Source organism: Camelus dromedarius, chromosome 24, assembly GCF_036321535.1.
Source record: "Camelus dromedarius isolate mCamDro1 chromosome 24, mCamDro1.pat, whole genome shotgun sequence".
Taxonomy (NCBI): Eukaryota; Metazoa; Chordata; class Mammalia; order Artiodactyla; family Camelidae; genus Camelus; species Camelus dromedarius.
Window position 1 is genome coordinate 7,484,556 of NC_087459.1, and position 141,770 is coordinate 7,626,325.

At 52.9% G+C, this 141,770-nt stretch overlaps 2 protein-coding genes across 4 annotated transcripts; one reads left to right on the forward strand and one right to left on the reverse strand.

Moving 5' to 3' along the window:
* Positions 1–25,878: 25,878 nt before the first annotated feature.
* Positions 25,879–109,366, reverse strand: LMF1 (lipase maturation factor 1). Of its 3 annotated transcripts, XM_031447785.2 has the most exons (11): positions 109,170–109,366; positions 98,475–98,784; positions 90,110–90,120; positions 67,006–67,154; positions 53,703–53,768; positions 43,892–44,059; positions 28,039–28,222; positions 27,529–27,682; positions 27,209–27,392; positions 26,363–26,475; positions 25,879–26,101 (listed from the first exon to the last, which is right to left on the reverse strand). In XM_031447785.2, the coding sequence occupies exons 1-11, from the start codon at positions 109,360–109,362 to the stop codon at positions 25,927–25,929; spliced, it is 1,707 nt and encodes a 568-aa protein (XP_031303645.1). In that variant the 5' UTR covers positions 109,363–109,366; the 3' UTR covers positions 25,879–25,926. The 3 variants fall into 3 exon arrangements, with proteins under 3 accessions (XP_031303645.1, XP_031303647.1, XP_031303650.1); XM_031447787.2 differs by lacking the exon at positions 53,703–53,768; XM_031447790.2 differs by lacking the exons at positions 90,110–90,120; positions 98,475–98,784; positions 109,170–109,366 and adding an exon at positions 90,058–90,097.
* Positions 109,367–121,138: 11,772 nt separating this feature from the next.
* SOX8 (SRY-box transcription factor 8) lies at positions 121,139–126,109 on the forward strand. Its single transcript, XM_010991134.3, has 3 exons — positions 121,139–121,731; positions 122,911–123,140; positions 123,846–126,109. The coding sequence occupies exons 1-3, from the start codon at positions 121,310–121,312 to the stop codon at positions 124,583–124,585; spliced, it is 1,392 nt and encodes a 463-aa protein (XP_010989436.2). The 5' UTR covers positions 121,139–121,309; the 3' UTR covers positions 124,586–126,109.
* Positions 126,110–141,770: the final 15,661 nt, after the last annotated feature.

A 141,770-nucleotide genomic window follows, 5' to 3' on the forward strand; every position in this document is an offset into this window, starting at 1 on the left:
CCTGGGCTGTGGCTGTGTCACTCCAGCCTCTGCGTCCACCTTCATCAGGCTTCTCCTCTTTGTCTCTCCTCTTCCATTTCCTGTAAGGACAGTCATTAGATTTAGGGCTACCCTGATCCAGGATGATCTCATCTCAAAGATCCTTCACTTATTTATATCTGCAGGGACCCCATTTCCAAATAATGTCATAATCTGATGTTCAGGTTGTATTCATCATGTTATACAATTTTCTGTATCTTTTAATGCTTTGACATCATAAAAACCTGTGCTTCCAGACCCCACACCACCTCCTTGTCCACTCCTCATACTCTGTGCCAGTATTCCTCTTGTCCTAAGTCACCTGGGGCCAGGGACTAATCAGCTGGGGCAGCCCCTGTGCCCCTGGCCCCAATAAAGGCTCTGCCTGGCCTCCCCTCTCCTGCTTCCACCCGGGTGCTTCCAAGTGGCCCTGGCTTTGTGGCCCAAGCTGTTCCTCTGTCTCTACTGTGGCCGCACCTGACCAACCATCTCATAAGAGAACACTGAACAGACAGGGCACAGATCACAGTGAATATGGGGACACTCAGCCCACTGCTTGGACTGCATACATATGTGCGTCGATATTAGGCCAGCAGGTCTGGCCACTGTCCACCCCCTTGATGCACACTGGGACAGGGTGACCAGACACCTGCTGGGATGCCCCATCCCAGGCCTCAGCCCTGGGAACCTCTGTCTGGGCTCTGAGGTGCTGCTGACTCAGTGCATTTCAGACAAGCAGGAAGTTCCTGAGAGGAAAACCACAGCTTTATTTTTATTTAATTCCAGCTATTCTGTGGTTTTTGGAGATGGCCTTTAAAGATTCGTCTTTGATTTTTATCTCAAAGAGATTCAGAAGAGCCCACGGGTCGGGCTCCAGAGAAAACACACAGAAGAGAAGAGGGGAGCTCGCGCCAGGCAGCTGCGGGAGCGGGCAGGACGGGCCTGGGGTGCGCGCTCCGGAGGAGGAGCCACAGCCTGGAGCCCTGCCAGAACCGCGCAGGGTCAGTCCCCACAGGCTGCAGGCTGCGCGCACCTTGGGGTTTTAGGGGTGGTGTGGTTTCATTGTCACTGGCCGGGAAAGCACTACCAGGTCCCTTGTTGCTTCCTCTGGCCACAGTGAGGGTGCTGGTGCCTCAGGGGTCCCGGTGACCTTTCGATGCCATGGAGGCCCAGCTGGAGAATGGAGAAATGGCTTCCTAGAAAACACCACAAGGAGCACCCATTTGGGGCAGGACCGATGGCCGAGGACAGAGGAAGGGCCTTCTTCCAGGGAGCTGACCCCGGCCCCAGCCCCAAGCCACTGCTCTGGCTGCACATCGGCCCCTTGGTTGTTCCCCCGACTGCTGACATCCCATGCCGGCCCTCTGAGAGTCCAGCTCTTGCCTGGAGTCCAAAGTCCCTGAGGTCCTCCCTTGGGGTCAGGCCCCCCTGGATTCTGGGGCTGGTCTCTGTGCCAAGGGAGGGTCACAAGTTCTTAGGGGAAAAACCAAAACAAACTAAACATAGAAGTTGATCCATGCAGTGGGATCCTTTTGGGAAGGGGAGACACTATGACAAGTCGGCTTGCTCCAAGCCCATCTAAGGGACACCATACAAGTCGAGGACACGTGGTGGGCCCTGGAGGACCAGGCCAACATGGGAACATCTCCCTCCCGTCCGTCTGGACTCAGTGACCATCAGCTTTTGAAGACGAGGGCCCTGGCCTTGTGGGGGACCCAGACTTGATCTGTCTGATGTTGCCTTATGACAGATGGTTTACACGTGTGCATCTGTGCAGGCTTGCTGCCTGGCACAGCCTTTTGGGAGGGCATGGTTTCCACGGGGTCTGTTTCTGGCCATGTTCACTGTGATGGCTCAGTCAGCACCGTGACCTCAAGGCCTCTTGCCCCTTGGGAACCTTGAAACTAAAAGTCTTGCTCTTCATCAGACTCTTCATTCATTCGTTCATTCATTTCCCATTTCATGTTCATGCTCTAGAGTATGGGCCTTGGCCTGTGGGTGCCCCTCATTTGTGGTTCTGTCCTTTCTTCCGGGACTGAAGATGTTCAGGCTCTGTTGTCCGTGCCCAGCCCTGGACATGGCTTCTCTGCAGAGCCTGGTGCCTTTCAGCGGGTGGTACGATTTGGAAGGTATTCTAGGTGCTCTTGGAGGATGGAGCTAAGGAACTCGTGAATGTGAACACACACATTTGTTAGTGCGCTTGTGTCTGTAGCCACTTATATTGAAAGTGAGTTCATGCCTGTGCCCCCAAGTCCACTCAGCTCTGCAGCCTCACTTGTAACCCCTCCCAGCCCTGCCTGCTGCTGCTGCCCACCCTGTGGCTCTCATCCCTGTTGAGGACGCCTGACTTGTCCTGTCCTGCCAGTGGCTCTAGGGTTGCACATTCTGGAAAGGGCAGAGCTGGTCTGGGAATAAGTGAATAAGGAGGCAGAAGGGCCCCGGGGGGTGAGGGTGTGGCCCCTGGTGGGACCTCGGCTCCATTACCACCTGCTTGGGGCAGAGTCACATCACCTGCCTCAGTTTCCTCCTCTGAGAATTGGGGATAATACTGATGCCTGGCCTATTGGAATAAGGTCATTTATGTAAGGATGTGAGGATGGGCCTGCCTGGCGGGCCCTCAGAGCTGAATGTGCTAGGTATGGCTAGGACATTAACGTGTGAAAAGAGTGAGGCGTGTTTGCCGTGGCCCCTGCTCCTGCACCTGCTCAGGTAGCAGGGACCTGTCTGGCTCCTCTGCGCCCAGTCAGGTGAGTGGACACCCCCGCTGACACCTGGGGCTGACAGTCCTCTCTGGGTAGACACAGTTCTGTTCAGCTGCACTAGTCACCTGGGGTGCAGCAGAGTCCTGTCCCAAGCTGGACACTGGTCACCAGACTCTGCTGGGGGCTCTGTGGCTGTCTCCTCCGCTCTCTGGTCTGGACCGCACCCTCTCCAGGCAGCGCACAGACGAAGCACAGTGTGTGCAGGCCCTCTGTCCGAGGTGGGTGTGCCAGGCTTCCTGTCTCCCTCCCATCCCTCCTCTCCCTCTCCCAGCTCCTTTTAGGTCTTGGCTTTGCCTGTTACGTGATTTCCTTTCTGGGCCCCCTGTGCATCCGATTAGCATTTGAAAGAACCCACATTTGCACTTAACAAGCCTGAGGTGGTTTCTGGCTACCGCTGGGGCCTGCGCTACAAGTGTCTGGAGTCTACATCTGGTGAAAGGGACCGACCCCGGAGGGAGCATCCCTGCCCTTCGGCGGGAGCGCCAAGGCTGGCTGACGGGGTCCCTTGGACCTTTGCACGGGGGGCTCAGGCTGGTCTGCTTTCAGGGTCTGTGTTACTTTAACAGGGCTGCCTAACAAAGCACCACAGGCTTGGGCTCAAACCACAGAAGCACGTCCCCTCACGCCTGGGGGCTGAGACCAGGCCGCTCTCTCTGAGGCTCCAGCGGAGGCTCCTCCTGCCTCTTCCAGCTTCTGGCGCTGCCGGCAACCCCTGGGGTTCCTGATCTGCAGATTCATCACCGTCTGTCTTGTCTTCACATGGCTCTGTCTGTGTGTCTCTTCTTCCTCCTATAAGGACACCAGTTTTAGTGGATTAGGGCCACCCTGCTCCAGTGGGACCCCTTCTTAACTAATTACATCTGCAAAGACCCTATTTCCAGACAAGGTCACATTCTGAGATGCTGGGGGTCAGGGTGTCAGCATCTTTTTTGGGGGACAAAAGGATGGAAACAACAGAGAACATCTTTGTAGAAGCTGAGCTCACAGGCACAAGAGTGAACTCAGTTCCTGCAAGGAAGTGCTGGGTTTTGGAGCGTGAGCATTTGTAATTCAGTTCTTTAACTTTTCGTTGTGAAATAATCTCACATTTAGAGAAAAGTTGTAAAAGCAGTACAGTGAATCCTGCATTCCTTTCTCCCAGATCAGCCAAAGGTCAACATTTCCCGTGTTTGCTTTGTCCTCAGGGGCTAAGTTGCATTAAGGTGCCCCTACACTAAATATTCCAGGGGTGTGTTTCCTAAACACGGGACCTTCGTTCTCCTGTGACAGTGGCACAGGTCAAACTTGAAATATTAACCTTGATGCAGTACTACATGTTCTCAAATCTGCAATTTGTACTGTTTCTTTTATTGTCCCAATGATGACTTTTGCACACTTTTTAGGTTTATCGAAGTATTTCATCTTCTTGGTTTCTGATGTTGATGGGGGTTTCTGCACTTTCACCGCTGGTTATTTTGTGTGGACACGAAGCTCTGGATTTCTGTGTGTTAATTTCATGCCTCACTGCGCTCACCTATTGTTTGAGTCCGTTTTCCCCATTGATTTTCTAGGGCCGAGCCTCCTGTCCAATGTGATGGTCATGTGTGGCTGGGAAGTTTACGTGCACATAAAATAAAATGAAGTGAAACCAAATATTGGTTCCTCAGTCACAGGAGCCCCATTTCAAATTTCAGTAGCCGCCTGTGGTGGGGGTGTCCTGTATCAGACACGGAGGGTACAGAGCATTCCATCATCACAGAAAGTTTAACTGCACAGCATTCATTGTTCCAGGCTTTTCCAGGTATACAATCATAGCCTCTGCAAATAGAGACAGTTTCTTTTCTTTTCACTTTTTTTTAATGATCTTCACGAATTTTTCTTATCTGATTGCAGTGGCTAATGCCTCGGTACAATGTTGACACTAGCATCTTTTTTAGGGGGGTGATGAATTTAGGAAAAGGCATAAATATTTTATTTTGTTAAGAAAATATCAATCAGTTCCTGTTTTCCTTACAGTTTTTTTTTTTTTTATCGGGAATGGGTATTAAATTTTGTCAGGGCTTTTTTGTACCTACAGAGGGAATCATGTGGTTTTTCTCCTGGAATCTATCAGTATAGTGAATTTTATGTGTGGAATTTCTGATAGTGAGGCAAATTTGAAGTCTTGGGATAAATTCCCCTTCGTTGTGGTGTATTATTTTCCTTACATGGGGTTGTATTCTATTGGCCAATGTTTTTGGTTAGTGCTTTTGCATCAGTATTCATAATTGATATTGACTAGTGAATGTTTTCTTTCCTACTGTCTCTATCATGGTTAGGTTATCAATGTTCTTCTTGCATTAGAAAGAGAATATAAAAGCATTTTCAATGCTGTGGGATAATTTGTAAAGCTTTGAGATCATCTGGTCCTTAAAGATTTGGTAGAAGTTATCTGTGAAATTATCTAGGGCTGTTGCTTTTTGGGGGGAGGACGGGGTTGTTCCTGGTAACTATTTCTTCCATGAAAATAGGTCTAAGTTTTCCATCTCTGATAGGGCCAGTTTGGGGACTGTATTTCTCTAGGAAATTATCTGTTTCATCTAGGTTTTCAAATGTGTTTGTAGAGACTGATGCAAAGTAGCCTGTTTTATGATTTGTTTTGTTTTCATGGTTATTTCCCCTTATGTATTTTGTATATTTGGCTTTCTCTTTTCACAATTAAGTTGACTAATGCACGACCTATTCTGTTAATTTAAAAATCAGGATTTTGGTTTACTAATCAGGACCATTGTTTTTCTGTTCTTTACCTCATAATGCCTATCCTCATTTTTATTATGTCCTTATGTTCTTCACTGATTTACTTGGTTCTTTTTCTAAGCTTTTTGGGGTTGGGAATTTAATTTTTCATCTTTTTGTATAAAAATATTTGATACTATTAATTTTCCTGTGATCAGTGCCTTAAATGTATTTCATAGATTCTGAATAGTAGTGTTTTCATGTCATTTTTTAGAAGTTCTGTAATTTTAGTTGTATTTCCCCACTCATCCAAGAGTTAATAGGTTAAAAAAATTTCCACATGAGGGTCTTTTTTCTCTCTGTTTTTTGACACTGTTAATAACTTGTGGTCTTACTGTATTGTGATCGGTTTTGTAATATTTCTAGTTCATAGAAATATTGCTGAGTGCCTCCTTTGTGACTGTTAGATTTCTGTGGCTGTGTAACAAATTTCCACAGCTTGGCCTCTTAAGCCATACCTGGTTACCATCATCTCTCAGCTCTCTAGGTAGGAAGCCCCGCCCACCTAGCTGGGGTCTCTGCTCACCTGGAACTCAGGGTTGCCTGAGGCTGTGTGGGCTTCTCAAGCAGGCTCAGGTGGACAGCGTGACGTCTTTAAGGAGCGTCACCACGTTCTGTTTCAGGCCCCGCCCACTCTTGGGGCGTGGTCACGACAGGCTGGGTCTCCAGGAGGGGCCCTTGGGCCTGGGCTGTGGTCGGCAGGGCTCCATCCCCCGGGCCACGCCCTTCCCCGCGCTTCTCACCCGAGTGTGCTCCTCGACCTGAGCAGAGAGGTGAGTGGTTCGAGGCGGACGCCTGAGTACGATGGTCCACAGGTAGTGGCCTTGGCTTTGTGCATGAGCGTGCAAGTTTCACGCGGGCCGGTTACATGCAAGAACCGGAGAGGGAGGGTCTCCAGAGGGTCACCAGAGGGCGGCCCAGGTGGAGCAGCAAGGGTTCATCCCCTGGGGATGCCTGCAGGGCCAGAGCCGGCCCATCCCAGTGGTGGCTGCACAGCAACTGTCTGGTTGGCCCTGGTCACCTTCCTGCAGGACAGAGACCGGGAGACATGGGTCATTGTTGCCATGAGCAGCGCCCCAGTGTCATCAGGAGAGGTGTTTGAGCCATGGCCAGGGAAACAGCCCAGAAGAAGGTGGGTTTCTTCTTGCCCTGTGTGAATGAGACCAGGACACTCCTATCTGTGTGGCATCTGCAGGCCCACCCTGGGCCCAGGCACAGCTCAGCACTAGACCTGGGGAAAGGTCAGAGGTCAGGGGCCCCCTCCCTGCTGAGCAGTGTGAGTGTGAGGGTGGGCCCTGAGCGGGTGTAAGAGGGGAGCAGGGTTGTGGGAATTGGCTTGAGGGTGGGCTCTCGGGGCCACTGGCCTGTGTGTGAGTATGTGAGGCCTCAGCTTCGTGGAGCCCTTGGGGTCACAGGTTATGGTGGGCTGAGTGGTGCCCCTCAAAGATGTGTCTTTAGAACCTGTGAAGGTGGCCCTGTTTGGAAATGGGGTCTTTGCAGGTGTGTTAAGAGTGAGGGTTGGGACCCTCAGAGCCATAGAGGTCACCTGGGCCGTACCCTCGTGTGCTGATGAGGAAACTGAGGCCCATAGAGGACCACAGCCTGGGGGCCCTGCTCCTGTTCTTTTTGCTCCTAAAACCAAGGTGTGATTGCTTAGTGTGAAGATGTGGTCTGGTGAGTTTGGCGGGTCACATGCCAGCCCTGAGGGCCACTCCGGAGGAAACTGCCAGGGTCCCCACCAACCCCAGGGTGGCTCTGGAACGGCTTTCTCTGTTGGCCTCCAGGATGACACTGACAGGCTGATGTTCTGATCTTTTAGGGGAAGCACCAGCCTTTCCCACTAAGCAGCTGTGGGTGTGTAGACGTCCTTCCTCAGGCTCAGAAAGTTCTCATCCTAATTTGCTGAGAAGTTGTTTTTTTTTAATCACGAATAGATACTGAATTTTGTCTAATTTTTTTCCTGTGTCTATTGATATGATTATGTGGTTTTTCTTATTTGGCCTTTTAACTGATTTTCAATTTTTGAAGCAGCCTTGCGTTCCTGGGCAGTTCATTTCCTATTTCACGAGGGATGTTGATCTGTGATTTTCTTGTTTGTCCTTTCTGGTGTTTGTTTCTGGGACCTGCTGGCCTGGTAACATGAACTGGGAAGTGGTCCCTCCTTTTCTGTTTTCTGGAAGAGATCAGAGAGAATTGGTGTTATTTCTTCTTTAATGTTTGGTAGAATCACCAGAAAAACTGCCTGGGCCTGGACAGTTCTCTTTCGTATTTTTAACTGCAGATTTGATGTCTTTAACAGTTACAGGGCTATTTAGTATATTACATCTTGGGCGAATTTGACTGTGTTTTGGGGGGAGTTGGTCCATTTCATCTGAGTTATCAAAGGAGAAGCACTTCTGCTTCTTACTTTGGGTATGTCCAGTAAAGCCGGGGCCAAGGTGAGTCTTGAGCTGTGAAGGTCTGCTGTACCCTAAGGGCTGCCCAGAGAAGTCAGAGGAGGTGGGGCCACCCCATCACACTGTCACTAAGGCGGGTGGTGGGTAGGTTAGTGTTAAATCACCAAAACCTGGTGGCTTGAACAGCAGACCCTTATCCTCTCACAGTCTGGAGGCCAGAAGTCTGAGATCAAGGTGTCCCAGGGCTAAGCTCTCTCCAGATACTGCAGGGGAGGGTCCTTCCTGCCTCTCCCAGCTTCCGGGGCCCAAGGCGCCCCTGGACTTTGGCTGCCTCCCTCTAGTCTCTGTCTTGGTCTTCATGGCTTCTCCTCTGTGTCTCTCCTCTTCTGTCTCCTGTGAGGACACTGTCATTGGATTTGGGATCTATCCTGGTAGGTCGGATGATCTCACCTCAAGATCCTTAATTTAATCACAACCACAAAGACTCTTTTTCCAAGTGAGGTGACATCCACAGGTTCTGGGAGTTAGGTTGTGGACGCATCTCGGGGTCCACTCCTGAGCCCTCTCTGATGGGCCCCTGGCAGCGGCGCTCCCACCGCCCAGCCCTGTGGGCAGTTCTTTGGTGTGGCCCTCTGTGCGCGGTTTGCCTGGCTGGTACTGGAGCAGGGGTGCCTTCCCTTCCTGGCCCCGATTTGGAACTGCAGGCCCTGAGAAGGCTGAGCTGGCAGCTCTCTGAGCCGAGGTTTCAGCTCAGAGGCTGGGACTGCAGGACCATTAGGGCTGGTGAGTCTTTCCACAGAGTCCCTCAGCTTCTGGCCCCTACCTGTGAGGTGCCCGTGGATTCCTTTCTTGTGGGCTGGTGGGGAGCTCAGTGCTGGCCCTGGGCACCTCTCTGGGAAGGAATGGGACCTCTGCACCTCATGCTGCTCGCAGGGACCTGGGCTCATGCCCCTGCCTTGTTTAGGGACCCATCCATGGGTGTCCGGCTGAAAGTGGACACTGCCTGCCTCTGGGCTTGCCAGCAGTGGGGTGCAGATGGGAGTTTTGGGCGCAGTGACTGAGCTTGCTGATCTGTCTACGCAACTGTGTTGTCTGGGCCTTGATGGTGACGGCCAGCTGCTCCCCGCCTGGGGTGGGGCCTTGTCCCTCTCAGCCCCGCGCCGCAGCGGCTGCCACCTCCCCACCAACCTGCCCCAGGGATTCCACAGAGTCCAGGGATCCCAGCGTCTTCCTTTTCGAGGTGCCTGTGGTCTCAGGGGCCGTCCCCTCCTCTCTGGTCAGCTCTGCCCCCTGGCCTTTAAGGCATGACCAGGCTGGGGGCAGGTGGAGCTGACTCAGGAAGGCACAGAGCCCCTCCAGGACATCCTCTGCCAGCCCTGGGACGGAAGAAGGAGAGGAATGAGGTGATGTGTCTTGGTGGTATCAGCGGGCAGACCCATCTTGTGACCTCTAGAGCTTCTGTCTCCCTTGGAGGCCCCTCTGGGCTTTGCTGCCGTTCCTGCCCCAGCACTCGGGGGCGATAGAGGGGAGTACCCTTGATAACTGTGTCCCACCAGCCAAGACCTCATGACACCAGCACATGTGGAAGGAGCCGGTGGGCTGTGGGCAGTGGGGGCTGATGCCTGGGCGCATGGCTGCCACAGCTGCTCTGGATGGGCTGGTCATTGCAGCCCCAGGCCAGGCTGGGGGCTCTTACAGGACCCGCCACAGCTGTGGGCAGAAGCCCAGGGGTCCTGCAGCCAGACGGGGTCCTCCTGGTGCCACCCTGGCTCCAGAGAGGGGCTGGTGGACACTGTGCTGTCGGACAGCATAGGAACGAGTTGACAGGACTGCAGGTGTGGGTGTCAGACAGTGGAGGGCACCCCCACCCCTGGGATGTTGGACCTTTCTTTGGAAGAGGCTTCTGAACCTGGGTGTTCTGAGCTCACCAGAGCTTGTTTCCAGCTGCTTGGAGGCTGCCAGTGGGGCAAACACCCTTGCCAGTGTGTGGGACAGGCTGGTGTGGCTGCCTCTACTATGGCCCCCAGGGCAGAAGGTCAGGTCCTATTTCCAGAATATTTAGCTATTCACACAATTTATGAAACTGTTATTAGTATAACAAGTCATACACACAACTGCATACTTAAGATGCACACATGTGCCTGTGTGCACATCCATGTGTACATGGCTATGCCTGTGTTCACGCCTGTTCATGGGTGTGAACACGTGAGTGTGGGGCCCCACCAGCCTCCAGGATTCCACTGGCTCCTCTTTCTCTCCTAGGGAGGGGTCTCTCTTCCCCAGGAAAGTCCATGACAGGATGCTGCCTGCAGCCCTGAACTGCAATTCCAAACCCCAAACACTCTTGGAAACCATTCCTCAGACATTTGGCAAGAACACGCCGTGCTCTAGCCTGCCCTGCGTCTCTGCTTCCCCCGGGTCCCTGCAGAAACCCCGAGTGTTGATGCTGATGCCTGGGCTGCCCAGGTCCTGATTCCCTCTGAACCCCCAAGCTCACCTGGCCCCAAGGGTGGCAGGTAAGGGACCAGGTGACCCATGTCCTCAGCTCCTCAAGGGGTTGGTCCATCCAGCTCCCCCTGAGAGGGTGTCAGACAAGGTTGGTGCCCTTATGGGAAAGAAAGAGAGATGGGGCGGGTCCCCTCCCAGGCAGGGGGCTCTTCCCCTCCCAGAGTGGCAGCCTCTTGGTCTATCCCTGACCCATCCTTCTGGTCATGCCTCCTGGGAAGGGCCTGTGGTTCCATGGTGCCTGTTATGTCAGTTCCAGTGTCTTCCTGCCTGGACCTGCCAGCGATGGAAGCCCCTTCTCTCTGCACCGGGTGCAGGAGCTCCAAGAGCCTGACCCTGGGCTGCAGGCCTGCTGGTACCTCCTGGCATGGCCACCTGGGGGAGGAATTTGAGGATGAATCTGCGGAAGGGTGTCTTTCCTTCTAGACCTGCCCTGGGCGGAGGCAGCAAGACACTGGGGGCCTGGGGCCCCTGCCCTCCCCAGTTGTCCCCCCAAGAACACCTAGCACCCCATCCTCCTAGGAATGCATACCCAAAGTCGCCTGTATCTAGGGCAGTGTGCTACCTGGGCAGGGGGGCAAGGAGTCTGGGGTGACTCCTGGCTGAGTGTGAAGGACTTTCGGGGGCAGGTGGGGTCAAGGGCCCAGTGCTTGGGAGGGGGCACTGCATGAGCTGGTGGGGCGGGACCGGCCCCCAGAGCAGAACCAGTAGTCTCGCTGCCCCTCACCCCTGACCTTTGGCGGGGTCACTGTCCCTGGAGGTACCTGCCCACCTGTGCCCCCAGGTTGGTGAGGATGGCGGCCATGGGGGCCACCCTGGGTCACATGCTCTGCATGGCTCTCCTGGGTCTAGAGGTGCTGCCTCCGCTTCTGCAGGGTGTGTGGGTCTCCAGGGTACCCAAAGCACAGGACCATAACCTGGGTGTGGGTCTGGAACACCAGGAATGTCCCATCTCACAGTTAGCCCGGACGTCTGAGCTCCCAGGGGAAGAACCTTCCTGCCTCATCCAGCTTCTGGGGGCTCTGGCATCCCTGGGTTGGGGCTGTGTCACCCGTCTCTGCCTCTGTCATCATGGTCTCTCCTGTGCCTCTGTGTCTCCTCTTAGTGTGAGGACACCAGACATTGTTTTAGGCCCACCCTCACTCAGCATCCCCTTCTCTTAGCTGACTACGTCTGCAAAGACCCTATTTCTAAGGTCATGTGCTAAGGTTCTGGGAGGATGTGAATTTCAGGGGACACTATTCAACCCACCACAGCTGACCTGCTGGCCCTCCCTGGTGGAGCTGACACCGGAGCAGGAAACACTGGTAGTACCCATCCCAAGACTTCCAGTGAAGGATGGGCAGGGGTGGCCAGGGAAGGCCTTTCAGGTGGGCCTGTGCACTAGACCCAGGGGATAAGGGAGCCACCCTGCCCGGGACGGTGTACAGTGACGCGGGGGCTCACAGTACAGGCCTCACTTGGTTGATGAGATCCACCAGCGAGTCAGGAGAGGATCTGGGGATGCGGGTGTTGGCTGGGGCTTGTCCCTCCCCAGGACAGCTCATGAGCTCTGAACATGCTGTTCACTTCCACTGGATGGGATAGTGAAAGGGCTGGATGGCCACAGTGCCTGGTGGGGACGGACAGACTGGACGCAGGGACAGTCCAGCCGGCGGCTTGCCCAGCGCCAGCCCTGCAGCTGCACAGCAGCTACAATGGACTGAGGGGCATTGATGGGCACACAGTGGCCCCTGATAACGCGCTAATGGCGCTCCACGTTTTTTTCGTCCAGAAGAATTGTGTAAGTGTGAAGACCAGCGGGGAGATGGAGGCCACTTGATGAAGCGCCTCGAGCCACCCCTTAAAGGAACAAGGCGCGTTTCTCCCGAGGCTCCGACAGCTGGCTCCTTCAGCTCCAAGCAGAGTTATTGAGATGCAAATGTGTGTCCTCCGCAGAGCGCAGCTGCTGGCTGGCGCCGGAGCCCTGCGCCCAGGTGCAGCCCCGCGGAGCCAGCGGGGGTGGCGACTCGGACGAGTCTCCCGGGAAGAACGGAACCATGGACCCTGCGCGGCAGGAAGGCAGGTGAGAGGCGTCATCTGGTCCTAAGACATGGTGTCCCTGCAGGTACATGTAGGCCACTGGGGCGGCTGCCAGCTTTGTAAACTTGTTCTGGTCCCTCTGGGTTCAAAAGTTGACTTCAGAACCAACCTCCTGGGATGGAGGGAGGGGCGTCTGTGGCTTTTGAGTTTCACCTAGCAGGTTTAAAACTTCGGGAACAGAAAACCCTTCCACACGCGGTGGCAGGGTGGGGGTGGGTGGGGGGTGGGCAACCAGCAACTGGAAAGTGACAGTCACAGTGCAAGAGGGAAACCCATCTGGAGCCCAGTGGGCGCAACAGCGTCTTAAACGTGTTTGTGAAGACACACAGCTTGTGACAAACAGTGGAAAGAAAGTAGGGTCTGACATGTGACGATGAAATCAGATTTCTGTTTAAAACATTTCAATTGTGAATTGGAACACATACATAAGTCCACAGAGTGTGAGCTCAGAAAATGTTCACAAACTGAATGTCAGTGTAACTGCCCCCCAGTGCCCCCAGTGTGCCCACGACGTGCCCTTAGCGCCGCGGAGCTGTCCTGCTCGCTCACGGTGCTGTGAGCGTCACATTGTGAATGGAATCATGAGGCGTGTATTCAGGTGTGGTCATGTCCCATCATGTGTGTGCACGACCCCGTCTGTCTCTTCACTCCTGATGGATGTTTGGGATTTTAATGACAGTGCCGCTGTGACATGCAGTGCATGTCTCCTGGGGACATCTGTCCATGCTTCTGTCATGGATGCCCTACTGTGGCACTGCTGGGTCCTGGGCATGTACAGTGTGAGCTTTAGTAGATGCCGCCAACCTATGCTTTTAACCAGTGTTTCCATTGCTCTATGGCTTTGTCAACACCTGGCATTAAAAGTCTCACTTAGTTTAGCCTGCTGTACTGATATTTCAAGGTTTCTTTGTTTCCTTTTATTTTCAAAACCCACTAGATTGAGGTGGGTGGTGTACCACAGCTGGCTTGTTCTACTGTGTAAGACCGACCATGCACACCCCTTCCCCATTCTTTGCCGAGTGATGTGGTGGGAGTATTTAGATCATGGAAACTAAAAAAAAATCTACAAATCAGGGCTTTATCCAGGAAGTCAGTTGTCATTTACACAACATAAAATGCACCTATTTTAAGTGTACAGCTTGATGGTTTTTGACAAATGTGTACACCAGGCACCTACCATACAGTTAAGATACAGAATGTTTCCAGCCCCCAAATATTCCCTTGTTCCACTTCCCAGTCAGCCCCAGGTCACCGTGGACCTGTTTTCTGTCCCTGTAGTTGAGACTTTTTTCCTCCCTAGAGTTCTGTGTAAGTGGAATCATATGCTATGTATTCTGTTTCTAAATTGATTAGCTCAGCACAATGTTTTTGAGGTTAAACGTCCATCAGTAATTTGATCTGCTGATGGCTAAGGATTATTTGTTGTGTGGATACAACACAGTGGGCTCATCTGCTTGCCTGCTGCAGACTCCTGGGCTGTTCTCAGCTCTTTGGTTATTATGAATAAACCTGATAAAAACACTGCGTAGTCTCTGTGTTTTCATACCTTGGAGGGGAATGGTTGGGTTGTATGGTAGTACATATTTAATGTTTTCAGAAATGCCAAACTGTTTTTCAGAGCAGTTGTACCTTTTTATATTCTGATCAGTAGCGTATGTTCTCTCCACCTCTGTTTTCTGAAGGTTTGTTTAGGATGATACCGTTTTTCATTCAGTGTTGGCTAGAACTCACCAATCAGGTCATCTTGGTCTGAAGTATTCTTTGTGAGAAGGTTTTAAATTATGAATTCAATTTCTTTCATTGTTACAGAGCTATTTGGGTTTTCTTTCTTTGTCAGTTTTAGTAATTTATATCTTTTGTGGAATTTTTACTTCAACTAGGATGTCAAATTGTTAGAATAAAGTTGTTTACAATATTCTTATTATCCTTTCAGTGTCTATCGGATCTGTAGTGATGTTCCCTTTTTCCTTCTTGATATTATAATTGTGTTTTCTCTCCTTTTTGCTTAATCATTGCAACTAGAGGTTTATCCCTTTCACGGATATTTTCAAAGAACCAGATTGTGTTTCTTGATTTTGTCCTCTAATATTAGTTTTGGCCCTGCAAGGGTTCTAGTTTCATGCAAAGGCCTTTGTTGGGAGTCCTCATGTCATCAGGACAAGGTGCCTCTTCCCTGCAGCCTCGTGTGCACTGCTCTGGCTTTTCAGTTTCCCTTCTTGCACTGAATTATCTTTGTTGTGAGTTCAGATACAAAGTTTGTTTTTCCCCAACATTTCTATGTGGTTTCAGCCACAGGGTTTTTGCAGTAGACCAGCTTTATTATGATGAGATTTCTTAAAGAGACAACTTCTAGATTAGAGAAAAGAGAAGAGGTCATAAGAGAAATAGGGGGCCTTAACCTGGAAGCCAGCACAAGAAACAAGAGCTGTGGGCAGGAAGAAAAGAAACAACACTGTCCACTATCTGCACATAAACTACAGGCACAACTCAGAGATACTGTGGGTTCAGTTCCAGACCACCGCAATAAACAGAACATTGCATAAAGTGAGTCACACTAAGGTTTTGGTTTCCCAGAGCATTTAGAAGTTATGGTTACACTATACTGTAGTCTGCTGAGCGTGCAACAGCAGTATGTCCAAAAAACGTACAACCCTAATTAAAAATGCTTTATTGCAAAAAATGCTAACTATTACCTGAGGCTTCAGCAAGTTGTAATCTTTTCTCTGGTGGAGGGTCTTGATGTTGTTGGCTGCCGACTCACCAGGCTGCTGGTTGCTGACGGTTGAGGGGACTGTGGCAATTTCTTAAAATAAGACAATATTTACCACAGTGATTGACTTCCTCTCATAAATGATTCTTTGTAGCCTGCAGTGCTGTTTGACAGCTTTGTACCCATAGTAGAACTTCTTTCAAAGCTGCCATCAGTCCTCTGAAACCCTGCTGCTACTTAATCAACTAAGTTTATATAATATTCTAAATCTTTTGTGCCATATCAACAATCTTCACAGCATCTTAACTGGAGTTGATTCCATCTTAAGAAACCACTTTCTTTGCTCATCCATAAGAAGCTCCTCGTCCCTTAAAGGTTTATTATGAGATTAGAGCAGTTCAGTCACAACTTCAGGCTCCACATCTAATTCTAGTTCTCCTGGTACTTCCACCACACCTGCAGTGACTTCCTCCACTGCAGTCTTGAGCCCCTCAAAGTCATCCATGTGGGCTGGAATCAGCTTCTTCCAAACACCTAAATATGTTGATAATTTGACCTCTTCCCATGAATCACAAATGTTTTTAATAGCATCTAGGATGGGGAATCCTCTCCAGGTTTTCAATTTACTTTGCTCATATCCATTAGAGGAATCACGTCTATGGTAGCTATAGACATACAAAATGTATTTCTTAAATAATAAGACTGTGAAGTCAGAATGACTCCTTGATCCACGGGCTGCAGCCTGGGGGACGTGTCAGTGGGCGAGAAAACGGAATCTTGCTGTACGTCTGCATCAGAGCTGTTGGGGGGCCAGGTGTATTGTCAATGAGCAGTAATATTCTGAAAGGACTTTTTTCCCCCTAAGCAGTAGGTCTCAATAGTGGGCTTAAAATAATTCAGTAAACAGTGTTGTAAACAGATGTGCTGTCATCCAGGCTTTGTTGTTCCAGTTACATAACATAGGCAGAGAAGACTGGACATAGTTCTTAAGGGCCCTAGGATTTTCAGAATGGTAAATGAGCACTGGCTTCAACTTAAAGCCACCAGCTGCTTTAGCCCCTAACAGGAGAGTCAGCCTGTCCTTTGAAGCTTTGAAGCCAGGCATTGACTTCTCATTTCTAGCCATGAAAGTCTTAGATGGAATCTTCTTCCAATAGAAGGCTGTTTCATCTGCATTGAAAATCTGTTGCTCAGTGTAGCCACCTTCATGAATGATCTGAGCCAGACCTTCTGGATAACTTGCAGTGGCTCCTACATCAGCACCTGCTGCTTCTTGCACTTTGATGTTACAGAGACGGCCTCTTTCCTTAAACCTCATGAGCCAACCTCTGCTGGCTTCCAAATTTCTTCTGCAGCTTCCTCACCTCTCTTAGCCTTCACAGGATTGAAGGGAGCTAGGGCCTTGCTCTGGATGAGCCTTTGGCTGAAGGGAATGTTGTGGCTGTTCTGATCTTCTCTCCAGAACACATAAGCTTTCTCCACATCAGCAGTAAGGCTGTTTCACTTATCACCCATGTGTTCACTGGAGTAGCGTTTTTAATTTCCCTTAGAACTTTTCTTTCGCATTTGCAGCTTGGCTGACTGTTTGGTCCAAGAGACCTAGCTTTTGGCCTGTCTCAGCTTTTGGCATGCCGTCCTCACTAAGCTCAGTCATTTCAGGTTTTTGATTTAAAGTGAGAGACGTGTGACTCTTCCTTTCATTTGAACACTTGGAGGCCATTGTAGGGCTTACTGATTGGCCTAATATTGTTGTGTCTTAGGGAACAGGGAGGCCTGAGGAGGGAGAAATGGGGGACAGCTGGTCCGTGGAGCAGTTGGGACATACACAACATTTATCCATTAAGTTCATGGTCTTAGTTTGTGGCACCCAAAACAGTTACACTAGTGACGTCGAAGATCACTGATCACACATCACCATAACAAATGCAATATTTCAAACTTTTTCATTATTATTATGAGAATTACTAAAATGTGACACAGAGACCTGAAGTGAGCAAATGCTTTTGGAAAATGGCGCCAATAGACTTGGTGGACGCAGGGTCGCCATAAATGTTCAATTTGTGGAAAACATGGTATCTGTGGAGTGCAGTGAAACGAAGTCTGCCTGTATTAGAACAAGAAACCGCACCTTGCTTTCAGCAAGACCAATGACAGTCAAGGCAGTTTTGAGTGGTGGGGGCCAAGACCACCAGGTACCAGGACTGATTATAAAGCTGTAATCTTGTGCACTGTGTGGACCACTTGTGCAGATATGACCCTAGAACAATGAGCCACCCAGCCCAGAGGCAGGGTTCAGCTGCACCCACCCAGTCAGGTCGGTCCCAGTGGATAGTTGGCACCCAGCAGAGAGAGGTTGGCTCATGAGGTTTAAGGAAAGAATATATATTATCAAAGTGGAGCAAGGCCACTGAGCACCTGAAGAGGAGGGGGCATGACCCCAGCTGTGCCCCAAGGCTTTGCTGAGAAGCCGGTCTGGGTAAGGGTGGGGAAGTGGACTTGCCAACCTGATGCAGCCACGGCCGCCAGTTCACTCGCTTGCCTTTTCTTTGGCTGACTGGTAGTTGCACGTGTGACTGTTGCTCCCTGACCATCAGTTAAGAGTACTCACGGGAGGTCATGTGCATGGACGCCCACTTTCCATCCCACTGGCTAATTGCTGCCTCACGTGAATCCAGACCTATGTACTCAGCAAATAAGGGATGAAACACTTTACCTGCCCCCATGCCCACTGTTCCCACTAGATCTTGGTAGTGGGAAGTCTCCCAGTCCCTGGGGCAGGGAAGTCCAGGGTCTCAGGACACTTAGGAAGCTTTTTTGGTTTTGTTTTATTTTTAAAAATTGAGGTGAAATTGGCTTAGCATAACATCAGTCATTTCACAGTGAACAACAGTGTCATTTAGTACATCACAGTGTTGTACAATCATCACCTCTGTCTAGTTCCAAAATATTTTATCACCTCAAAAGGAAACCCTGTACCCATTAACAGTCACTGTTGGTGAGGACGGTATAGCTTAGTGGTAGAGCACATGCTTAGCGTGCACGAGATCCTGGGTTCAGTCCAAAGTACCTCCATTAAAATAAATTAATAAACCTAATTACCTTCCCCTCCTCAAACAAAACAACAACAAAATAGTCATTCCCCATTCTCCGCTCCCCCAGCCTCTGGCAACCACAAGTCCACTTTCTGTCTTTATAGATTTACCTGTTCTAAATATTCTTATAAATGGAAGCACAAAATAGGTGACCTTTTGTGTCTGATTTATTTTACTGAGCATAATGTCTTCAAGGTTTATTCACATTGTGATTCCTTTTTGTGGCCTGCATAATGTTCCCTTTTATGTTTTATTTATCCATTCACCTGTTAGTGGACATTTGTGTTGTTTCTATCTTTTGTCTATGGTGAATAATGATGCTGTGAACATTGGCATACAAGTATTTGTTTGAGTCCCTGATTTCAGTTCTTTTGGACGTACATCCAGAGGTGGAATTGCTGGATCATATGGTGATTGATTCAGTGTTTAACTTTTTGAGAACTGCTAGACTTTTCCATAGCAGCTGCACCATTTTGCATTCCCAACTGCAGTGTACGAAGGTTCCAATTTCTCTATCTTCTCGTCAACACTTGTTTTTTTGTTAAAATAAATTAGAGCCATCCTGATGGGTGTGAAGTGGTATCTCATTGTGGTTTTCATGTACATTTCTCTCATTAAGGATTTTGAGCATCTTCTTATGCGCTTGTTGGCCATTTGTATGTCTTCCTCAGAGAAATGTCCATTCAAGTCCTTTTGAATTGGGGTGTTTGTCTTTTTGTTGCTTAGTTGTAAGAGTTCTTTCAATATTCTGGATACTAGAGTCTTGAGATACATGCCTTTTGAATGTTTTCTCTTGTTCTGTGGGTTGTCCTTTCATTTTCTTCACAGTCTTTAGATGCACAAAAGTTCTAAATTTGATGAAGTCCAGTTTACCTATTTTTTGTGTTGTTGCTCTTGCTTTTGGAGTCGTATTTGAGAATCTACTGCCAAATCCAAGGTCATGAAGATTAACCTATGTTTTCTTCCAAGAGTTGTAATAGCATTAGCTTTTATGTTTAGGTTTTTCATCCATTTTGAATTAATTTTTAAATATGGTGTGAGGTAAAGGCCCAACCTCATTCTTTAGCTTTTAGGCCCGTTTTTCCCAGCACCATTTGAAAAGACTATCCTTTTCCCATTGAATGGTCTTGGCATCCTTGCCAAAAATCATTTGACCATATATGCAAGGGTCTATCTCTGGGCTCTCCATTGTGTTTTCTTGGTCTTTATGTCCTTGTGCCACTACCACAGTTCTAACTACTGTAGCTTCGTACTAAGTTTTTAAATCAGGAAAGCAAGTACTTCAACTTTTTTTTTTATTTAGTTTTTTTTGAGGGGAGAGGTAATCAGGAATTAATTAACTAATTAATTAAGTGGAGGCGCTGAGGATTGAACTCAGGACCTCATTCATGCTGAGCACGTGCTCTACCACTGAGCTATACCCTCCCCCTCAACCTTCTGTTCAATTTCACTTTCATTATTTGGGGCCCCTTGCAATTCCATATGGGTCTGAGGATTGCCCTTTCCACTTCTACAAAAAAGGCCATTGGACTTTTGATAGAGATCTCATCAACTCTGTAGATACTTTGTTAATACTGTCATCTGAACAATATTAAGTCATCAAATCCAGGGACAGATGCCTTTCAATTTATTTAGGTCTTCTTTGATCTCCTTCAGCAATGTTTTGTACTATTCGGTGTATAGATCATTCACCTCCTCGGTTAAATTTATCTCTAGGTATTTTATTCTTTTGGATGCTATTATAAGTGGTATAGTTTCCTTAGTTTCTTTTTCAGATTGCTTATTGCTGGTGTATAGAAACACACCTGAGTTTTGTGTGTTGGTCTTGTGCCCTGCAGCTTTGCTGAACTGGCTTATTAGCTCCAGTAGTTTTGGGTGGCTAACTGGCATTCTCTGTATTTGTGATTGTGTCATCTGTGAATATAGTTCTACTTCTTCCTTTCCAACTCCAAAGGCTTTAGGTATTTTCCTTGACTGATTGCTCTGGCTGGACCTCCAGTAGTGTAGAATGGCAGTGGTGAAAATGGGCATCCTTGTCTTGATCCTGATCATAAGGAGAAAGTTTTGTCTTGCACCATTAAATTAGCTGTGGATTCTGACTGATTGATGAATCACACTGACTGATGAACCACATTCCTGGGATAAATCCCACTTGATCATTGTGTATATACAATCCTATTAATATGCTGTTAGATTTCTTTTGCTAGTATCTTGTTGAAGATTTTTGTATTTATATTCATAAAGAAGAGTAGTGTCTTTGTCTGGCTTTGTTACCAAGGTAATACTGGCCTCATAGGATGAGGCAGGAAGTGTTCTCTCCTCTTCTAAATTTTTGGAGTTTGGGTAGGTTTGGTGTTAATTTTTCTTCGAATCCTTAGGAGAATGTGTTAACAAAGCCATCTGAGCCAGTATTTTTCTCTCTTGGGAGGTCTCTGATTACTGATTCAGTCTTCTTATTATAGATCTTTCTGCCTGACCTGAGTCACTTTTTTTTTTTAACAAATAATACATTTTATTTAAGTTACTCAACACACGTACGTTTAAAGTAAACCATTTAAATCAGATGAAATTCAAACTACAAAACCTATAAAACCTATTTAGAAATCAACTTAACTTCTCACGGACACATATTGTACATTATCTTCTAAATTAATTTATCCTTATTTTTAAAAACAATTTTATTAAATTTTTGTCCTTCCAGTTTTATTGAGATGTGATTGACATACAGCACTGTATGCTTTTTTGGCGGGGGAGGGGAGGTAGTTAAATGCTATTAACTTACTTATTTTTTAAATGGAGGCACTGAGGATTGTACCTAGGACCTTGTGCTTGCTAGGCAAGCACTCTACCACTGAGCTATACCCTCCCCTTCTTTTTTTTTTTTTGTGGGGGAGAGGTAATTAGGTTTACTTAGTTATTTATTTTCAGAGGAGGTACTGGGGATTGAACCTAGGACCTTGTGTGTGCTAAGCATGTACCCTACCAGTTGAGCTATACCCTCCCCTCCTAATCCTTATTTTTGATGGTACCAACCCCTCCATGTTGATGGGGTCTCGATATTGGTGGCGAATCGTCTCCGCCGGGTCCATGCTGGTCACTTCTGACTCATGCTGCCCAGCTGGCCGCCCCTTGCCCCCGACCCTCACCGGCGAGCTCTCCCGCTCGAGTGGGGTGCTGCCCCCAACACACCGGGTCCTGGGGGCCAAGCACGAACTGGGTCCCTGGCCTGCTCCGAGGCGCCGCCTGGCTAGGCCAGCCTGCAGATGGACACGCTGCTGCCCCCACGGCCCCAGGGAGCAAGAACGCAGGTGGGAAGTGAGCTGGGTGATCCAAGACTCGACTTTCTGAGCTACTTTTAACAGTTGATGCGTCTTTAGAAATGTATCTAATATGTCTAGGCTACCTAATTTGTTGGCTACAATTGTTCATACTGTTCTCTTGTAATCCTTTTTGTCTGTAATGTTGGTAGTAATGTCCCCACATAACTTTTTTGACTTGATATTTACGTATTTTCTTTTTTCTTCATCAGTCAAGCTAGGATTTTGTCAATTTTGTTGATTAGGAACTTTAAAGGTCAGTTCGTTGGTATATGAGTTCTACCTTACTTAGTGGCTTTGGCACTGAATCCCTGAGGACAAAGGAAGGAAGGTCGTGGTATCCTTGGGCTGTGGGATACAGGGAAGGGGTGGATTCGGGGTCAGGAGAATGGTTGTCATGTTGTCAAGGGAACCCCTCAGCAGAGGGATGCAAGCAGCTGTCTCAGAACTGGGGAAGGTGTCCTTTCCACCAGAATCTATTCACTTCTGAAAGGGGTGTTTATTGATCCTGTGGGTGCTAGAGGCATGGGGTGAGGGGGGCTGGGAGAGGCCAACACAGCAATAAAATTAAAGAAAAAGGTTGCCTCCCAAATCCATTTATCTGGACATTTAAATCCCCACCTCTATCACATGATGTGTTAAGAGGAGATCACAACCTCCAGAAGGCCCACAAGAGCCAAACAGAGCCTGCAGGTTTGGGGGTGGGGTCCTTAGATGCGTCTGAGAAATCAGGAGGAACAGAAAGAAATAAAGCAAGTCTGCAACCTGAGAAGACAGGATGCAAACCTGAAAAAGGCGAAAGGAAATAAACTCATGTATGTGCATGAAATAGCAGAAGAGGGCAGTTGACTGAAGAACCCAAGGCTGGAGCTTCAAGGAGACTGGTGAGGGGCTGAGACAAAAGCCCTGGATGAACATCGGGAGTGGAGGCCCTCCACCGCAGCAGGGGTCTGGAAGTTGTGGGGGCACCATGGACCAAGCACTCAACAACCGCCCTGGTGTTTAGTGCTGTGCTCAGGTTTTCTGAGTCTTCACAGGACAGTTGCAATAACTGGTGACATTCTTGGACTCAACATGAATTGATTTGGAGATCTTCCCGCTCCTGAAAGGCCACCAGGCCGGGTGGGTGGGGGAAGGGGCCTGACCCCGTCCCACCAGAGCTGGGAGGCCTAAAAGCACAAAGTGTCAGGCCATCCCCATGTGGACGCAGAGGCCCAGGGAGCCGAGGGCTCATAAATTCTGCCCTCTCAGGGAAGAAGGCTCTGATCTGACCAGGGCTATGAGGAGGGCAGACTTGGCCTCAGCAGATGCTGAAGATGCATCAAAATCATCTCTGAGTGAAAACCTCAAGGCAAAGGAGAAGACACCCAGAGCCCCTGAGATGGAAGGAGGCTCACACACACCCTCCTCCTGGGGACAGGACCTGTGCCCAAGTCCCTCACCCCCTCAAGGTGGGTGGGACCTCCCAGCCCTGGCTCTGCAGGCCAAGCTCAGGAGAGATGGGGCACCTTCTGCAGCAGACAGGGCCCCAGCCAAGTCTGGGCATCACTGCCGTCACCAGGCAGCCTCCCCATCCAGATGTGTGACAGCTGCAGGGGCAGAACACTCTGCAGGGGAGAAGCCCCTAGGTAGGGTCGAGGTCTCAGGAGGGCCGGCATGTCAAGCAGCGGCTTCCAGGGGGTGTTGGCTTGAGAAAGAGTGGGTGGGAAGAACAGACCAGATCTTAAATCCCCAGCCCCTTGGGCAGGTCAGAAGGCCCCGGCCACCCACTGCTTACCCCTCTGGAAAGCCTACCCAGGGTCTGGTGCCCCCTGCCAGTGGGCTGTCCATCCTGTGGTCAGAGGAGACCTCTGCTGCCCCCCCACCGCAGGAAACTTCGACTGACTGAGTTTTAGAAGGTGAAGGCAGCACCTGAGCCAGACAGAAATGCGGTTTTCAACATGAGCCTGTGCTTCTTGTTGAGAAGCAAGGGGGACCCTTGCCCACAGCACCCCCCAGTGCCAGGTGGATGACTCGCCTGGATAAAGCTTCTGGGAATGGGAGCCCAGGCCTCACCTTGTGTCGCTGAGGGCCCCACTCCCTGTTTCTCTTGGGTTGACAAAGAAACAGCAGACTTGCGTGAGATGGGATGGAGGAAGTGTCCGGTGGAGCAGACAAGACCATGTCCGGGCCTTTCTTTCACCAGGTCCACAGTCTGTCCAGCCCTGAGGAACCAGGCCGAGGCCCCCACCAGCATGGAGTCCCACAGAGGCAGGAGAGGTGGCCCCGAGGGGCGTGGGTTGTGCAGGTGTCAGCACCAGGAGCTACCAGTGCAGAGGCTCTGGGGCCCGACTCAGCTGGTGAGTGTGTGGGATGGGGAGGATGCTGGGGAGCGGGCTGGGTGATGGGCAGGGACCCCAGGCTCACACTCAGTGAGACGGAGGCCACGGAGGCTTTGGGTGGAGGGATGCTGCCTGGCTGTCCTCAGCAGGAGGGTGTGGTCTCAGGACAGGTCCCAAGGGTGGGGCCAGTGCTGTTTCTGACAGATGGATGGGCCCTGGGGGACCCAAGCCTCTGTAGGGGTGAGGGGCTGCAAGAGGAACACATCTGATGGGGTCCTGGTTTGTCAGAGGGCCACATGCCCACCCAGGCCTAGAGTCACCTAGGATGTCCCCCTGGGTGAGAGGATGCTGTCTTGTTCCCAGGAGGGGTGGGACTGCCTGGTTCCTGGGGTGCCTCTGAGCCAAGGGAGCCCGTGAATGGGCTCAGGGACTCCTGTGTCACTCAGGCCACAGGCTCCAGCCTTGCCCCTGCTGAACCCAAAGCGGTAAGCACTGCCTGTGTGTCTTGTGGTGGAGTGGGTCCCAGGAGCCTTGGGAGGGGACAGTTGGACAGAGGCTCAGAGAGGAGCCCACACCAGGGGGTGCTGAGTCCTGGGGGCCTCCCCTCCCAAGCCCTGGGTGGCAGTGAGCCCAGAACATGGCAGAAAGGGGACCCACCATGGATCCTGGCAGGGAGCCACCTGTGGTTCTGGGGTTGGAGGGCCACCCAAGCCAAGGCGCAGCATCTCCTCAGGCCTCCTGCCCACCCTGGGCCCCACAGGGGCACCCGTGGTGCTCCCACCATTGGCAGGGCCCCCAAGACAGCCCCCTGGGAAGGGCTGCCCAGGCACAGCAGCTCCACTCGGCTGCCGTGGGCAGACTTGCTGGCTCCAGGCTCCTCATGTGAGGCCCCGTTTGTCCTGTGACAGACACAGGGCGCCTGTTTGCCTGTGAGCAGGAACACGGCCTCTCTGTTGGCACCTGGGCCGACCGGCCCCCCAGGCAGGTGTGGGTGCTCCACACAGACCTACACTTGTGCCCACCTCGGGCTGGCCTCCTGGCCTGAACCACCTCGTTCTCGCCGGGACCCTCTGCAGTGCAGCAGGCGCCCCAGACGGCCAGGGGTGGGTGAGAGTCTGTCTCCTTGCAGCTGCTGCCAGGCCGTAGAGGTTCAGGCTGCACCCCAGTTCTTCCTGCAGCAGGCCCAGGAGGGCCACCCAGCAAAACATTAATCCAGCTCAACCTGTGGCAACTGGGCTCAGAACCGCTGCCCTGGGGACTCCTGGGCCCCCATGGTCCAAGCTGGAGGTGAGGGCTCTGCTGTCCCATCCCCTCTAATGCACATCAGGAAGCAGGAGGCTCCAGGTGTGAGACTGGGGGATGTGGTCACAAAGGAGAGGAGGACGTGCCTTGCTCAGGGCCCATGGAGGCGGCTGCCCAAGGAGGACAGAGAACTTCTGTCCATGCTTCTGGTCATGGGTTCTGAGGAGGGAGGCAGAGAACACTGGCTTTTCCGTCACACAGGCCCCTCCTGGATGTTGTGGGGCCCCCAGGAGAGCAGAAGAGAGGCAGACAGGGTTTCCTCTTGGCTACACCAGGTACACAATGGGGCTCAGCCACGGACCTGCCCCATAGATGCCCAGGATCCCAGGTGGGTGCTGGTGGGCACAGCCATGGAGGGGGGACCACGCGGGCAGGTGGTCCTGGGACAGACCAGGGCTGGGAGCAACATCAGGACACTGCTGTCTAGGGGGCCTGGTGACAAGGGCAGGCACCTAGGATGTGGAAGGGCTGGGGGCTTTCTGTGGTTCTCGCTGATGAACCCAGAGTGAAGGGACTTGGGAACCACGGGGACTGACTGTGGCGAGACAGGAAGCACAGACGCCTTCTTACCGAGTCTGCTTCCCCGGACATCCTTGTGAAGACCCCACTCAGCAGCGGCCCACGGTCTTGCCATTTTATTTCTTGGGGCACAAGTCCTGGGCCGCCTCTAGCTGGGCTCTGGGTATGGCCACTCCCGTGACCTGAAGTAGCCCTTCAAGTCCTGGAGGCTGAGCGGTGGGAAGTAGGGGCCGAGCCTCTTCCGAATCCACCACTTGCCCTCGGCCGCATGCCGGCCCCCTGGGCGGCTGAACTTGTACCTGTAGTGCTCTGCCCGGACCCACCTGCAAGGTGAGGGCAGCACAGGTCAGCTGGCCCCACGCTGGCCAGGAGCCCTCGGAAGGAAAGGCTGCCCAGGGGAAGCCAGAGGGGCCCCCGGCCAGATGATGGGGGGCGGGCAGGGTGAGTTCTCATCCTTCTCAGGCCTCAGGGGAGTGGTGCCCAGGCATGTTTCCAGGGGTTGGGCAGGCCCAGTCCTGGAGCAGACCCCTGCATCTGGGGCAGAAGCCCTGAGAGGCAGCTGAGCTGTGGGGGGGGAGTCTTACCTGGGGGGGGCCCTGCCCGCAAAAGGGTTGAAGGCCAGCAGGGACAGTGCCTGGGCGTCGTTAGTCAGGAGCTTGCCGGCCAGGTGGATGATCCACTCGTTGTGCTCGTAGGTCTGGGGGGTGGGAAGAGGACGGGGCACGCAGAGCAGAGACAGCTGGACATTGGTAGCCACCACCTGGGCCCTTGGAGAGCCCTCTGGACGGTGCTTTCTGCTCCCTCTCTCCCTTCAGCCCCACCCTGGCGCCGGCCATGAGTCTGCTGTCCCGGGTGCATCTGACTCAAGTGTGGTTCCTGGATGGGGGCAGCCCTGGGGGCCTGTGCCCAGTTTCTTTGGTCTGGGGTCGACTCCACAGGGGCCACCTGCTTCCTGCTCTTGCCGGTCAGCCGGACATCTGTGGATCGTTCATGTGTGTGCCTGGTCCTGCTCATGTGCCTGGGCACCCCCAGCCACTGTCCTGTCCTTGAGACCTAGATGGGGCAGGGCTAGGCCTGGCTGTTCCAGCACACCTGTCGGCTTCGCCACCTGCCAGCCCAGGGACCTCAGGCAAGTGACTGAGCTTTCCTGAGGCTGTCCTCCTGGGCAAGATGGGATGGCAACTGTCCTGCAGGTTTTAGCGGGAAGACCAGGAGCCTCCAGCCTCACTCTGACCTGAGCAAACACTCCGGTGATGCTGGCTGCCCCTCCACCTCTGGGGAAGTGCTCTGAAAGCCGCTGTGAGGCCCGGACCTTGGCACCCACAGACCCTGGCAAGAGGCCTGTCCCGGGAGTCTATGAAGATTCCCCATGCTCCTCGTCCTGTGTCCCCGGGGGCCCCCCACTGCCTGTGTCCCCACCAAGTCCTTACCTGGAAGGCGGCGAACCACATGAGCCAGTCGAGGCGGTAGTGGTATGGGGAGATAAGGCACGGCCGCCGCCTCAGGTTGCCTGGCTTGCACTTGAACTCATAGTCCTCCCACTCGGCATCAGGCGAGCTGGCGTTGGAGCTGGCCGTGCCCTGCAGGATGACCTCTGTGCGCTCCTTGGTGATGCTGGTGGGTGGGGGGACCAGTCAGGGCCACGCCTGCCCACCCTGGCTGTCGTCCCGAGCAGATCAGGGTAAGGCTGCAGGTGCGGGCTGGCCTCCCCCGCATATCCCCTGCCAGGGTCACTGTGGCCCCGAGGTACCTGCCGAAGGCCCCGTACGTGTTGACGATCCGCAGAGGGTTGAAGGAGCTGTTCATGACCTGCTGGGGGCTTAGCAAGTTGACGACCACAGGGATGCTGAGCCACGTGATCAGGACACCCAGTGCCAGGTTGGCAGTGCGCCGTGCCATGCGGCCTGCCGGGAGGAGGGAGAGAGCCGGGTAAGCTCCTGCCCTAGGCCTGGCCTCTGGGAAGACACCCCCACCTCAGCCCCCTTCTCCTTGAGCCCAAAAGACTTTCCAAGGCTGACGTAGAAACTGAGTCATGACAGTCCCCTCTCAGGCTCTCCTGGCTGTCCTGGGTCCTGGGACAGAGAAGCAGCACCTGAGGTTTCTTCCTTTCCCAGGGACCAGGACACACGGTCCACACTAAGCAGACAGGAGAGCTGCCCGGCGAGGAGTTGCTGCCCTGTCTCCCGGGCCTCTGGGTGGGAGGAGGGCTGGGTGCCATTGACTGGAGAGTTGACAGGCACTGGACACGAAGACCACCCACCACATGTCAGTGGGGCCTGGGGCTCCCGGGTTTCCTCCTCCTGCATCTTCAGGACTCGGTCCTTGAGACCGCCAGGCCCCGCGGGAAACAGGAAGCCCAGAGTGGCGTCATCGAAGCAGGCGAGGCTGGGCACGATGGTCAGCCAGTTCAGGAAGCTCAGGTTCCCGCTGATGATGAGGACCACCTAGGGGGATGGAGAGAGGGACCCTCCAGTGCCTGTACTGCACACACGCCAGTCATGCGGAGGCAGAGGGTCCCTCCCAGAAGCCTGTGCTGATCCCCGAGGTGCCCAGGTGGCTGTGGCCTAGGCCTGCTTCCCTCCATGGGCCACTGGCCCAGCCTCACTCCAGCCAGTCCCAGAGACGTCCTTGTCCCAGATGATCCTGGAGACAGATTCTCCCCAGAGCCTGGTGAGGACCCCTCTTGCCAACACTGGCGGAGTCTGAGCCACACAACTGTGAGATGACAGGTCTGTTTGTGGCAGTTGTTACAGTGACTGTTACTCAACACAGGCCCAGGGCAGCCTCACCCACGAGCCCAGAACTCCAGCCGGCTGGGTCAGCTGTCCTCCCAAGTGTCTGGACAAGGGCCAGACCTACGGATCCTGCAGTGTGTGTCCCTCACTGGGAGGGGTTCAGGACAGGTGAAGGTGAGGGTGTCTGGGGCCCCGTGGCCTGGCTGGTGTCACTCTGGCCCACTCCACAGCCCCTGGACATCAAGGCTGGTGCCCGGGTCCCATGGGAGGTGGACAGGGCTCCCGTTACTCTCCCGGACTAGGATGGGGAAGTCATCGGTGGACGTGACTGTCTGCTGCCCTGTCTTCCACGCCTGAGTGACCATGCTGGAGGCTGGCCGCCAGGTCTGGGGGTGGAGGGTTCCTGGAGGCCTGTGCAGCCCACTTTCCCTTTTTTTCTTAAAGCTTAAAACCCCCTCTTTTATTTAGGAAAAATTATTGGAATATTATTATAATTTTGTTCATCATTTTTTTGTGGGGGTGAGTCTTAGATGTGACCAAAAAGACTACAGAGAAGTTCATCACATAACAGTATTAAAATACATTATATCTAAAACTTTTGGCCAGTAATGTAACACAGAAACTATAACATTTGTTTTTTTGCCTTCTAGCTAAGATTTATCATGTCTTTTTTTTAAAATAGACTTTATTCTTTTAGGGCAGTTTCAGGTTCACAACAGAACTGAGCAGAAAATACAGAGTTCCCACACAGCCCACCCCACCCACACATAGATACTCCCCTACCCTCCACATCCCTCATCAGTGTGGCATATTTGGTACATCGATGAACCAACATGGACACGTTATTATCAACCAAAGTCCATAGTTTACATTAGGGTTCACTCTTGGTGTTGTACATTCTATGGGCTTTGACAAATGCATAATGACATGTAGCCACCACTATAGTATCATTCAGAATAATTTCTTGCCCTCGAAATCCCTTGTGCTCCATCTATTTATCCCCCCCCCCACCTCTCCCCAAACCCCTGGAAACTATGATCTTTTTATTGTTTCTGTAGCTGTGCCTTTTCCAGAATGTCATTTGGTTGGACTTGTACAGTTTGTAGCCTTTTCAGACTGGCTTCTTTCATTTAGTACTATGTCTTTTTAAGTTTCTTCTGTGTCTTTCATGGCTTGATCTTTTTTTTTTTTTTTACTGCACATATATTTTATAATTTACATATATGTACTGTTCATTGTTTCTAAGAATATTTAGAGCTTTAGCTTTTTAAACTTGCATAGTTATCAAAGGCTTAAAGCCATGCACAAAATAAGAATTAACTAAAAAAGATATATACCCTGCTATTAACAGCAACATTTATAATTGCCAAGGTATGGAAGCATCGTAAGTGCACATCAGTAGTTGAATAGATCAGTCTGCTTTCCCTTGGATGCAGCTCAGATGGAGCTCGTTGTCCTGAACTCTCATAGCCACAGCTACCACAAGGATGGGACAGGCCCAGGGCCATCTGCTGGGCAGCTGCCTGAGAGGCCAGTCACTGACCCTCCTCAGAGACCTTGTTGGCCCTGCTGGTTCTGCAGAGGGTCTGGGGTGACCCTGGACGACATGGTCCAGGAAGCACAGATGTGCCCGGACCTGCTGGGCACAGTCCTATGGACTTGGCACTAACCAGATGACCCGCAGGAACTAAGGTTACAGCGTGCGTGGCTGCAGGGGTTTCCATGCCAGCATGTCGTCGGACTGTGTCCTGGAGCTGCCTCCCAGCCAGAACTTCTGGAAGGTTCCTTCTGGCCACTGCATATTTTTTAAGTTGTTTTAATGACTTGAAAATGGCACCTTCAGCCTGATTTTGACCCTACTGTCAAGGGTGTAGGTGGGAAAGCAGAGTGGGAGGGGTCTTCACTTGAGGGGAGGAGAGGCTGCCGGGTTCATGCCCCGCCTCCCTGCCAGGTGCCAGGCTCTCCTAAAGCAGAGGTGGATGTGGCTGAACGCAGCCCTGCCGGCGCCCCAGGCCAACGCCTCTAATCATGGAGCCCAGGGACCCCAGCGCCAGCAGTGTACAAAGCTTCTGGAGGCTCTGGGCCCCTAGAAGAGCCGACAGACCCAGGTGAGGCGACTCCCGGTGACCACAGTGGGAGGGTGAGCTTGAGGCAGGAGACCTTGGGCCCCATGGCCTCTGTGTAAGGGCACATACCGGGACACCCCCGGTGAGGCTGATGCCCCCAGCATGAGCTCACTGGGGATGAATATGGGGGTGGGGGTGTGACAAGACTGCTGAAGGTTCTATAAAGTGATACCACAAGTGCTGGAAATGAAGCTGGAACAGGAGGCCTAGAGGAGTTGGTGGCAACATGGATATAAGACGTCTTCCTTCTGAGTTATTGGTACAAAAGATAAAATGCACCCATTTTAAGTGTGTGGTTCAGTGCTTTTTGACAAATCGCACAAAACCCAGACTATCACACCCCATAAAGATCCCTGGGCCTGTTTGCTTCAATCCCCGCCTCCCACTTGCACTCTGAACCGACTTCTGTCACCCCACAATTCTGCCTGGTGGTGCTGGAACCACCAGCGTGGGCTCCCCTGGCTGAGCTCGAGGCTCTGAGAGGCGGGGACGTGCCGTGGGCGTCTCCTGTCCTCCTTGTGCACTGGCCACCCCTGGGCGTGGCTCTCAGGGGTCTGGCTTCTGTGGCTGCTGAGGCGTAGCTGCTGACTGGATTGGGGAGGAGGTGGTGGTGGAAAGGCCATGTGGGCGGTGGGTCTGGGACCTGAGTTGAGGCAGGGATGTTGAGGCCACTTAGTGTGCTCTCATCCCTTCCCATGTACAGAACAGCTGGAGCCCTGACGAGCCCGGATCCAGTCGTCTGCCAGATGCATGAGCTGCCAGCTGGTGGCCTTTTCCTGTTTGTTGTGTAGTTTTAGAAGAGGTGAAGTTTTACTTTTTCAGGAAGTCCAAGTTATCAATTTTTAAAACCTTTACAATTTGTGCATTTTGCGTCCCATCTAAGCAACGTTTTCCTACTCCAAGGATATAAAGGTCTTCTAAAAGTTTTACAGGTCTAGTATTATGGTTTAGTTCTCTGATCCACTTCAAACTAGTTTTACGAAAGGCACGTGGCAGGGATCACACCAGCTGGCTCCCCGCTCTGGTCCAGGTACCGCCTCTGGGAGGGGGAGGCGGAGGTAAAAGACTCTCAAGGGAGTGGGGCCTCTGGGATGACCTGGGGCCACCAGGGGAACCACAGGCTCTCAGTGCTGGGAGGTGAGAGCACACAGGTCCATGGCGGGCGTGGGGAAGTGTTCAGGGGGAGACAAGCTGCGTCAAGCACACATCTCAGGAAAGTCGAAGGGAAGTGGAGAACAGCACCCCGCCACTGGTCCCGCAAAAAGGTGTCCCAGACGGACTTGAGCAAATAAATAAAACCCACAATGGAAATGGTATAATAGCCTTAGCAACAAGGGGAATGAAGAGAATTTCATGAAGTTCAACCGTCCAACCAAATAGACACGTTCCTAGAAAAGAGTAAGACCCAGGTTTTTCTGATCAAGATGGCGGAGTAGTAGGACCACGAGCTCGCCTCTCCTCACGACTACAGCAAAACCACAACTGACTGCTAAACAACCATCAGAGACTAGAACCTAGCAAAAAAGATCTTAAACTGGAAATATAGAGGGAACCACAGTGGGACGGTAGGAGGGGTGTGCTCGCAATATAATCGGGCCCCATACCCCTCAGGGGGAGTGACCCACAAGCTGAAAAATAACTGAGTCGCAGAGGCCCTCCCACAGCAGTGAGAGCTCTGAGCCCCACGTCAGGCTCCCCAGCCCAGGGTTCCGGCAGTGGGAGGAGGAGACCCCAGGACATCTGGTTTTGAAGGCCAGCAGGGCTTAACTCCAGAAGCCCCATGGGACTGGGAAACAGAGACCTCATTCTCTTGTGAAGTGTACACGGAATCTCACGTGCAGCAGGTCTAAGGGCAGAGGCAGTGATTCATAGGAACCTGAGCCAGACCTGCCTGCTGGTTTTGGAGGGTTTCCTGGGGACGTAGCGGGTGGCTGCAGCTCACTCAGGGGACATAAAAGCTGGTGGTGGACATTCCGGGAGTGTTCATCTACATGAGCTTTCCTGGAGGTTGACATCTTGATTGGATCATTAGCACCAAGACCTAGCCCCACCCAACAGCCTATATGGAAGCCTCAGGCCAAACACCATACAGGGTGGGAACACAGCCCGCTAGAGGTCCAGGACCAAGCTCCACCCGGCAGTGGGCAGGCACCAGCTCCTCCTGCCAGAAAACCTGCATAAGCCTCTAGTCCAGCCCCATCCACCAGGGGGCAGATACCAGAAATAAGAAAACAACAATCCCAAAGCCTGTGGAAGGAATCCACACACACAGGCCAGACTCTACACTGGGACTGGCTGGACCTGGCCCTTGGGTGACAAGAGAGGAGTGTACTGCTGGGACGCATAGGGCATCTCCCACAGAGGGCCACCTCTCTAAGGTCAAGAAACGTAACTAACCTACCTAAAAATACAAATAGAAATCTAGACAATATGAGGCGGCAGAGGAATATCTTCCAGGCTAAGGCACAAGATAAAATCCCAGAAGAAATAAGTGATGAGGAGACAGGCAATTCATCTGAGAAAGAGGTTAGAGTGATGATGGTGAAGATGTTCAGAAAACTCAAGACGAGTACAGATGCACAGAGCAAAGTTTTTAACAAAGAGTTGGAAAATATAAAGAATACCCAAACAGAGCTGAAGAGTAAAATTACTGAAATGAATAACACACTAGAAGGAAGCAAGAATAAAGAGACTAAATGAGGCAGAAGAACGGATCAGTGAGCTAGAAGACCGATTAGTGGAAATCACTACTGCAGAACAGAAAAAAGAATGAAAGGAAATGAGTATAGTTTAAGAGAGCTCTGGGACAACATGAAGCGCACTAATGTTCACATTATAGGGGTCCCAGAAAGAGAAGAGAGAGAAAGGACCTGAGAAAATTTTTGGAGAGATTATCACTGAAAACTTCCCTAACTTGGGAAAGGAAACAGTCACCCACGTCCAGGAAGCACAGAGAGTTCCACACAGGATCAACCCAAAGAGGAGCACACCAAGGCACATAGGAATCAAACTGACAAAAACTAAGGATAAGGAGAAAATATTAAAATTAGCAAGAGAAAAGCAACAAATAACACACAAGGGAACTCCCATAAGGTTATCAGCTGAATTTTCAGCAGAAACTCTACAGGCCAGAAGGGAGTGGCATGATTTATCTGAAGTGATGAAAGGGAAAAACTTACAACCAAGAATACTCTGTCCAGCAAGGCTCACGTTCAGACTTGATGGAGAAATCAAAAGCTTCACAGATAAACTAAAGCTAAAAGATTTCAGCACCACCAAACCAGCTTTACAACAAATGTTAAAGGAACTTCTCTAGTCATCAAACTACAAGAAAAGAGAACAAAATGAAGAGAAAAAAAAAAGGCCTACAAAAGATTGCTTTGGCAATTTGGGGTCTTTTATGGTTCCACATAAATTTTGGAATTGTTTGTTCTAGTTCTGTGAAAAATGTTGTATTTTGACAGAGGTTGCATTGGATCTGTAGACTGCTTTGGGTAATATGGTCATTTTGATAATGCTGATTCTTCTAATCCAAGAGCATAAGATATCTTTCCATTTCTTTGTATCATCTTCAATCTCCTTCATCAATGTTTTAGTTTTCAGAGTATAGGGTAACCTCCTTGGTTAAGTTTATTTCTAGATATGTTGTTGTTTTTGATGCAATGGAAATGTTTATGCCAGCCATAAAATTCTGGCTTTTGAAGTGAAAAAAAAAAAAAAAAAAGTGAATGAAGGGCCACAAATGGCAAAAATATCCTTTTTTATGGGTGAGTTGTATTCCATTGCATATATATGCTACGTTTTCTTTATCCATTCATCTATTGATGTGCACTTGGGCTGCTTCCATATCCTGGCAATTATAAATAATACTGCTGTTAATAGTGGGGTGTATGTATCTTTTTGAATTAATGATTTTGTTCCCGGCTATATGCCCATGAGTGGAATTGATGGGCCATATGGTGGTTCTGTTTTGGGGTTTTTGAGAAACCTCCATACTGTTTTCCATGGTGGCTGCACCAATTTACATCCCACCAACAGTGTACAAAGGTTCCCTTTTCCCTACACCCTTGCCAACATTTGTTATTTGCGTTCTTTTTGAGGATGGCCATTCTGACAGGTGTGAGATGGTGTCTCATTGTGATTGATTTGTATTTCCCTGATATTAGTGATGTTGTGCAAGTTTTCATGTTCCTGTTGGGCATGTACATTTCCTCTTTTGGAAAAATGTCTGTTCAGTTCTTCTGCCCATATTTTAAAAGGGTTGGTTGTTTGCTTTTTCATTGAAGTACAGTTGATTTGAAATACACTAGTTTCTAGTGTACGGCACAGATGGACTTAGAGGGCATTATGCTAAGTGAAATAAGTCAGACAGAGAAAGACAAATACTGTAAGGTATCACTTACATGTGGAACCTAAAAATATATAACGAACTAGTGAATATAAGAAAAAAGAAGCAGACTCACAGATGTAGAGAAGGAACTAGTGGTCACCAGTGGGGAGAGGGGAGGGGGAGGGGCAAGATGGAGGTGGAGGAGTAAGAGGTGCAAACCATCAGGTATAAAATAAGCTACAAGGGTGTACTGTACACCATGGGGAATATGGCCAGTATATTACAATAACTATAAATGGAGTATAACCTTAAAAATTGTGAGTTACTATATTGTATACCTGTATACATATATACTATTGTACATCAACCATATTTCAATTTTAAAAATATGATATTGTAAAATAAATGCATAAAAAAAAAAAAGAGTAAGACTGGAAGGAGCCAACAGCCCTGGCAGCAGAGCAGCTGTCTCCCTGCCCAGGTCCCTCGGCTGGCACAGCTGCGGGGCCCAGAGAGCTCACGACTGACCAGAGCCACATTGGGGCATCAAGGCATGAGGCAAGACACATCTGACATCCCAGCCCCTTGATTTCTGGTTTTCAATTAAAGCTGGGTCTTGATCCCAGCGACAGGGAGAAGGTGAGATCACAGACACCGACCTAATGGGGGTCTGGCGGGAGGAGCCGGGCTTTCGATGGGTCGTGTCAGTTTCACGGATTACGATGGGTTTTATGATGTGTGATGTGAGATGCTGTGGATTCATGGCTCTCCCTGGATTAAGTTGGAAAACTACTTTTCCTGCTTCTGAGCCTCAAAATAATTTCTCATTCTTCACTGTCTATGATGTTAACAAACCGCTGGGCTGGCGGTCTCTCCCACAGTCCCCACCAGCCCGTTGGGCCCTGGCCTCTGGTCTGGAGCTGACTGGGCTGCTCGCGGCTGACAGGCTTCGCCCTGAAGTTTGCCGAGAGCCGCTGGCTCCCGACAGTCTGGGAGTGTGGTGCCGCCAGTGGGGGCAGCTCAGAGCCCCCACCCTCCAATTCTCATCTCCCAGACCAAGATTCTGATGCTCCACTAGCTCCTTCAGCTGCGTCAGCAAGTGGCTTGAGGGGGACAGTCACTGAAGCTTGGCTGCCTCCTTGTGCCCCTCTTGACACCTCTGACAACTGCTTTTTGCTTGGTGAGCGGGCTGGTCAGCTGCAAGGGGTCCCCTCTCTCTGTGGCCCAGTTGTGCAGCTGTGGCCACTAAGATCAAGAGTGAGAGCTGGCTGCTCCTCAGAGGGCCTGCCATCCTGGTGTAGCTGTCGGGCCACGAGGGTGCCCAGAACACCGACCTCGAGTGCTCGTCTCTTGGCTGAGATGGTGGCCAAAGCAGAGAAGACACCTCGACCCCTGGCCTGGGGGTTCCTGTGAATACACGGCAGGAGTGTGGTTGAGGAGGACGCCCAGCCCTTACCTGCGTCCCACAGCCCTTGCTTGGGGCGGCGTGCAGAGACCAGCCCACCTGATCGCCCATCACATGGCCCCTCAGGGCTGGTCTGCACTCAAGCCCTGCAGGCAGCTGATGGGCACCCAGGAGCTGCCCTCTTGGCCTGTGAAGCCATGTCCTCTGTAGCCGCCAGCACCCACCTGCTCCCTGGGATTGGTCTGGGCTGCATACTCGCTCCACCAACGCTCTACCCACTGGAGACACAGCCACCATCATGGTGCAGAGCAAGGCAGCCGGGGCTTCCCAGGGGAGCCCACCTGCCCGAGGTCACCTCAGATGGCCCGCTTGCCAACCGCTCCAGGTGTAGCGAGTGCAGCCTTCACCCCCTTCCAGCCACTCGCAGGCTCTGAAGATCCCAGAGGCATCCAGAGAAACCCAGGGAAGACGCTGCTAATTTGAAGGACCTTGATCAGCAAACAGCATCTATTCATCTATACCCTCATATGTAACATGTACAACATGAAAACCCTACCAGGTGAAAAGCAGAATGGACGAGGCTGAAGTCTGAATTCGTGATTTGGAAGACTGACTTGAGAAATCCTTCCAGAATGAGGTGCAGAAACAGGAGAAGCTTTGAGGAAATGATACAGATCAGCAGAGTCAATGGCTTCACAGTCGACTTCCCAGGACCAGGATGATGTAAAAAACAGAATCAATACTCTCGGGGCAGAAGGAGGCCTGGGCCTCGGGGGACAAGGGATGCAGGACCGGTCACCAGAGCAAGACCCAGGTCCACACATGTTCTGGCTGATTCTCGTTTTTAAGGATGAATCAGACATGAAACAATATAAGCATTTAGACTGAAAAATGTAAAAATGAGAAAAGGGAAGTGAGGGAAGGTGGCCCAGGGAGCGCTGAGCCTCGCCTGGGGGGGGGGTCACCTGCCTGCTGAGCTCCTAGACCCCCACGGTGGTCGCCACTCACCTCTGCGAGCATGAGGACAACAAGGACGCAGCCACTGGCCTGGCTTCCAACCAAGAGCTGAGCTGAGCATGAGGGCTGGTGTGGCCCCAGCACTGGCCGCCCCCACCCAGCATAAGGACCGAGAGCAAGGCCAGGGACAACCGCCCGGGGCCGTTTGCTCCCGCATCTCGACCTCCCAGGCGCACACTCCCTCCTGCTCCGCCAAGACTGCACTGAGCGAGGGGGCTGGCCTGTCCCCGCCATCCTCCTTTACCCTTGAGAAGCAGGACTAGCACTCAGGGCCCGGGTCCATGGCCATCTTGCTGCACTGCTCAGTGGCCCCGGGTTGCTCTGACGTTAGGCTGAAACTTCACCAGTGACTTCTGCTTTAGGCCAAAAGGGAGACAGTGGGGCTGGACCCTTCACACAAAGAACTGGACGTCAAACAGATGAAGCAAGTGTCTGAGACCTGGCTGTGGGCACTGCAGGGCCTGACTCAGAGGGGGACTCCAGGAGGGAGAGCAGGGGGCAGAGCCTGAAGCTGGGAAGTTGAGGGGCACAGAGAAGGCGGCACACAAAACTAGGAGCTGTGGGTCCCTGTAGCCACTGAGCTCGCAGCCCCGGGGCCTCCGAGAGGCCAGGGAGAACATGACTGGAGGCCAGGTCTCCACACAGGTCTGGAAGACCTTCGAGTTTCACAAACCCATGTGGAGAGCCAGGCATGCAGCAGAGCCTGTGAGGCCCAGACCTGCGAGGCAAGCCCTGTAGGGACAGCGCGTTTAGACCTGCCCAGGAGGGTCTGTGCAAGTCAGTTAGCTGCCGTCAGAGAGTCCAGCACCCAACCAAAAGTTAACAGACACGAAACTGGTAGTAAACAGCCTGCAAGGCACAGACAGAGACCAAACAGGCTGGCAGGAAAATTCAGAAAGCAGGATGTCTAGTAAATAAAGATGTTAAATCTGTCAAAAACTAAGGGATTTAAAAGAAAATGTGGTCATTAGTAAGAGAAATAAGAAAACTACAAAGAAAAACCAGGCAGTAACTGGAGCGTTTAAAAGGTAACACACGATGTGGACAGGCTTTCTAAAATTACTGCCCCTATAGAGGAAAGTCAGCAAATGTGAGGCCAGAACAACAGGCACTTTGTAAAGTGAAGCCCAGGGAGAGGCAGTGCGGAGCAGAGCTGGGTGCCCCCAGGGCCGGGGGGAGAGCCGGCACCAGTCTGACAGACGTGTGGTTTAAGCCCCAGGAAGGGAAGGGTGGCAGAAACAACATGAACAAAATTCTCCTCATTGATGAAAACTGTAAACTCACAGATTAAAGAGCCCAAGAAACCATGAATAGGATAAATGCAAAGAAAGCCACACCCAAGGCACATCCCATTAGAATGCTGAAAACCAGTGAAAAAGGAAAATCGTAGAAGTGGCCAGAGGGGGAAAGTCGCAGACAGAGGAGCGGGGGTCAGGGTCCTGTAAGTCCCCAGCAGAGCCGCTGCCGGGCAGCAACCACAGGCGGCTGAAGGGAAGGCATCCATCAGCAGCCCCTGCTAAGCAGTGTTAAAAACAAATGAAATGTTCTTCCAGCAGAAAGAACTGGACGCACACAGGTCAGGGCATTGGAAACTGTAAACATGGGGGTGGAGAGCGTTAAACAGACAGCTGACTTTAAGTAAAGAGCAGTCATGTGTCATGGCTGCAGCTGCTGGAGTGACGGCTGTGAAGATTTAACAGCCTGCGAGGACCTGTGGTTGCAGTCAGGCACGTGAGCTTGTGGCAGGAAGACCCCACGTGGGACCCCAGGGGCCCACGGGGGCCTTTCCTTCTCTTGTTTCTGTTCCAAACCAGTTATTTTCCACTCAAAACAAGAAATGCCATCGGGGGACTTCTGGCACCTCTGGACCCATGAGGGCCACACTGTGGGGTGTGGAAGCAAGGCTCCCACGGTGATGACGCCACACAGGCTCCCCTGGCTTTGGTTAGGACCCTGCTGTCTTGCTGGCTGTAACCCGAGCCTTCCTGGAGGGACAGATGCCCAGGCCACAACCCCATCTACCCATGGTAAACAGGGGGTGGCACACCCGGCCAGGGCCCTTGGGGGGCCAAGGCAGAGCCCCAGGGGAGGGGCCAGGTGGCTCAACACAGGTAGGGCTGGGACTCTGTGCTTTCCTGAAGGGGCTTCTTGGCCAAGCAGCCGCCCCCTCCCCACCCCTTCACCCCGCAGCCCCGATGCTCCAGCCAGCGCTGCAGCGGGGGCAGCACAGCCTGGGCGAAATGCAGCCTGGTCAGCCTTCTGTTGTGTGATGGGCACCTAGCCCTAAGTACGAAATACTGTGACCACTACGGATGACACTGTGATGTGACCCTATCCTCCCAACCACACGTTAAATACCACACTTGCTCAACACAGACACTTTCTGAAACTCGGCTCCTACCTGTCTAAGGAGACCGCGTGACTAACCTGTAGCCTCACCTCATGGGCATGTGCACTGTCCTGGCCTCATACCCACACACATGGCCCCATCCTCTAAGTAAGTAGCCTCGAAACACATACATGTCCTTCTGCCGTATTCAGGCCACGTCTGTAACAGCACGTGCTGCGGGAACGTCTTCAGTTCTGCTCTAGCAACATGCGCACGTCTGTCTCCTGCAGCCTCAGTGACAGGACTGCTCATACTGTCTCGTACCCGTTTGGAAGTACTGGTTGTCGCCGGCTCAGCGTCGTTTCCCTATACTCGATCCTGTCCCAGTAATCCTGTTATAATCAGGCACTACCAGCCTAGGAGGTGATAAAGCTAAAGGAAATCTGTAAAACGTGCTTTTGCTCACATAAAGGCATCAGGAGAGATTTTTTGTCCATCACGCTGGCGTCTTCATCAGAGGGAGGCCCTGGAGGGCGGTGGGAGGATGTGCAGTGAGGGTGGCACCCCAGGCCCAGGAGAGGCAGCTGCAGATGCCTCAGAGGGAAGGGATGGGCTTCTCCCCTGCTGGACTCTGAGCTCCCACAACCTCACAAAGGACATGCATGCTCGCAGGCAACTTTCTGCGGCCAGGAGCCCAGGGGCAGTTAGCCTGTGACCCAACTTCGGATAGGCCCCTCGGGGTCTGGTGGAGGCAGCTGTAGCGATGGCACCCACAGTGATGATCCCCGGACTCTGTCTGATGTCACAGAGCTAGAAAGATCAGGACGTGGTGGGAGGCGAGGGAGGGGAGCTTGGGATTTGAGCTGTGTCTCTGGACCGACTGGAAGGCACGGCCTGGCGAGTGCCCTGTCCACACTGGGACGAGGTCCAGCCGAGCTCCGACCACTGCCCCCCTAGGGTTCCTTCTCGGCGTTAGAGTGAGGGTCCAGGCAGCGGTGCTGAGCCTCTCCAAGTAGACGATGGCTGCCTCCAGAGGCCGTGCAGAACCTTCCGGAACAGCTGTGCAAACTGAGAGTGGGAGGGGGTGCATGTGCTCACATCCGCAGCCCTCTCCTGAGGAGTGGGTGGGAACAAACAGAACCAGGGACCCTTGGGGTCATGGATGCAGAGACGGGCGCGCAGTGAGCTGTCCTGAGGAGACCCACGCGCCCCCACGCTGCCTGCAAGGGGCCACTGGCTCTCTCGGCTCTGGGCAGCTGAGGCCTGGCCCATGGGGGCATAAGACTGGGCCTCAGAGAAGAGCTGCAGCCCGAGGCTGTGTCCTGCCTTGTTCTGGGCATGGTGTGGGTGGGGGAGGGTGGCGCCAGGGACACGCCTGGACCGGGTCTCCCAAGGCGCTGGGGGATGGAAGGTGAGTGTGTGGCTGGCCTTCGGGAATAATGTCCGGGGCTGCAGGTTGGCAACAAGGCCTTCTGAGGTCCAGCTCTGGCCTCCCTGCCGTGTGTTCCTGTGCCACCACTGTCCATTGGGCAGCAGATCCAGAACCAGGTCAAGACCCAGCCATGTGGCCTAAGCTGCTGGGCGCTTATCTACACTGGAGCCCTGGGCAGGATACAGACTCAGCCGGGCTGTGTCGTGTTAGCTGGTCCTCGTCCTGAAGCACCATGAGACTTGTGCCAAATGCAGTGGGAACAAAGCAGGGCATTTCGAGGCGACTGGGTCAAAGGTCAATATAAATTCTTCTCAAATCCTATTTTCAAGCAGCTGAACCCTTCCACTTGCAGTAGTAACTCAAACTTCCTTCAGTTATTTTTTCAAGTGGTCTGACAATTTGCTTTTTTTTGGCACTTGCCAAAGCCAGGCTTCGGATTATTTGGAGAGAAAGCAGTAGGCAGAAATTGGTCAGAGCAGCCTGGGGGTGCCTGGAGGGTCCCTGTAGGCCCGGTTGAGTTTACAGCCCTGAGAGGGTCCCCGTGGTGCAAGGCTTGTAAAAGCAGCTGAAGCAGCAACTAATTAACTCCCCGCAGCCTTGAGAGTGACCCTTGGTCACCGTGGTGACCACGAAGTCTGGGCAAACCCGGATTCCTGCTGAGACTGCGCCAAGCAGGTCCTCAGAGTAGCCTCAGGAACTGGACCCGAGTTCTCCATTGGCAGAGGAGGGCAGAGCCAGCGGGCTGGGCATCCTGTGACAGTGAAGGGAGGGCCAGCATGAGGTGCCTACAGTGGTAGACATATGCAAGGATGCTAAAGCCTCTGCCTGGAGCCTCTTCCCACCAGCTTGGGACAATGTAGCCTCTGGGTGAACTGTGCGGGGGGGCAGGCAGAGTGCCCCAGCCTCTTGGGTGTGTCCCTCATCAGAGGCTGTTGGGAGCAAGGGTCTCCAGCCAGCCAGGGTTCTGCATTCCAGCCAAATCCGGATAGTTTATGGATAAACTGTGGCACATCCAGACAATGGAACAACCTCCAGCAATAAAAAGAAATGAGCTCTCAACCAACGGCAAGACATGAGGAACGTTAAATGCATATCACTAAGTAAAGAAGCCAGTCTGAAAAGACTATACTCTGGATGATTCCAACTATATGACATTCAAGAAAAGGCAAAACTATGGAGACAGTGAATGGATCAGTGGTTGCCAGGGGTTAGGGGAGAGGGAGGGATGAATCTGGGGAGCATGGAGGATTTTTAGGGCACTGAAATAAGTCCGTAAGAGATTATGGTGGACATGCCGTTATACATTTGTCCAAACCCACAGAATAAACCACACCAGCGTGAACCCTATGTAAACTGTGGCCTTTAGTTAATAATAAAGAAGCGATATTGGCTCCTTAGTTGTAACAAATGTATCACACTAATGGAAGATGTTCATGATGGGGAAACTCTGTGTGTGTGGCAGTAGGAAGGATATGGGAACCTTCCATACCCTCTGCTCAGTCTTTCTGTAAATCGAAATTGTTCTTAAAAAGGTCTATGAATTTTAAACAAAACAGGGCTTAAAATACTGGCAGCGAAAGCAGGTGAGTAGGTAGGGGGAAACAGTCAAAGCACCTTGAGGCCACAGGTCCATCACGGTGGCAAGGAGGGGATTAAACTTAGACTTTCAGTTAGTTAAATGAGCACATACTCACCTGAAAGAAACAGGGTGTGTAACTTGCTAATTAGGAGATGGAAAATAAGTGGAAGGAGAAAAACCTCAAAAGAAAGCTAAAAGAACAAAAAGAAAACACAAAGATGTGGAAATAAAATGCAAACGCACGAACTAAGATACAGGGACTTGTTACTTAAAGAGTATCCACCCCGCTGGAAAAAGTATCCTGCTCTGTGCCGTCACAAGAGGCAACACCGAAGACAAGGACACAAATCCAGACTCTGCAAAACAGGAGATTACTATGGCTTGTTTCTTGGCCAATACATTTGAAAACAGATGAAATGGACAAATCCCCAGGAAAATACTTGCCACTAAAACTGCAAAAGAAATGGAGACTCTGCATGTCCGGCAGCCACGAGTTTGTCAGTGGCCACAAAGACCCACCAAGGCTGGGTGGTGATGCAGGAGCACCAGCTCTGTCCTGTCTGTGAGGGTGAGAGCGAAACCTGGAGCAGAACCAGGAAATGCCAGTGTGGGGCAGAAAACTGCAGACGAATCTCACTGATAACCATGAAAAACCAAAACAAAATCATAGCAAGTTACACCCAGTAATGTATTCAAACATACACAGCAAGACCAAGTTGATTTGTCCTAGGATGTAAAACTGGTTCAACGTTAGCAATATTAATGTAATTCACTTTACCAAATTAAGGGGAAAAAAGTGATCTCACAACCGATGGAGAAAAAACCATTTGCTAAAATTCAACACCCATTCATTTGGGATAAAAATATCCCAAACAAAAGAAAACAAAAAACTTCCTAGTAAACTAGAAACAGAAGAGAACTTGTAGAAGCGGCCACAATAAACAACCAACCAAGAGACAGCCAGGGCCATGAACCAAGGGTCACCCAGTCCTGCTGCTGTACCCGCTGCCTGGGACAGCACAGCACATGGACTCCTGGACAGCCAGGAACAAAGACGGGGCACCGCTGGGGGGCAACAAGGAACGACAAACACAGAGCGTGGGACATGGGAACTTAAGATCCCACCCGAGTTTTCCTCGGGAACCGCAGCGGATGCTCACCTGGAACAGGATCTGTAAGGCCCCGTGGAGGACACACATGCGCCGTCCGAGAAAGACAAAGAAGGGCACCACAAGCTCCAGGAAGTGGTTGCTGAAGGTCTCAAAGTGGTGGAACCACCACGGGGAGCGGTGCAAGAAGTAGGCCATGGGGTTGGGCACCGGCTGTGTCTGTGGGAGAAAAGGAGGCCCAAGTGAGCTGTGCCTGGGGCGGAGCACCACCCCAGGGGACCTGCCCACCCTGGCCCTGCCTCGTGCCCACTGGCTGCCGAGGGCGAGGCAGGCTTCTGGGGAGAGGCGGTGTCCTGGCTGGGAAAGGCACAGGGCGACCTGCTCTCCAGCAGCTCACACACAGCTAAGATGAGCCACCAGGATGGTGACGGTGGGGCCACATCTCTCAACCTTCTCTACCTGCTTGGTTTCCTGTCATTCTGGCACTGACCCCTTCAGGGGACCCCAAGGGCCCTGGTGACATGGGAGCTCAGATGCTGAGAGTCTGTGGTCAGAGCCCTGAGCAGCATGGGCGCCCGAGAGGTGAAGGGACAGCACAGGGGGAGGATGTGGGATCATGGGACCCTCACATATGGTGGACATGGAGGCTGGGGCAGTGGCCCCATGTGTGTGTTCCAGGGAACAGCTTCCACACGTGTGAAGGGTAGGTGGGCGAGGCAGGTCCCCAAGGCCTGCATGTTGACTCAGCCGTGGTGCTGGCCACCGAGAGCCCAGCTGACGGGCCCTGCACCTCTGACCACAGGCTCTATCCTCCCTGCACATGGGGCAGTCCATGAGGGGCCAGCTGTGACACCATATGGAGTTGGGGTGGCCTCAGTGTGGACATCCAGATGTTGGTGAAGGGTACTGTGTGCAGGTACCCTCCACATTGAGCCTAGGGGCTGGACACCAGGCTGCGGCGGCCGCAGACCCAGTGGACCTTGGTGCCTACCCTGATGCTAACTGCTGGCTCCCGTCTGCAGGGAGTGCAAGCCCGTGAAGGGCGCCAGGGTCCGCAGGGTCCCCTCCCCCTAAGGCCTGGAGCCCGGGCCTCACTTCTTAGCTGCCACCACAGTCTGACACAGGCCTCTCGCATGCTGCCCTTCTCCCTCCTGGGGCCTCATGTTCTCCAACACACATGCATGCACACACGTACACACGTGCGCAGACACCACGGCTGCCATCCACCATCGGAGGGAAAGGCTGGGGCCAAAGAGAGAGATGGTAGTATCGGTGGTTCCAGCACGGTTCCAACTTTCAAACTTAGAATGTTTCTGATAATGTTTAAGTGACTTCACTTGACACATGCTGTTTATATCCTAGCAGAAGTGCCCTCCTGCAGCTGCTGCTGGAGCGCCAACCAGCCCGAGCAGGTGGCGCCCAGCACCTGGCCCTGGGCCTGGCTGCAGCTGACCCTCACCCTCCACCTGGGCACTAGTCAAAGCACCTTGGCCTGGGTGCCCTGGAGAGGGCGGCCTCTGGTTTCACACTTGGGGCAGCGGGGGAGGGACACAGGCAGCAGGAGGAAGTCATGAAGTGGCCGCTGGTGAAGGGCCGCTGTCCCACCTGGGAGAGTTTCCCTGCCAGCTTCTCATTTGGACACGATCTCTGACTTAACAATAAACCCCAGACTCCCGACCTCCCAAACACCCCTGCCCTGCCAGGCCCGTCTCCTCTTACCACAGGCGTGTTTTCTGCACCTTTTGAGAGCAGCTGTGGGGACCTCAGTGTGAGCCTCCCAGAAGCACAACACACTGGTCAGGACTGGGGACGGGGGCACGGGGGGGCTCTCCTACCACTGCCAACAATGCCCCTGTGAACAGGAAGCCTGAATCCGGGCCCTCAGCTCCCATCTCTCTACCCTCCTCCGCTAGGCACCGGGACAGACACTGGGGCACAAGCTCCCTGCAGGACATCCCAGGTGTGGGGGAGCCTCGCACTCCCCGTGTCAGGTCTGGGGCTCATACTTGGGGCAGGAAGACCCCAGGGTGGCAGTGCGTCGCAGTTCAGGGTTCCCACCCAGCCTGGTGGTTCAGGGGCATCAGCCAGGGGCTCCCCTCAAAGCTGCCTTTCTCCCCTTTGCAGTTGGAGGCTGTGAAAACCGCCCATCAAACCCAAGCTTCCCGGTTTCAGCTTCCTCTGAGGACATCCGCAGACTGGGCAGCTCCACTGGCCTCTGAGCAGTGGGTTCTGGGCCCGTTGTCCGTCCTGCATCTCGTAGCTGCATCCCCTGTGAGGAGGGTGTCTCTCCTCTGCACTCTGTGGCCTGTGTGGGTGTGGATGCATGGCCGCTGGACTCGCTGGCCTGTAACCTTCACTACCACTCCAGGCGTTTTTCCACTTTCTGGCTCTAAAGATGCTCAGGATCCCCCACCTGCTCCCTGCTGCAGCTTGGGGGCAGCCACTCCTCCAGGAGCCGGGTCCCTGTGCGGGGAGGCTGCCGTTAGAAACCCGGCCTGGGTGTCACTGTCTCTGGGCTCCTCAGTGGGGAGAGCTAGGAATGTGCAACTGCGTCTCACCTGCCCTGCGCGAGTGCCAGCCCAGCCTGCAAACTTGCATTCACCCGCCTTCTCTCACATCGTGGCTGCAGAGGCTCCCAGTGTGTGAATGTGGAGGGTGGATTAGACAGGGAGGGGAGCCCCTCTGGGGAGGGGGTCCAGGGCTACGAGGGTAATGGGGTGGGGGAGCAGGACTATCCTGCTCAAAGGCAAGTGTGTCCTGACGCCAGATTCACCACACGCCACTCAGCGCCTGACTGGAGTGAAACCACTGTGGTCCTAAAATTGGAGATATTCTGGTGGTTAGCAACAATTTCACTCAACAACAGGAAAACACAGCATCAAATCAGTTCCAAATGTTTCAGCAAACAGCACAGTGCTTTCTGAATACAGTGTGTACACGTGTGCACGTGTGTGTGAGAGTGAAAGCAAGGCTGCCTGAAGGTGCTGAGGTCCCTGGACAGGAGCGTGTGGTGGATGTGAGCGCAGACCCCTCTCCCAGCAGCACCTGGAAGGGCGCCCAGCTGGTTCCCCTGGGTCAGGAGCAGCCCCTCCATCACGTCTGGGAAGAGGGACAGTGGACCCTGCTTGCTCCTCAGGGCTGAAGACCTCACCGTCACCAACAGCCACGGGCAGCAGGGAAAGGAAGAGTGAGCTTCGATGAGACAGCTGCACCCCGTCCATGGTGAGGAGAGGCTGGGACCTCCACTCAGAAGAAAAGGGAGTCCAGGGCCCTCTGCACCCCCACCCCAGTAAACAAAGGCAGGCAGGGCCCACTCCAGGTGAGAGATGTGCTGCTGACGTGGATCTGTGGGCTTCCTTCTCCTATTCCCACCCCTTCCCAGACCCAAGTGAGGTGTCCCGGCCATGGGGAGGCAGCTTCTCCGATGGCCTGGAGGTGGGGGTCCCTTGGGCTGAGAGGGCCTGGCACCTGCCAGCCAGCAGGGAAACGCAGACAGTCCTGCTGTCCCCAGCCCTCGAGGCACCGGGGCCAGGAGAGCCATGTACCCACAGGCTGGGGTCCCTGAGGGTGGGAACTGCGGTGGGGTGGTGGTGGCCACTGTGGTGGCCCCAGTGAGGACCTGCAACCTACTGCCGAGGACATGCGTCCACGAGGCCTTTGGCCTTTGTTTTGCCCCTCCTGGGGTTTCTCAGGGCCAAGCCCTCAGCCCCAATCCTGGGACCCAGGAGTGGCTACTGCCCCTCCACCCGAGTGGACAGTGGCAGGCATGGGGGCAGGGCTCTCAGGTCACCTGCTCACAGGGAGCAAGCCCAGTGCAGATCCCAGGACTCGGTCTCCAGCTCACTGTCCCCAGCTGACCGGATGGTCACATCAGTCGAGCAGAAACGCTCCCTCTGATGGGCCCTTTCTGAAGACCCACTCGGAGCCTGTTGGCCTCGCTTGCAGCTCCTGGCGATTCAGGACGCAGATGAAAGAGAAGTGTGTGTGCGGGGGGCCTGTGGGGCAGAGTCTCCTGGGCACCAAGCCTGCTCGTCCTCCTCCAGAGCCGCGTCCTGAGGGGCTTCTCAAGGAACCTGCGCGGGATCCTGTGTGCGCCTCCCAATGGGCAGCCCCCGCTTCTTGCACTGCTTACTGTAAAAGTAAGAAAATACACGGCTCCCCATGCTCGTTCAGAGCTGGGAGGGAAGTGAGTTCCTGCTGGGGGGCTGCAGGAGCACGGGCTCCCCATGGCTGTGGCAGAGTGCGGAGCCCTTCTCTGGAGCCAGGCGGGCTTTGGCATTTCCATCTGTGGCTGGGGCGGGCATCACTGGACGAGGGACCCATCCTGGACTTGTTAGAACGACTCTGTTCTTCAGGGGCAAGTCTCCGTGGAAGGCGTGGACGCAAGGGACTGCAGACTACTGGCGACTCCCCAGCCAACGCGGCCTCAGGTTGGTGAAGGGCCTCAGATGCAGACCTGGGAGGGGTGGGGGGGCGCACATCAGACTTTTAAACAGGGGAAGGACATGACCAAGTTAATGGGCTAGGATTTCACTTCAAGGTAAGGTGGGCCTCCCTGAGCCTCTCTGTGCCACAGACATGAGAAGAGGTGCGGGGCTGTGGTGTCTGCATCTCCCGCAAAGAGGATTCCTTGCAAGGTTTCATTTCCAGAAGGCTGGTGCTGCTGGTCGAGCCATGTTCCCGTCTGCAGGTTTACGATCTGCCGAGAGATGTGTTTGCGGGGGTGGGGCCTGTTCTGTGCTGACCTAACGTCAGCAGGGTCCCCGGGCCTCCCTTCTCCAGCCAGCCCAGTACAGCTTCATTTTTGTTTGCACCGAAGCTGGAAAAACCACCACGCCGTGAAGTCTGGTTGTAAACCGTGGAAGTGGCGACTGGAACATCGCACCCCGTAAAGCTCGGCTGCAGCGCCAGTGCTGCCCGTGCTGCGTCCTCGCCGCGCTCACCTATGGGGCCGCAGCTCGTTAGAGAATAAGGCCCTGTGTCCAGGGCTGCCCTACCAGATCCCTGTAACATTTTACAATTGGTTTCCCTAAAAAGAGACGATTTAAAATAAGAAAAACGTCAGGAAAGTGTGGAGAGTGATAAAAATCGTGTAGGAATCTAGCAGGTACAAATCTGCAGGGAGATCTTCCTGTCAGGGTGCCAGTCCCCTCCTCAGGACAAGTCCAAGGACAAAAATGTTTTCCAGCCAGATTCCCATTTTAGGGACTATAAATAACGTGTCTGGGTTTGAAAGAGAAAAGACACTCATGTAACTCTCCTCTGAAGAACAAGTTTCTTCAAACTCTCAAGTCCCCCAAGCCCGTTTAACACACCCTTGGGCTGCACACCCTCTCTGTTGATGCACAGGGCTGGGAGGTGAGGGTCCGTGGCGGGGGTGGGAGGGGGCTTCGCTGGGCACAGGATGCCGGTGTGTGTCCTCAGATTGCAGGGGAGGGGAGACTGCACCTCTTGGGATGAAGAGGCCACATTGCTGTGTGCTCTCACGTGTGGTGGAGAGTGGCCCCATGGGCACTGGAAGGGGCAGGGCCTTTGGGTGTCGGCTGAAGGCTCCTCGCCTCTGTCTGCAACACGCACACAAAACACCTTCTCACAAACTCAGGAACTGCCCTTGGACACAGCCAGCAAGCTAGGACCCCCAGCCTCTCAGAGGTAACTTGGTCACGGTGTCTGCAAGTTCACATTCACTGCTTTCCCAGGAACGTCTGGATGAGGCAGAAGTTCTCTGGCTTGTACAGCTGTGCCTGGGCACTCAGTGACAGCTGGACAGGCTCAAGGGCCACAAAACCTGCAGGTCACAGGCGGCTGGGCTGGGCCAGTGTTCACACTCAGGTTACGGCAGCTCATCTAGAGCATCAGGACACAATGGCCAGTGTTTCCCTGGATGACGCCCTGTCCCAGGAGGGTGCCTGGCCCCTGGAAGGTGGGAGGGCTCTGGAGTCAGTGTGCTAAGAATGAGAACAGGTGGGTGGGGCCGGCTGCAGCTGGTCACCAACGTCTCTGGTGCTCAGCGCATGAGGTAGGTGTGTCTGGAGACCCAAATACAACCTTAAGCCAGGTGCCCCGTGTGTCCCCGGGGGTGCCAGTCAAACTCCGGGACGCCCCTGCCCGAGGACAGCCCCCTGCTGCTCTGTCTTCCATGCTGGGTGCCTCCTGAGCTGGTTCTTGGGGGGTCTCCTGCCCACCTGGCTCTGCCTGCAGCCCTGAGCTTAGCTGCTCCCAGGAGAGACAGTCCTGGTGCTGACCAACCATTGGGGAAGAAGTTCCAGACACTGCACAGGGAGCTGTTTGCCAGTGGATATAACTGCTCTGCATGCAATTTCTGCAGATGAGCCCACCTCAGCCAGGCTTTCAGGGAGCCCCCAACTACAGGTCCTGAGGTGGAACCTCTCAGAAGGAAAGCATGGGGGACCCTGCTTCCCTGTGCCCAGTGTGGAAAGCCGGCTCCCCAGATCCCAGAGACTGGTCGAGGGTCCAGTTCAGGCTGTGGAACCGAAAGTCAGTGTTAAATTTCCCCGAATCTCCAGCAACACAATGGAGCTAGATGCCCCCAGAAGCACATATAAAACTGTTGGCAATGTTTGTAGTTGATTTACTTGAGACCCAGCTGAGAATGTTTCCTCTTGTATCAAAACCACGGGGGTCTGTGCCTGGCTCCTTCCTGATAATGGACCTCGTAAAACCTACGTGGACATGGAGCGCCCCACTGTGCAGCTGTTCCCAGCGAGAGCTGGTGTCCCTGCTGCCGGAGCTGGGCCGCGTCCGCGGGTGTTCTGAAACTAGCAGTTGCATGTGCGCCAGGGGACAGCTCACACGTTCAAGGCTTCTCCCTGTGGGGCTGTGGCAGACGGGGCAGAACGCGGCGAGGAGCACACTGGGGACACCGTCCTTGCCCTGTGTGGGCCTCTCGGGTACATCCCATGGGGCACGTGGTCAGCAAGTGCAACCCGACCAGACCTGCACAGAACGCGCTGCGTACTTGCCACGATGCTGGGTCTCCACACAGACCTCGAGGGTTCGCCATGATGCTGCTCAATTTTGAAAATTTCCATATAAAGACATAAAGTCACAACAGCAGAAAACCAGGTTTCAGCAGCAACTTGTGAGCAAACCCTGGGCTACAGGTTACTCCCAACTGCACATAACAGGTGCCCAAGACGCAGCCCACGATGCAGCCACATGCGGGCCACGCCCCGTGGTACCTGCCTCTTGGATGCCATGACGACCGCACCTAGGACTTGATGCCACCTTCAAAAGCTCTCCATGGATGTTATTTCTGTGAGACAAGCATCTCAAGTGTTTCACATAAAAACAGCACATGGTGCTGTCTTTACAAGTCTCAGAAACGACAGTTTGAGAGAATGGAAGGGAATTCTGGGATTCGTCAACTCGTCTTCCTTTGTGATGTGCCAAAGCCCTTGAGAGGTCTGCCAAAGCCCGCCTAGTCCAGGTCCTTGAAATCACTGCCTTGCAAGCCACTTCCCCAGAGTTTTCACAAGCACCTGCCCTACATGGGATACACACAACAGTGGACAGATGGGAGACATGTGGTCGGGGCAGAGGCTCTGAGCATGCGTCCCTCGAACTGCTGTTGTGGACCAAGGGAAACAGGGCCCCGTGGAAGGGAGAAGCAGGGTCCAGCCCATGGGAAGGGGTGGGGAGCATTCCCTGACCAGCATCTGACACCTGCCCTCACAGCCACCAGGCTATGTGGATGTGTTGGGCAGAGTGCTTCCACGGATAGAGGTGGGGCAGGGACAGTGCCTGGACAGTTGGATCTCATGGTCACATCTGCATGGGGGCACCTAGCAGCAAAGGCCACCGAGTCGTAGGTCTGCTGTGGCCAGCAGTGTGGATGGCCAAGAGCGTTATGAAGAAGAGCAGAAGGGCGCTGCATCCCTCCCCCGATCCCAGCTCTCTAAGGTGGGCAGGCTCTCAGAGAGATGACCAGATACAAGCACAGAGCCAACTTCTGGCCCTGTCACAGTTGGGCACGTAGCTCCTGCTCCACGGTCGAGGCTCTGGGGTGGATCCCGACATGCCCTGCAGGTCAGTGGTCCCACGGTGAATGGATACAAAGGCTGCCTCTGTGGGCGAAATGCTGCGGGACTTTACAAGTAACAGGAGTGGAAAGTGATTTATGTCCTGGGTTAAAGGTCAGCTCTGAGTGCAGGACTTCGGAGCAAAACAACAGTGTCACTTGTTTACCTCGTTCACGCACTGGGGGTGGGGGAGAAAGACCAGGCCCAGACCAGCTCCCAGGGACACGGCAGACAGGCCCTCGGAGACCACCCAGCGGCCAGACCGTCTTCACAACCCAGTGACCAGAACACACCCCCTTACAAGCGAGTCGCCAAGGCTTGGGGTCAGGGCTTTCTCATGCAAGTGGTAAGTCCAGCACAGAGGAGTTTTAAGGTATCAATCTGCAGAATCAAAGTACTCCAAAGAGAAAAAGTTCATTCTTGATCAGTCTGCACAGAGAAGAGGCACCTGGGAACACGAGTTTGCTGCTAAGAGCATTTTGTGCATCTTGAAGCTAAGTGGGCGAGATGTAAACCCGCTGGCACGTAAACCACTTTTACTTTTCATCCTTCCTGCAGCGTCTGACAGTGGCCATGTGCCCAGGGGTCTTCCTGGTGCCCTCACTAAGCGGCCGGGACTGGGAACAGCCATGCAGGCAGAGAACGGACAAGGACGGAAGCCATTGGTGCACTGCTCCAAGGGATTCCGACCTGTGCATGCTTGGGTGGCCTGTGTGTCTCAGCCACAACGATGGAGGCCGCCTACCTCTTCTCTCGTGGTGCCTGAGGATCAATGTTCCTTCTGATAGGACAGACTGAATTCACCAAAAACTGCCCTTCAGTTACGATGTTATTGCCCACGGGGAAGAGCCCCTAAGGTGGCTCTCAGGCCTGGGACTCACAGGGATGCCCTCTGTGAGACAGCTGCGAGACTCTGCCAGGTGCCTGGGTGCCACACAGGAGGCAGTGCGATGCCCCCAGACACGGTGCAGCCTCACCCGACCCTTGGTCCAGTTGGTGAAGATGAGAAAGACGGCACAGGCTATGGGCTGCCCACACCCCTCACAGCAGACCTGCCTCCCGCCGCCCCCAGTGCGCTGCCGGGTCCAGGGTGAGTATGGGCCCAGGGCCTGCTTCCTCATTGCCTCTCAGGGTCAGGGTGCTGGGGCTTGGCTCCTGTGACCTCCCGGGGCCTGGTCGTAGTAATATACCTCAAGGACGGCATCCCCGTCAACAGCCAAGTTCAAGGTGAAACAGAAGCACCAGCAAGATGAGAGATGGGCCTGAATGCTCCTCTCACAGAGGCCCCTCCCTGCTGCTCACTTAGGGCTCCTGGTCCTGCCAGTGCAGCCTCCTCTCTCTTCTCACAGGCCCTGCGGTTCCTGTGGCCCCTGCTGCTGGTGGCCACAGACTGGAGTCCAGGTCACCTAGGACAGACCACGTGGCCCAACTGTCTTTGCCCCAGGGGCACAGACAACCTCAAAGGGATAAATCAAGCAGTTCTGCAATCAGCCAAGGGTACGAGAGAGTTCCAGCCCCTACTCCTGACATCAACCCAGTGCCCTCACTCCAGTTCAGTTTACAAAGTGGCTGTTGAAACAAGATTCCACTGAGGAAAGGCTTTTGGTGCTAGAAGGGGCCCACCCCTCCAAACGGCCTCTGAGGGCTGACAACCCCGCCTGACCCAGATGCCATGGGACCCACAACCTCGGTGGCCGACGCCCTGTCTTGCCAGCCCAGCAAACGGGACCCTCTGCAAGCCATCTGTGACCTGACGCCCGCCCGCCCCAGGAGACAGGCCCAGGAGCTGTGGCAGGAGTGTAGGTGGCCACGCCGCTCACCTCATAGTGGAAGTCCATGCAGGTGAGGTCCCGCCAGCACCGATCCCCACGGATCTTGATCAGACCCTGCCAAGGAGACAGAGAGAAGTGTGAGCCACTTCAGAACCAACACGTAAGAGATGCAATGTCACCTGACACCTGACGTGATATGAGACAGAAAGTTTGAATGATGCTTCAGGAAAGGCACCTTCAGGGTGTCTGATGACTAAAAGTAGCCAATGCAGCTCAAAAGAAGCACTGCCTCCTTTCTGTAGAGTCAGTTCCTCCTGTGTTTTCCTTAAAACCTCATTTTTAGACTCTGACCTTCATCACAGTAGTGCAACCGTGAGGCTTTGGAAATGGGCAAATTTGCAAAAGCACAAGAACACAACCTGTCTCACACGTCTGGAGACGCCACCTGAAATGTGGAAGGGACAGCGTCCCAACTGCTAGGGTGACGACAGTTCAGAAGCTCTGGTGGCCTGGGAGAGAACACCCACCAGCTACGGCACAGGAGATCCTGGTGCTCAGGCCCGGGAGGGGCTCAGGGCGCTGCCGTGCTGCCCAGCCCACCGAGAAAGCTGCCGCGGAGAGCAAAGCCTTGCTGAACGGCCCTCAGGCCAGCTTCTCGGGGACCCTGCCGGACTCCCTGCTGTGCAGTGTCCAGGGTGGCCTGGACAGGTGGCCTGGTCTGCAGTCGCAGGGGCACTCTGCTCACGTGCCGGCACGCATCCCCACCCGCCTGCCCTTGGGAATCACAGCTCCACACGATCCCTTCAGAGTCAGAAGCAAACTGCTCCCCGACGGGACCAGACTGGTGCTTGAGATGCAGAGACTCAGCTCTTAACGTCTGTGTCTCATGTGACGGCTGGACTGGAAGGGGAGAAGCTGTGTCCATAACGAAGCAAGCCTGGATGGCAGTGGCTCCCTTGTGGTGCTGGTTTCTGCAACTGCTGCTGCTCCGGGGCAGGTCCCGTGGCTTTAACCCACACACCCGACCAGGCTGTCTGCGGGGAGCCTCCTCACCGGACGCAGCTGACCGCAGCCCGTGACCACGTCTGCACAAAGCACCTCATAGCAACACCAAGACCGGAGTTCGGTTGAAGACCTGGGGTGGCAGCCCCACCAGGCTGGTGCATACAACTGACCTTCCCGCAAGGGAAGGACTTGAGGGTGGTTGAGGGCTCTAATCCGAGTATAGGACAGTGTGGTGGCCATGGAGCCAGCAAGACAGGATGACTGTCCAGGATGTGAGTCACGGCCCTCTCTGGACTCATCTGGAATGTGAAGCCCACAGGATGGGCTGAGGGAGCAGCCAAGACCTCAGGCCTGGGCCCTGCTGGGCTCATGGACACAGCAACACGAAAAGGAGCAGGGATTATGAAACAACAGAGAAGGTGGAGCGGAGTGTGGCAGCCACGCCGGCTTCTACAGTGAGACTGAATGACAGTGTCCCTGCCGTGCACGCAGGCCAGACACGAGGTAACTGTGCAGCCTCCCAGGGGGTTCACAAATACATCCGAAAGAAACTCCACTATTCACTTCCGGGCACTGTGAAGACCCAGGGGCTGTTTCAAAGTTGGTTTTGGAGGGGCCTGCTGCCTATTTCAGCACCACCTCCCTGGGGTCCTGTACATCCTGCGGTGTGGGGCCCAACCCTAGCATCACGGGAGCGCGTGTGCTGAGGCAGACCTGTGCTCCAAGGACCTGAGGGTTGCTGTTTAGAGACTCACAGGATGAATCACTTTGAGAAGTAGAAAGTCACGTCTCCCTGGAAACTGGGTTTGCTTAGCCCACAGAAGTGCCAGAGAAGTGACTTCCAGTTTGAACTCTGCTATATAGTCCCGTCTGTATGAAAACAGCACTTGGGACAATCAAACGTGTCCTGCTGACCTAGATCTGACCAAGCCCCTGCCCTGCTGATGCGGATGAACCGCTGGTTTCTGATGAAAACGCACCTGCCCGTTCGGCAGGGAAACTCAGCTGCTGTCACACGATGCTCCCCTGTGGGTGCAGCTCCGCTCCCTGCATCCTTCAGAATCCGAGAGTGGTACTCTTTGGAGACTCAAACCAGGCAAAGGAGAAAAAAAACAAAATAATTAAAATGTCATTCAAATTCTAAGCTGATATGAGACACTTAAAAATCTGAAACATTCTTTTGGGAGCGGAAGATAATTACATTCCTCCCCATCTATTGATTTCTCCCTACAATGCAGATGTCAGATTTTCCACGGATTTTTTTTTCTTCCAGAGTAAGTGTCAAAGGAACAAAGCCTTCTTTGAGCCTTTTTCAGCCCAAAATTAATTCCAAAAAAATGGCACAGACAGGCCAGCAACACACGAGTGACCTACAGCTGTCCACACAACCCCTGCTCTCCCTGGGGAAGGGAGAGTGCTGGGATGCTGGAACATTCCGGGGCGACCGGGGAGACCTCAGGCCTTATGGGCAGCGTTTGGGGGCAGGTGCCCACGGGATGCAGAGGGGCTTCTCTGAGGCTCACAGGTCCAAGAACACGATTCTTAATATCTCCCATTTGGAAATGAGAGAAAGCAAGGCCCCACGCCACAGGAAGAACATCCATTTCTGTAACACTGCAGCAGTCCCATCACACCTAACTGGGTAGGGGGGGCTCCCAGACCTACAGCTGTGGAAGAGGGGGTGGCCCATGGGGTCCTGCACCAGCACAGGGGCTCCCTCCACAGCACCCCCATTTTGTAGACACCACACCCCGTTCTCTCACTGTCACAGCCTCTGCGTGATCTAGAGATCCTTTCTTCCTGATGCAAACACAAGTGACTAGTCCCATGTTCCTTTTCCACAAAGGACAAGCCTCTTTGACCTGGGGGTGGTGAGCACTAACAAAGGGTTTGCAGGTGCGGGAGGAGTGGTGTTCCACCCCGAAGCAGGCTTGCTGGTCTGGGACGCGCTATCAGCCACGCTGGGTGGGGGCCGGCGCGCCCAGTCCTGTCTGACCCAGCAGCACTCTGCATCTCTCCTCCGAGAGCTGAGCTGGGCCCATGGGACCCCACATGCTCTGTGAGCAGGCGGAGGGGGATCCCACGTCTCTGGGCACAGAGACCACTGTGTGTGAGGCTCACTACTTAGCGCCCCTATCCACGCAGGTGGTGGGCAATGCGTCAGCTACAGGGGATCCTGTGGGCTGAAACACGCAGTCGCTGATACTGTTTGTGTGAAATTTCACTGTGCCCACTCCCCAAATCCGGGAAAGCCTGTGACAGCTGCCATGACATCTGTCTGTGACAGCCCTGCAGGGGCTGTGCCGAGCAGGTGGAAGGGACTGTCGCAGGTCCTTCCTCGCAGCTATTTCAGGCCTCAGGCACGACCGTCCTCGTGCCATGGCTGTTCCGAAACCAGAAAGAACCACAAAGTGGGTGCGCAAGGCAGGGGTTGGGGTGGGGTCCGCTGAGGGCCACAGCTGGGGCCAGAGGTCAGAGCACTGCAGCTGGCGCTCTCCAGAAGTTCCTGGATGCCTTTGCCAGGCTGAGGAAGGATGACAGAGCCCAGCAAGAAAGTCCCTTTCTTTGGTTCTGCCCACGCTAATGCGATAAAGCAAATTAGAATAATCGCTCTCATCCCAGGACTGGGCTGGCTCATCAAGGAAGTGGCAGCGACGCCCACTTGACTGTGGTCTTGGTGGGGCACGTCGCATTCCAACACCGATTTAATTACGTTAATTAGATTTTACTGCAGGCACTGACTCTGAGAAAAACCCCCGACTGGAAGCCTCCTTTTCCTTTTTACTTAGCTCCTTCTCCTCGCTAACGGTGTCTGGCCTCCTTTGCTCACCTTTCAGCACCAGTGGCTGGAGCATCTCCAGGACCGACATGCCAGTGTGGAAACTGCTTTAAAGGAGTTCACCCACTCGGAGCAGTCCAGGCCTCCGAGGGAAAGCACAGGACCCAAACGCAGACTCCATGGGCTTCCTGGTGGCAGCCTTGATTCAGCCAGGAATTCTTCCCAGCAGAAGAAGAGAGACTCCGTGGGCCCAGCCCGAGGTCCCAACAAAAATGGGTACAGGTCTGGACAAAAAGAGGGGTGCCTGCTCTCCAGCGGGGCTCCAAGGGCTGCAGTGAATTACGACCCACCTGCTCCTCATCCTCAAGGTGTCTGGAGTTCAATGGGCTGCATCTCACAGCGATCCTCGTGTGAAAAAGCAAACTCATGATGGCTGAGCTACAAGTCACGTGAAACAAAACACTCCCGTCTTAAATGTTCAGTTCCATGTGTTCTCACGGTTGTGCACAAGCAGGAATCCACCCAAAACAGGACACAGGCTTACGCCCCACAGGACATTCCCCATGGCCACTTCCATACCCGCTGGCCAGGAGGCCATCAAGGCCTGCCCCCACCTCCACTCTGTCCCTGGATCTGGCTGCCCTGGGGTATCACACACAGGGGCCGGTGCCCTGTGGGCTTTGGGTCCGTCTGCACTGCTGCCTTGGGGGCTGGACCCCTCTCCTGGCAGAGTGCTGTCCCTTGAGTGAATGCACCACAGGCTACCTGTCCTGTAGATGGACACCGGGTTGGTTCCCAGGGCTTCTGTTTGGGCAGGGCTGCTGGGGACATGTGTGGACAGGCCTCCGTGTGGACATGGGTTTTCACTTCCCAGGAGTGGGAGACGGGCTCACAGGCAGGTGCAGGTCTCGCCTTGTGGGAAACTGGCCAGTGGCTGTTCAGCGTGGCTGCAGCACCCTACACCCTGCCAAGGAACACACCTACGAGGAATCTTGCCACCCGCAGGCGCACCGACTCAGCGTGCTGACATCAGGGTTTCACACTCAGCCCCTCTTGGGCCAACACAGCTTTCCCATCCTCATCGTTGCTCCTGTCCCTTCACTGGTGAGTATGTCCAAGGCCCACACCTGCCTTCCTATTGTGTTGTGCATGCTCTTAAGGTTAGTTTTTGGTCGAACCTCTGCACTGCAAATGTTTCCCAATCTGTGGTTTGCCTATTCCTTTTCTTCTTTCTTTTTTTTTTTTTTTTCATTTTTCAGTTTTACTAGGTAGAATTGTTAACAATTTCATTGCACATATACAATATATTGCATGTAAATACATATATACAATACACTGCACTTTTTTTTTAGTTTACATATATGTACTAATTGTTTCTAAGAACAGATTAGGGCTTTAGCTTTTTAAACTTACATAGTTACCAAAGGAATAAAGCCAACTACAAAATAAGAATCAACAGAATGTGGTAATACAATCATAAAGGACAGTCAAATGTGCTTACATATATTCAAGAAATTAATCATCTAAGTTATAAATAATAAGTAGTTCATTTGTGTCCTTTTTTTTTTGGTTCCACGTGTAAATGATATCATATGGCATTTTTCTTTCTTTTTCTGGCCCACTTCACTTAGAATGACGATCTCCAAGTCCATCTATGTTTCTGCAAATGGCATTATTTTATTCTTTTTTATGGCTGAGTAGTATTTCATTGTGCATATGTATGTGTGTGTGTGTGTGTGTGTGTACACCACATCTTTATCCAGTCATCTGTTGATGGATATTTGGGTTGTTTCTCTGTCTTGGCTATTGTAAGCCTATTCCTTTTTTTAATGGTGTATTTTGATGATGGAAAAATTTAATATCAATGAAGTATAATTTATCAATTCTTTTTCTTAATGGTTAGTGCTTTTTTGTGCCCCATCCAAGAAATCTTTGTCTAACCCATGGTAATTACCTATGGTATCTTCGAAAAACTTTACAACTCTGGCTTTTATGTTTGTAAAAAAACAAAAAACAAAAAACAAAAAAACTTTTCTTGCCCCATTGATTTAGCCAAGCCCCTTCATTGAAAATCAATCAACTACGAATGTGGGTCTATTTCTGGGAGAGATTCTTTTATGTTTTCTGCTAAGAAATTTTGGTTTTGCTTTTATGTTTAGGTCCATGATCTACCTCAAATTAGAGTCTGGTATAGATGAAATAGCAGCCAAAGCTCATTTTATTCTTCTACACAGACACCCAGTTATTTCAGCACTATTTGTAAAAAATGACTCTTCTTTTTCCATTGACTTGACTTGGTACCTTGGTTGAATATCAAATGACAGTAGAGGTTTGGTCTATTTCTGGTCTCTATTTTCTACTGACCAATGTTTGTAGTTCAGATCAACACCAGACTTCAGTTTTAAATTAAGCTGTAAGATCAGGAAGTGTAAGTCCTCTAACTTTGTTCTTTTTCAAGAGTCTTCTCTTGTCTATGTAAATTTTGGAATCAGCCTGTCAATTCTCACCAAAGAAGATCACTGGGAGTTTGATAGGAGTTATCTTGAATCTCTATATAAAAATATGGGTGAAAGAAATATCTTACCATAATATGGTACATCTGTTTATCATGTAGGTCTTTTAAATTCATTATCAGCAATGCTTTACTGTTTTAATGTATGTCTCATACATCCTTAATCAGATTTATTATGAGGTATTTGAGGGGTTTTGATGCAATGGCAGGTAGTATTTTGAAAATTTTATTTTCTAATGACTTAGTAGTACATGAAGTACCATTTACATTTTGCATTAACCTTGTATCCAGCAACTTGCTAAATTCATGTATTCACTTTAGAAGTTGCTTTTCAGATTCCACTAGGTTTTCTATATGCATAATCAAGTCTGTGAATAAGTTTCATTTCTTCTTTCGCAATCTTTACACGTTTATTTCTTTTTCTTGTTCTACTGCACTAAGACTTTCTAATACTGTGCTGAAGAGCAGCAGCAAAACAGGCATTGGGCCTGTTTCTAATTGCATGCGAATGCTTTCAGTCTCTCGCCATTCTGGAAGTCTCTGACAGAAGTTTGACTTGGTGCTGCACTGTACCATTTGCTTTTTGCATCTGTTGAGATGATAAATTGGTTCTTCATCTTTATTCTGTTGCTGTAGTGAACTGCATGCATTGATTTTCAAATATTAAACCGACCTTGCATTCCTGTGATAACTGATGTCTTTTTTGATTGCCAGGTTTGATTGGCCAATATTTTGCTAAGGGTTTCTATACCTCTGCTCATGAGGAACACTAGTGTCCACTTTCCTTTCTGTACTGTCCTCGTCAGGTTTTGGTATCACTCTTACACTGGTCACACAACACAATCTGGAAAGTGTTCCCGCCTCTGCTATGTTCCAAAAGAGTTTGTGTAGGTTTGCTGTTATTTCCTCTAAATGTTCAATAGATTTCACTGGTGAAGCCATCTGGGCCTACACTTTCTTTCTGGAATGGGCTTTGATTACAAATTCGATTTATTTACCAGATATGGAGCCATTTCAATTTCCTGTTTCCTTCTGTCTCAGTTTTGGTAAGCTGCATTTGTCAAGGAATTTGTCCATTTCACCTAAGCTGTCATATTTATTGGCCCAAAGCTTTCTTAATATTCCAGGTGACTTTGCAGCAGGATCTCAGTTATCTGAAGACCCTGTTTCCTCACAGCGCCCTTCAACACAGCCTGGCCGTGGCTCCCAGGCCTACTGAAATCTGACCTGAACAAGGCAGGTCCTGTAGGTCTGTATTTCCTCTAGCTGCACACAAGGAGTGTCAGGGCCCCATGGGGTGTGTAGGAGGTGTGAGCACACAGAGCTGTGGGCAGCACAGGTGGTCAGCAACCCTGCTGATGAGGGAGAAGGGACTTGAGGCCGCTGTAGCTTGCAGGTTACATGGAGGTTCACCAAGGTGTGAACAGGAACACACACCTTCGTGCCACCTCAGGGGGCTCGCAAGCTCATCCTCATGCCTGACTCTCCAGACCCTCCTCTTGTGCTGCCTCCCCTCCATTCACTTCTGCCCTGCGCCCGCAGGAAGGCACAGGTGAGGACCCTGTGCAGACCTGCGCCTCTGCTCCAAGGAAGGAAGGGGGAGGGCTCACTTGGGCCATGCCAGCCCTCGATGCAATGCGAGGAAGAAGGGGTAGCAGGGCCTGGTCCGCTTTCTCCCACCAAGAACTCGCTGCTCGCAGCCTGGCCTCAGGACACCCAATGCACAGAACCACCTGCACGTCCCTCAGGCCCCAGCTGAGGCCTGGAGCCACACAGACGGAGCACTTGAATTCCAGTTCCAGTTCCAATTATGCCAATGTGGGGTGACCACCCTGGCCCTCTACATCAATGGGAACAAATAACTAAAATTCCAGTTCCAGTTCCAATTATGCCAATGTGGGGTGACCACCCTGGCCCTCTACATCAATGGGAACAAATAACTAAACGAGAGGAAGCAAGACGTCCCATCACTCAGCGCAGGTGGCGGTCAGCATGGGTGGGCAGCCGCGCCTGAGGGGCTGTCTTGAGTTGCAGCATCTGGCTGGGCTGATGGTCTTTCCAGGGCTTGAAGGCACATGGTGTTTGTCTGGTGCTCAGTGGAGGAAAATCCAGCTTAGTGGGGTCTGCATGTCTCTGCTCTTTGTAGGGCTGATGGGCCATCACCTGAGGCTCCCCCTGCTGTGACCTCTTGTGAGGTTTCAGGAAATAACTTACGTCCTGCCCTGAAACACGTGACTTCTGTGGGACCCTCACCCCACTGCCCTGAGAATTTCCAAATTCCCCTAATCAACCCACACCCCATATCCCAGAGGTGACAGTTTCCCTGGCTTTGCTGGTTCCAGAACCTCCCATACAAGGACTCATAGGGACACCCTTCCGTGGCTGGCTCCTCTCACTCACAGCGATGCCTGAGGGATCAGCACTGGGTCCCCGTCCTGCTGGCTGGTTTGCTTCTGGGGAACTTGGCACGGGCTAACCCCACCCTCCTGCTGGTGGACTGGTTGGTTGGGGTCTGTCTGCCCCATGTCGACACTCAGCACCCGCTGGTGGAAAGACTTTTCCTTCTCAGTTGAACTGACTTGCTGTCTTGTCTGTGATTTCAGTGTGGGACTTTTTCCAGACTCTGACTCACTCCACTGACACCACTCTTAGCCTTATGCCTCCCCAGCCACCTCGATGGCTGTGTCTTCTGGAAAGTCCTGGATCCAGCTGTGTGACACCCACAACATTACTCTCATTCAAGACTGTTCTGACTTTTCTAGGTCCTGGGCATTTCCACGTACACCTAAGAATCAGTTCATCAATTTCTAAAAAGAAATCCCTTCTAGATTATGTTTGGGGCTGCATGAAATCTACACATCAGTCTGGGGACAATTAGCTGTTAAGCAGTAATGAGACTGCTGATCATGAACATGGACAATCCATCTGTACAGGTCCTCGCTACCTCCTCCCAGCAAGAGCACACGTGGCACACTTCTGTGAAACTTCCCTAAGTATTTCATGGTTGTGGGTGTTTTTAGTGCTACATTTTAAAATTTCATTTTCTGACAGATTTTGCTAGCATGTGGAAATATACTGATTTTGTACACTGGCCTTGTAGTCGTGCACTCCAGTTAATTTCACTCACTAGTTCTACCGACGCTTGTGATCTTCCACATACAGGATCTTTTCGTCTGTGAACACAGATGACTTTACTTCTTCCATTCCAATCTTCAGGGCTTTTATAACTTTTCCTTGCATTACTGCATAAGCTAAGATCTTCAACACACTGTCAACTAGGCAGGAGGAAGGTAGACATCACAGCCCTGTTCCCAGACTTACAGGAAAAATGTTCAATCTTTCACCATTTACTAAGACATTAGCTGTAGGTAGTTTATATAGTCACCTTTCATCAGGTTGAAGAAGTTTCCTTCTATTCTGAGTTTGCTGAGAATTTTCTTTGTTAATTATGAATAAGTATTTAATTCTGTCTAATGTTTTTTCTACATCGATTGAGATGATCATATCATTTTATATCTTTTTTCCTTAAATCTGGTAACTTGGTGAATTACATCTATTCAGTTATACCCAACCAATCTTGTATTCTGGGAAAAAAATCCCACAAGGTCTTGACTGATTATACTTTTCATGTACTCTGGATTCATTTGCTAATAATTCCTTAAGAATTTTTTGGTTGTGCTCTTGAAAAATATTTCTCTGTAATCATCCTTTCTTGAAATATCCTTGTCTTCACTGGCCTCTGAAAACTAAGCGGGAGTGGTTCCCTCTCTCGTGTTCTCAATGAGTATGTGTCGGATTTGCATCGTTTTTCCTTAAATATTTTATAAACCCTCATCAGTGACATCATCTGGGCCTGGAGTTTTCTCAGTGGGAGGTACTTTCTGTTTGTTTTAATGACTCGGTTTATAAAATGAGTCCGCTTTTCTGCCCCTTCTGTGTCAGTGTTGGCAATCTACATCTACGTTCCTCTAATTGCCTCCTTCATGTGCTTAAAGTTGCTCACACTATTTCTCTTTAACTTTTTATCACTTCAGTTCTACTAAGCCACCAACCCCATTTGGATTTCACCAGCTTCCCAGTAGCATCCTTTCTATGAACCAGTGACAACCCAGGGTGATGACACTTAGCAGCCGTGCTCCCTGGCTGACAGCCCCTCAGGCAGTAACAAAATGCTTAACTTTATGACACTTGAGAACACCCATCAGAATGTTTGAAGGATGTCCCTCAACTGATGTTTTCTCACAATTAGATCAGAGGATGCATTTTTGTGACAGAAGTGATGCTGTGTTCCCGGAGATCTTTCTCTGCACCAATACCTCCTCTCTGTACTCTGCCCCCCGCCTCCAGCAGGAAGTCCTCCAGCCTTCCATCACCTTGACTGCCTCCACTTGGCAAGGTCCCCTGGCCCCCAGGCAGTCCAGGGCTCAGCTCAAGTGTTTCCCTCTGGACCCCCATCCCACCCTGTCTGTTGTCTGGTGTGAAAACAGCTGCATTACCACTGTGTCCAGTTTCCAGCTGCTTCCAAAGAAAGGTCACCTGGTGCCATCTCTTCAGAAGAGCTGAGCTCACAGAGGCCCTACAGATGGGGTGGGGAGGCCGCACTGACTCTACCCTGGGCATCTGGAGGACCAGGCCATCCACGGGCACAGTGGCCAGGAGGGCAGCTTCCTTTCTTTCTGCTCGACACCTCCACCTGCATGGCCCGGGATCCCCTCTGAAGCTTGAGGCTGAGCTCTGAAAGAGCCCATCTGTCCTTCAGGGGATGTGAGCCACCACCAGACCACAAATCAGCAGCAGGCCTAAACAGCCAGGACAGCCTGGCTGAGCAGCAGGTCAGGCCTGGCGGCGTGTCACAGGCAGCATCACACTTGCCAGGTCTGCTCACCATCTGTGGATGGACGTCCTGCTGCCGTCACTCCTTTTTATCAAGTCACCTCTATTCCTCTGCTTTCCAACGAAGGAAGATTAATAATATCCAACATGCAGACTGAATCGAGTAATTACACCTTTTAGTGCACCTGATAATTTTTCACCCAGCTGGCGCTAATAGTCAATCAAAACGCCATAAAAGGTGCTTTAGAACATGCTAATGACTTGCCGCCTCTGGGAGGCATGTGGGAGTTTGTGCTCCGCACAGTCTGACAGCTCTGTCACCCAGTGCTCTGCACCCAGCGGGCTGGTGTGCTGCTGGGGCCTCGCCTTATGTGTCCCACCCAACGATGCTGCTCTTCCAGCGGGGTCCCCGAGAAAGTTCTCTGAAACACTGCTGTTTAAAGCTCTCTGACAGAGAATCCAAAATTAAATCCTAGACAGACGAGGAACTGCACACTGCTAAGAAGATCTGTACGGCGACGAGACAGCTCACAGGTTCAATGTTTCATTAAAGGGAGCCATGAAAACAACTCCTATCTTCCTCACTAAATGGGAAAGAGAGTTTAGAGAAAGCATCACACTTTACTGTGGAATCTGGACCTCAGATCACCCGACATGGTACTTCCAAGTATGTACAGCTGCTCACACCCTACTGGGTCGGGAACCTTGCCAACTAGGCCAGTCCCTGATGGTGAGCTCTCCAACCACCATGCACACCTGTCCACCCCTCCTGCTGGTGCTGCCGCTGCCCTACACAGAGCTTGTCCCTCTGCACCCTAGCTGTCTGCAGCGTCCCTGGAGCCCTGGCCATATGGCACAGACGCAACAGTTAACCGAACCACGGCATGACAGCCAATGCCCTGGGTGAAGGGAAGCCCAGGAGCATGGGTGCTGGCAGAACTGATGGGAATGGGAGGCCCCTAGAGGACGCCCGACCTGCTCGAGGACCGGTGTGTCCCCTCCATGGGGCAGAGGCCATCAACTGCGAGCTGAGAGTTGGCACCGGCCAGGAAGCAGGCATGATGGGGGCAGCAAGACAAGCTCCCATGGGCCAAAGCAAAGACAGGGGATCAGATACAGACAGCAGCAGAGGATATGACAGTGTCGGGGGGACAGGGATCCAATGTCACATACAGAAGCCTGGAGTAAATGGGACATCTGATGAGGAAGGGACGGCCTGTAATTTAGTAAGTAGCCCTTATTAATCACACAGTGAAAAAAAGCAACTTCCCAGGAGGACCAGCTGGGCCTGCCTGAGTTGTGACAGGACAGTTGGACGCTGCCCCCGAGGGGAGAGTGAGAAGGGCCTCCTGCTGGTCGGGACACCTCGGACGCCAGCGTCGGCCCTGGACAGGGATGCCAGCGGGTAGTTGGTCAGGAGCTCACCCACTGCACTGTGCCCTGCTCTTCCACAGGCTTGGGGCTATTCTTCCCAAGAACAACTTACAGCAACAGATAAAAGAAATGAGTATTTTATACTGATCCTAGTGTAAAAGTCAGGATCCTACAAATGAAGAGCAGAGGTGGGAGAAAATGTGCACAGTCACCAAGCCCTTTGCCTAGCGAAGCGCCTCACTCCTGATTTCAAGGTGATGTTTCTGAAAACTTGAAGGTGCAGTCAAAAGCGAGACGTGCATCTTCCAAGGCTGCTTGAATGTGGGAGCTGTGAAGCCTGGTCCCAGGGCCCAGGAGGAGGGTGTGAGGGGAAGAGGCTGAGCTGCCCCGAGCCCAGACAGCTGAGCACCTGGCCTTTAGGAGAGACGCCCCGACCACATGGTGAGGGGTCCGGGAGAAAAGACTCAGCCAGCAGAGGAACAGACAGAAAGGTGTGAGGCCACTCTGGGGTGGGGTCACAGACGATGTCATCTCCTGACCTGTTAACACGCATATCGATGTTTCAGACACTCCACACACCAGAGGAGGGCTGGCAGGGACAGGGCAACTGGGGGGCCCTCCTGCCAGTGTCCCCACGAAATGACTTGAGTCCTGGTTGTTTCCCACAGAAAAGGTCTGGGCTAAGGGCCAGAGGGGCCAGTGGAACATCAAGTGCTCAAAAATAGGCCTCGGACATCACGGAAGCTGCAGAAAGGGCACCACTGGCCTGGCCGGCGGGAGGACAGCAAGGCAGTGACTCGTTTCTAGAACATTTCCCTCCAAATATGAAAAACAGAGGTTCTACTTACCGCTCCGAGCATGATTCTGAAAATCAGCCACCGAAAGCCCCAGAGGACGATGCGGGACGTGGGGGTCCCCCTGGGCAATGGGGACAGAGTCCAGAGAGGGCACAGGAAGATTCCCAGGAAGCCTGTTTCCAGAAGCTGGGACTCCCATCCTAAAATGAGGAAGAGAGCATGACAGACACATGAGCAGCAGCCGGACACTTCCACAACAGCACCAAACTCAGCTTAACCCACAACCCTTAACACAGGACAGTCAGCGACCAAGCCACAGCGCCCAGTGAGCCCCGCAGCTCAGACCACAGGTGCTCTTGCAGAGTGCCCCCCAGAAGCGGCCCGGCCCAACCCTGAGGATTCATCAGGGTGGACACAGGCACTGAGGAGGCTGGATGACCTGGACGGGAGGTTCTGAGCACAGAGCAGGCTGTGGCCCAGGGGGCAGGGGAAGCAGGTGCAGGTGTGGAGCCAAATGTGCACAGTCACCAAGCCCTTTGCCTAGCGAAGCGCCTCACTCCTAGCGAAGCCGCCCCGCCTGCCCCGCCCAGGCTCTGCTGGACGTGGGGGGCCAGTCATGCCCCTTGCTGGGAAGTGCACGTGAGGAACACTGAGCTCTCGCCCCCACGTGGAGACGCCCCTCACACCGCAACACCTGGAACACGGAGCTGGTCTCAGGCCGTGTCAAGCCGCCTTGGAAGGAGCCTGCACAACCTCCTCTCACTCCCATACTGACGAACCTCAAAAACATTCTGGTATGTCAAAGACACTTCAGACAATGGCACACACTACGGTTCTATGGATGGAGGTTCCAGAACAAGCTGCACCGATGCAGGTGGAAGAAATTGGAACATGGCTGCCTGGGGCAGGCGGGGGGTGGTGTCTGCACCCTCAGTGGGGGTGCACTGGCCAGGACTCACCAAAGATACCCTCAGGTCTGTGCATTTCAGTGTTTAGGGCTGGATGTACAAATTTTGACATCTGCAACTTACTCTGAGATGCAGCGAATGCTGAGATGGGGAATGAGCAGACACGTGAGAAGCCGGTAGGGCAAAGGACCAGCCTCACAGGATGTAGGTGGTAGTTTGTGGGTTTTCACTGTACAACTATTTGACACTTTTCTGTATTTGAGATTTTTCATAATAAAATGTCGAGGTAGAAATATCATTTACTCTTGGATGCTCTGTGGATTTCTGAAACCCAGTTCCAAATCAGTTCTTCATTTGGAGAGAAACAGGTGAGTCTGCAGCAAAGCAGTGCCTGGGAGCAGCAGTGACACCAGCGCTGACAGGCGACATCAACAGGTGGACCATCGCCCAGCTAGCGTCTCCAGGGACTTGCTGCTTTGCTGAGCCACATGCATCTGTGCTGGGTGCTCTGGGGCCGCCACAGTGTACTCTGCACCCATCTGAAGATGATTCCTGAAGCAGACATAAGCCTGGACAGGGGTGCCCTGAGGAGGGAGCCAAGCGAGGCGGCGGCCAGAGCCCACAGCAGCACCAGGCTGTGGCCAGGCCCCGACTGAGGGTGGGGGAGAGGGCCCTGCCAGCACAGCTGTCACTCAACAGAAGAGGGAAGTGCAGAGCCGAGACGGGGATGCGTCGGGGCCACCCTTCTGTGGGGACCTGGTGTGTGGGACGCCCCCGCCCAACACTGGGCACACACCTGACCTCCCTCAGACACCACGAGGGCAGAAAGCAGGAAACGTCGGTGTTTGGTTTGTTTATAAGACTTCAGACAACACACCCATCGCTTGTTTCGTCTCCTTCCTCCCTGTTCACGGGATGGGAAACCTTTGTGTCACAATATGCTTCAAACTCACCTTTCTTGTCTCAACAGGAAAAACTGAACTTAGTTCCTCATGTGACAGCTTCTCTAGTTTTATCCTGAGAGATCATCTTCATCAAATTTGGACTCCTTTCACATGGGGTGCACTTTACTACATATGTGATTTTATGAGAGCAGAACATGGAGTGACGATCAAGGCTCTGAGTGGACCGTACACAAACTTCCACCTTTTGAGAAAGTACCTCAAAAGTCACTTGTTCCGACCCCTTCTCTACTTGGCTGTGAGAAAACTCAGGGGCCACAAGGCCCATGCCTGAGGCCCACATGGCTGCACAAGTAGGGCAGGTGGACACGGGTGTCCCGGGCAGAGCCAGACTACGGAGAAAGCATGGCTGGAACACCCCAATTGCCTGCCGCAGGCATGGGGACCCCGCCTCCCTCGTGCTCCCTGGAAATCCCTCAAGAGCTAGCAGACCCCACGTGGGCATGCGGAGCGGCCCCCAGAGCACGGGCCTGCCTTCACTGTCACCTCACTCTGCACAGACGTGGTGCACAGAATTTTAATGTGCAGCGTGAGTGACACTAATCAAAGTGACATGCAAGTGGCAGAGCCCAGAGACCCGCCTACATGCCGGGAAGCAGGTGCTGGGCCTGCTGTCACCTTAGGGATATACATGTCACCTGGCCCTCCTGCCTCCTTCTGAACTGGGGGAGCCTTCCTTACCCTGCTGGGTGCATCTCCCGCCACCCCGCCCCCAGCTCACCAGAGCTGTTTTCCAGGCCAAAGCTGAGGCTGCCTCCTCACTGGCCGCCCCTCCAGCCACCAGCGCTCGCTGGCACCGCTGGGGAGGAGAGGGTGGCCTGCACCCACCTGCTCTGCTTCCTCTGTTGGGGTCCCGCGGGTGTCAGCAGCTGCGCTGCCGGCACAAGGAGCACCATTGTTCTCTATGGGCCAGAAAAACAAACATGCGGGTGCTGCTGGGTGGTGCTGAGGAAATGCTGAGCCCTCCGCCAAGATGCGCGCTTGTGCACGGACCTCTCCGGAGGGATAGCATCTGGCCCCTTCATGGGGGCCCAGGAGGTTCCACCCATGGGAGGGGGCATCCCACCAGTGGCTTTGGGGTGACAGTGAGCCAGCGCCCAGGAGCCACACTCGCCTGCTGCTGGAACTCTCGCCTCTGTGGCTACTGGCTCTTTTTCCAGTAACGCAAACCAGCCTAGACCAGCCTTATCTGGGGAGCAACCACATGAATGGAAGCGACACCCCAGGGGCTGAGGACCAGTGCCCTGCCCTCCACGCTGGACAGAGGGGTGGCCTTAGGCTGAGGTACAGGTGTGGGCGGCCTCCAGCTTGCCAGCTGTCTCCAGGGACTGCCCCCCACAGGCAGCAGGGCGGAATGGGCCGTTGGGGACGTGCAGGGTCGCCCAGCCCCACCCTGAACAGAGCTAGGGGCTGGCCGTGGTCGGTGGCCTCCAGGTTTGAGGGTGGCCACAGCCCTTTACTTTGCTGTCTATGTGCAGCTTGGGTGCCTGCAGGCTAGACCCGCCGCGGCCAAGCAGACTCAAGCGGGTGGAGCTGGTGGACACTCGTTGCTCTCCTCCTTCTGGCTTGTGTTTCTGAACCCACGGCCCAGGACACATGGCTCGTGTCTGCCAGAGCTGCACGCCAAGTCTGAGGAAGGCCCACGATGTGCTGAATCTGGACTCTGGGTCTGACCTGTGACTCGCAACTCCCTTGCTCCTCCACGCAGCTCAGACACTTGCTCCCCAACTACTCCCGCCTACACGTGGTGCTGACGTTCGGCTCTCTCCTTGGGGGCCTAGGAAGATCAGAGAATCCCCCTCCAGGAGGCCTGGCGACATGAAGCACTCAGTCAACGGGAAGCGGGTGCTGCGTCTCAAGATGGACGCGGGATGGGCCTGGCCACTCCTCGTGGGGGAGTCTCACTGACTGTCTGCTCTGGACGGGGAAGCCGGTGCACCCACTCCGGCTGACGAGGAGGCTCAGAGCAGGCTCTCCAGGTGCCAGGCACTGTGGTCACCCAGAGTCAAGGCTGCACAGGCTAAGCTGCTGCTGACCAGGGAAGAAATGTGGACTAAAACAAGGTTTCCGTGGCGGAGACCACCTGATGGCCACTCTGATACCAACTGAGGCCTCACAACCTCCTCGAAACTCTCAGTTACTTAGAGAGAATAATTAAGTGTCGCAGGCGTGGATTCTTCAAAGATGACAGCACCATCCCCGTTATGAGCAGGAAACCCATTAGCTTCATGGTTAAAAATGGGAAAAGGAGAGAGCGCTTCCCTCCTGATGGGCTGTCACTCGCCTGAGCCAGCCCCGCCCCCAGCTGCCCTGGGGAGCACTTGCAGCTCTAAGTCACTCTGTCTGTAAAGGGTATGTCTCTGTCACACCAGCCCATTTTGCAGTCACTGGTGGCAAAGGGCAGTTTTACACCTTGGGGACAAGAAAGTGCCCAGATGCAGTTCTGGGGCCACCGTGTCCCCACAGGTGCCAACACCTTGCTCTGTCGCCAGCATGCCACCGTTAAGCGCAGCTAGAGCCATGGGCAGGTGGGGCTCAGAGACCAAAGAACGAGGTGTGGGGCAGCAGTAGGGGTGCCGTCTGGAGGGATGACTTAGACTTTGGCCCTGGCAGAACCACTGTGAGGTTCTGCATCCTGCTCACGGCATCCGCAGGACCTCACAGTGGCCACATGCTTGGATCAGTGGGCCAGTGGCGGCACTGGGGGAGGGCTGGGAGGGAAGCCCAGGCAGAAAACATGGTCAGCAGTGGTGGGACATGGAGGCAGCCCCAATTCCCTCTGCTGTGACACCCACCAGGTGCTGTTTACCCACTCCCTGCTGCCGCTTGCCGACCTCAGGCAGCGGGAGAGGAGTGTAGACTCTGGGCTGGTAAGCTTGGGTCTGTACTCAACATGTGAGGCCCGAGTTACTGGAACATCTCCGGCCGTCGAGGTCCAGTAAAGTGACTTCTGTGAGTGATCAACACCTGAGAAGTCCCAGCTCCACAGAAGCGGCCGACCTTGGACTGGGCTCAAGTGGCAGGTGGAGAAAGGGCCCCTCTTCTGGGCAGAAGGTCCAGGGGTACAGGATGCGCCCTCCACAAACCCTGACAAGTCCGGTCCTGCTTCTGCTACTGTGTTCCCTCATGACACTCCTGTTCCGCAGAGCTGGGCCTGAGAGTTCTTACTATTGCCACTCGGTGTATAAGGGAGATTCCACTTGAGAAAAACTGTCTTGCGAGAGCACAGACGGTCAGCTGCGTGTGGAGGTGACCCCGCACTGGACAAGCCTGGAGCTCACTCCCTCAAGCCAGCTGGTGCCCTGACTCCCACTGGTGCAGAGCCACAGATTATGGAGAAAAGGACAGGCCTTGCTGTGTTGTGTCTCCCTGAGAGCTGGGCCTGGGTGGGGAGGGACCGCACAGCAGCCAGGAGTGGAGGGAGATACTGTCCCTGAACCGCCAGCCCACCTGTCACCCAGACAGGATCTGGGAGAGCCACAAGCTGCCAGGTGACTGCTACAGACACTGCTCTCCAGAAGGGCACACTCCACCAGACTGGCTGAGACACTTTCCTCTTTGGTTGAGACAAAGCACAACATGAGATCAGGTTTAAAAAAAAAAAAAAAAAAAAAAAAGGGAGGTTTTCCTTCAGACAAAATCCACCTGTCCTTCACCTGGAAGGGGCATTGGGCTACTGTAAGGTCAGGAAGCCCACCCGGCCTGCAGCCTTACATCCCCCTCCTAACAGTCACCAGGCCCCCAGCCACAGCCAGGATGGCTGCATGTGCACGGGGAGGGGAGGGCATCAGCTTGCCCAAGTCCACACACCCCTTCCGCTCGTCAGAACTGCTTGGCAGAGTTGTCCTCGCTGTAAGGAGAGACTGGGGCCCGTCCTCCACTGTCCTCAGGGCCCAGGAGATACTAACACCAACCCCGCCCCAGAGATGCGGCCACCTCCCCGTGAGAGCTTCTGCTCATCTCCTGCCGGGCCTGGTCTAGAGCCTCCTGTGCCTCCTGCCCCTAGGAATCCTCCAGAACCGGCATGAGGCGGGCAAGTCTCTTAGGACACAAGCCCCATCTGCCCAGTCTCCTGGTCACTTCTCAGGCACATGAGGATTTACACCAGAGATTAGATGGTAAACGGGAGCGCATTTTCCAGCAAGTAAGTATTTCTGAAAGAGTTCATTAAAGGCTTCACGCTCTAAATAAAATCATTGTAAATCGCATGCTACCAATTAGGAAGCATTTAGAAAATTGCCAGTCTATGTCTTAAGGATGTCCTTAGGCACTGCAGGCAATAGGAAGTGACCTGGTGACCCACACAGGAGCCCTCCTCCCACTGCACTTGGTCACGGTGCTGGATAATACTCAGTTGCTGTGGCAACTAGACTTCAGAGCCCCAGGTGTCCCCTGCTGCTCAGATCCACACAGGTGTCACTAGCTAGCCTGAAAACAAAATCCATAGTAATGACCTTAGCTGGCTTTATTGGTTTGGGATAAACACAAGAATGCTTCCTGTCAACGGAAATGAGACTTGGCAACAAAGGTTTTTCAGGATTAATATATTCCAAATATTTAACATATATCAGGCTGAAGGGCACAGGGCCTTACTACTTCTTTGTCTTTGTTTTCTGTGCATGAAAATTAGCTGAAGCTCGTCGCAAAGTGCCTTGTCAGACTCCTAATGAGACGCCAGGCAGTGCTGTCCCAGGGCTGCCTGTGATGACGGGATGTTCTGATTTGGCTTCTGCCTGTGCTGTCCAGGACCCTGGCCATGTGGGACGCTTGAGCTTGAAACACAGCTGGACATGGTCAGGGCAGATCTGGACCCTGCTCTTGGTCAACCCAGGAGGCACGTGTGTCCACAGGCCTTGCACAGAGTGGCCAGCCCATCCCAGTACCACAGAAGGGTGAGCTTCTGCCCCCTCCCCACAACCTTGTGCTGTGAGAGTGGGGGTCACCCTCACTCCTCTTAACCTTGGAGGATGACCCATTTTACCCACAGCTTCTCGAAAGTGTCTCCATATACTTGTGAACACGGTGCCAGCGTCCTCCCTGCTGCCCACAGCAGGCCCATCACACAAGGGAGGGTGGGCCTCGCTTGCAGGAGAGGCCGGCGTGTCTAGTTACTACACAGACACTCGGACTGTCAGAAATGACGGGGAGGGTCAGCTCATCTGGAAAGGAGGGAATTACGCACACTTCTCCACCCGGTAGGCGGTCAGGTCAGAGGTCATGGCAGCCCTTAGGCCTCTGCCTCACTTAGACTGGGGGTCAGTGCCAGGGAAACACCAGTGTTCGTCCTTCCCTCCCCACACCTCTGTTTGTCCCCATGCCTGAAAATAAGTGATCACAGCTTCATAGCCCTGGGAAGCTGGTTGTCTCTGGCCCTCCAGGAAGGTCAGTGTGATGGGCACCCCACCCCACAGGCCTACAATGGGCAGTGTGAACACCCCACGAGGATGAGGAGGGGAGGGGCAGGCATCTTGGCCACCGAACCAGGACCCAGTAGGCAATTCTGGCAGCCACAGTCTCAATCAGGGTCTGTGTGGTGGCTCAGTGACCCCGGGATGGGTAGTGATGACCTCAGGCACCATGTCCTTGTTGCCACCAGAAGTTTCCAGAAGGATTGGTGTACAGGAGAGGATCAGGTTTCAGGTGAGTCAGCTGATGCATATCATCACAGGAAAATACCATGAGTGACCCACAGTAGAGAGGGTGAAGCTGACCAGTGCCCCACTGACTGCCTCACCCACTTGCTCTGCCCTGGGGTCTCCTTCCTGGCAGGCAAACCCAGGCCCCATAGATCTCTGCCCCCAGTGCCCGTCCCGACTGCCCTCGGGTCAAGTGTCTGCTCAGACACCACCTTCTCAGGAAGGCCTTCGTAGATGTAATGTTTGCAACTAGGCTTCAGTCCACCCTGGCACTGCCTCCCAACAGCACTCACCAAGCCCACACACTGCTTATTTCACTTCCTCCTGTTCTCCATTCCTTCTACATCCAGGACACAAGCTCCAAGCAGACAAGGCAAAGCGTCCATGATAAGTATGTTCAAGGATGTAAATGAAAATATGATCATAAGACATAAACAGATAAGAGAACTTGGAAGAGAAACAGAACTATACAAAAAAAAAAAAAAAAAACAAATTCTAGAAGTGAAACTATAATTCAATAAAATAAAATTTAAAAAAAATTCCAGAAGTGAAAAATATCTGAAATTTAAATTCTACTTGATGAGCTTAATAGCAGATTGGAGAACAGAGAATAAAAAGGTGGTAAACACGAAGAGAGTTCAAAGTTATTCAAGCTAAAGAAAAGAGACTTAAAAATTGAATAACAAAAGAACAGACTTCCAGGAACTGGTGGAATAACATCAAAAGTTCAAACATATGTGTAATTGGAATGTGAGGAGAGGAGAAAGAAATGGGGCATAAAAAAACTTTGTAAAAAATACTGGCAAAAATTATTCAAATTTGATAAAAGACATAAATTACAAATTCAAAAACCTTAGGGAATCATAAGCAGGATAATATTCTTCCAAAATGCCACGTGTAGGCACATCATAGTCAAACTGCTGTAAACCAAAGGCAGGACCTCCAAAGCAGTGCCAGAAAAGACATTACATTCAGAGAGCTGACATGAGGAATAGCAGCCGACTCCTCGTCAGAAACAATGGAAGTGAGAAGTCAGTGAACCAAACGCAGTCTTGATCCTGATGGGCTGTCTGCTCCGAGATGGGAGCCAGGAATCCAGAAGCTTTTTAGACAACAAGAGACCTAAACTGCCTGCATGAGGAGGAAGTTGAGCATAATCCAAGAACATTCTGGCGATCCCAGTACAGGTGTGAAGGGAAGAATCACTAATCTCTATTAGCAGCCTCTATCAGGCTGTTTGTCTAAGCAAGGCAAAGGCAGAATGCTATCTGTCATAGAACATGCTGAAAAGGCACTCGATAAAAACAGACCATTTTCTTTTGGACATAAATCAAAGAGGTAAGACTTTGACCTAAGTCCTTATACTAACAACAATGAATGGAAAAAATATTACCCATCATTATAAAAAACCTTGTGGCCTATGGATGAGAAAGCAGGAGAAACTTGTCTAACATTAAGTAAGATCTGCTTTCATTCCAGGCATTTTCATTTCATTTTCCAGAATACTCTAGCTGCCATTCACACCATTAACTCTGTCCTTCCCCACCAGCCACTGAAACCAAGGATCTCATGTGGAAAGGACAGGACACAAGGGTCCTGCGGAGTGGGATCAACTGAGCAGGCCCTCTGGGAAGTTATTGGAGGAGCTTGGCACGAAGCAAACCTTCCCTCCTCACAGGGAGCATCAGGTGGGGACCAAAAGTCCTGTGAGTTCTTACCCAGACTCAACCTTAGAATAGAACAGATTCAGTCTTACCTTTTCCCATTACCTAAATGGGAGTGGTGACTAGTTGGGAGAGAGCACAAGGGGACTTCCTGAGGTGATGGTAATTCTCTGTGCATTGATGAGGGTTTGGATTACCCAGGCACATGCATCTGTCAAAACTAACAACATCTACTTATGATCTGCACATTTCATTGTGGGTGAATTCTTTGTCAAGGCAAATACCTGAACATACACTGAGCTCTTGTTAACAGCCTGCACACTGAATCTTTTTAGGGGCAGAGGCACTGATATCTGGCATTTACTTTGAAATCCATCAAAATATATGATGGACTGACGGGTAGAGAGTTAAATAAATTAGCTAAATAACAAACTAGTAAAATATAAACTGTAGAATCTAGGTGGGTCCAGAGATAGGTTTTTTTTACTATATAATTCTTTAAACTTTCTCTGTACGCTTGAAATTTTTCATAAATGATTTTAAAAGTCCTATTCAACACTGTAGTGGAGGTCCTAGCTACTGCAATAATGAGAAAAAGAAATAAAAGTTTAAGGTTTGAAGTGAGAAAAAAAATATGACTGTCTACATAGAAATTAAAAAACAATAGGAAAAAAACCCACAAGAGAATCTACAGAAAATGAGCTCAGCTACTGAATTTAAGGCGTTAACAGAGTGATTGGAAGTGACATTAAATGGAGTCCTCTGGGATGCTTGGGACCAAGTCCTTCTGAAAATTAAGTAAAGGAAAGGGTGATGGGTTTATTCTGACTGCCCCAGAGAAACTGCATTTAGAGCAACTGAAGAGTTGATGAAGAAACATTACTTTGATTAAAAAAAAAAATCCAAGACAACAAATGCAAGCAGAACAACAGAGTTGGAACACCAGCACCCTGCAGGCCCTAGTGGGTGAGTTCAGGCAACGACCGAGGCTACCGGGGCCCAGCGGTGTGGCTGGTGGGGACTTTCTAAGGATGGAGCAGGCTGGGAAGGCCTTCCCTCAGCAATCTTACCACCACAGAGGGGAAAGGCAGGCTGTGCCCCGTGACTGGCTGCAACAAGAAAGTCTCTGATGTGGTCTGGTGCTCTCCAACCAGCTCCTGGGCGGTGGGGGGCCCGGGGAGGGAGTTAGCCCCGTGCAGCACGAGCCTGGCGCTCCCTGACTGCAACACGCTCGTGTCAGAGCTCATCAATGAAATGTGTCGAATCCTCATCTGGACAGATTGACTATAGACAGGGCATTTGTTTGAGACAACCGGCAACATTGGAACGCTGACTAAATACCTGATAGAACTGGTCCTAAGTTTTTAGGCACCATGATGGTACTGTAGTTACATTGCTCTTAAAGGCCCCACCCTTTAGAGGTGTTCAATGAAGAATTTCTAAACGAAGTGACACAATGTACGGGGTTTACTTCAGTAGAGGAGCGGAAGGGGAGTCGGTGAATGGAAGGCCAGAGTGTGCCTGAGGATGGTGGCGTCTTAGATGGCTCACTGGGCACATAAGGTCACTCTCTTTGCTTTCACATTTGCTTGAAATTTTTCATAATCAAAAGTTAAAGAAAAACAAACAAGCAAGGGATTCCCTCATCTTCTGCCTGGACGTTTCAAACTGCCCGCTGGCGCTCTCACAAAACGTAAGCAAATTGTGAAACGCTGCTCTTTACGCTGCCATTTGTTCTAGAAGCCAAACTTACAGTGTATGTGGGGAAAAGTCTTCAAAATACGTATTTAAAAGCTTTCTGGAGAAAATCATTAACCATTTTGGAGGGACACAGAAGATAAATTAAAAAAAAAAACTCAAAAGAATGAGCATGAGTTCTACAGGAGAAGCCATCAGAACAGCTGTAAGTCATCATCCTGGCAGCTGGGGTGACCCGCCTGCAGCGGTTGAGTCTGATCAAACCACTCAGGCATAACTCTAAAAACAATTACAACTCTTTTCCAGGACAAGACAGGAGATGTGTTTTTCCGAGTGACTGGTTTCCCAAGGAGGCTCAGAACTGGAAGCTGAAATAGGGCTGAGACGCTTCTCTGACTGTTTGGACCCAGAGGTCCTCTAACCATAGCCTGAGGTAAAGCGGGATGTGGGCAGAGACCCTGGCTCCACACGCCTGATGCAGTGCAGCTGACCCAGAGCGTGGGCGTTCTGTAGGGCAGGAGGGAAGAAAAGCAGGACCCAGGATCCAGGTGCAGATGGCCACATCCTCAAAGAGAATGTTCTGCTCCAGTTCAATGTTCACATAAAAAAGAGGGTGCACCCACCCAAACGTCCAGTGGTATCAATTGTCCTGAACCCGGGTCCTGAACCAAATGGTCGGGGGGCAGGGGCCAGAATTTCAACACTGAAAATGGTGTCCTAGTGTTTATGCTGCAAGGCTGACACTTGTCCTGCTGTCACGTGCAAATGAACTAGGGTGAGACCACCCCCTCCATCCTGCAACAGCCAGCGCTTCTCACCAAATTAGAACCTGAGACACACCGATGTGACAAGACCTTCTTGTGAGCCTCTCAACAAAACCACACACGCAGACTTGAATCGTAGGAAGAAGGGGCCGGGCCACCGAGAGTCCAGAGGAGTACGAGGCCTGGAGAAGTCCGCTGGCGCGACCAGAATCAGGTCTTGTTTCCTGTGTCACTGCTTTCATCCTCCAAGCCCTGCTGCCTTTCTTGAGGCAGATCAAATAGCTCTTCCTCAGATGAAAGGACATTTCTTGCCATCAAAAAATACAAAACCCAAGACACAGCACAAATGAAACGGGTAGAAGGACACTGAACTCACCAGGCCCTGAGGAAGTGCCAAGCACCTGGCTGGATCCCGGTGACACCCCCTCCCCATGTCTGTAGACCTGCCGAGCACTGGGCACAGAAAAGGGAAAGTCTTGAGCAGCTTTCTGTCGCACCCCTCCGCCGCTCTCCTGTTTGGCCCACCGCCCGCAGCAGCACATCAGCGAAGCTCAGACCATGAGGCCATCATGACCCCTCCCTGTCTGCTCTACGGTGTGGATGCGCCCTCCAAGAAGCATTGTCTCCAGGACCATCTGTGGGTCCAGGAACCCTGGCCAGTGCCTCCTGCCAGGCAGCAGTGCAGAGAGCAGGTCAACTTTAAGACTGGGCAGAAACTGGCCCCTCCTCTGTGGCTCAATACCCTGCCACCCACCACAGACCTCCACCCTCCCAAGTCCCAGCACACTGGGTCCCCACAGCCCCCAACCCAGATGGGGCCTGAACCCTGCCTGCATTCTGCCTCCACCTACAGCTCACTGAGACCCCTCCCAGAGAAGGAAGCGCCTTTCCACGGGCAGAGGCACTCCTCCCACCTGAGCACCTGGCCAGCAAGTCCCTTGGCCTCAAGACCCCCCCACCCAACTGCCCAGGGTTCTCAGAAGCCTGCCATGAACACCGGCTCCTCATGTCTGAGTCCTGCTCATATATGTTCATTTTTATTTCATTTTGTTAAAACTAACATATTGACCCTTAACTGAAGGCAGAAGTGTTCAGTGAAGATAGATCAGAACTAGAAAGAAGAATAAAGTTGTCTGCTCACCCAGAGATAAACCTGGTTAATACCTTGCTCTCAGATTTCAAAACAGATTTGACAGATTTTTAAAGAAGCAAAATGGAATACAGTGCATGTTGCTTAAAACCAATGTTAAAATATCACAAGTGTTTCTTCATATACTGAACGGCACTGTGGTCACCAAATCATATTGTACAAGGACCCACAGAGAAGAGACACACGTATATGGAACTAGTTGCCAGTGGCTGACCCTCTGAAACACCTCTTTTCCTCCCAGCACAAGTAGTCCTCGGTCTGGGCCTGGCCCTGCTGTAGCAGCCCTGCCGGGGAGATGGTGACCAGCCCGCACATGCACAACCATGCTGATGTCTCGTCCTCCAGGGAGGTCCCTACCAACTCATCTGCCCCAGTGGCACCTGTCCCCAATCCCCAACCCCCAACCCATCCAGTCATGAGAAAACACCAGATAAGCCCAACTGGAGGAACATCCTACCAAATATATGACCAGACCTGCTCAAAACTATCAAGGTCATGAAAACCCAGGCAAGTCCAGAGACCAGAGGGGACGAAGGAGCCATATCGGCTAATGCAGAGCAGGGACCCTGGACTGGAAGGGGCACTGGCAGAATCCAACAGCATCTTAGTCCAGCTGTAGTGACTGGTGCTGTGGTAAGATGTTGACTAAGGGGCTGGACGAGGTGCCCTGGTGACTCTGAACCATCTCTGTAACTCCAAACCAACGTTGAGATCTTTTTAAGGTGTTGTTGACTCATTTCATCAGGATGAGCTGCCTAAAGAATCTGGGACACGGGGCTCTGTCTCGGATGACCTGGCTGAGGCCACTGCCCCTCTAGTAGCCCCCTGGGCTCAGGCCGAGGAGAGCAGACCCCAGACGGCCCTGCGGCCCTTGCTCTGTGGCTGCCTTCCACTCTGTGCTGCCTTCACTTGGGTTCAGGAACTAACTGTGAACGTTCTGCACAGCAACTCCTGTGTTGGCTCAGGGTGCCATTCCCAGCCCGGGGGCTGATGCCCAAGGAAAGCTACTAGAGCGTCAGTGCACACGATCGCCCAGAAACACGGGAGCACACGCGCAACTGCACCAGCATTTCTGGGTTTGGAGATATGTGCACTGAAAATCAAAGAAAACACGGCATCAGGTTTCTTGATGCTGTGTGCACCCACTACCAGCATGGCCTCCCAAGCTGAGGGTGGCCTGGAATAGGTGTGAGGCTTCTCTCCAGAGTGATGACCGTCTGCCTTCTCATGACAGCTCAGAGGACCTAGAGTCCTCGATTTCAAACACAGGCTCCCCGTGGGCCAGCCGAGCTGTAATTAAGCTTCTCTGTCCTATTATCTGCAGGGACAGTGTGAACGGGGCAAAGCCCGGCCCTCGTGGGGCTGACAGACTGTGGGGGAGGGGCACACAGCACATTCGGAAGATCCAGGGCAGAGGTGACAAGCTGGAGAAGAACAGGACTGGGACTGGGGCTGGGGGAAGCCTGCCTGCAGGGGAAGGAGAATGGGGGAGCACACGGCTCCCCGGGGCACATCCCACAGCAGGAACAGCCCGTCTGAGGCCAATAAGTGTCAACGGACGTCACGCAAAATTGACCCCTGAATCCTGTTGGAGATCCATCTTCTAAATGCCCAGAAGACAGTTACTGAGGCTGAAACCAAATGGAAAACCTCGTGAAAGGGACATCAATCTGAGACCAGTCAACACACTGGTGATAAATACAGGGGAACCTACTTTAAAGAGGTAGAACATTTTTGGTAGGAGATGACATAGCCATTAAGAAGGGATTTGTTATACGCACTTGGGAACCATTAATGATACTAAAACTGCATCGGTGTCTGTCTCCATTCAACGAATCCACACAGACAAGAGCTGCTATTGTAACAGCAACAAAGCATGGCTTCCTCGTTTAAAATTTCTGTTTTAAAATATCAAAGCATTTACAAAAGAAACTGGCACACAGCTGCTGCTCCAGAGCTAACCTAACAATGCTGCTCCCTGTTACTGCGCTGGCAAAGGTCAGGCTTGCCGACGCTGTTCCCCCCGTGCCAACAATGGGGCATTGGAGCCAGGAAGCTCCAGGGACACACACCAGACTCTGGAGGTTCCAGGCCAGCCAGTGGCTGAGATGGTGTCCGGTGAGACCAAGAGCCCTTCTCTGGCTCCTCAGCACTCACTGCAATTCAGGACACACAGGTGGTTACCTGGCAGGGAAGCCTGTCCGCCTTGCCTCAGACAGGCAAATGTTAAAGCTGAAGAAGTAGAGAGAAAGACCCATGTTACCAGCTGCTTTTAGCTGTTTTATATAAACATGATCAATAAAAGGGTTTAAAAATAATCCTTCCTGAGAATACTGCTCCAGACCACAACAGGGAGAAATGCAGTGGAGATGTGGCTGGGTCTCTGGCCTCACCTCCATCACAACGAGGCACCTGCCCTGCGAACCACAAGGATCCTTCAGATGGGGAGACAAACGAAACCTAATCTGGCAGAGGGTTAACCTGCCCACCATCTCCAAATCCAAGGCCTCAAAACCATGTGCTCCTGGCCAAAACAGAAAGCTCCATGAAAGGGGAGAAGGAACTGATAGATTATCTGATGTGTCTGATTCAGTAAAAAATAGTATTGGGAGAAGTCAAGCAGTTGTGCTGGTGAACTTGGAACAAATTGCTGAAACATGATCAGAGATGAAAAACAAAGCAAAACAAAAAAGGAGAGGCAACTATCAACTCCAGAAAAAACAAAGAGTTACTAGGAAAAAATTATTATACTTCATTATTGGCTCAGCAGTCAATAATATTTATGTAGTTATAATAATGTAAAGACTAAATACTAATTTCATAAAAATTGTATTTGTGACATAGTTCAACTGAGATGGTAAGGGGAAGAGTGTTAGAAATGTGGGAGAGTAATGACAGGAAGTACATGGATAACGTCTAAAGGTGATGCATTAAGAACGACTTGTGTAAACATATAACTCAGAAGTGTGAGGTAAATTCAGAAGTGCTGGAGGACACGAAGGAGTCACTCTGAGAACAGGACGGGGAGAGCAGAGGTAAACAAAGGTAAGCTGTTTCTGTTATAAGCTGTATAATACAACTGGAATTTATAATCCATTCACATGTCTAATTTTTCAAAAAAATACTTAAAAGAACAATCTTCAGGCCATATTATCTAGGTGTAGTGTAATAAAATCAGAAACTGCCCAACAAAAAGTAACCTATAAAACCTTAAGTGTTTGGGATTTTTGATGCTTGTCTCTAAACAGCACTTGGCCAAAGAGGCACCAGCATATGAGGGTTATAATACTACCTGCCACTGTCAGGGAACACTGAGGTCTTAGCGGACAGGGCCAGGGACACAGTCAGAGGGGAGTGACCACCTGTCCCCATGCTTTTGTTTGTAGATAAGAAGAAAGGAAGATTAATGAGTTAAACAATCAGCTCGAGATCTTAGAAAATAATAAACCCCTTCCTCCTCGAAGGAGGAAGCAACCTGTAAAAAGTAAGAATTAATGAGCCGGAACACACTTAAAAAAAAATCTGATAAATAAAACCAGCTCTTTGAAAGGACCCACATGACTGCCGTGACACCGGAGAAGGGAGGAGACAAACACGCATCATGCAGGAGAGTCTGGGGGCGCCGAGAGGAGGGGGTTGGAGGGGGAGGGCCGGCGGGCGGCACACAGAGCCTAGTCTGTGGGACCAGCAGCAAGTCTCCAGAGAACAGGTGGTGATGAGACTGCCCTCAACACCAGAGAGCCAGCACCAAGAAACTCCATAGTCAACTGCGATACTAATATTGATTATACTATGAACTAAAAAGGAAACACTCATCAAACGTCTACTCACCTTAATAAAAATAAAAGATAAATTAGAAGCATTTCAGACAAAACCCACCTGAATGGGTTCAGGACTGGAAGTATGAGTTACAGCAACAAGATGCTTCTTCAGTATCTAAAATTCTGCATATTAAAGAGGTGAACATGTTTTTAGAAGCAGAAATGGGTAACTAGATGTGATAGAACAAATTAGAACAAGCCAAGTGTTAACCATACGAATAAGAAAAAATGGTCTTAAATACATTTTTTTCCCAGGTTCCACCAAGTAATTTTCATCAGCTATTACCAAGAGAAGAAAGGCCCATCTGGGAAACACTGACCCCAGTCTAACGCATCTGCTTGTGCGCAGATTTGAGCAGGCACCTAAGTAAAGTAGGTACAGACAGGGAGGCGGTTAAGGTGGGACTACCTTCAGTCTCCCCCAGCCCCTTACCTGCTGCTCCTCCTCCTCCAGCAACAAACAGTGACTTCTGGGCAGCACACTCCTGCAACTGGTGCTCCCAGTGACCCAAGAGAGGGGACAGAGAGGAGAGAGAAGGCCATAGCACCAAGGAGGAGGCCCAGGCTGGGGGCAGTAGTGGGGGGCGAGGGGGTTTGAGGCCAACCAGGGCCGCCGACGGTGAGACCATGGCAAACACGGTGACTGTTTCTCTCGCATTGGAAATAACCACCTCTGCTGGCTGAGGTGGTTCACGCTCTCCAAGTATCACGTGGTGGCCCTAAAAGTCACCCAACTCAGGCTCTCTGTCTGTCCTGAGGAACCGTCACGCAGAACTCACCGTCCCAGGGAGTTGGGTGGAGGGCTGGGGAGGGATCGAATCACCCAAGTGCAGGGACGAGCAGGTGGGTCTGCAGCCTGGCAAGCTCACAGGATGCGGCTGGCACGGCTGCCTCTGATTATGGGAATAATTTAATCACAAGAAACTGCTTTCCTGGACACTGGGCTGGGGGGAGAATCAGACAAACCATGAATGAAAGCAGAGGATATGAGAACCAGGCGAAGCTTGGTGCCGGGGCTGACAAGGGTCTGGAAATGGTTTGGTGGATCTGCTGCGGCCAAGGCAGCTCAGGGTTGTGAGGCCGGCTAATCGCTTCCTGCAGGCAGGCTCCACTCTGGCACCAAAAGGTTTTAATAAAAACTCCCAATTGGGCCAGTAAACCCCTCATTAAGCTGTTTTTAAAGCATGAATTTAAGAGCGGTAAGGGTCACAGGGAGCATTTAATTTACAATGGCTGGCGAGAGGTGCTGCTGTGACAGGGAACGTAGGGTTCAGGTGTCCAGTCCGACATGGCCCTCGACCTGCCTGGAAGTGGAGTTTGGCAGAGTGAGGCGGCAGTAGCAGAGCAGGGCACCAAAGGACAGCAGCAGGTGACACAGCTGAGACTCAGCCCATCCACTGAGGTCCCTACACGTAGCCCAGGCCCTCCATGCCTGCATACCTGTGGCCACCTGCACATCAACTCCCTGCCAGACACCCACCTGTCCAGGACACTGCCACCTGTCCCACTCCCCACCCCGGTTCACCTGTCTCACCTCCCTGGCATGGACCTCCCACTGCAGCCTTGGTGTGTTTAAACTCAGTGATTCACTCCCTGTATTCACTCCCTGTACCCACCACGAGGATGGCTCCTACAGGGATCCAGTGTGTTCCCAGCTCACACAGCATATTCCGGGTAACCCCTTGGATGTCTCTGCTGTGGGCCTGTTCCCTGGCCCTGCGGTTCACGACGAGACTCCAACATTCGCCCAGCCCGAAGGAACAGTCTGGACCAGCAGACACTTCGTTTTCACAATAACAGGATAAAACAGAAATTTGTCCATTGAGCTTCTCACTGAAACCAAGGATCCCTAAAATGTCCAATTCGTAGCCTGATGGGCCTGCAGTAAAACATGAATACTCCTTCCCTGAAAAGGAATATCCCATGTGGAGCCTTTCAGAATCCTTCCCTAAAATTCCCTCCACACCTCTCCCTCCCCTGCAAGGATGAGAAATAGGGAAATAAGTCCCTTGAGAGAAAACTCCTAAGGAATAAATCAAATGCACTTACGTTGTGCCTTTTAGGAAGGCAAGGCTCCTGGGCTCCTGACAGAGGAGCATCAGTGCTGGGAGATAGAGACAGGGAGGAAGGTGCCCGGGGGTCACCTGCCTGGGGGCACCATCTGCATATACTGAGGTCCCTCAAGATAAAATTAAATCAAAGAAGTTACAAAACCCTCCCAAGGCCTCGGAAGCCTTTCAAGAAGATGGGAAGCCACAGGAAAGCACAGGCTTCCTCATGTCTGTCTGTCTGGGTGTGAGGACACTGTGAAATGGCCAAGGCCTGGGGCCGGAAAGGACCCTCAACACAGCTTGGCCAGTGTGGATCGTTCAATGTCCCGCAGAGTCGGCCAACACAGCACCCTGGCCTGCAGCCTACACCTCTGGCACTCTTGCCTGCCCAGGTCTGGGAGGGGCCTGCCTCTGGGCACAGTCACCCTCTGCTCGCCCTGACTTCAGCACACACGGGCAGAGGGAGCCTCCTTCCTGGAGTGTTGACTCCCTGTCGCTTGGCCCGGGGCCCCACAGGAGCACTGGTCAGAAGGGCATGGGCCAAGAACAGCCTCATCCTGGCGGAAAAGGCCAGAAAGCCCTTCCCGGAAGCCCCAGAGCCACACCTGCCGGGTTCCTGCGCTGTTTTCAAATGCAAAGAGGCTGGCATAAAGTTCAAAAAAAGTTCATAGCCCCAAGGTCACAAATATCAAAAAGCACACTTCCTGCAGGGGAGCAGAAAATGGGCCACACTTATAGGTGCAGAATAAAAGACGTTTTAGACCCATTCTTTGAAGTGAAAGTTACCAAGCCAGGGGCCTTCAAAGTACACAGCAGAGATGCAGCCACAGCAGAGAAGCGAGTCACACAGGACGCTGCGGTTTCCTGCATTCGTGTGGCCTCTCCTCAACCAGCGTCACATCCACCTACAAGTGGACGGTGGCTGGGGACCCCATGGTGGAGATGTGGGATGTTCACAGAAGCTCGGACCTCCTGGGAAGTGTTGGTTCTGAATGGAGGGAGTGACCAGGAGGAGGGGTGGCTATGTGGACCCTCTGGGCAGGGACTGTGCCCCATGTCCAGATGAGGGGTCACACCTGCAGACTGCACCCAGGGAAGGTCAGAAAAGATGGGCTGGTGGAGGCCCCAGAAGAAATGACTGCAGGGACTCCTCCAAGCAGCGCTGCCAATGGAAATCTTTCTCCACAGCAGTGGACACCATCTGAGATCTGTGTGGCCATGGGGTGCCTGAGCCCTGGACGTGGCAGGGAGATTGTGGAGCTAGGGAGCAAGCCCCAGGGCCCCGTATTTCCTGCATCTCAGTGGCCTCACACCCATCAAAGAAGGAACAGAATGTAAATGGATGTAGAAAAATAAGTATAAACAAGACGATCGACTCACTGAGAAAACCCAGTTCTTGCTGGGGCCTGAGGCAGCTGAGGGAGGAAAAGCCCCAAAGGTCCAAAGCCCCTTAGGTCTGGCTCCCCAGGCCCGGCCCAGGGGTCACGCCTGAAGCATCGGTTGCCTTCTCTCCTCTAGGCTTAGTGAGCAGGGCACAGACAGAAGCATGGCAGGTGAGGGTGAGAGGCTGGACCAGGCGTCTGGACGGTCAGTGGGAAACGACCAGCGAGCTGCTGCAGGGTAGACACCACACTGATCCAGTCATATCTCAGGGGCCTCATGAGGGAAAGGTATGGATGACCTCTGAAGTCACAGCCCATTACCACAGGGGCAGAGAAGACTTGTGAAAGACACCCCACAACACCGATGGAAGTGCAGACAGAGCCGCCTGTTTAATTCAGAGCTGGTGGCTGCGCCTCCTGCCAGTGATACCCCTGCTCCCACAAAGGCTCACATGTCACTTCCACGGGGATCCCAGGGCTGTGGAACCCTCGTGCCATGGCCTCACGGCTCGTAGCTCGAGACTCAATGAATGGTACCCACCCTCCCCCTTTCCCCTGCAAAACACAGGACTTTATAACTACCCAGGACCCAAGCCCAGAGGCTGCTCCCACAAGTCAGGCTCTGATACTTTTGTTCATCACAACAACTGGAAAGGAGAATCAAGTAACTTTTACTAAGCAAAGAGGGTTTATCTGAATGCCAGGCAAGGCCGCTTCCCTGAGGGAAGCCTGACCTCAGACAAGCTGGACATGGAGCTCGCACAGCCAGGCTGTGACCAACCATGCAGGCTGGACTTGCACTCAGGACAAGAGAACATTCCCAAGTCGTCCCACTGCTTCTTGCTTAAACCACCAAACCCTGAGCACAGAGACAGAGATCCAGGCAGCTTCCGGTGCAAGGACCGGCCATTTTGCCAACGCTCAACACTTGATTGTTTAATTCGGAAGGTGAGAAGCGACACCGGCCCACAACACCCTGATCACTGTGCTTTACATGTTAAATTAAAACTACTGCTTTGTTACCTGCTTTTCTAAGGCAATTACAAGTCAGAAAACTTTTTATTTACCGTTATCTTAAATCCCACTGCTCTACCTTCCTTCCATCAAGTGGACCCGAACTCCACTGCTGTCCCTCTGACTCCATCCTCTTGAAGAACTCGCTTTGCGTGGGGGCTGTGGGGCCAGTCTGCCTGTTGCTGGACAATGGCTCTGCTGGGTGACAGTGGGGCCTCCTTCCTGGGACCTGAAGCTCCAGGTCCCTGTCCTCTGTAGGCAGAGCCTTAACAAGAGTGGGGATTATCATCTTTGTCCCTCTGGATGTCCCTCCTAACTCGGGTCGCAATTAAGATCTTCATGCTCTGCCTTTGGCAGTTTGCTATAATGTGTCCAGGACACGTTGTATGTTAGTGGTCTCTGAGATTCTAAGTCAGTGGCATTTTGCTTTTCATTCATTTTGGAAAATTCTTGGCCTTAACTTCTTCAAATATTTTCCTGCCCTTCTTTTCTCTCTTCTGCTCTGGGTTCCATTACCTTCATGTTAAGTTCTTCATTCTGTATTTTTCATTTTTTTCCATCTGTGTTGGATATCTCAGGTTCACTGATTTTTTTTCCCTCAGCTGTGTCTGCTCTGCAGTGGGTACATTTTTGGGGCGTATGTATGTGTCTAGTAGTTTTTTGTCATGTCAACCACCGTGTGTAGAAGCCAGTAGCTACTGAGTTGCACATAATTACCCAGAAGTAAGCATGCATGGCGGGGCAGGGGGCAGGGCTGGACAGTCTAGCCAGAAAAGTTGTTCAGCCCCAAACACAGGCCATGCAGGGCCCATGCTGAGCAGCCCTTGGCCCTCAGCTGTCTTCACCTCTGGCTGGGAGGCCTCACGTCTGCCCTGTACACGCGTATGCAGTCCTGGGTCATGAGACTGGGCCCAAGTCTGCGTGCAGAACTGTGGTTCCCTTCCCTGGCTCTCTCCTCCCGGACCCTCAGACCAGAGGAAGGCGGGCCTCCCTGCAAAGGACGGGATGCCCCACGCGAGCCTTCAGCCCTAACACGCCTTCCTGGCCTGTCCTTCCCCAGGGCCTCTGGCAGGGAGGCACACACATTCCCACAGAACCTTCTCCTGTCTGGAGCTTGGTCCACAAAACCAAAAGGGAGCTCGAAGCAGAATTAAAGGAAAAGTGACATGCGGATCTGTCTGTCCCGTGGCAGGAACAATGGTAGGACAGCACAGGAGTCCTATCTCCACCCTCCAGTCGATTCTACCAGCAGCAGGTCATCTGCCTGGCTTATCACTATGGCTGGCATGGCTGGTGCTCAACTGACGTGGAAGGAATGAAGAGAGAAGATGGAGGTGAGGCTGCTGCAGTGAGGGGAGCATCTGCAGGAAGCAGAGTCCGTGCACGAGCATCAGGGGTGGAACAGCCACCCAGCTCCCTTTCCGCCCTGCTCAGATCTCAGCACCGCAGACCAACGGGCCGCAAGAACTTCGCCCTGGAACTCGCAGTTCTGCTCTGCTCCCCAAGCTCCCCGAGAACCTGGGCCAGCCCTGCACTAAGCATGCCTGTCCGGGACCGACTTAGGGGAGGCCGTCCTCGCTGCCCCCAGTGGGAGCCCCGGTGCTCGATGGCTCCATGACTGCTCTGCCTGTAGCTTTCCCGCAAAGCACAGACAGGACCTAAAGTCTACCCACCCAAAACCAAATGCTAGCTTGTACCTGGGAAACCTCCTCTGCACAGTGTGTCCACTGAGGAGGCAGGACCGTCTGGGAGGAGAATGTGGGTCCAGGGGACACTGAGGGGCTCACGTCACCAGCTGCTCCATTCCCCAAAGGGAACGACCTGTGAGGAAGCAATGGGACCTCCCGCACAGGATCCATCTCCTGAATGGAGACCACTGTTAGCAGGAAGGACCTGATACCTGAGGTCCCATTATGGCATGAGGCCCTCACCCCAACAGGAGGCCTGGGTGGGAGGCAGGTCAAGTGCAAACATGCTGTCAGACCAGACTGTGCACCCAAAGCAAATAGGGGGGCCAAGCAAGAAAAGCCAGGAAATGCAGGAAGATACATACCCCAGGTTAATGCTAAACTCGGCATGTGATATCCTAAATGACTGTCACTTACCAAATGAATACCTGAAAAACAAAAGAAAAATGTATCAATTTAGGCATGTTTTACCAAAAAACTTCCAATTTAAGCATCATGTTACCTCATTAAATACAAAGCAGCCCAGTGACTCCAGGACAGTGTGGGGACAGGCAAGAGAGCTTATGACACTACTGAGGCATGAGGTGAAGTGAGGGGAGATCTGCCCAGTTGAATGTAAGCTTAGGGTCCACCCTCTGTCTGTGATTCAACTGGCGGTGGGTTGTTAGCGGTGAGTATGATTTAGTGAAAAAACCTGGGGACAAGTGGACTCATAATTCTAACCTGTGTGTTCAAAGGTCAACTGTACTTGGTTTTCCTGCAGTGAATAATTTCCATCAAACACCATGAAAACGTCATACTCTGGAATCTCCAATTTCAAAGGAGCCCCCCATTATCCCAAGCACAGTTTTTAAGAGAAGCAACTCTAAATGAAGGACTTATCAGACATGTCTGTGGATCTGAGGGGAGTTGGGGGACTGGTCCAGGATGCACCCTGGGGTGGGAAGACGTACTGAGCACAAGAATGCTTATGGACCTGAGTCATGGAAGTAACCCCCAACGTAAGAGAAGGGGACCCGGATGGGACTGCACTGGCCCTGGAACAGCCACTCCTCATATTTGAAGCCTCCGGCCTGCAGCCCACATTAACACCAACGTCCACCAGCGCACTCCAGGGTAGAATTGCCATCAGTATCTTTAACTGACCCTGTGACTGACTATGCGGAATAAAAAGGAGCGAGGCACCGGCACTCACAACACCATGCATGAGCGTCTGCTCCGTGAGAGAAGCCGGACGCGAGGCCTCGCGCTGTGACCACACAACTATGAAACATCTGAGCAGGTGTGTCCAAACAGAATGGAAGCAGATGGGCGGCCAGGGCTGGAAGGGGACATGGCTGGGAGGGTATGAAATGTGTCAGACTAGACCGTGATGGGTCTTGCACATGTTAAATGGTTACATTTTATGGCACATAAATGATGACGTTAAGAAAAACAAATAGCTGTCTGATGAAGTACGTGTGAATGAAAGGGTGCGGGGATGGTCTATTGTTTTGTTTTTTAAAGAAACTCAAGTCCTCCCTGCTCTGAGAGACTTAGATTTTGCTCCCAAACAGTGTGTTAATGCCTTACCCCCACCTGTCTGTTAAGGACAGGCACTCCCTCTCGGAGATGGCCAGCTCACTGACAGCTCATGTCCATAGGAAGGACAGAAATCAGAGAAGCAAGAAGGGGTCTGTGCCGCCCTGCACATAAGCCAAGTGTCCGTAGCGCCTCTGCCTTGTCCTAGACAAGCGACTCCTTCACGAGGCTCTGATTTTCACAGGCCTCTGATTGGAAAATGACACCAGGATCCAGTGACTTCTCATTTTGTGAAAAGTTATCACAGATAAATATTTGTTAAATTACTCTCTCCTGGCTGGGACCGGTTAGTCGTGAAACTGCAGAATCCTCCCACTTCCTTGTCCGGTGCAGAGCTTCCCGAAGGCCTGCTCAGGAGGCAGGGAGATAGGAATTTGTAATGAAGTGTGTTCTAACAAGCCGCACAATTCCTGATGTGTGTATGAATGTCACGAGCCGACGGCCAAACAGCAGCAATACAAGATGGAAAGGCCGCCAGGACACCGCCCTCACCGGACGTGGGACCCGCCACGGCACTGGCAAGCCACATGCAAGGGCAGGGAAGCCTTTCTCAGTGTCTGACGACCACTGCCCCCTCCCGTGTCCCAGCTGAGGTGGCTCTGGGCAGCAGGTGGAGCACTCCCCTGACGAGGACGTGGGGATGAGGGGGCTTCCCTACGAGTGCGGGAACTGCACCCGACAACGCGCCTCAGCTCCGCCCTGCCCCAGGGGACAGGGCCCTGGCATCGCCAAACAATGGAGGGAACGGCACCTTCCTGCTGCCAGGAGCTCGTAAGACTCCAGCAGGGATTTATTTCTATGCAGCAAACATATTCACACCTGTAAGAGTGACTGGACCACAGGCAGGGGCAGCAGAGCGTGTCACTGCGTTTCAGGCCCAGAGCCAAATAAGGTTTTCATTTTCAACAGTCCGAACGCAGCAGCCAGGCAGAGCGTTCCCTCCATGTTTCTGCAGCTTCTGGCATCTGCTCTCGGCACTCTTTGAAATCGATACTCTGTCCCTTCTGCCAGATTGAAGTGCCAAGGTGGCTTCCTTTGCAGGAAGGGACCCCTGGAGCCCTCGACCTTGGTCCAAGTTTAGGGAGATAATCCTTTCCTCTTTGTGGGGGGCCGAGAAGGTAGGAAGAGGAAAGGGCAGCTATACAACCATCCTTAAGAGCAACAAAAAGGTCCTCTAGGATCACCGCCAGGCAGAGCACAGATAATAGAATCAGAAATCTAACTTTCTGGAAAAGTTGATGTTAACGAGAGAAACTGGAGCAGAAGGGACAATGAGGACTTCTGATGTTGTTTTAGCAGGACAGTGCCAGGCCCTGTCAGGTTCTCCTGAGACCACTCCAATTTTATGCAATAATAATTAATGAACTCTGGCCTTGTCTCTCTTTCAGGGTCACTGATTTCCAAGATGTTTAAACTCCTAGAGCAAGAGGACTAGCACCCAGAGCACCAGAGTAAATACGCATGAGTCCACAGTGATATGACCAATGCTGAGTAAATATGGGACACGGGACAGACCTGTGCGGAAGAACCTACGTCACCGTGTGCACGCTCTGCCTTCAAGGATGGGCCAACTCCCCTCCCTGTATGTGGGCTGCGCGCCCACCAAATGCGACGTCCTCCAAACAAGAACACAGAGTTGACTTCGGACAAAAAGAAGACCTTGACAGTGGAGATACCTGAAGGCATGACTCCAGCCAGAGGTCAGAGTCACTGTCAGCAGAACCAGCTCCCTGATACATGTGTGGACAACAGCACTACACCTCTGGTTTTCCTCCCAAACCCACCATCACCCTGTCAACAATGAGGAAACCTCAGACAAATCCTGCCGGAGGGACATTCTACAAAATCCCTGTCTGGTCTTCCTCAACACCATCAAGGCACCAGAAACAGAAGAGTCTGAGATGAGATTGTCCCAGTCCAGAGGAGCCCAAGGAGGCATGACGCCAGAGGATTCCTTCCCAGGGAGGGAAGAAGCAAGCAGATGTGAATAAACAACTGTGTCGGTACTGGCTTGTTAAGTGTGACAAGTGCACCGTCTAACATAGAGGATGGTAGCAGGACCGGGAGTCAGGTACACAAGAACTCAGCACTGCTTCTGCAGTGATTCAGTAAATCTAAAACTATCCTAAAAATGAAGTTTGTGAAATTAAAAAGAAATTGATGGAGCTGGGCAGCAACGGAACCTGTGCCTCAGAAGAGCTGCCTCCAATTCCGCAAACAGAGCACAGGCGTCACCGTGAGGCTAGCCCAGCATCCCTCCTGCGAGCGCAACACCCAGGGCTCTGGCAATGTCAGGTTCTGGCCAAAACAAGACAACTCACCCCAAAATGAGGAACCCAGCGAGGCACCTGGCTGCTGACCCAGTGCCCAGCTGCCTCCCGCCTCAGCCCGCCTGACAGAGCTGTGCCCCCAGCCAGCAAGGTTTCCTCTATAGAACCAGATGGAACTACATATTTCACAGAGTTGCCCACCCTCGGGGACGACTGTGACTACTGCCACCCCCACCCCAACCTCAGGTACCACTAAAACCCGCTCCTCCACGCTCGATTGTGAATGATGGCAGGGTGTGATCACCAAGCACTGGCTTGGCACTGCTGCACTTGTGTCTCCCTGCACGTGGCCCAGGGGCTCGGGGGGCTTCTCACTGATGGTTCACAGTGGCTAACACTTTCCTCAAGGAGGAAGCTCTTGGAATGGCCCATCACCTAAGCTAAGCAGCTCTTATGCTTCCGGTCTTCCAGAATACTGTCCAGTGTCATCGAGAAGACACCACAGGCACCAGAAAGGCTCCGTCTAGCAGCTGGCTGCCTCCTTCCCTCAGGGGTAGAGAGCTTGACCAACCAAGACGGAACAAAGTCACAGCCTAAGAAAATGCCTCGAAAGAAGTGGGCCTGCTCCTCCTTTTCCCTTCCACCAGCGAGTGAGGCCCCAATGAAGTCCAAGGAATTTTCTCATCCATCAAGAAGCTCTGAACTGCCGGGCCTACTATATGAGTCTGTGGAACCTGGGCCCAACGGAGCCCCCCTCTGGGGGATGGGGGTTGCTCCCATCTCCTATAAGGAGCCTGACAGTAGCCCTGGTTTGAGAGATGACAGGGCCTGAAAACCAAGACTGTGCCCACCCTGGTCCTCAACATGAGGGCAGCAGGTTGGGGGGATGGCAGGTGGGGTGGGGAGGGCTGCAGGTGGCAGGGCAGGTGGTGGGCGGCAGGGGTAAATGAAGAAACCACAACTCACACCTTAGACCTGCCCACACATGGAAACACAACCTTCTAGCTGCCACGCCTTGAATGTCCGAAACCCAAAGGATGCTGGCACATGTGTCCTTGACAAAGCACAGGGGCATGTGAGAAGGAGAGCTGACGGCCACCAGGGACTCAGGGCCACAAAGGTGCTGGCAGCAAAAGAAGGTTCTGGAAACATTTTGCAGGTAAAATCAAGAGGATTTGGAGGTTGGTGAAACACAGGGGAAGTGGGGAGAAACATGAAAGAGTCCCAGGTCTCCCCGGGGTCCCACCTGGGGTAAACAGGCAACGTGTGGATGCAGTGACTTGTGGAACTGGGGACAAAGGCACAGCAATGACACAGCCCAGGTATTCACAGGGCCGGTACAGGGCCTGAGCAAGCTGCACAGACTCATGGGACCTGGGAGCAGACTGAGGGAGCAGCAGGGCAGCGCTCTCACTGCCATGGCGGCCCCATGCCTGCCCGCGTGGCAGAGGACCCGGGAGAGCAGAAACCCCGGCGGGGGCAGACCACCGGCGTGCCCCGTCTCGGTTCCCTTCCTCCTGCTAGAGGTGGGAACACTGGGATCTCACCCTCCCTCCCACTGCACCTCCTGCCACCACCAGACAAGGAATTAATAAAGCCGTCTTTTCTGGCTCCTTTGAAAACACTCGCTTTCATGAATCTGAGGACCTGGGTCATCACCCTGTGAAGCACTGAGTGCATAACTGAAGAAGCCGCTCTCCCCGATACGAAGGTCTTCGACCAGCACCTCTGTGAAGATTCGTCAGGCTCCGCCTGCTTCGCAAACACTTACTGGGACCACATGGGGAAGGCCAGAGAAGGGCGGTCATGGTCCCAGAATGTGCAGGCTGTCGGGGAGAATTGTCTGACTCCGCCCAAGACACTGACATGGGGCCTCCCTTGGTCTCTCTGCAGCAATACAGGAGCCCACTTCTACTGAGGATGTCACAGACACTGGTCTGGGTCCGCAGGAGCAGAGAGAGCACCCACTTAAGAGAAAGGAGAGAGGGGGCCCTAAGCAAAGCACCGGCACAAACGAGCAAGGCTGGGCAGGTGCCGTGAGGCCACGAGACCCCAGTGCAGGGGCTGTGGTGCAGGGAGAGATGTGCCTGGTGCCTCTGTGCCCCAAGGGGGCTTCCTGTCCCCACCGCAGAATGCCAGTTGGACAACACTTGAAAGAAAGCCCATCAACGGTGTCCATTATCTGAGCATCTCATCCCAAACAGATATCCTTTTCTCTCAAGTTATAAAATAAACGGAATGTGAAAGAACAGAGTGTGTCTAACTTTCGTGCTGGGGTATCACAAAAAGGAAGCCAGACTTCATTTAAGGCGTCATCACTCTCATAGTAAGTTTCCAGTGTCACTATGACAACCCAGAAACTATCATCTGTCAGGGGAACCCGAGTCAAGGGGGACCTGAATTCGCCTTCCAGGCTGAGGGGCCTGACCATGCTGACAGTCTCATCTGGGGCCCCATACCTGGGCCACAACCAGAGGCCTGCAGTTCAGCTAGGAACACGGACATTTGGCATCAGGAACATGGTAAATAATCCACTGGTCTCCACTGACAGATTATTTTTTCCTTTTACATTTTTCACCTAAAACATCTCATGCATCCTTTCTGAGAAGACATAGTTTCATTTTATTTTGCTTTAGTGAGCTTAAATTAATTTGAATCACATTTTTTTAATATACCCAAGTGAAGGGGAGCAGAACATCTCTTCCAGTGAAAAAATATGACTATTTTCGGCCACGTGTACTCACGACAGGTTTTCAAAACTCTTCCCTGACCAGTACATCCTAGATGTGATAAGGAAATGCTGTTTAAAGTAAAACTGACAGTGGATATGACTTTACTGGTTGCTAGGTGCGGGACGGCACCCCCGAACCACACGTCAAAGAGCCGAAGCAGCCTCCCTGCACCGGGCACTGCACTCCCACTCTTGGTAACTCCAGCTGTTCAAACGGGACACATGCACCTAGAAGTCTCCCTCCTCTGGCATGACTTAGAATCACATGTCCCAAGAGACAGTAGCCTCTTAGACATCAAGAAAAACCCACCCAGAGTCATCTTGTGCTGGTAAACACCCACTGACTGGAGAGGGGGCAGTGACCATGTGTGGCCGCCGTGGAGGTCAGACGCATTGAGGTGGCAGTGCCCTGTGAATCCCAGGTGGGCAGGAGCAGAGGGGAGCGAGGGCAGCTTCACCTGCCTCGCAGCTGCCAGATGGGCATGAGGCACACTCCACCTCATGGGTGTCAACCCCTATTTCTACCCTACCCACCTGGGCCTTAGAAAAGAAAATATCATAAATCAAATGTAAATCTCCTCCCTTCAGGAACCCAGCGCAGTTTCTGTATGAACTGAACCCATGGTGCTGACACACAATACTACGTTGCCGGCCACCCTGTGGAAACCTGGTAAGTGACACCTGACACCTGTGGGTGTTTCTTCCGATAAATGCAGCTCATGCCACGTGGCCAATCACACTGAAGTTTCCCAAAGTCTTTGCATAAGTTAGAGCTCTCACCACCAGGTTGTTTGCTGGGCAACAGTAACATGTCCACACCAGGGCCCCAGGAAGCAGGGAGGGCAGCTGGGGTGACTGACGTGCCCTCCTACTTGCAGACTGGATTGGGAGGAGGTGCCTTCTGCTCGCACACCAAGTGTCACTCAGACTTGCTCAGGGACCAGGGCCCAGATGACAGGAGCTGGGAGGGATGCCAGATGGCTCCCAGCCCACAGGCACAGCCCTGGGACCACTCTAAATAAACCAGCAAGTGGCACTGAGGGAGTCAGGCATCTAAGTTAAAACCTACTCGCTGTCGTGGTCCAGGACCTTGCCAGCCCCACGGCCTGAGCCTGCACCCCAGACTGTCAGGCCACCAAATGAAGCTTTCCTCCCAAAGGGCAGAGGCCCCCAGTGGGAACATTGTTGCAGCAGGAGCCCCAGAGGTGCTTAACCTCCTGCTCATCTACACAGACATCTCCTTCTCTGCTTCCTGCTCGTCTACCCAGACACTACCCCCTCCATGTCCACACAGACCCTGACGTGTCTACAGAGACACCATCCCCGACCCCAGAACTTTCCTTACAGAGACCTCTGGTAAGTGATCTTTCCTGAATGCTGGCCTAGAGCCTGAAAGAAGAGTGGCATTGCCCGCCCCTCCTGGTCTGACTGCAGCAGAGCACCGTACGGTCCCTCGACTTTCATCTGGGTCCATCCCAAGCCATATACTGTGCTGATGCCCTGTCTATAGTCCCATATGACTTTTTTGGTTGTCTGGCCTCCTGGAGCCAACACCACCTCTGATCTGCCGGTACTGGAGCCTGTTCTCCCCAGAGGGCCAGCCTGACCTCTGACCTTTGGCAAAGGTTCCTTCAAACACAGGCTGGCAGTATGACCAAAGGTCCATGCTCTGGAGGTGACCTTGGTAATTGCTTATTTTGCAAATTGACATGATGTTTTGTAAACTTTTCTGAATCCTGCTGTTTGCATGTCACAATACATTGCAAAAATCAATCTAATTCAACTCATTATTTTAAGGTTCCTTTGGAACAAGGAAGGAGAGGTGGGAGTAGGAGCAGAAGCAGACCTCCAAATGAAGCCCCACCACCAGAGGGCTCCCAGCAGCCCCCCAGCCACTCCCCCTCCAGTTCACAGCCTCCCAGCTTAGCACACTGGCAACGCAGTCTCAGGTGCGGCCATGAAACTCCCAACAGAATCGAAATTATTCCTAAAGAGAAAGGCTCCTGGAGTTTGGTTAACTATGTTCAGTAGCATTTACCATGGCCTAATTAAAATGGTGACATTTTCCGAACTGACATAAGAAGAAAGCTTGTTCAATCTCTCCTCCTGCCAGGAGGCCTCGGTGTGCTCTGGGGGTGACATCCCAAGACCCTGAGTGACCACACATCTGGACTATACGTGCCTCAACCTTCCCTCTTACCAGATCTGCCCCACGTTGACCAAGGACATGTAGAGGACCCAGAGAGCAGCCATGAGAATCATATTGGCGCAGCCGAAGACCAGGATGAAAGAGGAGATACCCAGCCCAAGAAGCGCAAGGGCGTCTAGGTTGGAGTCCATGTGAGACCAGTCCAGCAGCCAGAGGATGGTTGGGGCGTAGCTCACAGCATCCCAGCTGACCTGCCCCCGGAAGTGCCGCTGCACACTCCTCAGGTACGTGCTGCAGGGCAGCAGGCCCCTGTCTCCAATTAGCTGCTTGTTCTGGTGGAGGGCCACCAGGAATGCCACACCTGGAAGAAAAGAAGACAAAAGTAACATGAACAGGAACACAGTCCTCTGTGGATACCAATGGGCACTTTTTAGATGTGTAGGTGGCTGGGCCAGGCAAGAAGATGAGGAACAATCTGACCAATGGTTTGGACTCCAGGTGTCTGAGCATTTCACAAAATCTTGAGGGTCTTAGAAGACCCAGCCTTAGAAGCCACAATGCACATGTATATGTACACATACCTATGTGTGTTATATCTACTTATACACAATGTATATATGTATATAAAATATACACATTTAAATAAAACATGTGCCTATTTACATAAAATGGTTAGTTAACTATCCCAGAATGAACTCTGCTTACAGAAAATTCACAATAAAACATTCATGTCAGAAAAATAAGAAGGCCTCAAATACAAACTTCCACCTTAAGAAATCAGAAAGAACAAATTACACACAAAATAAGCAGCAGAAAAGAAATGTTTTAAAGGAGGCGAACACCAAAACAAAAGAGAAAGTCAATAAAACTACAAGTTGATTCTTAGATAAGATCAACATAATTGATAGAATTCTAGCCAGACTTATCAAGAAAAGGAGAGAAGATATCAATATTAGAGGTGAAAAAGGGAACATCATTATGGATCCTACAGACACAAAAAGATAATAAAGGAATACCACAAATCTCTCTAGGGTTGTATATCTGACAACTTAGATGAATTAGACGAATTACTTGAAAGACTACCAAACTCAAAAACATTGATGGTTTTTTTCAAAAAACCATCAGTGTAATTCAGCATACTAACAAACTAAATAAGAAAATCATATGATAGTATAAATAGACACACAAAAAAGTACATTAAAGAATTCATCCCTTCATGATTAAAAAAAAAACTTTCGGGGGGACGGTATAGCTCAAGTGGTAGAGCACATGCTTAGCATGCATGAGGTCCTGGGTTCAACCCCCAGTACCTCCTCTAAAAATAAATAGACAAATAAACCTAATTACCTACCCCCTCAAAAATAACTTTCAGCAAATTAAGAACAGAGGGAACTTCATCAATCTATAAAAGATAGCTATGAAAAACCTACAGCAAAGATCATACTTAAAGATTAGTGACTGAATACTTTCCCCCTAAGATTTGGAACAAAGCAAGACTCTCTCATTACTCTTATTCAGCACTGTATGGAAAATCCTAGCTAGTGTAGTGTGGTAAGTATAAGAACTAAAAGACATATAGATTAGAAAGGAAGACATAAAACTATCTTAAAAAAGTTTTTTTTAATTAAAGTACAGTCAGTTTCAATGTGTCAATTTTTGGTGTACAGCACAATGTCCCAGTCATGCATATACACACATATATTCGTTTTCATACTCTTTTTCATTAAAGGTTATTATAAGATATTGAATATAGGGTGATGGTGCCTTCATAGAATGAGTTTGGGAGTACTCCCTCCTTTTCAATCTTATGGAAGAGTTTGAGAAGGACCAGTATGAGTTCTTCATTGTATGTTTGGTAGAATTCCCCAGTGAAGCCATCTAGTCCTAGGCTTTTTTTTGCAGGGAGGTTTTTCATTGCTAATTGTATTTCGTTTCTAGTGATTGTTCTGTTGAAGTGGTCTATTTCTTCTTGAACTTACCATATGATCCAGCAATCCCACTTTTGGGTGTATATCCTTTAAAAGATACATGCATCCCAGTGTTCATAGCAGCACTATGTATACAATAGCCAAGACATGGAAGCAACCGAAATGTCCATCGACAGATGATTGGATAAAGAAGTTGTGGTATATTTATACAATGGAATACTACTCAGCCATAAAAAGAATAAAATAATGCCATTTGTAGCAACATGGATGGAACCAGAGATCGTCATTCTAAGGGAAGTAAGCCAGAAAGAGAAAGAAAAATACGATATGATATCACTTATACGTGGAGTCAAAAAAAAAAAAAGACACTCATTCTATGAAGCCACCATCACCCTGATACAAAAACCAAAGACACTACTGAAAAAGAAAATTACAGGCCAATATCACTGATGAACACAGATGCAAAAATCCTCAAAGCTATCTTTATTAACAGATGGTACGTAGAAAATCCCAAAGAATCCACAAAAACAAACCCTGTGGCACAAATAAGTGAGTTTTTCAAGGTCACAATATACAAGATCAATATACAAGTCAGCTGTATTCCTATGTATCAGCAATGAACAACTGTAACCTAACTTTTTGTTTAAAATTATAATAGCAACCCCACAAAGTGCCTAGATAAAAAACTAACAAAATATACACAGAATCTATATGTAGGAAACTACAAGACATAATGAAAGAAATAAAAAAAAGATGTAAATAAATGGAGAGATTCATTGTGTTCATGAACTGGAAGAGTCAGCATTATTTAGATGTCAGTTCTCCCCAATTTGATCTATAGATTCAATGCAATCTCAATCAAAACATCCAATAAGCTTTTCACAGATACTGGCAAGTTGATTCTAAAATGTATATGGAAAACCAAAGAAACTAAAATAGCCAAAATAATTCAGATAAAGAACAAAGTTTGAGGACTCTTATTACTCAATTTTAAGACTTACTACAAAGCTACAGTAAGCAATAGTGTGGTACTGGCAAAAGGACAGACACGTAAGTCAACAGAAAAGACCAGAGAGCCCAGAAAGAGACCTACACAAAAACAGTCAACTGATTTTTGACAAGGGTGCAAAGACAGTTTAAAGGAGAAAGACGTTTTAACAAGTGGTGCTGGAACAACTGGACGTCACATGGACAAAGATGAACCTTGAGACATACTTCACAACTTACAGAAAAATTTATTCAAATTGGACCAGAGATCTAACTGTAAAACATGGAAGTATAGAACATCTAGAAGAAAATATAGAAGGAAATTTATGTGACTTGGGTTTGGCAATGAAGTTTTAGATACAACACCAAAGGCATGATCCATGAAGGAAAAAAACTGATAAATTCTACTTTATCAAATGAAAAACTTTTGCTCTGTAAAAGACATTTTTAAGAGAATGAAAAGACAAGTCACAGATTGGGAAAAATATCTCCAAATCACATTTCTGATAAAGTACTTGCATCCAGAATACTTAAAGTACTGTTAAAACTGAATGATGAAGAAAAAGAAAAAGAAAACAAAAAATTCAACAATGAGAAAACAAACAACCCAGCTTTAAATGGGCAAAAGATCTGAACAGACACTGAAAGTCATCTGCTGCACACAAAGAAGATACACAAATGCCAAATAAACACATGAAAAGATGTTTAATATCATTTGTTACTGGGGAAACGCCAATTAAAACCACAGTGCAGTATCACCACACACCTATCATAACAGCCCAAGTCCAAAAAATGAAAATACCAAATGCTCCAGAGGATTCAGAACAACAGGAACTCTCATTTGTTGCTGGTGGGATGTAAACTGGTGTGGCTACTCTGGAAGACAGTTTGGAAGTTCCTTATGAAGTTAAACATAGATTTACCATACGACCCAGCAATTATACTCTTAGGTATTCACCCAAATGAACCAAAAACTTACACTTACACAAAAGCCTGCATGCAAATGTTTACAGGAGCTTTGTTCATAATTGCAAAAACTGGAAACAACATAGACGCCCCTCAGCATTGGAATGGATAAATAAACTATGGTGCATTCATACAATGAAATGATATTCAGAGAGAAAAATGCAGAAGCTGCTGATTCACGCAAGTGCATTTCACTAAGTAAAGGAACCCAGACCTAAAGTCTACACACACTGTAGGATTCCATTCACCTGACATGGGGCAGAACACAGATCAGAGTGTGCCAGGGGCTGGCTGGTGGCGGAGGCAGCCGACTACGTGCACAGGAGAATTTTCAGAAGATGGAACTATTCTGTATGGTACTTGGGTGATGGATAACTATGCATTTGTCAAAACTCATAAAAATGTACATCACAAAAACTGAACTTTAATGTATATAAACTCAAAACAACCTAGCCAGGAGGTCAGGGAATGCCAGGATGGAACGCAGACTGTGACAAATGATCCAACGCCACTGCAAATGTATAGAACGGCCACACTGAATGGAAGGCATGAGGGAGACCTGGCCTAAGTAACTTTAGAAATTGTTTGAGTGAAAATTGTAAGTACAATGGCAAAAGGAACTGTATACAAACACTGGAGTCTAATTGATGTTCCTCTCGGGGGTGGGTGAACAATTTTGTAACTGCTTTGCATGTGCACTGGGGTTGAGCAAATAAACAAACCATGGGAGATGGCGGGGCAAAATTTCTCACTAGCGGAGAAAGGAAGTTCCAGACAAGCAAGAAGGGAAGGACAACACATATCCTGAGTACTGGATTAGAATCGGAGATGTGAGTATGATCGTGTTTACCCTAATATATAGTCAAATGGACACACAGAGAAATGGTCACATGTGACTGTGCACACACATGTATGTAACCTAGCTCTGTCTGCTAAGAGTCTGGAAGCAGTGACATGCAATGCAATGGGCACTCTTGGCAGCCAGATCTAGGTTCTTAACATCACTCTCCAATCAAAGGAACAAGGGCTCCCAGAGAAATGGCTGCTTTTAGAGCTGAGAAATAAGAGAGGAGACTGCAGCATCCTGCAGCACCCTGCAGCACCAGGAAGTAAGGAAGCACTCACAGAACGAAGAACAGAGGCACGGCACAAGGACAAGGGAGACAATTGGGAAGAACCACCACTGACTAGAGCCAGACAATTTGATACCACAATGGTAACAGTGTGGGACCATAACCCAGAGTGTAAACAAACATGGCGACTGCTAAATAAATTCCTTACAGAGGAAATCTAAGTAATACATGAAGATGCCCCCTCGGGCAGGGGGTGGCGGCGCTGATGACCCCTCCCCTGGAGAGCAGGCTGGACCCCATCACTGGCTTCCAGAGGACATAGAATGGATGGGAAGAGTAGAATCTGACGGGAGAAACACCTGGCACACACCTCAACCAGGTGATCCAGGTGAACATAATCCATGATGTGAAAGGGACCTCACCTCTGTGGGACTCTCCCCAAATCACAACCTGTCCAGTCATGAGAAAATACTGGACAAACCAATTGAAGGACATTCTACCAAATATATGACCAGACCTGCTCAAAACTGTCAGGGTCATCAAGAACCAGGGACGTCCGGAGACTGTGAGTGTCATCGCATGTTTACCCTAATATATATTTAAATGGACACACGGAGAAATGACCAAAGGGAGCTCAGGAGTGGTGAGGGCTAACGTCAGGCGCTCCTGGGAGGGACCCAGAACCAGAAGGGACACTGGTGGAAGTCTGACAGTCTGGAGTTTGGTTAGTAGTTTTAAAAATAAAAGGGTGAATGTTTCTTGAAAGCCTACTATGGGCAGCTCACTGCCCTGTAGGAAGAAAACTGAGACCTGAGCCCACCTGTGAGAGAAGACATCCAGGACGTCATGAATAAAGACAGAGTGCTAGACACCTGGTCTTCTCCCTGCCCCCTTCTTCCCACACCCCTCCTGCTGCCTCCACCACTGGGCAGAAACTACCCAAGTCCACGTGCCACTGACTTTCCTGGTAACGTCGAGGCCATCCCACCGTGGTGCCCACCCAGCCCTGGCCCTATGTGTGTGTGCACGCACATGCATCCAGGTGGAGCCTGTCTCTCCTGACTCAGACTGCTCCTGCACACTCCAAAACCCACTCTGGGCTCTTCCACACAGGGGGACCTAATCAGCAAAGGCTGAACAGCTGGATGTCCCCCCTCCCCATAACCACAGTTCACAGTTCAATGCCATGAAAGAAAAATGAGATTTGGCTTCGCCAATTAAATAGTTTAAAAAAGTAAACTGAAGACGAGCAGCATAGGAAACTTCCAACCTTACCTACAGGAAAAAATGAATATAGAAGGGATTTAAATTTCAGAAGAAAAAACCCTATTTTTCACTCCTGTTACAGAAATGGCTAAGTAGAAAGAAAAAACAATTCAAAAAAAAAAAAAATCACAGGATCTCAAAGTTAAACCAAACAACCAAACTTAGAAAGGCTCAGTCACCCCCACCCTACTCTAGGAAGGAAGGAGACAGCTCCCCCAAGACTCAGCTCTAAGAAGGAAGGAGTCAGCCCCCAACCCAGCTCTAGGAAAGCTTCTCAGCTGCTCCTTGAAGGGGTAACTCAGAGACTGATCTAGAAGAGGGGACCAGGTCACCTTACACATTATCAAAGATGTCTGCAAATATTTTCTTCAAAAATCAAAAAGAAAAAATTTAGTCTTCTCTCCCCTTCAGATAAAATGCATTAAAATTAAAACAGAATCATCTGCAAAATGTCACTCTCCACTGGGTGGTTTTATTGACTGCGGTTAAAATCTGGGACTTGGCACAATAACCACCAATACTTTTTCTTTAAAGGCGTGTACTATACAGAGCTCAGAAGTAGGGCAGTGTTTGTTTTTTAAACAAACTGGAAGCATTTTACAGAGAAGCTTGTAAAACCAAGCAGAGCATTTCATTAGAATTCATGGGGCCTGGAGGAAAGAACAAGAACTAACTTCCCATGAACTCTCAGAACCGCTGAAAACTTAGAACAGAAAACTACACAAGATTCCAGTATTCTTTTGGTTCCATTTTTTCCCTCAGATTTTCCAGAGAACAGCTAAGAGTGCAGCAAATGCAGGTGTAGGTGGGTCTGCTGGGCCCCGTCAGTCCTGGGCTTGGGCACTGACCCCACCCGACCCCAGGTGACACTCCTCTTGACCACGAGTGTGACAAGGTGCCACCTTTAGAGGGTGCGGTCTGGGTTCATCTCAGACTCTCCAAGAGATCATTAGCTGGCGGGAAAGACGTAATAAACTCCACTACATGTAATGTTAGCAAGGAAAGATGACAAGCATGACACCACACAACGCATCCAAACCAAAAGGACAGTACCGCAAGCTGGCAAATCCAGGAATTAAGAGTTAGGCTGAAACTAGCTTGAGATCCTTTTGAAGTAGAATTTTTAAAGAAACATTATCCCGGGGACTCCACAGTGACAGTCTGGAACCAGGGAGATAAATAATTTTACTGATGCATCAAAAAAATCTTCCGCTGGCTCCAGTGCTCACAGCTCCTTCTGGAGAGCCCTGCAGTGGCAGTCACCTTCACACGGCTTCTGACGATCACGGCAGTCACAGAGGTGCGTCCACGTTGGGAGTAAAACTCCAGGGCCCAGGAGGAGCTCACCTCCTTTTCCATCACATCCTCATTTAGCTTCAGGCTCTGGCCGGAGCTGGGAGTCTTGGTGGGCTGGTGGTCCCCAAATAGGGTGCAGCTGGGACCCACTGGGGTATCTGGACAGACATGAGCCTAAAGTCAGCAGACTGGGCAGACCCAGAAGAGCTCGTCCAGAATGAGGGCAGGAGTCTTTTAAGTCCAAGTGAGCTCACTGAGGCCCTGAGAAGGAATGAGGGAGGGAGCTCACAGAGCCATGCTATTACATGACAGGGACAAGGGTGGCAAGGCAGCAGGCTCGAAAAGCTCCCAGAAGGAAAGCAAGTCCCTATGGTACTGTAATATCATAAGAAATATTTATTTGTTCTTCGTCCTGGTTCCTGGCACAGAGCTCCTAAATACCTGGGGATTTCCTGAGTGATGGGGTGAGAGGAGCATCTGTCATTCATAACAAGCCCCATTCAACCTCACCCGGGTTTATACCAATAGGCTCTCGGGGGATCGGAGGATGAGGACTGGTTCCCAGGGGAACTTTCAGCCCCACTCCTGACCTCCAAACTCCAGAGGGGGAGGGGCTGGAGACAACTACTCTCCAACTACCAGGGATTTAATCAGTCATGCCTATGTACTGGAGCCTCCCTACAAACCCTACATGAAGGGGTTCAGGGAGCTTCTGGCTGTGAACATGTAGAGGTGCAGGGAGGGTGGCTCCCACAGGGGGTATCAGGGCTCCACACCCCTTTTCTGAGCATCTCTTCCATCTGGCTGTTCCTGAGTCATGTGTCCTGTATGATAAACCAGTAAACAGAAGCAAAGTGTTTCCCTGTGTTTTGTGAGCCATTCTGGTACCCTGAGGTCATGGGCACTCCAATTTACAGCTGGTGGGTCAGAAGCACAGGTGACGACCTGGACTTGTGACTGGTGTCTGAGGTAAGGGGTCTGTGGGACTAAGCCCTCAGCCTGTGGGGTCTGCACTGACGCCTGGCAGTTACCGTAAGAACAAAGTGATGTGTGGGACACACAGGTGGTGTCTGGACAATGAGAGGATTAGTCAGTGTGAGACAGAAGCCACATCTGGTGTGAGCAGAAGAGATGACAGTGTTTCCCTTTAATCACCTGCAAAAGAGCAGGAGTCAGACTGGGTAAAGACTCCTCAGCACCACAAAACTCCGAGGAACACTGCTCAGACTAAGAACCACAGACCCAGGCATATGGATACTTCCCATGTGTGCAAGGAAGGACAGGACACAGAAGGTTCACCTCTCCACATCCTTTTTTGGAAAGCTGTTTGGGGATACACACCAGCCAAGAGAGAGAACAAACTAAAAAAATAAGATGTGAGATCAGAGGAATCATGACTACAACTCCGAGAGAACCAGGGACCTCAAGGGTGGGCACTCTGTGAACTGAGTGATCAGCTGGGGCACTGACTGGAGAGGGAGGAGGACACAGTTGGAAAGGTATCCCGTGGTGACACAGAGTGATAAAGACTGCAAAAAGTCCAGGAAATTTTACGGAGCAGGAGCTGCTTCCAGAAGACAGAGGATGGAGGTATTAAACACTGTCCCTGAATGCAAGGAGCTTCCGGGGAGATGCACAGATAGGTAGGCTAACAGCAGTAAGGACGCTGTTAGATGTGCAGAGGGTATAGGAAGCACAGGACAGGGGTCCATTATTCAGCTTCCTGGTTAGCAGGCCATGAGAGCAACGATAACCTCCAACATCAAGGGAAAAGTGTGAAGAGCCGAAGGGATTGTGGGAAATCCCTGGAACTTAAAGGACTCTGAGGTACCTCTCAGCCCCCATGAGATCTGGAACCCTCTAGAAAGAGATCAATGCAGGATGACTGCCCACCTGCCTGGGCCATCTCAGCCACAGAATCTCATCACTGGAAGATGGGAAACTGGTTCCTTTGCAGAAAAACACTGATTCTACCCCAAATAGAGAGAAAAGATAGGGGGGAAATGCATCTACCAAAGCAAATCATTCTGTTCTCAGCACCAGGCTTAAAATACATGCTTGCCCCGGTGGTGCAAAACAGGTTTCATCCTGAATTGAATAGAGCATTCCTATGGAGATCAAAGGCTGGCCCACTCATCGGAGAGCTGAGCTGGGTTTTATAAACTGTGCTCTCTCCAAGCAAAGCCACCAGGGTCTTTCCACTGTTGCGGGGCCAGTTTAAAGGTCCATTGGAGTCTCGCAGATCAACTTTGTCTTGACTCCGTCTTTTGCTAAGAAACAACTCAAACGTTTAGAATGACTATTTAATCCTGCGGGGGATAAAGCAATACTGGCAAGAACTATTTTTTTTTGCAATAACTTAGCACAACAGGAAGAGCTGAAAGCCGGTACCGGAGATCCCCCATTTTGGTGCAGAGGCCCTCCGAAAGTCTCGCGGTGACAACTGGCCTCCACCACCACGGTGACCCCACAGTGTTTGCTGAAGGTCGCTGTGCAAAGAGCTACATCCTCACCCCTCCTTTCGCGTGCGCGGGAAGGGGCTTAGACTTGAAGCTGGCACGTTTGGTCCCCGCGGCACGCAACCACGGCCCCCGCGCCAGGGGCCAGAGCCCTCCGGAATCCACAAGAAGGGGAGCTGCCCACTCGCTCCAGGCCGTCTCAGCCGGGGGCTGCCCACCATCCCCACTGGCCCCCGCACTTCCAGGTTCCTTTGAGCAGCCCAGTTTGGCTTCAGGCACCGCTGCTCGGCTCAGGGAGTTTGAATACTCCGGGCGTGTGGGCCGGACCAGGGAATGCACTCCGCGCTGGGTGGGAGTCCAGCGGTGTTCTGGGAGGTGGGCCTCGGGGCAGGCCACGCAATTCTCTGCCTGGCTAGCATCAAACCCCGCAGGTGAGAACGAACCTGCTAACCAAGCTTCAAAGCTGCCATACGCGGGGAGGACGCCTGAGCCTCTCAGCCGGAGTCGCAGGGGCCACAGCTCGTGGAACCTGCAGGCGGCAGAACGGAGTCGCGGCCGCACAGACTCCTGGTCAACGCGGGGTCGCCGTGGGGGCCCCACCGGCCCTGCGCTACCTTCATCTCCCCGCCTGGACCCGCCCGATCCGGCAGGGCGAGGAACGCGCAAAGCCGCGGCTCGGCGGCGAACCGGCTCCGGGGGCGGTAGGGGGGTGGGTCGGGGGCAGGGCGCGCGCAGAGGAGCCACACAGGGGGCCCAGCCCGGCGGACTTACAGTAAACGAAAGCGAGGGCCCTCAGGAGCACGATCCTGGTCAGCCAGAAGGTGCCCGCACGAAGGCGAGCCGGGCAGCCCGCGGGGTCGCGCCCCGGCCCTGGCGGAGACCCATGCACTGGGCCCGCTGCCTCGGCCTTCCGCCTCCTCAGCGACTCCTCGGGCGCCGCCATCACCGGGCGGTCAGGACGCATGCGCGAGGAGAGCCTCGCGCCGGAACGCCCCGCCCACGCCGAGAGGCCCCTCCCGCAGCTGGAGGTCACGCCCACTCCGCCGGTCACGCCCACGCCAGGGGGAGTGCGGACCAGGCCCGATCGCTCGCGCGCCCCCCGCAGGCCTCGAGGAGCGTTGCACCCGTGAGGTGGGTGCCTGGAGGACCGCGCAGCGCCCTACCGGAAGCGGGATTGACCCACTCACTCACTCACTCATTCATTCGTTCATTTACTCACTCACTGACTCATTCATTCACTCATTCATTCACTCACTACATCAGCCAAGGTTGCAGAGGCCCTCGATGCACTCCCCTAACCATGTGCCTGTCTTCTTGGGAGGGGCAGAAGGTACTTCAGAAGCAGAAATGCAATGTAAAGGAGATTGTTGGAAAGCGAATGTCTGACCACAAGCCTGGTCAGCGTCCAGGGCAGCTGGGATTTGGTAGCCAAGGACCCCGGAGGCTACTGCACTCCCTCTGCGTGCCCTGGCTGTGTGTGGACTTGAGTTCCTGCAGAGGAAAGGCTAGAGCAGCAGCTTCATCCCGGAGCTCTAGGCTGTCACCCCTTGTATGGGATGTGTGGCCAGGTACCTCACAGGTATCCCCTCACCAACTCCCCATCTCTGCTGTCTGAGGAGGATGCCGGAGTGATGGTCACACAGCTAGTGAAGGACAGTGCAGGCAGCAGCTGGGCCCTAAAATTCAGATCCTCCAGCTTTTTTCCCTCTTCCCCATCATGACCTCACAATGTATCCTCACAGGACACGAAAGTTCCCTTAGACAGTATTCCTACTGGCTCTCAAGTCTGGGCATCCAGCCACAGGGGAGAGTGATGCACTGAGGATTCAGAGGAGTGAAGAACTTACTGACTAATGACCCAAGCAGAACCCTAATGAGGACACCAGCAACTCTACATTTTGAAGATACAGGAGAGGTGTCTCTAAGTGGGTGGAATCATAGGCATTCCTCAGAGTAAAGAGGAGGTGTATAAGAGAGTAGGCATTAGAGTTATTAGGTAAACTGTGGGACACTGGAAGCAGATCATTGAGGTAGGTGTGGGTTTTCTTATTAATTTTTTAGAACTCTTTAAATATTAAATATCCTATTCTTGTAGGTATATTGCAAATATCTGTCCTGCGTTTTTTGTTTGTTTTTACATCTTGTTCCTAGTGTTTGACATATAAATTATCAATATTTATGTGGTCAAATGCTCGGTCTTTCTTGCTTGTTTAATTACATCTTCAACACCTATAGTAGGAGCCCCATGAAGTCAGAGACTGGCTCTGGACATAGGATCTCCCAAATTAGGCTGGACCAGCAACTTCTAGAACCCCTCTTCAGCCTCCAGCTCCCACCCTTATTGTTGGTGTAATAGCGTTTATGTGCATCTTAGTGTGATTGTTTTTTTAAAGCTCCCCTTTCTTTCTATGAAAAATCCTTCCTTTTGACCTCGTCTGTGAAGTGGGACTTGTGAAATATTTTCAGTGCAGGGTGCAAACACCTTCTGCATCCTGGTGAGCCCCCAGCAGGGAAGCGTGTGCCCTAGGGCTTAACACTTAGCCTTGGCAATGCCCTGCTTCCAGGTCCTTCCACATGAACCTACAACCTGCACCCCCACCCCCATGCTGTTCGGGCGCTGCTTTCGGGATGGGCCCAAACAGCCATTTGGGGAAAATGGGGAGAATCCAGCACCCCCAGCCCATGCCTGCCCAAGCTTCCCTGGGTCCCCGCCCGGATGTGGGAGCTGTGCAGAGGATGGACTGGAGGCAAGGAAGGACAGCTCTGCTGTCAGGTGTGACCCTGGATGCTGCTTTTCAGGTGGGGACAGTTCTTACAAAGGGCCCTTTGTCCTCAGCTTCCCCTGGCCGGGGCTGCATTGTTCCCCCACCCCCGGAGAAGGGCACAATGGGACATTGTGTAGAGCAGAAAGGGGCCCCTTGTCCAGCTTCCAGCTCACTGGGCTCCGGGCTCTGGGCTCCCTCCCTGGGTTTGCCCAGGGTGGGCGAGGCCATCAGAGAGGTCTGCTGGGAGCTCATGTTCTCATGTTTCCTCTGGGGTCCTCCTTCCTGGGAGCTGACTGCAGAGGTCCAGTCCATCTGAGGGTCTAGAACCATCATAGGAGTGAACCCCATGGAGCAGGGCTTGGCAGAAGAAAGACTGGCCAGTGGCTCAGTTCTTGCCTGTTTCAGCCTGAATTTAATCAAACAAGCTTGGGTGTATTATTCAGCCATAAAAAGGAGTAAAGTATTGATACAGCATCAAGCTCAGTAAGAGAAGCCAGACACACAAAGCCGTATATTGTATGATTCCATTTATATGAAACGTCCAGGATAAGAAAATCCACAGAGACAGAAATTAGATCAGTGGTTCCCAGGAGCTGGGGATGGGGGGTTGAGGGGTGATTGCTAACAGGGACAGCCTTTCCTTGTGGGGAGATAAAAATATTGTAGAATTAGACAGAGGTGATGCTTGCCCAACATGGTGAGTGTACAAAATGCTACTGAATTGTACACTAAAAAGTACTTAATTTTATGCTATGTGAATTTCACCAAAATTAAAAAAATAATCTGCCCTAGTCCTTGTTTTGGAATCTCCTAAGAAAGCACTGCTTTTACCTATTGGAATAGATCACGTTATTTACACATAACTTACACCTTCATCTATAGCAGGGAGCATCCAGCAGTTTTAAGATAATATTTAGATATGCGTACATCTTATGCTCCATGAAGGTGCTCCACTCAAAAACAAACCTTTTCTGCAAACCCTGAGCCTCAGGGCTGGAGGCCTGGTGCTGGGATTGCAGGGCAGGGGTGGGGAGACAGAGATGCTTTCCTCTCGCCCCACAGCTCAGCGCCTGCCAGCCACAGGCACGCTGGGGTCTCTACCAAGCAGCCCTTCACCAACACCAGGGACCTGGGGGAGCCTCCTGAGCCTCGATTTTCAAGCCAAAAACTACATGAGAATAAGTCAAGCAGATACAGAAGAGGCCAGAGGTGCCCAGAGTGGGCCTGACTGCCCTCGGCTCTGGTTGCAGGAGGACCCAGAGCTAAGCTCCAACTGGACAGAGCCAGAAAGGGTGGAGACAGGCGGGGAGGGAAAAAAGGGGGTTTCCCTGAGAGGAGCCACTAGTTCAACATGGGCTGGTGTCCTGGGAACCCCTAAGTGGGCTCGCCTGCAGCTCCCCCAATGCAGCCCTCCCACTCCCAGTGTGGCCCCAGAGCCAAGGCGCACAAGCTCTGGCTGGCGGCACTCCCAGCAGCTGCGGGATGGCTTCACTGACGAAGGAGCCCCATGTCGGCACCTCGTCCAGCTGTCCCTAGACACCCGGGCCTGGCAGCCCCCACTGCATCAGGATGATTGTCCCCAACGTGCCTCTGCAGCTGTCTCTGGCACCCACCAGAACCCAGCGTGGGCCTAAGTCTAATCATGCACCCTTCATTTACCTTCATTTTTCATGTCTTGACATCTGTTGATTGTGGGGGGTGGGCAGGACCTGCTTGTGTTAACATCTGTCACTCTCTTTTGGAGAGGTGGTCAGTTTGGGCTGGCCCTACCCTTATGGTCCAGTGGCCAAAACCCCCTGGTGAGGCTGGCAGGTGTGGGCAGGGGTGGGCGAGCAGGTGCAGGCCATTTGCTGGTTGTTCTGGAACCGTGACTCATGGACGGCTGTTCTGCTTGGCTCGCCCATCTCCTCTCCTAGCACCTCAGCTCCAGGCCATGACCACTCCCAAGCCTGTACCCCAGAAGGAGATGTTGCCCCATGTGGCCCTCATGACTACAAGGTAGAGAAGAAAGCAAAAAAAAAAAAAAAAAAAAAAAAATCCCCATGCAATTATATTCTCTGGTTGTAAATCCCAGTGCGGGTAAAGAACAGACAGTTCAGTTATTTTCATAGAATCATATTCTGAACTGGAATAAGTCTTGGAAACTGCCTAGGCCAGGAGTCACAAACAGGCCTGCAGGTGAATTTGGCCCACAGAGCTGTATCAATTACCAATTGCCACAGTGATGCCACATAACAAACAAACCCGCAAACCACAGGTCGTTGTGTTGGTGGGCAGTGCTTTCCATCCAGCTGGGCTCAGAAATGCCTCCGTGGTGAGCTGAGGTCTGGGTGGCAGCAGGGCCGTGGGTTGCCATTAGGATGACTGTGGCCTCTATCCAGCCCCCCGCAGGCCCCACCATTCCTCACAGCCTCTCCCACAGCAGCTTCCACACCCCCTCCCTGCCTGGCTCCTGAAGGTAGCCGCATCCAAGACCCCGGATTTGGCCCAAACCTGCAGGTGCTGAGGGCTAGGTTGGGGAAGCCAGTGCCCAATGCCATCCATCACTAGGTCTTACCTTCCTGTGACCTTTGCCCAGTGATTAAAGCAGACGATTCATTAAAGAGTGGGCAGCATTGCTGTTACAGGCTCTCCTGAAGTGGGAGATGTGCTCTGAAAGTTTCCAGCTTGGAGTGGTGGTGAGCTCCCAGACAAAATACATGACACATCAGGCATTGGCTACTACACACCCAGCATCCTGCATAGGTCAACTCATGAGGGTCTGGTGGGGCCCCTCCAAAACAGATAGGCACTCTGGACTCTGCTGCCCAGAGTCACCCCGTAATTTGCCCAAAGCTACAGGCCACAGAGGACAGCATCTGGACCTGTGACCTCGAAATGCCTTCCTTTCCAGAACTCCTTCTTTCCACAACCCCCTCCTACACTTTCCACACCCCAAGGGCAGGAGGCAGGGGCAAGGACCGGCACACAGCCCCAGTTCACAAAGCAGCCAGGGCACCTTGTTTTACTTTATTGGAATGCTTTGCTGGCACAAGCTTCTGGAGGGCAGGGTCCCCAGGAACTTCACCTGCTGTCCCAGCACCAATGCAGGCTTGGCCTCAAACCCCAGAAGTTTTTGTGGAATGAGCCAGAGGATACAGAACGCTCTAGGATCTCGTCTCATGGACCTGCACAGAGGCTGTGGGGAGGTTCTTCATCATATAATAGTGATAGGTAATGTTGGAAGCTGCCAGAAATTGCTTCTAACCCCTCGGGTTGAATCATTGCTTTTTTTTTTAATGGCAGTAATGGAGAGTGAACCCAGGACCCTGTGTATGCTAAGCACTTGCTCTACCACTGAGTGTACTCTCCTGCTGAATCATGACTTCTAACTGATGCCCAGGGGTCATGTAATCAGGAGCTTCCAGAGCTGGCTCATCAAGGCCACTTCTGCACCCACCTCTGCACAGCCCACTCAGCGCCTCTGTCCCAGGGAATGGTGGAGGGAGCAATGGCTAAGAGTCCATTGCTCCCAATCCACTACCCCCAAGGTCCCACCTACCTCCTTTGATACTGGCCAGGGCATGCAGCCTGGACAATGGGTGCTCCTGCTTGTGCCGGGCCAGGGAGCCAATTTCTTCTCAAACCAGCACCAGGTGAAGGGGTGGGAAATGCCAGTTTGAATGGCAAAGTTGGCCCACATCTCGATGTCCTCAGGTTCTGGGGCCCAGGAGCAAGTGACTGATGGTCCCGTTTTACACATACCAGGTCCCACAAGGAAGAGGGCCTTAGGGTTTGTAGCCAAGGAGGCTGGGTCTCCAGCCCTTCCAGCTTCCCACGCCAGGCCCAGAGGAACCAAGGAGGAAAAGAATTTCCTGCGGCATCTCTGCCCCAGCCTAGTGCCTCTGGAGGCAAAGCTTCACCCCAGCTACGTCTGAACCCACCATGCCAGCTCTCACCTCACTGCAGAACCACCCAGCTCCATTCCACGACCCTAACGTGCCTGCCTGAGAGCATCTTAATTAAATTGTCCTTCACCATGTTCAGAAAATCAGTAACTAGGAGATGGTGGAAATCTTTTGACAGAGTGTGTTTTATTTACCTTCAACACCACTGGGTCTCTGGAACCTCCCATCGTGGCAGAGGTGGCCGGGGCCCAGCCGGCTGGAGCTCCTTACTTGGAAAGGGGATTTTCTCTGTGACACGTCTATTTCCAGCCATGTTGTTCCCTCCCAGTCACCCTCAACACAGGGCTCGAGCCAAGGGGTTCAACTTGGACAAGAGGCCTCATAAAACCTGAGAGTCGAGCTTGGAAGGAGGAGCACAGGTCTCAGCAGCCTGTTAAGGCTCAGAAAGCTACTTTTCTGTCGTGAGAGTCAGTTTCAACGTCCTGTGTCCCCTCCTGTAGGTGGGCCAAGAAAGCCTTTCCAGGCCCCTTTTCTTCTCAGAGAAGCTTGAGGCTGGGGTATAGGAGGCGAGTAGGGCCCGGAGGTTCAGGAGACTGAGTGTTCAAAATGAGAGTGGAGTCCAGGGCCTAGGGGAGTGTGGGCCCAGAATGGAGCTGAGGTTCAGGGACCCAGGATTCTGGTATCCCCTGGAGCCCTTCTGCATGGACAAGGAATGGAATTTATTGGCCTGTGGGGTCGAGATGTCCAGAGGGAGAGATAGCCTGATGCCGCAGGCATAGCCTGAGTCTGCAGCCCTGGCCTTGGGCCGCTCAAACTTTAGCACTCAAGTTTCCTTTGTGGAAGATGCTGCATGTGCCTGGCCCTGACCTTTTGGTGCTTCCTCTACCCCTGGGACTCTGCCTGGAGATGGTCAGTTTTTGGCTGCAGAGTCACCCTCTGCCCACAATGGCCGCTGGTGGAGTCAGCTCCAAGCCCACTGGCTGGAGAGAGACGGACGGGCACAGCCGGAGGCTCAGGGACTGCTACCAGAGGGGGTGAGTGGAGGCCAGAGCAGAGACCACAGCTGTTCCAACACATCTGTGCAGGCATATCTCCCTGGGCAGACAATGTGCACTTGGGTTAAGCATTGCCCTCTCCCTGAATCCTTTCAAAGGAGAATGTCCACAGCCAGGGATCCGACCAGCTGTCAGTGACTGACCTCAGGCAGGGTGGGTTTATTTATCAGGAGGCCTCAGAACTGGTGAGAAGGTGCAAAGGGATAGCCTGGGGCAGGTTCACCCTTACCTGAAGGCAGGAGGCAGCCTGTGGATGGGCCCACAGAAAGCAGTGACAGGGCTCTGGAACAAGCTGCACGGGGCCAGCACCTGCCACAGACTGGCAGAGAGGGGAGGAATCTGGGAGTGATTGTCCAGTATCCTCTGCATGGAAGGATAAGAAACAGACACACGGCCAGCTTCTGAAGGGACATCAGCCCAACCAAGGGGACGGCTTCGGCTCAAACTAGAACTTCCATGCCAGCTGGCAACTATGTTGGGGAGGGGAGTTTCAGCAAAAGGCCTGGCCCAGAGCCCCAGGAATCTGTTACCGGGGGATGCTGGACCCCTGGAGACCCCAGGAGACCCCTCTTCTCTTTCTGGAGACCTGACGGGCCCGAATGAGGCTGTCTTTATGGAGCTGCTGCTCAGAGCTGCTCCCTCATCTCTGGCTTGGATGTTGGGTTTCTGAAGACCGGCCGGTAATTAAAAGTACCAATTAATCTCCGAGGTCAAGCAGGGGTTCCCAGGATGTGATGCCAACTGCCTCAGGCCAGCTTGCCAAGAGGCCCAGGCCAGGGCTGTGGACACACAGGGGACACACCGGCCCTGGGGCTTCTGGGCTCACGTGACCTGCCCTCAATGCCTTTCTCTTAGAGACTGTAGTAACTACAGACATGGCCTCCCTGACTGTCCAGAAGGAGGACCAGGCAGGGGCCAGGCAGAGGACGGACAGGGCAAGGAGTGAAGGCAGGGTGCCCTCCTCTGTGGTGGCATCTAGCCCTCAGCAGCCCCTTCACACACTGACTTCTTGAGCTGGCCTAGCAGCCAACGGGTGGGAGGGCTGGGGGGTTTTGCACCTGGAAAAGGTTTCCATGGAGCTCTCCAGCCCTAGACTGGTCAGATCTCATAGTTACGGGGGGTGGGGGTGCCGCCAGCCCACATCTCCTCTGAAGATACCCTTGGAGCCTCTGCCAGGGGTGTGGGTTGAGAAACATTGTTCACATCAGCTTTCTCAAGCCCCAGGCTGATGGTCCAGGAGCAGGGACCTGGTCCAAACTTGGCCAATTAGATCATCTCCCTGACACTGCAGAGCCCACTGGATGAAGACAGGCGCAGTGGACTGGGGAAGGAGATGACAGGAAGGAAGAGCTAAGAGAAGAGGGGAGCCAGGAGGTGGACTGAGATGTGGTCTAAAGAGCCATCTCTCAAGTTTAAAGTCACTGTGGCCTTGCTCTGTTCTCAGATACCCTGTGCTCTTTGCTGCCATGGGGCCTTTGCACATGCTCCCTCCCCTTTCTGAATGCTTTCTTCTCTGTTCAACTGGTTGGAAGCTTCAGGCCTCAGCTTGCCACGTCCTCAAAGCTGCCTTCCTGGGCCACCATACCCTCGGCCTGTGGTAAATGTCTCAGCCTCTTGGTGTGCTCACTGTTGGCCCCCTCCTCAAACTCCAGCATCTCCTGGGCACTGTGTCGTGTGGTTCTGTGCCGTGTTGCCCAAAAAAGCCCCAGCACACAGCAGGAACTTCAATATGGGTGAACACTCGAACCAACCATGGCCACCTCCTCCTCTGAAGGCTACGTCCTAGTGTACACTCAGGGGCTCCCTAGTGACTGAGGATATGAACCGAGGTCAGCACTAATGGATGGGGCCAGATAGTACACTGGCGAATTTTACAGACCTTCAAGACTGCCAGGGGGCTTTGAGGCACTTCTGGGCACCACCTCCCATGTCAGCAGCCAGCCTGAGTCAAGCCCTGCAGGAATCTGCCTTCCCCAATTCTGTGGGTGTGGTAGCCTGCACACATATGATGAGGCTGCCCACCAGCACCCCAATCAGTCCCTGGGGCCATCACTGCAGCCTGGTGGAGTCAAGAGTGGGGCCTAGGACCACAGATGCCACACACTGTGACCCAGGTCTGGCACTGGACTCCCCGAGCTTGGCCTCTATTCCTCTAAGAGTCCTAGCAGTCATCTGTCTGTGTCCTAGGGACTAGGGACACAGCTGTGTAGTGGCCCTGTACGGGTTGGTGGGAAGCAGGGAGAAGCTGCCCTACCTGGGGTACCCAACACAGCCTGTGCTCCATTTTCCTCAGCAAAGCAGAGCTCTTCGTGGAAACACAGACCCAGTGCCTGATGGCATGCCAGCACAGGGAGTGGTGGGATCTGCTCCCCAGGGCAGGGTTGGGGGCAGGACAGCTTGGACCAGGTATGTCATCCCCGCCTCTGTCGACTGAAATAAAGGCACAACCTAAAAGTTGAGAGTTACGTTTATTTGGTGGACATTTCTGAGGACTTGAACCCCTTCAAGCCCAGGGTGACAGCCTCTCAGATTGCTGAGGGACTGGTCTGCAGAGGCAGGGGAGGAGCCAGGATATATAGGAGCTTTACAACCAAGACCAGGTAGTCAGAACATTAAAAGATTACTGTTAACTAAAGAAAACCAGACATCTCAAGTTAAAGAATTGAGTACTTTTCTATGTGTGGGAAGGCACAAACATCTAGGCTCGTTGAAATCATTCCTTTGATATGCACCGTAGCTATCTAGGGCCAGTGTCTTGTTCTTTGACGTCCTTCAGGGGGCACCACTGGGGGTGGCAGTAGAAGCCAAGCTGCTTGCTTGTCTATATCCTGAGTTGGCAGTAATGGCTGATGACTTGATGGCCACAGCATTCTTTGTTTACTGATACGGCTTGCAGTATTTTTTGTTCATACCTACTTCCACCACTTCCACCCTGCTTTTACTTGTATGGGTTCCCAGAGGCCAATAAGTTTGGTGGTGGTTGCCCCTGGGGCAGCCCCTACTTGGGCCTCCCTCAGCATCCTCAGACTGCAGTGCAGGACCCCAAGAGGAGGGCAGGACCTCCAAAGGAAAGCCACTTAAGACCAGCAGGAAGGGTGTTCCTGGCACGTGATGGAGCAAAAGGCAGGCAGGCAGGCAGCAGGAGGAGAGGCAAGAGAACAGGCCACTCTTTAGAGGCTAGCTCTTCCTCTGCCGTGGAGGGGGTTGGGGGGACTCCCAGCGCATTATTTACCTTAAAGAGTAAGGCTCCTCGTGGTGGTGTTTTCCTGGAAGGTTGGAGGTCAGGTTCAGACTTGGGGCAAATGGACTAGCCCAGTGGCAAAGAGAGCCCTTCCATCATCCAAAGTTGGTAGGGACCTGGGCAGCCTGGGAGCTGGCCCCTCCCTCTTAGGCCTGGGTACCAGCAGTTTCAGATGCAGGTCTGCAGCATCCTGGGCAGCCCCAAGAGCCAGTTCAGCATCCAGCTGAAACTGGCTCCATGACCTAGTCTGCAGAGTACTCATTTCTAAGGAGTTCACTGACCGGGCTCTGGGGTACTGGGATGGAACTAGCAAGGGGGTACTGTCTCCCGTGAAGGTGGAGAGGGGTGAGGGGGCAGGAGACCCTTCCTGCGAGGTCAGAGCCTTGGTAGCAACCCTTGGATTGGTAAATGTGAGAGGGCGAGGCCCTTCAGCACCACCGGCCCCTTTTACTAAGGCTGTGGGAGGCCACTCGCCCGGGTATCCATAGCTCTGCGGGAGGCGCGCAGTTGGGGAGCTCAGTGCCCTGGCCTAGGCTCCCCCGGGTCACGTGGGACACAAGCTCAGAGCTGCGCGTGTTCGAGTTGGCCGCCGAAAGAAGGAAGTCTATCGAAGCTCTGGGCCGCCGGTCCTTCGCCTCCCGGCGGGTTTGGCGAAAGAATTCGAGCTGCCCTCGGGGACCGCCGGGCCCACGGCCAACTCGCGGGGGCGGCCTCGGGCGGGGACTCGGAGCCTCGTCCCGGCGCTTGCCTCCAGGGAAATGTCCCCTCTCCGACCCCACCGCCCCCACCAGGGCGGCACACCCCGCCCCCTTCCCTCCTCTGCGGGCGCACCCACCTCCTCCACTCCAGGCGCCCGAAGTGGCCTCCGCCTCCGCCAGACCACCCAGGACCGCCCCGCCGGGCGGCCTCTGTGCCCCCACCCCCCGGGTCACGCCCGGAAAGCCTCGGGCCCCCGCGTCCGGCCACGCCATCCGCTGGGCCGCCCCGGGGACTCCACAGCTAGGGTCAGCCTAGGCCCCGCCCAGCGCTCCCGCCCCCTCTGGCTGCCCTGGCTCATGGAGCCGCGACTCCGCTGCTCTTTCCACGCTCGTGCGGAGACCGGATCGGGGTCCTGGGATCGCCCAGCTCTGAGTCGTGGCCCCTGGGTGCGCGTTACCTGGACGTGCGCGGCCTGCTGACTGGCGCGCTGGAGGCTCCTGCACGTCGCGCCTGCCCTGTGGGCGGCGAGCCGGGCTTATGAAACTACGCGCCGAGCCGGCCCACTCTGGGCCGCAGGCTGGCAGTAGTTGACCCCGGCGCCTCTGGGCTGCGGGCAAGACGTCGGGGCTCAAGGCAGCCTGGTGGGGAGGCTCTTGAGGACCCGCCTCCCTACGCAGCGGGCTGCCAGAGGCCGAGTGATGGGACCGGGGGCGGGACGCACAGGAGAGAGCGCGCAGCTGAGAACCCCGGCAGGCACAAGGCACTCCGGAGCTCCCACCGCTCTCCGTCCCTGCCCCCTTTTTCCTTCCCGCCCCTCCTGGAAGAGGGGCCCTCGGCTTGATGCACAGCCGGGACTCGGGTCCTCTGCTGCTGGGCGCGCCGGCCCCACGTGGTGCGGCGCCGGGCTGGGCGGGCGGGGGCGCCGCGGAATCGCGGCGCTTTCTTTAAGGTGGGGGGAAGGGCGGGGGCGACCAAGCTCCGCCCCCGGGGGCAGTGAGGTGCGCGCCGGCGAATTGGGAGCCGGGAGGGGGGCGGAGCCTTGCGGCCGCCGCTTAAAGAAACTTGTTGCGGGTCGCCCCGCGGGGACTGAGCTCCAGCAGCGGCGGCGACGGCGGCAGCGGCGGGAAGAGGGCCGGGGTCGAGCGGCGGCAGGACGCAGGTCGGGCCACCGCGCGGCGTAGTCTTGTCCCAGAGCGGCTGCAGCGCAGCCGGGCATCGGACCCAGTACACGTCCCTGGTGCGCGCTTCCCAGCGCGCGGCCCCGATGCTGGACATGAGCGAGGCCCGCGCCCAGCCGCCCTGCAGCCCGTCTGGCACTGCCAGCTCCATGTCGCACGTGGAGGACTCGGACTCCGACGCGCCGCCGTCGCCCACCGGCTCCGAGGGTCTGGGCCGCGCGGCGGGCGCTGGGGGCGGCAGCCGGGGCGACGCGGCGGAGGCGGCGGATGAGCGCTTCCCCGCCTGCATCCGCGACGCCGTGTCGCAGGTGCTCAAGGGCTACGACTGGAGCCTAGTGCCCATGCCAGTGCGCGGCGGCGGCGGTGGCACTCTCAAGGCCAAGCCGCACGTGAAGCGGCCCATGAACGCCTTCATGGTGTGGGCGCAGGCGGCTCGCCGCAAGCTGGCGGATCAGTACCCGCACCTGCACAATGCCGAACTCAGCAAGACGCTGGGCAAGCTGTGGCGGTGAGTGCACTCCCGAGGCCAGGGGCGGGGAGTGGGTCCTGGGGTGCGCGGTGCTGGGACGTGGCGCAGCGCCCGGCCTCGGCCCTGCTCCCAGTGGCTGTTCCTAGGGCGAGTCCTAGTGGAAAAACCCGATCTGGCCAGGCGGGACGATCGCGGGGTACTGGGCGGTCTGGGCAGGCAGAGGGGAGTGGGAACGGTGTGCAGCCCCCAGCATATCCCCCAAGTCCAGGAACAGCCTACTCTAGACCAAGCTTGGCAGGCAGAATTGGAGACCCCAGCTGTGAGTGGTCCCAGAGCCCGGAGGCCTGTCTTCCCGCAGAGAGGTGGCTTCTGTTTGGAAGCAGGACACAGCTCTCCCTCTACTCTGCCACCCCTGCACCCTCAGCAGGGAAGGAGGGGGATGGCGGAGTGTCCAGCACTTGTGGACACTTTGGCATGATGAGACTGGCCATTTTGCAGGATCTAGGGCAGCAGTAGTGATAGGGTTGCTGCTCTGGACAGCTGGTCCCTACCAAACACTTGGATTTAAAAGGCACAGCTCTTGAGTTCAGGGTCCTGGTCCCTGTTCCCTGCTCCTCACCTCATGAGTGGGCTCTCAGAGCTTCTGTGAATGACTTCAATGCTCCTGTCTTTGTCCAGAGTGGGTGTTGCGGATCGTGGCAGCCCCATGCCTCTGTACCCCTATACCCTGTCTCACAGGCAGTTAGAGGTGAGCTTCTGGAAGGCTATGAGGGGCCAGTGTGTGTTTTGAGCCTCAGTGAGGACTGCTGGGTTTTGCCAGTGTTTCTGGAGGTCTGGGAAGCCCAGCTGCCACAGAGTCCCAGCTTGGTTCCTGGGAGCCTCACTTTGTCCACAGGGTATTCTCAGCTAAGTCCTGGCCTCTTTCCCTGCCTGCCTTAGAAAGTCCCAAAGGGAGAGGACAAACACAGGCTCACAAAGGAGGGAAGTAAGAGGAGGAAGAAAAAAGTGGGAAGGTTAGGGTCTTGTTCTGGTTTGTTCCTCTGACCTCACTGAATGGCCCCCGTGGCTTGAGTCCTCCAGTCCTTCGAGATGGGGAACGCCTGTCTGATGACCGTCGAGGCTCCCTGGTCCTCCCCAACACCTCACCTAGTGCACAGGCCAGCCCCCTGGAGCATCTCAGGCCCCCTTGCCACCCTGCTTTTGCCCTTCCCCCTGCAGCTTGCTGAGTGAGAGTGAGAAGCGCCCATTTGTGGAGGAGGCAGAGCGGCTGCGGGTCCAGCACAAGAAGGACCACCCAGATTACAAGTACCAGCCGCGCCGGAGGAAGAGCGTGAAGACTGGCCAGAGCGACTCAGACTCGGGCGCTGAGCTGGGCCACCACCCTGGTGGTGCTGTGTATAAGACTGATGCCGGCCTTGGTGACACACACCACCACGGTGACCACACAGGTGAGCTCCTGTGGGTGGGGAGCAAGGGCTCACTCCCAGGGAAGATCCCCTCGAGAGAGCCAAACCTTCCCCATGTGCCCCGAAAAAGCCCCCATAACCCTGAGAGGCAGTCGTTTCTGACGCCCACAGGGGTCTCTTTAGCCTCCTCTGAGAATGAGGGTCTGATAGCTTTCCTTGGTCCATAGTCCTGTGACCTGGGTGTTTTTGTCCTTCTTCTTGAAGATGTTTCTGCTCTCCTCGCCTTTTTGCTGGTTCTGACCTAGGACTCACTCATGCCACCAGCAAGGTGGTCAGCAGCGCAGTTTCAGGGTCAGACTGACCAGGGTGGAGTCCTGGCCAGCCGAGTAGTCTCAGTCAAGCTGGCTAAAGCCATGGACCTGGGGAGACAGGTTTTGTGTGGATAGCGTTGCTGCTGGAGACGCAGGGCTTGGCACTTCCTCTCCTTTCCCCTACCTTGGTCTTCATGATCGGGCCTCCTGGGCCCCAGGTCCTCCCCTAGAACAGCGCTTAACGGAATTTCCTTGGACGAGGAGTGAGGTCTGGGTCTGGCTTTGCTGGAATTTCTGGGAGACATGCGGGAACAAAAAGCCGTTGATTCCTACCTGCGGCAGTTAGCGGGGCTGGTTTTCCTCCTGTGTGCATGTTGCCAGCCCCGCCGCCCCCCACAGAAGGGGCATTCATCCCTGAAATGTGCTCTGTCCCCAGGGCAGACCCACGGGCCGCCCACCCCGCCCACAACCCCCAAGACGGACCTGCACCACGGGGGCAAGCAGGAGCTGAAGCTGGAAGGGCGCCGCCTGGCGGACAGCGGACGCCAGAACATCGACTTCAGCAACGTGGACATCTCTGAGCTGAGCAGTGAGGTCATCGGAAACATGGACACCTTTGACGTCCATGAGTTTGACCAGTACCTGCCCCTCAATGGCCACTCGGCCCTGCCCTCAGAGCCAGGCCAGCCTGCGGCCACTGGTTCCTATGGAGGTACCTCCTATTCGCACTCCGGGGCGGCTGGCGTCGGGTCGTCCCCCGTTTGGGCCCACAAGGGAGCCCCGTCGGCCTCGGCGTCACCCACTGAGGCGGGCCCCCCGAGACCGCACATCAAGACGGAGCAGCTGAGCCCCAGCCACTACGGCGACCAGTCGCATGGCTCTCCAGGGCGCACTGACTACGGCTCCTACAGTGCCCAGGCCAGCGTCACCACGGCCACGCCTGCTGCGGCTGCCAGCTCCTTTACCAGTTCGCAGTGCGACTACACTGACCTGCAGGCCCCCAACTACTACAGCCCATACCCCAGCTACCCGTCTAGCCTCTACCAGTACCCCTACTTCCACTCGCCCCGCCGGCCCTATGCCTCGCCCCTGCTGGGTGGCCTCTCCGTGCCACCTGCCCACAGCCCCCCCAGTAACTGGGACCAGCCCGTGTACACCACCCTGACCAGACCCTGAGGGCACACAGCCGCGCGGAGGGATCAGCTTCTGGGGAGGACAACCTTTATCTCAGCAAAGACAGAGCCTCCCTCTGAGGGCTTCCAGAAGGTGTGCGAGGCGAGGGGAGGAGAGGTGGCGCCTACGTGTGCCACGGCTCCATCAAGTGCCTGCTGGAGTCTGCGGGAAGCCATGCTTTGTAAACGACTCCCCTCCGCTTCCAGATTTCCAAACTCTTATCCACGGACAAAGCCCTCTTTCCCTTCTCTCTCTTTGTGGCAACTGCACCTCTGAAGGACAGCCGTTGGGTCCCTCTCTGAGCAGACCCAGCTTCTGGGTTTTGCATCCCAGTGGATGCAAAGCGGCAGCCACAGCACAAAGGACAAAAGGAGGGAAGAGGCGTGAGGTCTCCAGGTCGCCCGAGTTCTGAGGTCCCAGCCAGCCTTGGCACTGAGAACTCCCCAGGACTAACAACCTGCATTCCCGTGGCGAATCGGCAGCCACAGCCCAGCGGGGATACAGGGATGCGTCCGCAGGAGCACCTCTTGGGACCAGCCTGTTAGACCTGAGGTGTTCCTTATAGTTAGGGTTCTTCCGAGCAAGGTTTGGCTGTGATTAACATTTCTTTTTATTTTATTTTTTTAATTTTTATTTTTGAAGCTTAAATGTGTTTGATTTGTTTGGGAAGCCATTAAAATGTATTTATGTTCTGTATTATTTTATCTTTAATTAATGAAGTAATCTGTGCAGAGAGTAGAATTTAAGACAAAACGGAAGCCAGAGGGCCTAGGGTGAGGGGGCTGGGGCCGGTGTGGGGCCGGTGAGGGTGGAGGCCCTGACTCTGGGTGTTTTAGAGGCTGGCTGCTGGAAGATGTCAGGGAGAGCCCTAGCTCTAGGCCCCCAGGTGGTGGCCAGGACCCCAAGGCAGAAGAAGGGATTTGTCTTATGGTGTCTCTGATCAGGCTGGGGTGCCCTGGCACCCAGCATTAAGTCAAGGCTTAGAAGGCAGGGCACCATTGAATTTCATCCCTGCCCACAACCAACTGTGCCAAGTGGTGGAGGCGGGAATTTCCTGGGACGTGGTGGCTTCAGAAACGCATTAATCTCGGCTCTTAGGAACCAGGCGCCACCTACAAGCTGTGAAACTAAAACCTTCTCCACTAAGCGTTTTTAGAGTCTTAGTTTTAGAAGAATAATACCTGATTTACCTGTCCTGCTTCCGCTGTTTGCTGAGCAACGATAACTGCCTACTTCCTGGAAACTTGTGCCTTTAAAACTTTGTAAATTTAAGTACATCTCAGAAGTTGCTTCTTTTTACTTTTTCTACTTTTTCCTACCTTTTTCTAGAAAAAAAATTTTTTTTTTTGGTGTATCTCTTCCTGGGGGTGGGGGCAGGGAACTGCAGCAAACTCATTTTTATGCAATCTATTTTTCAGTGTTGAGTTTGGACTTTCGCTGTCACTTACCTGCTGTGTTTCGCTACTTTCTGACCAAGCAACGCTAACTTTTGTACAGATCAATTTGATAAAATTAAAAAATACATTTTATCTACATGGGCTGCGTGGCATGTGTTGCTTTCTGTAAGCCTGGGGAATGCGGGTCTCTGAGACTGTGGGGTTTTGTTTTGAAGGGGCTTGGCCAAAGCAGGAGTGAGCTCTTCGAGGGTTAACCCCAGGCTCCCCGGGGAGGGTATGGGGTGGGGGGATGCGGCCAGACCACCCTCCCTCTCCTGTGCTGTATCTGAATTTGAACAGGACAGATCTCAGAAGCCAGCGCTGCGTCTTCCTTCCCCTGGGCCTCCTCAGTAGGCAAAACGGGTCCAGATGGGCCAGATTCGGGGCCGCGGTTTCCTCCCAGGCGAATCCCAGAGCTGGTTTCTGGGTGGCTGACGGCATTTTTCGGGCGCTGGCTCAGGGCCAGGCTGGGAGCTGGATAAAAGCCGCCCTGCAGGCACCGGGCAGGGCTGTCTGGTTGGTGGAAAGGGTTTCTAGGGAGAAACGGTTGTGGGAGCAACAGCAAGTAGGGGCAGCCTTGCTCCCCGGCTGGGCCTCCCCAGCACACGTGGCCGGTTCGGGGGCTTCACGGGCCTGGAGGGTGGTGCCCACCTCTGAGCTGTGCAGATGCATCTGGGGGTGAGAGGAAGATTATGCTTCTCATGAGAACCCAGATATGCCAGGCAGCTGCCTCTGCAATCTTAATGGGGTGGCCCCGGTAGGGGGGCATGCACCCCGTCCCCTTGCCTGCCCAGCCGCCTGCGTGGCTGCAGTCCAGGGCGCGTCCCTCGTCCCGCGCTGGGGAGCCATGACCAGGGCCTGCCAAGAGCAGTGTTTGGAAAGAGCTGCCCGGATTTATGAGGGTTCGTGAGGCCAGTGTGTGCCAAGCATCCCGGGTGAGGCGGGCCTGGGAGGGGGCTGCAGAAAGCCGGACTCATGGATGCCCGCAGCCTTTGCAGCCCGCCGCCTGCGTGGAACCAGCCCAGCCTGTCCTGCATCCAGCCAAGGGCTGTCCAGGTCCATATGGCCCTCTGAATTCTCACATTGACACCCCAAACCAAGGAAAGCCCCCGGCGTCTAGCTTGCTGACAGAGGGAGCAAGGCCTCCCTTTGCTGCTCTGGGATCTCTCAGGCCTTGCCAGGTTCCCGAGGGCTGGCAGCTCTGCCAGTGTTGTTTGGACTTGGAGGGGCTCCTGCGTGTTAACTCCCGGGGGCCCGGTCTTCTTCCTACTGACCCACCCTGTGTAAGAGCCCCTATAGCCCTGGGTCCTGGGTGAGATTTGCGTGGGTTTCTTACATCTGAGCTTTTGAAGCCCCAAGGGAGAGGAAGGACGGCTACACCCATGCCTGGGCCAAGGGCACAGAGATGCCATGCCCCACACTTTGCCCCTCCAGGGCCCTCCCATCTCTGGAGGTTGTGTTGGTGTCCTTCCCTTTGGGAGCATTTCGGGCATTGTGGACTGACCCCATGGCCAAGAGCCCTGGGAGTTGTGGAGTCTCTGTCTCCCCAAATGCTGAATGCCCTGGTTACACTTTGAGAAGGGAGCCAGGGGTGGATGCCCCAGGGGTTAGGGCGGCTGGGATGGGTCCCTGGGCTGCCCCGGTCTTCAGGTTGGCGAGGGTTTTTCCAGCAAGCTCCCAGCTGACAACGTTACTCACAAGATTGGCCTTGCCCCGCCTTGCCCCAAGTCCAAGGGAGCATTTGCTCAAGCTTGTTCAGAGTCCCGTTCTCACTGAGACCATTCTATCTGCCCATCCCAGGGACAGGCTGGCAGGAAAAGTTCCTCATTTTTCATTTCCTCACCCAGAACAGAGCACGTTGCCTCTGATCTCTCCTGTTCACGGAGAGAAAGGAAATGGCATTCAAGATCCAGGCCTGCTCCGATGCATCGGAAAAGCCCCTCGGTTCACAATCAGTCTTCCTGGGATATCAGCTTTCAGAAGTGGATTTTCTGTCTGGATGTGCGTTCACGGCTGGTGTGGCTGTCGGCTCCAGAGAGGGCCTATGTCCTCTGAGCAGCTGCCTGGGGGAGGCCCGTAGCCCTGCTCACCAGGCCTGTCCCAGGGGTCAGATTCAGGACCCACCCAGCTTGCTGTGACTATGGGCCGTATTTATCGGGACAGCACCCAGGCTGGGCATCACAGACTTGGGGTTCTGGCCTGGTGTGGAACTCAATCTTTCCTCCCCAAAGTCCAGCCTGACCCAGGACTGAGGGTCTCTGTGGATGCCATCTCTGGCCCACCAGGTTTGCAGGGGCTATGGTCCCCGGCATTGGGCAAGCCTGGGGGATGTGTTTCTGGGTGGTGACTTGATGGCCACTGGACAGTAGGCAAGCCCTCACACCATGTGTGGATGGCCTCCTTGGGCATAATCCAACAGGCTTCATGGAGAACCCATGCTGACCAGGACTCTGGAGGCCACAGAGCAAGCAGTACCAAATCCCCTACTCTCACCCTAGGGCCAGTGTAGACCCCAAGACAGGAGAGTTGGGCTGCCTTGCCTGGCACTTGGGACAAGGAATCATTCTCAAAGAAGGAAACTTGTAACCATATGATGCCCTCAACTACAATCACTGTGGCCCCCCTGGCCCAGACACTGCTCCTCCTGGAGGGAGCAGATCTGCAGACATCTTTCCAGGATGGGGCTGCGGGAGGCTTCCAAGGGGACAAGTCAAAGAGGGGAGGAGCAAAATGGGGAGACGCACCTAGGGTTCGGGCCCCACCTTCAAGTGAGGAACATCCTGGAGGAGAGAGTGGGGCCGAGGCCTGACCCTGAGAGCCTGGTGCTGCCTCGCTGGCCCCAGCCATGTGCCTGGGCATCTGGGCTCTGAGCACTGCCCCGTCTTCTGCTTCTTCTGGCTGGCATTGAGGCAACTGGCCTCCCTCTGGGAGCCTCAGTTTCTCCACCTGTAAGATGGAAATAACCCCCTGGGGTGTTGGGGGTACTCAGTGAGATAAGGACCTGTCTGTGACCGAGTATTTGCACAGCAGGGGAGGGTATGGCTCATGATAGCTTAGCAAGCATAAGGTCCTGGGTTCAATCCCCAGTACCTCTGTTAAAAAAATAAATAAATAAACCTAATTACCTCCCCTCAAAAATTAAAAAAAAATTAAAAAGAAAATGGTTAGCAGAGTATTTGCACAGATGCCTGAGAGTAACTCTTGGTGCTGTTATTAGCACCTCCAATCGCGTGATGCTGCTTCTTGCTGTCTGCAGAATAAGCTGGTTCTGCTGGTAAGAAAATCAAGTAAAAGTGAAATGGATAGAGAATGTGTATTCAAAGGGCGGGATGCCCTCCTCCCAGCCTCACCTCTGGGACCCCTCCTGCTGCACCCATGTGTCCTCCAAGCTTCCCCTCAGGAAGGCAGGCTGGGCTGGGGGCTGGGAGTTCTGGCACTTGCCCGTTGACCTCCCTGTGCCTCAGTTTCCCCCATGACTATGTGATGGTGACGGCCTCACAGAGGCACCCTGAGGATCAGCACACGGACACAAAAGACAGGAACCCTTCCTGCTGGCAGACTTGTCCCCAAACCCCTGGGGTCTTCCCTCTGCTCATCTCACTTCAGCCTCACAGTGACTCCCTCAGCCCATCCCCAGAATGGCTGGTGGAGACCTGGGCAGCTTTCCTGCCTCCCCTGCCCAGACTAGGGGGTCCTGTGTGAAACAGATGCCTCTCTCTGCACCCCCCAATCCCTGCTCTCCATAGCCCCTGCCTCCCCCAGGGGGCTGGGGCCAGAATGTGGGGCTTGGTCCACTGAGGCTGCCATGGGAAAAGCGTGGGAACCCTCACAAAGCTCCAGAGACTCCTTAACCGGGGCAGACTGGGAATCTCTCCGGGCAGGAGCTTTGCTCGCCCGGCTCCTCGTGCCAGGGGGCAGCCAATGGCCTCCCCCAGGACCCCGCAAAGGGTTAAGGTGCTGGAGGCCTGGTGGGAGTGTGGGCGTCCCGGGCGGGCGGGCAGAGCAGCCGGGCTGGTGCAGGGCCAAGAGCTCCAGCGAAGGCGCTGCATTTTAATGAATCATTATTGCCGGGGAGGCCTTTGTCTTGCTTTATCCGGTGCACAATAAAAGAATTAATTAGACAGAAAATGGCAGGGCAAGGAACTGACAAGTCATTAAGGGCTGCTGAATGACCGATGAGATGCACGCCGGGGTGGATTTCGGCTCCGGAATGATAATGGCCGGGCGGGTGCTTTGTATGCGCGACCAGCCGGCCTCTGTGCCGCATTGTGGGCGCTGCCATTGTGGCCGGCCAGGGCGGGCCAGCGCGGGCCTGACTCTCCAAAGGCCAAGCGGGCAGCAGGGATCGGCCGACGAAATCGATGTATTAATTTTTGTGTGCAGACACAGCGTAAATATTTGGACGCAGAGGGGACTTCGGGGTGGGCCTTTTGGCCCTGGGACTCGACTTCTCAGCTCAGGGGACAGGGCTGGCTGTGGGGGTGCTCCCCACCCCGTGAGAGGCAGAAGGCAGGGATGGGGGTAGGAGAAGGAGGGAGACGAGAGGAGAGGAAAGAGGAGGAGGTAGGTAAGGCGAGGAGGGGAGAAAAAAATGAGAGGAGAGGGGAACAGGAGGGGAGGGAAGGAGGAAGGGGAGAGGATAGGGGGAGGGGAACCTTGAAGACCCAGAAGAAACTCTTCCCAGAGCCAGGCTCCGCCATCCTTAGCTGCTGCTGTCATGGTTATTTAGACGTCACCAGGGGAAAAGTGCCACCCACAGATCCGGCTCTCCCACCCAGAAAAATCCAGCTCCTCCAGGAGGGCAGGAGAAGAGAGCCTGTGAATTAGGCCTGCATCGCAGGGCCCGTGGGAGACCTGCCCCTCCCTGTGGTCCCCCTGGGGGCTGGGTTTGGAAACTGCCCAGCTCCCTGGTTTCCTGCTTCTTTACAGCAACTCCAGTGCCCCACCCCAACTCCCGGTGTAGTCTTAGGGACAAGAGGGAGGGGGGTCTCCCCTGCCCAGAGTGATAGGAATGTGGGAGAACGAGCAAAGTGTGTCAGCTGGTCAGACGACGCCCCTTCCCCGACACCCCTTCCCCGGCTGGATGTGGAGGGACAGGTGAACACACTGCTGGGACCCTCTGACCAGCTTGAGATCCTGGCAGGAGGCAATGGCAGCCCCAGCTGACAGAGGATGAGAGTGCGAGGATGTGTCTCTTGTCCCAGGACTTAAGCCCAGGCTGGGTGGCAGGGCTGGGTCGCAGGCACTGCTCCTGGGCTACTGAGACCCTCAAAGGATGGGGACTCCTCTGTCCAGAGGGTAGCCTCTTGTTCATGAAAAGGGCGAGTGCTGGATAGGGGGGACTCCACCAAGCCAGGGCTGCAGAGAGCAAAGGCCACACTTATTTCCAGATAACAAGTGTCCTGTTGGTTGTCAGGGCATCCAGACACCACTGAAAAGCACTGCTGATGCTTTTGCAACTTGCCATCCTATGCATCCTATGGTTGTGTGTCCTCCCTCCCCATCTGAGCGCGAGACTAAGGTGGGCCTGACAGCCTGGATATCACCCCTGAGGAGGGGGAGCTTCCCCTCCCTTCTTCCCACTTCCTGGGACCACTTGGGTTCTCTAAGGGACTTGTTAAATAGTCAGGGAGGGAGGGATAGATGAAGGTGGCCAGAGGGCCTGGGTGACCCTGGCTCTAGAAACCTGAGTCTTCTACCTTTTCCCAGGCAGGGAGAGGGCTGTCAAGGCAGGGTCATGGTGCCTCATGTCTGGGGGCTTGGGCCCCCCAGGGTGCACAGCCCTGGACAAGTTAACGGTCTCTCTGGCCCCTCTGTAAAATGGGAAAAATAGTCCCCAACTCCACAGGAACTGTATTCAGGAGCGTGGGAGATGCATGTGGGCAGCGCTTAGCACACAATTTGGTTAGAAGCAGTCACTAAAGACACATCACCCAAAGTTGTCATTGAGATAAAGTGATAGGACTCACACCTCAGCAAGGAATCAGCCTGCTGTACAGGGCTGATGTGCTCTCCATCCCTCATCCAACCATCCTTCCTTCCATCCATTCATTTGTCCTTCTTTCCATCCGCCTGTCTACCCACCCACCCTTCCATCCTTCCATTTTGCCATCCATCCTTCCTTCCATCCATCCAGTGACCATCATACACCAGGCACTGGGCTTTGAAGGAGAAGGAGACTGACCTGGCCCTGCCCTCTCTCAGTCTGGCAGGAAAGAGTCACACAGGACAAGTGCAAGGGACTGTAGGAACCTATACAAGGAGCAGCCTGCTCTGTGGGTTGTTAGGGAGGTTTCCTCAGAAAGTTGCTTCTCCCTGAGAAGTTTCCACCAAGTCTTGCTTCTGAGCAGGGGTCTGGGAGCTGAGCCCTCACCTGGTTCCAGTCCTGGTAAACCGCATCATCTTTCGCTCTTTCACTCAGCCCTTGGGAGAGCTCACCTGGTCAGCTTTGGCTGGCTCTTTGCTTGCTGGACCTGACTGCACAGTAGCACTGAGGAGACCTAAGTCATGCCCAAGGCAGGCTGAGCTGCAGTGGTGAGACGCAGGAGCAGCCCCTCACAGCTATGGGTCCTGGGGCTTGGTGACCAGTAAGATGCCTGATTCACTCCAGTTTCTCCAGACATTTCCAGTTTTAGCACTGACAATCGTGTCCTGGGAGGCCCTCTGTCCGTAGAGAATGAGAACAGTGGTCACTCATTAAACAGGTGTGGGAGGTTCCACACTGCCCAGGACTGTCTGTGAAAACACACACTTTCGGGTGGGAGTGGGGGTGGGGGCAGGGATGGGGCAACCACATCCCCATATGGGCGGCATGCCCCTGGGTGGCCTTACAAGCTCAACAGGGTCAGGGCCATGACTGTGCTTGACCTTCACCCATGACCTCGGCTGTCCTGGACAGAGACCAGATGCTCAGGGAGTGTCTGCTGAGTGAGTGAATCTGTGAATTAATGAAAGAGCAAGATAAGGCCAGTCTCAGCTCTTCCAAAGAGTGAAGCCGGATGAAGGCCCAGTGGTCACAGAAGGGCAAGGCAGCAGGAGGGAGGGAGACCCAGGGTCCTTACTGCTTCCTCTTTCAAAATTTCCCAGGTGGTGAGAACAATTTGTACAGGAGTGGCAGGGAGTGAAAAGGGGTGGCTGACAATGTCAGAGGCACAGAGGAGGCTTCAGGAGCCCTGGGCATCTCTGGTTTGCAGTCTAGTGGTCCATGCATGGTGAATTGTGAAATAGAGATGGTGGTGGTGCTAAGTGCATGATATGGGGAGGGCTGGCTTGCTCTGAGCTATGTAATTTAGGACAGTGACTAACATTAGTGATGGTAACCTTGAGTTATCAAGAAATAGCTGAAGCATGTGCTGAACTCCCTTCTCCAGAAGGGGTAGCACCTGCCAGAAAGGCCAAAATTAAGGAGGGAGAACTTGAAGTGCTGGAGAGGACGTAGGGAACCAGGTCCTTATCCTTCAAAATTGCTCCAGTTCCACCTGCTGCTGACATGTGGGGTGCACTAGGTTCTCTGTAGGATGCAAATGCCCTTCGAGTAAGAAAATAAATTATGATCTTTCCAACTCGGGGCCCAGTGCAGCTAGGAGAAGGAGCCAGGCATTGAGGAACCTCCCAGAGGCAGAGATCACCATGAAATACCATCCATATCCAGGACAAGAGTTTCTGTGTCTTGTTTTGGTTTTGTTTTTTAAGGCAGGGCAGTGAGAAAAAAAAATTAGGGAGATTTCTTCCAAAATCAGTTCAAAGTTCTGTTGATTGCTGTCTGGAAAGCAGAGTCTCTGGAAATTTTCTCCCCAGAGTCTGGGGACTCATGTCCTGAAGTCTCCACATTCTGGAACATTCTTTTCTATTCAGCAAATGGAAAGAAAGTGTCCCCAAGACAGGTAAGTGGCTGCAATGAGAGCCTTTTGTCAATTCTCAGGTGTCTGGGGGCACTTTTCCTCCACTGAGGGTGAGGAAGGCAGGAGCCCCCTCGCAGTTTTCCAAATCCCCAGAAAGGATATTGGGGTGGGAAGTGTGGGCCTCTTAAAAGGGGAAACCTACACTCTCTCTGGGGACCTTGGGAGATGCCCATTTAGTAAGGGGCTGGGGAGCAGGCAGGAGTACAGAAGGAGGTGGGGGTCCTGAGGACAGCAGTCACGTATGCAGTGTGCACAGGGCCCCAAGCTGGTCTGTGCTCAGCCAGCATGATCTCAGCAAAGGTCTGAAGGGTCTGTGATTTCCCCACGGTCACCCTGCTGGCCAGGACCCCAGGTTAAGCCCTGGACAGAGGAGCAAAGTGGGACAAAGACCCAGCGGCAGGATGAATTAATGAAAGGCTCTGCTGCTGTAAAGAAGGGCGCCCCACACCTGTCTGCCCTCTGAGCAGTTGGGGGTGACTGGCCTTTGCCATGTCAACTGGACAGAAGGGACTTGTGGGCCCAGATGTTCCTCCTGGGCTCTGCCTCCCCCTGTCATGCCGCATCAACCCCGAGCTGTCCTGCAGGGGGACCAGAATGTACTGGAGTTGCCCACTGAGGAAGCATTCTTGAATGTCTCAGTTAGAGGACAATCCTGAAGCTGAGAGAAGTTCTGGACCCCTCTGAACGCCCCCGGGGAGGGCAGTGGGCACATTTGGATGCGCAGGCTGGCCCTGAGGCCAGGGAGGCCCCATAGGCACCCTTGGGAGCTGGCTTGGTTGGTGGGTGAGGGTCGAGTGCACACAGGGGGCTGCTGGACGCAGAGTCTGGCCCAGCCCTGCACCGTGACCACCAGGCTGGGTGGGAGGTGCAGGGACACCAGGCACCCTGAGCAGGAAGCCCTGGCTGGAGTATTTCCTTCCATGAAACACCAGCCCCAGTCCCACAGGCTGGGCAGAATGATGTCACAGGCCAGGCTGAGCGGGGGTTTTCATCGCCTTGGGAATGCCTACGGTATCGGGGATGGAGCAGGCGCTGTCGCGGAGGAAGACAGAGCTGGAGATTTGGGGAGGTGGACGACCTGCTCCCATCTGGCAGGAAAGTTGATTTCTTGCAGAGCAGAGACACAGCCAGCTCGTGGTGCCTTTGGAAAGGAGACAAATCACATCTCAATTGTGATGGGGTGATGGGGTCACGGAGCCCTCGCCCCCGCCTCCCGCTCCGCACAGCCGGGTGTGCATTCGGCGGGGCTGATTCCCCTCACGCGGGCGCCCCGTCACCTGTTCCTCCCATTTGCGAGCTAATTCCGCAGAGTCCGTGGGCGGCGGCAGGCGCGGCAGATCCGGAGTGTGGGCGCGGCCGCTCCCTGCCGTTACAAAACAGCCCAAGCGGAGGTTCATTTGCATGAAGCCCCGGAGAGAATTCCCACCCAAATCCTTCTTGATTTTGAGCCCCTGAAGCTCTAGTCTGTAAAATGACTCCCCACCTCTGCCACCCGGATGGATACTGGGACCCCAGCCAGAGGCCGCTTCCATGATGCCTCCTGGTTCCCCTGGGCCAGGCACATCAGGGAAGGCTCAGACTCAACTTACCTGTCTGGGAAATGGGCACCCAAGTCTGTCTGCCTGGGGCCCTCAGAGGGGTGAGAGAACCACTGGGGAAGAAGAGTGGCTTCCCCCACCGGCGACAGGCGATCCTGGTGGAGCCTAAGCAACAAGATTGAAATGTTGAGTGTGAGATTTGTCTGCAGCCATGGGGTGGAGAAGTCAGAGCCAAGAATGCTGGGGCCATGATCTGAGGCTAGGTGGCCCTGGGGGAGGATGCCTATGAAACAAAGACTCGTCTGCCCAGTGGTCCCAGAGACCCTACCCTGGGGCCCTTGGAGGTGCACACAGGCCCCAGGAGCTCTTGGAGCAGGCAGGGGAGGGCACCCTGGGGGAGGTGCTGGAAACAATGAACAAGGTGTAGGGACTGGTTCCTGGGTGGGAGTTGAGCACGACACAAATTGCCTGGCCCAGTGGGTGCTCCAAGAAGACATCCCTGGGTGGGGACCACGAGGAGGAGGGTGGAAGAGATGGGCAGGGAGGGAGGATTCAATGGGGAGAGCCCAGCCCAAGACTTTCCTGCACCCAAGACTTAAAGGGAGAGAAATGGGAGAAGAAGGAAGCAGTTGGCTTGGCTGGAGCGGCTGGCACAGGCATTTGCCACTTCCCAGGAGACCTGATGTGGACAGAGTGGGTTACCTGTCTGTTTCCGGAGTGGGGGAAGAAGGGGATGATGCTTCAACCAGATCATCCTACAAGCTGCTACCATTAACAGGGCATCTCTTCTGGGAGAAGGGGCGAGTGGTATCCTCGGCCCCGAATATGCCCACCCCACCTCTCCCTGGCTGGCCCCTCTCACCGATGGCTCACACGCCTCCTCTTCCAAAATGCCTCCTACACTGCCTCTAACAATAAGCCCAATTGATTATTTCCCCTGGAGCCCAGGTCCCCATCAGCAGTTGTCACAACGGGTGGGACTCCTGCCCACACCCCGTGAACTTGGAGAGTGCAGTGGCTGACCCCAGCATCTCATGCTGGGCACAGGAGCTGCTCATCAGCGCTGGATGGGGGCTCTGGGGGCAGAGTCTGGGTGGGAGGTGCTTGGGCACATCCCTGGCCCCACCTGCAGGCTGAGTTCTGGCACCCTTCACTCCTTGTGATATCTCTCAGATTCCCTGCCTAGGCAGGCGTCTCCCCATTTGGCTGATGGAGGACTGAGGTCTCCAGGTCATAAGGTATAAGGTGGCAGAGACTGGTAAATCCTCTTGGGTTGCTGTCCAGATGATGTAGGGTACAGGGAAGTGTGTAGACCTCCAGGGAGCAGGAGGGCCTTTTCCTTGTGACCCCAGACCTGGAAAACCAAAGTAGTCTTGCAGACTTCTGAGAGCCTGGCCTGGGAGAGACAGCAGGAGCCCCCTGGGGGACTCCTGCCATGAACTCTGGGTGACCAGACCCTTCCTGCTGCCCATGGGCTTGGAACCCTCCACCTAGAGGTGGGCACAACTGACACCTCTGACCTCAGACAAAGCAAGAAACGGGCCCAGGTGCTCAGGAGGGCCTCACCTCGGTCCACAAGCCTGGCTGCTCCGGGATCCTCCCTGTGCAGGGGAGCTTACTACCTAGCTGGGCAGTCCCAGGGAAAAGGGAGAACCTGTGACACCAGGCTGGGGCAAGATCTCCCAGAAGCTCCGTGGGGTCCATTCTTTCCCTGCCCAAGTTTCTTAGTGACCTTGATAAGTGGCCAGTCCAAGCTCAGATGCTGGCTCTGTCCAAGGCGAGGCCGGAGGGAGCAGCGCCCTCGGATGGGAGCCCCAGGCCCTGGAGAGAGGCCACCTGTCAGCAAGCTCCTGCTCCTGGACACGCCGTGTCTGGCTGAGAATCGGCGGGACTGGCTCTCAGGCCACGTGGGCTGAGTTTGGGGGTCTGGCTGCTCCAGAAAATCAAAACCACATTTTCTCCCCTGGAGCTACCCAGAGTGTTTTAAACTAGACTCGGAAAACTCATTTGGACATATGCCGTTTCCACCCCGGAGGATTTGATTTCCCCTGGAATGCCCGCAGAAAATCAGCTGGAAACTGAGTTCAGGACAGTGGAGAGGGAAGGCCCGGATCCTGGGCGGGCTGGGGGGCTCGGCAGTCTTGGACATGCCTCTCAGCCTGTCTGGGCGCTGCTCCTCACCTGCAGATGGGGGTCCATGGGGATCAGGCCACAGGACACAGGTGGTCCCTTTATGCCTGGCTCGAAGTCTGCTTCTGGAATGATGGGGACTGCCCCTCGGTGGGGACAGTAGGCGTGGAGTGACCTCCGAGAACAGGGAATTAGTGTTTCCACACAGAGGGGCAGCTGGTTCAGCCACCAGGACCTGCAATGTCACACCTGGGCTGTTAAAATTAGTGAAATCCAAAGCATCCCTGGAAAGCCTGTCCCCAGAATAAACCGCTTCAAAGCTGATGCTTGGTGTGCAATGGCTGGAGATGTGGGCTGGAGCCAAGCATGGAGGCTCAGAAGCCCTTACTCCCCTGGTCCTGGGAGAATAGGTGACAAGGGTCAGACTAATGGGTGACCAAATGTGGTCCATCCACACTTGGCATATTACTCAGCCACAAAAAAGAATGAAGCACTGACACAGGCTACAACACGGATGCACCTCGAAAGCATGATGCTCAGTGAGAGAAGCTAGACGCAGAAGGCCACATAGTGTGGGATTCCGTGTGTGCGAAGCATCCAGAACAGGCAAATCCACAGAGACAGAGTGCGGAGGGGAAGGGGCATGGGGAGCAGCTGCTGATGGGGACCGGGTTTCTTTTGGGGCAATGGAAAACTTCGAGAACTTGATAGAAGTGGTGGTCCCAGCACGTTCTGAATGTACACTTAAAATAGTTAATTCTATGTTATATGAATCTCACCTCAATAAATTAAAGTAGAAAGACTCACAGCAGCCAAAATGACTCAGATTTGGGGGTGACTCATCCAGACTATTTGCATTATGGTCATTTAGAGAAAAATCTGACCTTTTCCCAAAACTGAAAGACCAAAGTGACATCACCCGGGTGGCAGAGGGCAGAGGCATGATGGATAAGCAGGGACCCCTTCCGCCAGGTGGTTGGTGTCCCTTCAAGGAGGGAGGTCCCCCAAGCAGTGGTGAGGGAGTGGCTTTCCACTTGAAGAAATGAAAGTCCTTGTCAGGGCTGGACCCAGCAAATGCGACCAGAGGCCTGGACCTGGCCAGGGTTGTGGGGCCAGGAGCCTGGACAGCCTTGGCCTTCTCGGGAGAAGTTGGCCTGGAGAAGATGCTACAGAGGTGTGCGAGGGCATGTGGCCTCCCTGGGGGCGTGGACGCGGCTTGGCGAGCACCCAGAGGACCCTGCTCAGAGCCGAGGACTCAGAGTGAGGAGATGATACTGGAACCAGAGCCTCCTCAATCCATCCCCCCATGTCTGGCCCCACGTGCTGTGTGCACCCCTGGTGAGCACCTCAGACACACACACCCTGCACCTGTCTACCCAGTCCTGTGGGGCCCAGGGGCTTCGTCCTCCTCCCCAAGTCACTCTCCGAGGAGTGGGCAGACCCCAAGGAAATTCTCCAGGCTTCATGGAAAGGGCTGCCTATGGCTGGAGTCCGAGATGGGACCCCTCACACCTCTCAGCTAGGCTGGAAGCCCAGATGCGGCCCCTGAAAGGACTGGAGTAGCCGCTGTTCCCTTAGAGTTCCACTTGCCCTGCTACCCAGACAGCAGCATGAGATAACTTCCTCCCAACCAAAGTTTGCCCATGTAACGTGTCTTTTCACTGTTGTCGGCTGTCAGGCCCCATTAACAGTCTAACAGTCAGGTGGGAGGCTGGTGGATCCCCAGGGGGTGCAGGAAGGCCTTGGTCTCCAGGGAGTACTGGCCCAGGGCAATGGCCCCTGGTACTCCAGAGGCTGTGGCATCTCAGGGAGTAGTGGCTCCTCTGTGGCCAGGCCTCAATTTTGCCAGGGTGGGCAGATGGGGCTGGCCTGCATGGCAGAGATGGGCACAGGGGCCACTCCTGCAACAGTGGCAGCGGTGGCCCCTGGGGGCAGAGAGGGAGGAGAGGCTTTCTGGGCACAGGTCACTCAGGCCTGTCTGGGAGCTGCCTCTGGTGGGCAACTGTGTACCCTCTGCCTACCTCTGCTCCTGAATGTGGTGTCCCGATCCATCACATCGCTGGTAGTAGTGATGGCTGCTGTGGAAATGAGACCTTCTCCTCCAGCACCAGCCAGAGCACTTACACTCATGACCTCAGGTGGGGACTTGGTTGTACCCACTTTATAGGTGGGGATACTGAGGCTCAGAGAGGTGATGCACCTGGCCTAGGTGTGGCCCTAGCACTCCCAGGGGGTGAGACAGTAAGTTAAAATTCTTCTCCAGCATCTCCCCACACCCTGCCGTCCTGCATGCCCCCTGGGGTTCCCATGAGCAGAGGCCTGGGATCCCTGGACAGTGAATGTGTCCCCATCTGCACGCCCTGCCCGAGGCCTGGGAATGGGGGGATTATAAGTGCCCTGTCCATGGGGCCAAAGGGGGATGACGGACCTGCAAAGCTCTGAGCCCCTGGTCGGTGATTCTTTTTTTCACCATCACCTGGGATGATTGTCAGAGATAAGCTCTCACAGGCAGAGTGTGTCCCTGAAATTCCTGTGTTGAAGTCTGAGCCCCTCTTCTTCAGGACTGACTGTATTTGGAGAGGAGGATCTTTAGAGAGGTGACGAAGGTAAAATGAGGTCCTTAGGGTGGGACCTAATGAACGTGACTGATGTCCTTAGGAGATCAGTACACAGATACGCAGGGAAGACCACAGAGGACACATGGAGAAGGCAGCCGTCTGCTTGCCAAGGACAGAGGCTCAGGAGGAGCCAGCCCCGCTGACACCCTGATCTGGATGTCCAGCCTCTGGGACCAGGGGAAACACATTTCTGCTGTTGAAGCCACACGTCTGTGGGGCTTGTTTCTGGCAGTCCAAGCAGACAGAAGCCACTGAAGGATTTGCATGTCAAGTGCAGTGTGACTTAAGGCAGCTGCGTCCACATTCTGGGAGAGGTTCCAGAAGCGTCTGTGATCTTGACGTCTACCCATCAGGGTTCCACGCTACCTGTGCAGACCCCCCTTTGCAAGAAGCACAGCGCGGACACACACGGCGCCTGGTCTCACGCTGGCCGTCCCCCAAACCAAACCTTGGCATCAATACCCCAAGGAGAAGCCGCCCCGGAATGTTCCGCCCTGGCTCCACGCCTGCCTGGGCTGCATGGCAGGCACAACGGTGAGGTTCACACTCCTGGTAGGTTTAATACCAAGGTTTCAAGGCTTCTTTCCCCCTCAGAAGCCATTAATGAACTTTTCATGACAAAAACCCTGTTATTTTTCCTAATGTAAAGATGGTGCCCCACGTGGAGCCTCAGGTGGTTTCCAACCCTGCACAAACATTTCAGGGGCCCGCGAAGCATGGCAGGCATGGGCGACTCCACAAGCCCCCTGTGGGCCACTGGGCCCCCCACTCTTGGGCTGGGTCAATATTGATGCAAATTGAAGCGGGCCCTGGCCAGGACTTCACGGCGGAGGGAGCTTGCAAGGCAGCTGTGGGGCTGCCGCCTGAGGTCTCGGGCCCCGAGCTGGACGGAATCCCAGAGACAGGCAGAGATGGGGTGCTCTGGGCAGAGATGAAGGTTGTGACAGAGATGGAGGCTGTGGGCTGGGATGCGGCTCCAGCACCTGCGTGGGCACCACCCCTAGTCTCACAGAGGCTGATTCCTTTTCTTTGCAAAATCAAGTGAGGGAGAACTTCCCTACCTTATCTCAGTTAAGGCTCAGTTTATAAAATGTCAGTTTCAGATGGGCATCTCGGTTGGTGAAACTGTCCCCATTTCTCTGAGCACCCTGCTTGTCCCAGACCCTGCAGCAGCCCCTGGCCACAGAGGGATGGTCTCTCCAGGGGATGGTCATCCTGACCCCAAATGCGTTTTGGAGCTGAAAAGTCAGTCTCACAAACCCAGGGCTGCGGGGCGGTGAGCTGGGAACTCTCAGTGAACCTCTCTGTCTCCAGTGTGGACATGTGTGTGGGTTCAAGTTCTACCCTTCTCGGCCTGCCCACTGCCTCCTTCCAAATCCTTGCTGTTGGCAGGAAGAAGCAGCCCGGCCCAGTGGCTGCAGACCCAGGCCCATGGAGCACACTGTTACTGTCATGGAGCAGGATGTCATGGGGCATCCTGGAGAGGCCTCAGGTCCACCTGACCCAGCCTGCTCTCTGGGACTCCCCATCTTCTCCTTGCTTACAACCAGAGCTGGAGAGCTCAC

Excerpts from the sequence above, each read along its gene's own strand:
- LMF1 (XM_031447785.2), bottom strand. The coding sequence starts at position 109,362 with ATGCGTCCTGACCGCCCGGTGATGGCGGCGCCCGAGGAGTCGCTGAGG. Across the intron at positions 98,785-109,169 it reads GGCCCTCGCTTTCGTTTACT|GTGTGGCATTCCTGGTGGCC; the intron begins GTAAGTCCGCCG and ends CTTTTCTTCCAG. Across the intron at positions 27,393-27,528 it reads ACGTACGGGGCCTTCGGCAG|CATCACCAAGGAGCGCACAG; the intron begins GTACCTCGGGGC and ends CCCACCCACCAG.
- SOX8 (XM_010991134.3), top strand. The coding sequence starts at position 121,310 with ATGCTGGACATGAGCGAGGCCCGCGCCCAGCCGCCCTGCAGCCCGTCT. Across the intron at positions 121,732-122,910 it reads ACGCTGGGCAAGCTGTGGCG|CTTGCTGAGTGAGAGTGAGA; the intron begins GTGAGTGCACTC and ends TTCCCCCTGCAG. Across the intron at positions 123,141-123,845 it reads CCACCACGGTGACCACACAG|GGCAGACCCACGGGCCGCCC; the intron begins GTGAGCTCCTGT and ends CTCTGTCCCCAG.